The 143,638-nt window shown below is 44.9% G+C and overlaps 7 protein-coding genes across 21 annotated transcripts in view; 5 read left to right on the top strand and 2 right to left on the bottom strand.

Annotated features, from left to right (window-relative positions):
• The first annotated feature begins 35,383 nt into the window (after positions 1–35,383).
• LOC139373216 (frizzled-7-A-like) lies at positions 35,384–38,668 on the top strand. 4 transcript variants are annotated; one of them, XR_011627546.1, is made up of 3 exons: positions 35,384–35,730; positions 35,960–38,069; positions 38,466–38,668. XR_011627546.1 is itself a non-coding variant. In XM_071113438.1 (2 exons), the coding sequence occupies exon 2, from the start codon at positions 36,077–36,079 to the stop codon at positions 37,754–37,756; it is 1,680 nt and encodes a 559-aa protein (XP_070969539.1). In that variant the 5' UTR covers positions 35,384–35,730; positions 36,065–36,076; the 3' UTR covers positions 37,757–38,667. The 4 variants fall into 4 exon arrangements, 2 of the variants coding, with proteins under 2 accessions (XP_070969539.1, XP_070969538.1); XM_071113438.1 differs by having other exon boundaries at positions 36,065–38,667; XM_071113437.1 differs by having other exon boundaries at positions 35,960–38,667.
• A 1,951-nt stretch (positions 38,669–40,619) lies between these two features.
• LOC139373215 (small ubiquitin-related modifier 1) lies at positions 40,620–44,185 on the bottom strand. The gene is made up of 5 exons (XM_071113436.1): positions 44,036–44,185; positions 43,342–43,416; positions 42,240–42,317; positions 42,041–42,112; positions 40,620–41,760 (listed from the first exon to the last, which is right to left on the bottom strand). Exons 1-5 carry the CDS (start codon positions 44,045–44,047, stop codon positions 41,692–41,694), a joined length of 306 nt encoding a protein of 101 aa, XP_070969537.1. The 5' UTR covers positions 44,048–44,185; the 3' UTR covers positions 40,620–41,691.
• A 3,109-nt stretch (positions 44,186–47,294) lies between these two features.
• Positions 47,295–63,732, top strand: LOC139373213 (mitogen-activated protein kinase kinase kinase 2-like). The gene is made up of 15 exons (XM_071113433.1): positions 47,295–47,688; positions 51,263–51,342; positions 51,567–51,685; positions 51,801–51,941; positions 53,203–53,316; positions 53,685–53,781; positions 54,064–54,194; positions 54,820–54,899; positions 55,022–55,182; positions 55,330–55,542; positions 55,750–55,898; positions 55,973–56,104; positions 57,932–58,061; positions 58,321–58,498; positions 59,417–63,732. Exons 2-15 carry the CDS (start codon positions 51,291–51,293, stop codon positions 59,634–59,636), a joined length of 1,917 nt encoding a protein of 638 aa, XP_070969534.1. The 5' UTR covers positions 47,295–47,688; positions 51,263–51,290; the 3' UTR covers positions 59,637–63,732.
• A 1,990-nt stretch (positions 63,733–65,722) lies between these two features.
• Positions 65,723–88,718, top strand: LOC139373214 (sterol 26-hydroxylase, mitochondrial-like). Of its 2 annotated transcripts, XM_071113434.1 has the most exons (9): positions 65,723–65,989; positions 69,991–70,181; positions 79,799–79,998; positions 80,216–80,413; positions 80,749–80,912; positions 83,620–83,786; positions 87,026–87,107; positions 87,277–87,483; positions 87,884–88,718. In XM_071113434.1, the coding sequence occupies exons 1-9, from the start codon at positions 65,723–65,725 to the stop codon at positions 87,998–88,000; spliced, it is 1,593 nt and encodes a 530-aa protein (XP_070969535.1). In that variant the 3' UTR covers positions 88,001–88,718. The 2 variants fall into 2 exon arrangements, with proteins under 2 accessions (XP_070969535.1, XP_070969536.1); XM_071113435.1 differs by lacking the exon at positions 69,991–70,181 and having other exon boundaries at positions 65,762–65,989.
• Positions 88,719–89,464: 746 nt separating this feature from the next.
• On the top strand, positions 89,465–107,437 carry LOC139373212 (transmembrane protein 198-like). Of its 2 annotated transcripts, XM_071113431.1 has the most exons (6): positions 89,465–89,776; positions 103,165–103,259; positions 103,651–103,941; positions 104,434–105,018; positions 105,795–106,000; positions 106,402–107,437. In XM_071113431.1, exons 3-6 carry the CDS (start codon positions 103,776–103,778, stop codon positions 106,564–106,566), a joined length of 1,122 nt encoding a protein of 373 aa, XP_070969532.1. In that variant the 5' UTR covers positions 89,465–89,776; positions 103,165–103,259; positions 103,651–103,775; the 3' UTR covers positions 106,567–107,437. The 2 variants fall into 2 exon arrangements, with proteins under 2 accessions (XP_070969532.1, XP_070969531.1); XM_071113430.1 differs by lacking the exon at positions 103,165–103,259.
• Positions 107,438–108,944: 1,507 nt separating this feature from the next.
• Positions 108,945–115,466, bottom strand: LOC139373211 (desmin-like). The gene is made up of 9 exons (XM_071113429.1): positions 114,765–115,466; positions 113,037–113,097; positions 112,563–112,658; positions 111,558–111,719; positions 111,280–111,405; positions 110,732–110,952; positions 110,231–110,274; positions 109,827–109,915; positions 108,945–109,509 (listed from the first exon to the last, which is right to left on the bottom strand). Exons 1-9 carry the CDS (start codon positions 115,376–115,378, stop codon positions 109,468–109,470), a joined length of 1,455 nt encoding a protein of 484 aa, XP_070969530.1. The 5' UTR covers positions 115,379–115,466; the 3' UTR covers positions 108,945–109,467.
• Positions 115,467–140,933: 25,467 nt separating this feature from the next.
• The window catches only part of LOC139373208 (RNA-binding motif, single-stranded-interacting protein 1-like), a 19,525-nt gene continuing 16,820 nt past the window's right edge, over positions 140,934–143,638 (top strand). For 3 of the 10 annotated variants that reach the window (XM_071113422.1, XM_071113420.1, XM_071113423.1), the window contains exon 1: positions 140,966–141,305. In XM_071113422.1, coding sequence (XP_070969523.1) covers positions 141,255–141,305 — 51 coding nt within the window. In that variant the 5' untranslated portion in view covers positions 140,966–141,254. Of the gene's footprint in view, positions 141,306–143,638 lie in introns of all 10 variants that reach the window. The other 7 variants (XR_011627544.1, XM_071113427.1, XR_011627543.1 and 4 more) reach the window with 5 other exon arrangements.

Below are 143,638 nucleotides of genomic sequence, written 5' to 3'. Positions count from 1 at the left end.
CCAGTTGTGATACAGCCTGGAATCGAACTGTAGTGACGCCTCTAAGCACTGAGATGCAGTGCCTTGGACCCCTGCGCCACTTGGGAGCCCCCTTTTGGACCAACCCTCCCCCTGAGTAAATGTAATTCTGTCCCTATCCAATGTCAGCAGGTGTCAAATTGAGTCATTGAATGCACAATGCATACCTCATTATTTTAATCCTATTCAAAACATTATCTCAGAGGAAACAGGCTATTATACGAACAGGGGGCCCCAGTGTTTTGTGATGCACACCTGTAGGGACTGGAGCTCAGGGGCCCTGCATTACATTAGCATGTAAACAGTGCTCTCTTTTGCATGGAGATCCCATGGCCTGATATGGGCTTAATTCAATTGTCTAGGAAAATGTCTATTGTTTTCTCTCTATCCACTTAAGGGATAGCGAGGGGGCAGGGAATGGTGCTAGACACAACTCAAAGTAGCCAGGGTAAGATATTATTTTGTAAGATCTTAAAAATGATTCCCTTCCTTTCTGGAGACGGATAGAGGAGAGGTAGCTTTGGGGGGGATGGGGTCACTCATTCACTCTCCCATTCTCTCTCACAGAGCTAGAATGAACGGCCGGGTGGCTGTGGATGTTTGACTGTGTTTGTCATTCACGCTCAACTTCTACCTCTGTCACAGCAGATGGGAGCCAAAGGGGGAGGAGCACTTTGAGAGGGGGGACCAAAGGAATCTAATTTCCCACCCGTGTGTGTGTGTGTGTGTGTGTGTGTGTGTGTGTGTGTGTGTGTGTGTGTGTGTGTGTGTGTGTGTGTGTGTGTGTGTGTGTGTGTGTGTGTGTGTGTGTGTGTGTGTGTGTGTGTGACCACCCCCCACCCACTACTACCCTTCCCTGTAGCTTCTCACCCCTCCCACCATTAGCATAACACCTCCAGAGGAGAACAAATCTCTAGCCTGGGCCTGGTGTTGGTCCTCCCCCCATGTGAGAACACACACACACACACACATATAAACACACACACACTAGCCACGAGGAGCCCCCACAGCAACAGATGTCATCTGACTGAGAGACGGTAAATAAACACAACTAGATAAACAGGACTCCGTGGAGACGCCAGAAAGAGAGAAAGAGACGGAGAGAGATCGAGACGAAAGAGAGAGGAGACAGACACAGAGAGAGAGACAGAGGGAGACAGACAGAGACAGACCGAGAGACAGACAGAGAGAGAGAGATATCGAGACGAAAGAGAGAGGGCCAGACCATACAGACATGTTATAAATAAGAAGATGGCTGCTCATTTTCCAACGCAGAGTTGAATGAGTTTTTGGAGACTGATTTCGATAAAACTGTAAGAAAACCTGCTGGCCTTGTCAGTCCAAGTTGAGCAGCAGCCCTCTCTTCAGAATGCCAGGGATATTAGCTGATCCTTTAGAGAGATTCACGGTTTCCCTGTCTCCTCTTTGGGACTGGTTATGATTGTTCTCAGCAGACAGAGAGTGAGTGCGTCCCAAATGGCTCTCTATATCCTATTTAGTGCACTACTTTGCCGTTTGGGACATTACTGGTGTTGTCCTTAGCCTATGGGGCTGAAAGCAGCTGAGGCAGGGCAATGTGGTACATCCATATAGCGTGTCAGACCTCAGGCCATGGAAGGCTACTGTGCCAGCTGCATGGAACTCTATCCAGGACACCTGTGGTTCTAGGAGTTTTATATCAGCACAGGTGTCTGGGCCAGGTGTGAGAATATTGATGTCAATGTTGTTTTATCTCTCTCTCTCTCTCTCTCTCTCTCTCTCTCTCTCTCTCTCTCTCTCTCTCTCTCCCTCTGTCTGTCTGTCTGTCTGTCTGTCTGTCTGTCTGTCTGTCTGTCTGTCTGTCTGTCTGTTTCTCTCTCTCTGTGTCTGTCTCCTCTCTCTCTCTGTCTCTCTCGCTGTCTGTGTCTGTCTGTGTCTGTCTCTCTCTCTCTCTGTCTCTGTCTCTGTCTCGGTCTCTCTCTCTCTCTCTCTCTCTCTGTGTCTGTCTCCTCTCTCTCTCTGTCTCTCTCTCTCTCTGTCTCTCTCTGTCTCTCTCTCTCTGTCTCTCTCTCTTTCTCTCTGTCTCTCTCGCTCTCTCTCTCTCTGTCTTTCTCTTTCTCTCTGTCTCTCTCTCTCTCTCGCTGTCTCTCTCTCTCTCTCTCTGTGTCTGTCTCCTCTATCTATCTCTAACTCCCTCTCTGTCTCTCTCTCTCTCTGTCTCTCTCTCTGTCTCTCTCTGTCTCTCTCTCTGTCTCTCTCTCTCTCTCTCTGTCTCCTCTCTCTATCTCTGTCTCTCTCTCTGTCTCTCTCTCTCCTCTGTCTCTCTCTCTGTCTCTGTCTTTGTCTCTGTCTCTGTCTCTGTCTCTCTCTCCAATTCAAGGGCTTTATTGGCATGGGAAACATATGTTTGCATTGACAAAGCAAGTGAAATAAATATTTAAACAACAGTAGCATTCTAGTTTGCTCAGTTTTTTTCTGTCAATTCTTTCAAATGTGTCAAGTAATTCTCTTTTTGTTTTCTCATGATTTGGTTGGGTCTAATTATGTCGCTGTCCTGGAGCTCGGTGGGGTCTGTTTGTGTTTGTGAACAGAGCCCCAGGACCAGCTTGCTTAGAGGGCTCTTCTCCAGGCCAATGTCTCTGTAGGTGATGGCTTTGTTATGGAAGGTTTGGGAATCACTTCCTTTTAGGTGGTTGTAATTTAACGGTTCTTTTCTGAATTTTGTTAATTAGCGGGTATTGGCCTAATGCTCTGCAAGCATTATTTGGTGTTTACGTTGTACACTGAGGATATTTTTGTCAAATTCTGCTGCAGTCTCAATTTGGTGTTTGTTCCATTTTGTTAATTCTTGGTTGGTGAGCGGACCCCAGATCTCACAACCATAAAGGGCAATGGGTTCTATAACTGATTCAAGTATTTTTAGCCAGATCCTAATTGGTATGTTGAATGTTATGTTGCTTTTGATGGCATAGAATGCCCTTCTTGCCTTGTCTCTCAGCTCGTTCACAGCTTTTTGGAAGTTACCTGTGGCGCTGATGTTAAGGCCGAGGTATGTATATTTTTCTGTGTGCTCTGGGGCAACGGTGTCTAGATGGAATTTGTGTTTGTGGTCCTGGTAACTGGACCTTTTTAGGAACACCATTATTCTGTCTTACTGAGATTTACTGTCAAGGCCCAGGTCTGACAGAATCTGTGCAGAATATCTAGGTGCTGCTGTAGGCCCCTCCTTGGTTGGGGACAGAAGCACCAGATCATCAGCAAACAGTAGACATTTGACTTCAGATTCTAGTAGGGTGAGGCCGGGTGCTGCAGATTGTTCTAGTGCCCTCGCCAATTCGTTGATATATATGTTGAAGAGGGTGGGGCTTAAGCTGCGTCACTGTCTCACCCCACGGCCCTGTAGAAAGAAATGTGTGTTTTTTGCCCATTTTAACCAGACACTACAACACCACTTTCCATCCCTTTGTATAGCAGACCCTCATGCCAAATTGAGGCAAAAGCTTTTTTTGAAATCAACAAAGCATGAGAAGACTTTGCCTTTGTTTTGGTTTGTTTGTCAATTATGGTGTGCAGGGTGAATACGGAGTCTGTCGTAAGGTAATTTGGTAAAAAGCCAATTTGACAGTTGCTCAGTACATTGTTTCCACTGAGGAACTATCCAAGTCTGGTGTTAATGATAATGCAGAGGATTTTCCCATGGTTGCTGTTGACGCATATCCCACGGTATTGTACATTCAACTAAATATATGTGTATGCTCTGGGCGTGATGTCCCATCCGGAGTGGTGCAGCGGTCCAACGCACTGCATCTCAGTGCTAGAGGCGTCACTACAGAGCCTGGTTCGATTCCAGGCTGTATCACAACCGGCCGTGATTGGGAGTCCCATAGGGTGGCGCACAGTTGGTCGGGTTAGGGTTTTGCCGGGGTAGGCTGTCATTGTAAATAAGAATTTGTTGTTAACTGACTTGCCTACTTAAGTAAAGGTTACTTTTTTTTTTAAAGAACTGAACACACACTAGGCTGATGCTGACACAGTCGAGGTATTTATGACTCCAGGGCTGTGAACGCCATGGCATCCCGTTCCAGCAGACTACTCTTCTCTTCTCTCTCAGTGGAGCAGGAAGAACCCCCCATTGACCTGGGGATCCACAATAGCTCCCTGGGAGAGAGGGCTAGAGGGGGGGATGGAGCGGGGAAGTAGAGAGGGATGGAGGATGGGAGAGAGGGATGGAAGGAGGGATGTAGAGAGGAAGTGAAAGAAGGAGGAGTGTAAAGAGGAAGGGCGAAGTCTCTCGCTCTCTCTCTCTCTCTCTCGCTCTCTCTCTCTCTCTTTCTCTCTCGTGACCGGTAGTTGAACCTACTGTTTCTATACCCAGCACGTGTTGCCATAACACAGGAGTAAAGCCTTGATCTGCCTGTCAAGCTGACTAAATAAGAAGGTCTGGGGTCAAAGCTTTGCCGCTTAAAGGGCTTAATTCCATTCGGCCTTTCTTGTGTGAACTGTTGAATTCCAGGGTTTGTTGAGTATTAATTTAGAGCTCTATTCAATTCGAAATTCAGCGTTCCAGCTTGATTTGAAATTTATTTGATTTGAAATTTTCCTGTGTTAGCGTAGTCTGTCGGATCAATAGGAAATAACTTTGGCATTTCTAGTGTGCCATCTGTAACCCTTCAGCAATACAGATTGAATAGAGCCCTTTCTGTTCCAGAGATCAAGCTGTTCTACGCCTTTCACAGCCACAGTGAGGTGCCTTGAGTGAGTCTCTGAAATCACTCTGCTCAAACACACTGACATTGAGCACACCATTTAGAATGCAACTTCTGGTAAGAAGAGGGAAGGTTATGTGCGTGCCTGCTTGTCTGCCTGCCTGCATGTCAGAAAAAGAGAGAGAGATCAACCAAAGATGCCATTCCCAGATGATGTCTTCACTGAAGCCTGCCTGGCCGTGTCTCTGTGTGTCTTCTGTCCTAATCTCTAATCCCATCTCTAGTCCCATCTCTGTCTTCTCTGAGTCTTGCTGGGGGAGGTGGAGAATGTGGAAAGTTGTAAGTTCCTCGGCGTACACATCACAGACAAACTGAAATGGTCTAACCACACAGACAGCGTGGTGAAGAAGGCGCGACAGTGTCTCTTCAACCTCAGGAGGCTGAAGAAATGTGGCTTGTCACCGAAACACTCACAAACCTTTACAGATGCACAATCGAGAGCATCCTGTCGGGCTGTATCACCGCCTGGTACGCCCACAACCGTAAGTCTCTCCAGAGGGTAGTGAGGACTGCACAACGTATCACCGGGGGCAAACTACCTGCCCTCCAGGACACCTAAACCACCCGATGTCACAGGAAGGCCAAAAAGATAATCAAGGACAACAACCACCCGAGCCACTGCCTGTTCACCCCGCTATCATTCAGAAGGCGAGGCCAGTACAGGTGCATCAAAGCTGGGGACGAGAGACTGAAAAACAGCTTCTATCTCAAGGCCATCAGGCTGTTAAACAGCCATCACTACCATTGAGTGGCTGCTGCCAACATACTGACTCAAATCTCTAGCCACTTTAATAATAAAAAATTGGATGTAATAAATGTATCACTAGTCACTTGAAACAATGCCACTTTATGTCATGTTTACATATCCTCCATTTCTCATCTCATATGTACAGTCGAAGTCGGAAGTTTACATACACCTTAGCCAAATACATTTAAACTCAGTTTTTCACAAATCCTGAAATTTAATCCTAGTAAAAATGTCCTGTTTTAGGTCAGTTAGGATCACCACTTCATTTTAAGAGTGTGAAATGTCAGAATAATAGTAGAGATAATTATTTATTTCAGCTTTTATTTCTTTCATCACATTCCCAGTGGGTCAGACATTTACATACACTCAATTAGTATTTGGTAGCATTGCCTTTAATTGTTTCATTTGGGTCAAACGTTTCGGGTAGCCTTCCACAATCTTCCCACAATAAGTTGGGTGAATTTTGGCCCATTCCTCCTGACAGAGTTGGTGTAACTGAGTCAGGTTTGTAGGCCTCCTTGCTCGCAAAAGGTTTTCAGCTCTGCCCACAAATTTTCTATAGGATTGAGGTCAGGGCTTTGTGATGGCCACTCCAATACCTTGACTTTGTTGTCCTTAAGCCATTTTTCCACAACTTTGGAAGTGTGCTTGGGGTCATTGTCCATTTGGAAGACCCATTTGTGACCAAGCTTTAACTTCCTGACTGATGTCTTGAGATGTTGCTTCAATATATCCACAGAATTTTCTTTCCTCGTGGTGTCATCTATTTTGTGAAGTGCACCAGTCCCTCCTGCAGCAAAGCATCCCCACAACATGATGCTGCCACCCCCGTGCTTCACGGTTGGGATGGTGTTCTTTGGCTTGCAAGCATCCCCCTTTTTCCTCCAAACATAACGATGGTCATTATGGCCAAACAGTTCTATTTTTTTCTCAAAAAAGTACGATCTTTGTCACCATGTGCAGTTGCAAACCTTAGTCTGGCTTTTTTTATGGCAGTTTTGGAGCAGTGGCTTCTTCCTTGCTGAGCAGCCTTTCAGGTTATGTCGATATAGGACTTGTTTTACTGTGGATATAGATACTTGTGTACCTGTTTCTTCCAGCATCTTCACAAGGTCCTTTGCTGTTGTTCTGAGATTGATTTGCACTTTTTGCACCAAAGTACGTTCATCTCTAGAAGACAGAACGTGTCTCCTTCCTGAGCGGAATGACGGCTGCGTGGTCCCATGGTGTTTATACTTGCGTACTATTGTTTGTACAGATGAACATGGTACCTTCAGGCATTTGGAAATTGCTCCCAAGGATGAACCAGACCTGTGGAGGATTACAATTGTTTTTCTGAGGTCTTGGCTGATTTCTTTTGATTTTCCCATGATGTCAAGCAAAGAGGCACTGAGTTTGAAGGTTGGCCTTGAAATACATCCACAGGTACACCTGCAATTGACTCAAATTATGTCAATTAGCCTATCAGAAGCTTCTAAAGCCACAACATAATTTCTGGAATTTTCCAAGCTGTTTAAAGGCACAGTCAACTTAGTGTATGTAAACTTCTGACCCACTGGAATTGTGATACAGTGAATGATAAGTGAAATAATCTGTCTGTAAACAATTGTTGGAAAAATGACTTGTGTCATACACAAAGTAGATGTCCTAACCGACTTGCCAAAACTATAGTTGGATAACAAGAAATTTGTGGAGTGGTTGAAAAACTAGTTTTAATGACTCCAACCTAAGTGTATGTAAACTTCTGACTTCAACTGTATATACTGTACTCTATACTATCTACTGCATCTTGCCTATGCTGCACGGCCATCACTCATCCATATATTTATATGTACATATTCTCATTAATTCCTTTACACTTGTGTGTATAAGGTAGTTGTTGTGAAATTGTTAGATATAATTTAAAAAATGGATCCCAACCCCATGCAGCTCAGATGCCCAACACCCTGAAATCAGCCCTGTCTCATCCTCCAGACATCTTTCTCCACCTCCACCATGAAGGTTGGGACGGAGGGTCATCTCATCTGTAAAGGAATGAGTTAGTCATATTTCTTCTCTCAAGGGAATCACATCCCTGTGTGACTTCCACACCAAATAAATGCCACGGCAGTATGTGTTTTACATAAGCGCATGTAAACTCAGCTAAAGACAGAAACGTCCCTTTTTCGGGACCCTGTCTTTCAAAGATAATTGGTCAAAATCCAAATAACTTCACAGATCTCCATTGTACAGGGTTTAAACACTGTTTCCCATGCTTGTTCAATGAACCATAAACAATTAATGAACATGCACCGTTGGAACGGTCATTAATACACTAACAGCTTACAGACGGTAGGCAATTGAGGTCACAGTTAGGAAAACTTAGGACACTAAAGAGCACTTTCTACTGACTCTGAAAAACACCAAAAGAAAGATGCCCAGGGTCCCTGCTCATCTGCGTGAACGTGTCTTAGGCATTCTGCAAGGAGGCATGAGGACTGCAGATGTGGCCAGGGCAATAAATAGCTTGTTGTCATTGCAGGCAATCTCAACTCTGTGCGTTACAGGGAAGACATCCTCCTCCCTCATGTGCTACCCTTCCTGCAGGCTCATCCTGACATGACCCTCCAGCATGACAATGCCACAAGCCATAATGCTCATTCTGTGTGTGATTTCCTGCAAGACAGGAATTTCAGTGTTCTGCCATGGCCAGCAAAGAGCCCGGATCTCAATCCCATTGAGCACGTCTGGGACCTGTTGGATTGGAGGGTGAGGGCTAGGTCCATTCCCCCAGAATTGTCCGGGAACTTGCAGGTGCCTTGGTGGAAGAGTGGGTTAACATCTCACAGCAAGAACTGGCAAATCTAGTGCAGTCCATGAGGAGGAGATGCACTGCAGTACTTAATGCAGCTGGTGTCTACACCAGATACTGACTGTTACTTTTGATATTGACCCCCCCTTTGTTCAGGGACACATTGTTCCATTTCTGTTAGTCACATGTCTGTGGAACTTGTTCAGTTTATGTCTCAGTTGTTGAATCTTGTTATGTTCATACAAATATTTACACATGTTAAGTTTGCTGAAAATAAACGCAGTTGACAGTGACAGAACGTTTCTTTTTTTGCTGAGTTTATGTGTGTGTCAGCATGCATCGCTCTCTGTGTGTAATGAATAGTCAGGGAGAAAAAGGTGTAGATTCACACGCAGATCGCGGTAGATGTTAATTAAGCCTTCGCAGAAGGCAGGAATCATGGTCGCAGGCAATGGTCAAACACAGGTAGGCAGTCAAAAACAAACAATACCTCACAATCATACAAACAAAAATAACTGGACTAAATAGGGAGCTGATGAGACCAGGTGAGAAATGAACACAGGTGAAATCAATGAACAAAAATGGAAGGCAGAGCTATGTTCCAGAACACAAAGAAATAGCGCTACGTTCAAGAACACAAAGACAAAGAACACAAGGTTGACTAAGAAAAGAAAAGCAGAACCTTACACTGTGTGAGGTGTGTGTGTCGCTCTCTCTCTTTAGTGTGTGTGTACGTGTGTGTATGTGTGTGTGTTTATGTCCACATTCTCGCTTGAACTGCATGTAAGGGTGGGTGCTTACATATCTGTGCCTCCTCAGTCCATCAGCCCAGAGCAGCACAGAGAAGCCCAGAGCAAGGCCAGAGCAGGCCATAGCAGCCCAGAGCAGGCCAGAGTAGCCCAGAGCAGGCCAGAGCAGCAAAGAGCAGGCCAGAGTAGCCCGGAGCAGGCTAGAGCAGGTCATAGCAGCCCAGAGCAGGCCATAGCAGCCCAAAGCAGGCCAGAGCAGCACAGAGCAGGCCAGAGCAGCCCAGAGCAGGCCAGAGAAGCCCAGAGCAAGGCCAGAGCAGGCCATAGCAGCCAAGAGCAGGCCATAGCAGCCCAGAGCAGGCCAGAGCAGCACAGAGCAGGCCATAGCAGCCCAGAGCAGGCCAGAGCAGCACAGAGCAGGCCATAGCAGCCCAGAGCAGGCCAGAGCAGCACAGAGCAGCGCAGAGCAGGCTAGAGTAGCCCAGAGCAGGCCAGAGCAAGGCCAGAGCAGCCCAGAGCAGGCCAGAGCAGCAAAGAGCAGGCCAGAGTAGCCCGGAGCAGGCCAGAGCAGCCCAGAGCAGCCCAGAGCAGGCCAGAGAAGCCCAGAGCAGGCCATAGCAGCCCAGAGCAGGCCAGAGCAAGGCCAGAGCAGCCCAGAGCAGGCCAGAGCAGCAAAGAGCAGGCCAGAGTAGCCCAGAGCAGGCTAGAGCAGGCCATAGCAGCCCAGAGCAGGCCATAGCAGCCCAAAGCAGGCCAGAGCAGCACAGAGCAGGCCAGAGCAGCCCAGAGCAGGCCAGAGAAGCCCAGAGCAAGGCCAGAGCAGGCCATAGCAGCCAAGAGCAGGCCATAGCAGCCCAGAGCAGGCCAGAGCAGCACAGAGCAGGCCATAGCAGCCCAGAGCAGGCCAGAGCAGCACAGAGCAGCACAGAGCAGGCCAGAGTAGCCCAGAGCAGGCCAGAGCAAGGCCAGAGCAGCCCAGAGCAGGCCAGAGCAGCAAAGAGCAGGCCAGAGTAGCCCGGAGCAGGCCAGAGCAGCCCAGAGCAGCCCAGAGCAGGCCAGAGAAGGCCAGAGAAGCCCAGAGCAGGCCATAGCAGCCCAGAGCAGGCCAGAGCAAGGCCAGAGCAGCCCAGAGCAGCCCAGAGCAGGCCAGAGCAGCAAAGAGCAGGCCAGAGTAGCCCGGAGCAGGCCAAAGCAGCTCAGAGCAGCCCAGAGCAGGCCATAGCAGCCCAGAGCAGGCCATAGCAGCCCAGAGCAGGCCAGAGCAGCACAGAGCAGGCCAGAGCAGCACAGAGCAGGCCATAGCAGCCCAGAGCAGGCCAGAGCAGCACAGAGCAGCACAGAGCAGGCCAGAGTAGCCCAGAGCAGCCCAGAGCAATGCCAGTGCAGGCCAGAGCAGCCCAGAGCAGGCCAGAGCAGCAAAGCGCAGGCCAGAGTAGCCCGGAGCAGGCCAGAGCAGCCCAGAGCAGCCCAGAGCAGGCCAGAGAAGCCCAGAGCAAGGCCAGAGCAGGCCATAGCAGCCCAGAGCAGGCCATAGCAGCCCAGAGCAGGCCAGAGCAGCACAGAGCAGGCCAGAGCAGCCCAGAGCAGCCCAGAGCAGCACAAAGCAGGCCAGAGTAGCCCAGAGCAGGCCAGAGCAAGGCCAGAGCAGGCCAGAGCAGCCCGGAGCAGGCCAGAGCAGCCCAGAGCAAGGCCAGAGCAGCCCAGAGCAGGCCAGAGCAGCACAGAGCAGGCCAGAGCAGCACAGATCAGGCCAGAGTAGCCCAGAGCAGGCCAGAGTAGCCCAGAGCAGGCCAGAGTAGCCCAGAGCAGGCCAGAGCAGCCCAGAGCAGGCCAGAGCAGCCCAGAGCAAGGCCAGAGCAGGCCATAGCAGCCCAAAGCAGGCCAGAGTAGCCCAGAGCAGGCCAGACTAGCCCAGAGCAGCACAGAGAAGCCCAGAGCAGCACAGAGAAGCTCAGAGGAGCAGCACAGATAAGCCCAGAGGAGCAGCACAGAGAAGCCCAGAGGAGCACAGAGAAGCCCAGAGGAGGCCAGAGAATCCCAGAGTAGCCCTGTAATTGTCCTAACCTTGTGTTCCTCTTCGCTAGACGTGTGACCTCTTTCCCAGCGGAGGCTAGCAGTTGTCTTTGCTAGTCCATGTCTGCAGGTCAGACAGTTCACACACATCACATACTTACAGTTTATGTATCATTCTTCCTATAGTAGAGTAGTGACTTGGGAAAAGTTGTTAGCTGCTGTCATGTGATCTTCTCTCTCTATTTCTGACCCCAACTAAAGACGAGTACTCATCACCACAGATGTGTGCACTCATCATCACCGTGACAGTTCAGTGCAGAGATTTACAGCAGTGTTTAGGTTGACTCCGACCGGACACATCCTCTACTCCCACCGAGCTTTATCATGCCACTAATGACCATGTGGTCAAGTTTCTTGTGTAGAAACAATTGGCCGCTTGAACATCCTCCACAAAACCTTACCTCTCTCCCCTCCCCCCGGCCAGAGGTCTATGTTTAGGTTGCCCTACCCCTTTGAGCCCCAAGCCTCTACCCCTCTGTGCCTGTGGGAGGGAGAGGGGAGAGGGGGAGAGGGGAAGAGGGGAAGCGGGGGCAGCTAGTAATGAACCCAGGGCTATTTCTGGAAGGACAGCTCATGTGTTTTGCCTAATGGCGCGTTGCGTCTCCTTAGACTGTGATTGGCTGCACTCAGGGCTCCCTGGCACATTCTTCTGTCCATTCACTAGACAGACAGACAGATGGACGGACGGACGGACGAGGTTTAGGAGGGTCCTGAAACTTCCCCATAGCAATATGGGTTACAGTTAAACATAGAGCAATACAACGATTATTTTGCAATGGCAGCTGAAACTTCTGGATTCTCAATTCCTCTCTCCCTCTCTAAAACTCAAACCACTTATTGAATTCCAGCCCCTTCCTCTCTCTCTCCTCCTCTGGCATCTCTCTTGGTGTTCTGAGTGTGTTGCTCTGCTCACTGCTTTCTCACACAGGGGCATCTCAGTGCCATGACTAGACTCACACTGCGAGTGATCAGGCGTCAGGAAGCCTCTTCGTGTTCTCTCTCCACTCAGAGCTTAACCCAGTCAATCACACAGGAGGAGACTGTGCCTCCAGGAGTCATAGACACATACATGGCAGCCACACACAGATAAGACGTCTAGACACACATTTGTATCAGATAGTAAATGATTTGCATGTGTTACCTCGAAAGGACTAACTCCCTCCCAATAGAAAAGACATACCAGTACATCAAGGCACCAAATTGAAAAAGAATAGGGATGGAAGAAGTAAAAACCAAGGCCTGAATTCACTTGGAACATGAACCCTGTTCAACTGAGGAAGTGACAAAGATTTATTGAGAAGGGAGGACACATCTCCGACTTCAGAAGACGGAGGAGAACAGAGAGGAAAGAGAGAAGAAAGAGAAAAGGTCTGCTCTGCTCTCCCTTCAAAATGGCCACTGCACAATTCAGTCAAAGCCCCTACCCATGACCCTTTGACCCCCAGTGACCTCTGCGGGTCAGCAAATGATGCAAAAATCGAAAAGTGTTTTTGTCGTGCATGAACTGTGGCCAGGGCCTTGGGGCAAACATCTATAAAGAAAACAGAGGGGGGGAAAGAGAGAGGAGGCGGGGAGAGAGAGAGCGAGTGAGAGAGGACGGTGTTTGGCTATAACATTTGCCAGACTCTAAACTTCAGTAGGAGAGGGTGTTGACTGATAAATATTGATGACTTTGGGAACACTTGTGGTGTTGTGCAAGACTGAGGCTTGTTTGTGCAAGATGAGTCGGTGGGACAAGTGGAGGACTGAACAGAGGAGAAATACAATTAAAATCTCCATGATTTACATGAAAGACTTTACAGTGTCCTTATTACTATCACTAATTCATTACATAACATTTCATTCAAGAGACATTAGCAATACCAGTTGTATTAGCGACTCCTGAAATCAAGTAAAGATGGTCTGTCATTTGAGGTTGTGTGTAAACAGTGCACGTGAATGCATGCAGAGTTGGACCAGTTGGCTACTTTCTCCACAGAACCGTAGTTTATGTACCACGATCTCAGGGTCCTATAGCTCTAGATGCCTTTCAGACCACTTTTCAGTCTGCGTCTCTCCCTCAAGTTAGTCCGCCCACTCAAACTCCTCTTTTTTTGTATCCCCCTGCCTATTCTACACTTTCTCTTTGTCCTGCTCTACCCTTTTCCCTTACACCAGCCCTACTTCTTTCTCCCTCAACTCTCTCTCTTCTTTTTTTCTTCTCTTCTCCTCTCTTCTTTTCTCTCCTCCTCCCTGTGACTGACCTGTGGGAGGAGCTCTATTGTCCGGGGTATCCCAGGGTGCACTGGGCCCCCCCTTCAGGCAGCTTGTCATGTTAATGTGTGTGAATGGGATGGTAATGGGATGTTAATATCATGTGCTCTTTTAACATACCGTCCAACAGTGCAGGAATCCCCAGAACCCTTCCTGCCCTTTTTACGCAATATCTTTTATTTCATTTCAAAGACTTCTTGGCATAAAAGGTGCTCTCTGAAATCTGACAATAGAGAATCTGAGAATGTCTAGAGAGGGTGTTGGGGTGGAGGTTTGTAGCTGGGGGTGTTGTTGTCACTCTTGTCACCCACGAGGCACTCTGTTTTAATTCCTCAATATGTAAAGGTTAACGGAGCCAATGCGCGGGTTGAAAGCACAACTTTCTCCATATTCTTTGATATTATGAAATCAGAGATCAACGATGAATAAAGCCAGGTGAAGAAAGTCCCCCCCTGTGATCGTAGAAGTCATTATGAGATTGGCTGATCTGTGATCGCGTCGCAGGGTCTTGTCTTTGGTTATAGTATCTTTGGTAATTGAACTCCGGTGATGTCATGTCAGTGTCACAGTCTACTGGCTTCATTTCAGCTAGTTGCATCAGCTTCTCAGACAGGGCCAAGAGCCTCACACATTGTCTGTGACAGCAGTTGATTCTGTACGCACTACATTCCATATCCACTACACCACGGTCTGTATTACAACAGTCCAGTCAGATGACATCAGAGGGCCACAATCAGATGCACCCTTTCCACCCTAATGAAAGCAGGACGTATAATTACTAGCAAGCAAGTAACCCCTTATTAGTGTAATCATCAGAATACGACCATGTCCCTGCTACAGCCTTGTAGCAATGGTGGGGGTGACTACATTGGGTAAATGTATCAGAAAGTAGAGATCTAGATTCTAGGGGATCATCCAAATCACACGTGACACAGATCAATCAGAAGCCTTGTTTAAGCCGGTTACAATATGGTTCATATCAGTGGATAAACCCATTTTTTTTTGAAGACAAAGCCCTGACTTTAAGTGGCTGTTTGAAGTGGTGGTTATCAGATTTGAGATGTACTGATGTTTCTTCCCCAGAGCCACTCTCCCATATCTAAGCTCTCCTCCTGAAACGGTCCCCTGGGAACCTTCCCAGAGCGGGCATCAAGGGGACGAGGGAAAGGGCTAAAGGGGAGATAAAGGTTGACTCTTTCTTTCACTTCATCCATCTGTCTGAGGCGCTCAACGGTATCACGTGACCAAGCAAGACCTGTGGAACAGCAGGAAAACGCATCATCAGCTGAGCAACGCCGACACAGCCGGACCATAGCGCTGCTCTGCTGGGAAACCAGTCCATGGGTACATATCCACTTCTCCCATGGGTAAATCCTTCACTGCATTGCACTAGCAAATCCAAAGAGATGCTTTGTTGACTTTTCCAGGATCTCTACCAATTTCACATAGAGTGCTGTATCAGTCCTGAGTTACACTTTATAGAGTTACTCAAGTCTTCTGGATGTGTATGTAATATCATGAAATTGGGGAAAGCCATAATCTATCTTTGTGTTGGTTCATCGCTGGGATCTTTATGTTGGCTCATCTCTGGCTGTCATTATGGGAATATTAGCTGTGAAAGAGCTTTGTGGTTCAGGGGCCCTTCGCTCTCACATCTGGCAAACGAATCAGAGAGACAATGGATAGCATACATCCCAGTCTGATATGTGATCCAGCAAAGGGAGCCTACAACTCCCATTAAATGACTATTATAAACCGGGTAGCTTCAGTCCTGGATACTGAAACATCATTCCAGCCGTGTGTATACCAGACAACATACCATGGTATGACACAACTTGTTTACTGTTATATTCGAAATATAATAGCAATATGGCACCACATGGGTTTGTGACATATGGCCAATAAACTGCTAAGTGCTGTATCGAGGCACTCCGCTTCGCATCATGCGAATAAACCACACTTAGGCGTGGTATATTTAAGCAATAAGGCACAGGGGGTGTAGTATATGGCCAATATACCACGGTTAAGGGATGTTTTATGCACAACTCAACGTGGAGTGCCTGAACACAGCCCTTAGCCGTGGTATATTGGCCATATACCACACCCCCCCCGTGCCTTATTGCTATTATAAACTGGTTACCAACGTAATTAGAGAAGTAAAAATACATGTTTTGTTATACTTGTGGTATATGGTCTGATATACTATGGCTTTCAGCCAATCAGCATTCAGGGCTCGAACCTCCCAGTTTATAATTAAGTGATAATGCCTGAGAAGCCGGTGTTTGGAGTATATATTGGCACGGGTGTTGTTATATTGGAAAGCTGTGCCTATATATCCCCCAAACACCAGATTCGAGGGCCTTATCACTTTTATTCAACGGGTTACCAACATATTCAAATAATGATTTACATATTTGAATAAAAAAGTTATTTGGATTAATTTATTCATACTATTTCATCCTTCCACAAGATATAGTCCCCACACAGATCTAGGGTTGCTACCCAGGCCGGCTGGTCGTTTGTTCTATCGGTTTGGTTGCCAGTGACGTGACACAGTCATTCAGTCTTTTTGTTCTGTATCTATGGACGCGACCCAGTCATTCGTTCTAAATGTTCCATTGCTATACTGGCTTGGCAACGTTCTTATCCCTTGCTCACAAGGGGTCTGAGGATCTCATCTCGGTACCTAATGGCAGTCAGGCTACCTCTGGCGAGCACATGGAGGGCTGTGCGGCCTCCCAAAGAAATGCCACCCCACACCATGACTGACCCACCGCCAAACCGGTCATGCTGGAGGATGTTGCAGGCAGCAGAATGTTCTCCACGGCATCTGTCACATGTGCTCAGTGTGAACCTGCTTTCATCTGTGAAGAGCACAGGGCGCCAGTGGCGAATTTGCCAATCTTGGAGTTCTCTGGCAAATGAAAAACATCTTGCACGGTGTTGGGCTGTAAGCACAACCCCCACCTGTGGACGTCGGGCCCTCATACCACCCTCATGGAGTCTGTTTCTGACCGTTTGAGCAGACACATGCACATTTGTGGCCTGCTGGGGGTCATTTTGCAGGGCTCTGGCAGTGCTCCTCCTGCTCCTCCTTGCACAAAGGCGGAGGTAGCGGTCCTGCTGCTGGGTTGTTGCCCTCCTACGGCCTCCTCCACATCTCCTGATGTACTGGCCTGTCTCCTGGTAGCGTCTCCATGCTCTGGACACTACGCTGACAGACACAGCAAACCTTCTTGCCACAGCTCGCATTGATGTACCATCCTGGATGAGCTGCACTACCTGAGCCACTTGTGTGGGTTGTAGACTCCGTCTCATGCTACCACTAGAGTGAAAGCACCGCCAGCATTCAAAAGTGACCAAAACATCAGCCAGGAAGCATAGGAACTGAGAAGTGGTCTGTGGTCACCACCTGCAGAACCACTCCTTCATTGGGGGTGTCTTGCTAATTGCCTATAATTTCCACCTGTTGTCTATTCCATTTGCTCAACAGCATGTGACATTTATTGTCAATCAGTGTTGCTTCCTAAGTGGACAGTTTGATTTCACAGAAGTGTGATTGACTTGGAGTTATATTGTGTTGTTTAAGTGTTCCCTTTATTTTTTTGAGCAGTGTATATAGAAAATGATGCTGATTCCTTGACTCCCGACACTTTCATTACTATACGACAGCAGGAGATCGATTTTGAATATTGAAACAATGTTGCAAATGTTGGAGAGACAGAAAGCAAGATTTATATAAATCTCCAATGTTGAAAACGAAATGTTTGTCTAAAAGTGAGATGATGTGTAGATGCGTTTTATAGTGTTAGATCAAGTTTATGAATTGCCTGGCTGGGCTGATGAGATAGTGGATTGCGCAGTAAGATGGAAGAGAGTAAATAGGCATTTTAATGCATATATTTAATTGGTGGTGTCACGACTTCTGCCGAAGTTGGTTCCTCTCCTTGTTCGGGCGGTGTTCAGCAGTCGACGTCACGATCCACTTTTCATTTTCCATTTGTTTTGTCTTTGTCTGTATTTGTGGCCTTGTATTTTTACGACTATTATTAAATTATTGAGTAAAATTGCTTTCATTACTCATATCTGCTGTCCTGCGCCAGACTCATCTCACCAGCTACACACAGACGCATTACAGAATTACTCACCTGAAATGGAGTTAGCGGGAGCAGACGGCCCCCCTTTCTCGGTCGAAGAGCGAGTCCAGCAGCACGCGACCTTGTTACAACATCCGGGCACCGCCATGGATTGCGTGCTGCAGACGATGGATAGATGGGAGAGAGAAGGAAGTTTTCCAACACCTCCACCAGCCTCACTACAGCGGGGTCCACGGTCCACTCCTCCTTCACCCAGTCCCAGCGGGATTCGGCTCGCACTCCCGAGGGAGTATGATGGGACGGCTGCCGGATGCCAGGGGTTCCTACTCCAGCTGGAGCTCTACCTGGTGACGTCCACCCGGCTCCTTCGGGACGTGAGAGCGTGTCCACCCTTATCTCCTGCCTCTCAGGCAAAGCCCTGGAGTGGGCCAACTCTGTATGGAGTGAGGGAGACACGGCATTGGACCATTACGCAGAGTTCACCCGCCGCTTTCGGGCAGTTTTCGACCCAAAAGCGGGGGGGGGGCGAGCGTCAGGGTCGAGCGTCTGTTCCACCTGAGGCAGGGGACAAGGAGCACGCAGGATTTCGCTTTGGACTTCCGGACCCTAGCCGCCAGCACAGGATGGAACGACAGGGCCCTGATTGATCACTACTGGTGCAGTCTGTGCGAGGACGTCCATCGGGAGTTGGCCTGCCGAGACACCACCCTCACGTTGGACCAGCTGGTGGACCTGTCCATCCGGCTGGACAACCTGCTGGCCACCCGCGGACGTCCGGATCGGGGACCGCCAGTTCCATCCCCCAGCACCTCCGATCCGATGCCCATGGAGCTGGGAGGTGCTGCACTTAGGGCGACCGGAGGAGGGGTCATTCCCTGCACCATCTGTGGCCACAGAGTGCACACTGCTGGTAGGTGCTGGGGGGGTTCCTCAGGGAGTCAAGGCAGCAGGCAGGGTACTATCGTGTCACCCCAGGTGAGTCGACACCAGGCTCACCCAGATCCCCCTGTTGCTCACATGTACAGTATGTGTTTATTCAATTTCCTGAGTTTTCCCCGCATCCCCAGCATAAGGCGCTCGTAGATTCAGGCGCAGCTGGGAATTTTATTGACCGTTCATTTGCCCATAGTTTAGGGATTCCCCTTTTTCCTGTGGATATGCCCTTCCCTGTGCACGCCCTAGATAGTCGACCATTAGGGTCAGGGCTGATTAGGGAGGCCACCGCTCCACTAGACATGGTTACTCAGGAGGGTCACAAGGAGAGAATCAGTCTCTTCCTTATTGATTCTCCTGCGTATCCCGTGGTGCTGGGCCTACCCTGGTTGGCCTGTCATGACCCCACTATTTTGTAGCAACAGAGGGCGGAAGTCGTGACAGTACACCCCCCCCGCGGCTACAGCAGTGCGCCAACACGGACCTCGGGGACGACCCGGAGGACAAGGTGCAGGGAGATCCGGATGGAGATGGTGGAACTCCTGCAGCATCGAAGGGTCCAAGACGTCCTCCACCGGCACCCAGCTTCTCTCCTCCGGACCGTACCCCTCCCACTCCACGAGGTACTGAAGGCCCCTTGCCCCGACACCTCGAGTCCAGGATGGCTCGAACAGTATACACTCGGGCCCCCTTGATGTCCAGAGGGGGCAGAGGAACCTCCCGCACCTCAGACTCCTGGAGTGGACCAGCCACCACCGGCCTGCGGAGAGACACATGGAACGAGGGGTTAATACGGTAATCAGGGGGAAGTTGTAACCTATAACATACCTCGTTCCGTCTCCTCAGGACTTTGAATGGCCCCACAAACCGCAAACCCAGCTTCTGGCAGGGCAGGCGGAGGGACCGGGTCTGGCTCTCGACCCTCCACCTGCCTGTCGGAAGCTGGGTCCCATGTTTGTTTGTGAGTAATTGTTTATTTGTATTGCGGTCCGTATTTGTGGCCTTGTATTTTTACGGCGTGTATTGTTATATTATTGAGTAAAATTGCTTTCAGTACTCATATCTGCTGTCTTGCGCCAGACTCATCTCACCAGCTACACACAGACGTATTGCAGGTGGTAACTTGTGGAATAGACACGGGCTGGAATGCGGTTTTAACCAATCAGCATTCATGATTAGACCATTATAGGGCCATTATAAACTGGGTAGTTTTGCCCTGAATGCTGATTTGCTGACAGCCGTGGTATTTCAGACCGTATATAATTACGTTGGTAACGTATATAATATGTAATTGTTGTACTGTATGTGTGTTTATAGTTTAGTTTAAATGTTGTTTTAGTATATGTAAGTTGTTTTGTCTGAAACGTTGTTCCCCCTGCTGCTATTGGACCAGGTCTTTCTTGGAAAATAGATATTATCTCAATGAGAAAAAAACGGTATAAATAAAGGTACAATAAAAAATAAAAATAAAAAAGCATTTTTAATAGCAATAAGGGGTTTGTGGTATATGGCGAATATACCAGGCTAAGGGCTTTGTCAAAGCACTCCACGTTGCGTCGTGCATAAGAACAGCCCTTAGCCGTGGTATATTTGTATTTTGTATTTGTATTTATTATGGATCCCCAATAGCTGCCGAAGCAGCAGCTACTCTTCCTGGGGTCCAGCAAAACTAAGGCAGTTTATCACAGATTTCAGCACACACTGTGCCCTCAGGCCCCTACTCCACCACTACCACCATATCTACAGTACTAAATCCAAGTGTATGTATAGTGCGTATGTTATCGTATGTGTGTGTGTGTGTGTGTGTGTGTGTGTGTGTGTGTGTGTGTGTGTGTGTGTGTGTGTGTGTGTGTGTGTGTGTGTGTGTGTGTGTGTGTCTGTGCCAATATTTGTGTGGCTTCACAGTCCCCGCTGTTCCATAAGGTGTTTTTTATCTGTTTTTTAAATATAATTCTACTGCTTGCGTTAGTTACTTGACGTGGAATAGAGTTCCATGTAGTCATGGCTTTATGTAGTACTGTGTGCCTCCCATAGTCTGTTCTGGACTTGGGGACTGTGAAGAGACCTCTTGTGGCATGTCTTGTGGGATATGCATGGGTGTCCGAGCTGTGCACCAGTCATTTAGACAGACAGCTCGGTGCATGTAACATGTCAATACCTCTCATAAATAAATATAGTGATGAAGTCAATCTCTCCTCCACTTTTATTGGCCATATACCACACCTCCTCGGGCCTTACTGCTTAAATAAACCATCTATACAGATCCTATGTAATCTGTGAGGCTATGGTATCTCTGAGGTGGGCAATAACATAGGCTCAATGACCTCCAGTGTGTGTGTAGGTGTGTGTGTATCAGAGGGAGGAGAAGGGGAGATGGAGACACTGAGAGAGAGTGAGGGCGAGAGAGAGAGGGAGAGAGGGCAAGGGAGAGAGAGGTTAAGGGAGATAGAGAGATAGACAGAGAGAGATAGAGAAAGATCTGTTGGAGAGGAGAGGCCTGGTCTTTCTCAACACCACTTTCTCTGGAATTCGGAGGACGGGAGGATAATATAGTGGGGGAGATGAAAAGATGGAAGGAAGGGAAAGAGAGAGAGACTGAACGAGTGAATGAGAAGGAGAGATATGCTTACTGGCAGGAGGTACGCAGGTTACAGGGATCCAGTTTGTGGGAGTAAGAGAAGCACTAATTAACAATGATTACTGACTTTAGTTTAAATAGTATCTGTCACTATGGCTGAGTAGTAACAGGCTGATCCTACATGGCCATGGATTTGTGAATAAAACAATACTGTATATGGTGAATGTTATCAATGTGTGCGTGCGTTCGTGTGTATGCGTTTGTGTGCACGTGCATGCAGATAAATATATGTCTGAGTGTATGCCTGTAGGTGTGTGTGCTCATTTGTGCCTGTCGGTGTGTGTTTCAGGGAGGGAAGGGAGCTGGATAAATGAAACATGAGCCAGCCAGAGCGGTGTGTGTTTCAGGGAGTGAAGGGAGCTGGATAAATGAAACATGAGCCAGCCAGAGCGGTGTGTTTCAGGTAGGGAAGGGAGCTTGATAAATTCAACATGAGCCAGCCAGAGTGGTGTGTGTTTCAGGGAGGGAAGGGAGCTTGATAAATTCAACATGAGCCAGCCAGAGCTGAGTGTGTTTCAGGGAGGGAAAGGAGCTTGATAAATTCAACATAAGCCAGCCAGAGCGGTGTGTGTTTCAGGGAGGGAAAGGAGCTTGATAAATTCAACTTGAGCCAGCCAGAGCGGTGTGTGTTTCAGGGAGGAAAGGGAGCTTGATAAATTCAACATGAGCCAGCCAGAGCGGTGTGTGTTTCAGGGAGGGAAAGGAGCTTGATAAATTCAACATGAGCCAGCCAGAGCGGTGTGTGTTTCAGGGAGGGAAAGGAGCTTGATAAATTCAACATGAGCCAGCCAGAGCGGTGTGGTTGCTGGTGCTGCCTCAGAATATAAATGTATTTTCATTCGCTTTTACCTTCCATACTGAGAGTGGTGAGTAAGTAATCGCAAGACTCCTCTCTGGAGACTGCCCCCCCTTTAGCCCCCTCCCTCCAACTCCTCTTCCCCCCGCCCACCCCCCCCATTCAGTCATTTAATCCCTGTTCTCTATCCTTGTCACTCCATCACACTTCTAACTTGTTTTAGCGCTCTCTTGCGGTTTCTTCTACTAGTATGTTTCACACGTACGTACACATAATGTACACGTGTCCATGGACACACACACACACACCACCTTGTTGCTAAACCCGTGGGGTGCGCCGGATTGATGTTCACAGGTGTTAACCCACAGACATACTGTACAGTAGATCACAGTATGAGCTGGATAACACACATTTAACACAGACACACAATCTATCATCCCAGGTTAATGTAAGCTTAAATCCTCAGCTGTCTCAAGCAACCCTATGTTTATAAAATCCTCCATCTAGACCTGAGGCACAGCTCGTTTTAACAGAGCCAAACTCAAGAACCTCAGTGGGGGTTTCTCTCTTCATTTTGTTGTGATGAATCCAAGATGGCTGCCTGACATACCACTTAGTTTACACAAGGATTGTAAGACAACCAGTCATATCCCAGACTCTCACTGCCCTCTGCACCTCACACCCACGTACATTTTCAGTGGGAAATATCACTCATTTTTTCCGAATTTAAAAATTTTTTATTTTATAAATGGGGTTAATGCGTGGAGCATTCTGTGTATGTGTGTGTGTAAATTGGGTTAATGCATGGAGCATTGTGTGTGTGTGTGTGTGTGTGTGTGTGTGTGTGTGCGTGTGCGTGTGCGTGTGTGTGTGTGTGTGTGTGTGTGTGTGTGTGCGTGTGCGTGTGCGTGTGTGTGTGTGTGTGTGTGTGTGTGTGTGTGTAAATGGTGTTCATGCATGGAGCATTGTGTGTATGTGTGTGTGTGTGTGTGTGTGTGTGTGTGTGTGTGTGTGTGTGTGTGTGTGTGTGTGTAAATGGTGTTCATGCATGGAGCATTGTGTGTATGTGTGTGTGTGTGTGTGTGTGTGTGTGTGTGTGTGTGTGTGTGTGTGTAAATGGGGATCATGCATGGAGCAAATCAAATCAAATCAAATCAAATCAAATTTTATTTGTCACATACACATGGTTAGCAGATGTTAATGCGAGTGTAGCGAAATGCTTGTGCTTCCAGTTCCGACAATGCAGTAATAACAAGTAATCTAACTAACAATTCCAAAACTACTGTCTTGTACACAGTGTAAGGGGATAAAGAATATGTACATAAGGATATATGAATGAGTGATGGTACAGAGCAGCATAGGCAAGATACAGTAGATGGTATCGAGTACAGTATGTACAAATGAGATGAGTATGTAAACAAAGTGGCATAGTTTAAAGTGGCTAGTGATACATGTATTACATAAGGATACAGTCGATGATATAGAGTACAGTATATACGTATGCATATGAGATTAATAATGTAGGGTAAGTAACATTATATAAGGTAGCATTGTTTAAAGTGGCTAGTGATATTTTTACATAATTTCCCATCAATTCCCATTATTAAAGTGGCTGGAGTTGAGTCAGTGTCAGTGTGTTGGCAGCAGCCACTCAGTGTTAGTGGTGGCTGTTTAACAGTCTGATGGCCTTGAGATAGAAGCTGTTTTTCAGTCTCTCGGTCCCAGCTTTGATGCACCTGTACTGACCTCGCCTTCTGGATGATAGCGGGGTGAACAGGCAGTGGCTCGGGTGGTTGATGTCCTTGATGATCTTTATGGCCTTCCTGTGACATCGGGTGGTGTAGGTGTCCTGGAGGGCAGGTAGTTTGCCCCCGGTGATGCGTTGTGCAGACCTCACTACCCTCTGGAGAGCCTTATGGTTGAGGGCGGTGCAGTTGCCATACCAGGCGGTGATACAGCCCGCCAGGATGCTCTCGATTGTGCATCTGTAGAAGTTTGTGAGTGCTTTTGGTTGACAAGCAAAATTTCTTCAGCCTCCTGAGGTTGAAGAGGCGCTGCTGCGCCTTCTTCACGATGCTGTCTGTGTGAGTGGACCAATTCAGTTTGTCTGTGATGTGTATGCAGAGGAACTTAAAACTTGCTACCCTCTCCACTACTGTTCCATCGATGTGGATAGGGGGGTGTTCCCTCTGCTGTTTCCTGAAGTCCACAATCATCTCCTTAGTTTTGTTGACGTTGAGTGTGAGGTTATTTTCCTGACACCACACTCCGAGGGTCCTCACCTCCTCCCTGTAGGCCGTCTCGTCGTTGTTGGTAATCAAGCCTACCACTGTTGTGTCGTCCGCAAACTTGATGATTGAGTTGGAGGCGTGCGTGGCCACGCAGTCGTGGGTGAACAGGGAGTACAGGAGAGGGCTCAAAACGCACCCTTGTGGGGCCCCTGTGTCGAGGATCAGCGGGGAGGAGATGTTGTTGCCTACCCTCACCACCTGGGGGCGGCCCGTCAGGAAGTCCAGTACCCAGTTGCACAGGGCGGGGTCGAGACCCAGGGTCTCGAGCTTGATGACGAGCTTGGAGGGTACTATGATGTTGAATGCCGAGCTGTAGTCGATGAACAGCATTCTCACATAGGTATTCCTCTTGTCCAGATGGGTTAGGGCAGTGTGCAGTGTGGTTGAGATTGCATCGTCTGTGGACCTATTTGGGCGGTAAGCAAATTGGAGTGGGTCTAGGGTGTCAGGTAGGGTGGAGGTGATATGGTCCTTGACTAGTCTCTCAAAGCACTTCATGATGACGGATGTGAGTGCTACGGGGCGGTAGTCGTTTAGCTCAGTTACCTTAGCTTTCTTGGGAACAGGAACAATGGTGGCCCTCTTGAAGCATGTGGGAACAGCAGACTGGTATAGGGATTGATTGAATATGTCCGTAAACACACCGGCCAGCTGGTCTGCGCATGCTCTGAGGGCGCGGCTGGGGATGCCGTCTGGGCCTGCAGCCTTGCGAGGGTTAACACGTTTAAATGTCTTACTCACCTCGGCTGCAGTGAAGGAGAGACCGCATGTTTTCGTTGCAGGCCGTGTCAGTGGCACTGTATTGTCCTCAAAGCGGGCAAAAAAGTTATTTAGTCTGCCTGGGAGCAAGACATCCTGGTCCGTGACTGGGCTGGATTTCTTCCTGTAGTCCGTGATTGACTGTAGACCCTGCCACATGCCTCTTGTGTCTGAGCCGTTGAATTGAGATTCTACTTTGTCTCTGTACTGGCGCTTAGCTTGTTTGATAGCCTTGCGGAGGGAATAGCTGCACTGTTTGTATTCGGTCATGTTACCAGACACCTTGCCCTGATTAAAAGCAGTGGTTCGCGCTTTCAGTTTCACACGAATGCTGCCATCAATCCACGGTTTCTGGTTAGGGAATGTTTTAATCGTTGCTATGGGAACGACATCTTCAACGCACGTTCTAATGAACTCGCACACCGAATCAGCGTATTCGTCAATGTTTTTATCTGACGCAATACGAAACATCTCCCAGTCCACGTGATGGAAGCAGTCTTGGAGTGTGGAGTCAGCTTGGTCGGACCAGCGTTGGACAGACCTCAGCGTGGGAGCTTCTTGTTTTAGTTTCTGTCTGTAGGCAGGGATCAACAAAATGGAGTCGTGGTCAGCTTTTCCGAAAGGGGGGCGGGGCAGGGCCTTATATGCGTCGCGGAAGTTAGAGTAACAATGATCCAAGGTCTTTCCACCCCTGGTTGCGCAATCGATATGCTGATAAAATTTGGGGAGTCTTGTTTTCAGATTAGCCTTGTTAAAATCCCCAGCTACAATGAATGCAGCCTCCGGATAAATCGTTTCCAGTTTGCAGAGAGTTAAATAAAGTTTGTTCAGAGCCATCGATGTGTCTGCTTGGGGGGGGGATATATTGTGAGCATTGTGTGTATGTGTGTGTGTGTGTGTGTAAATGGGGTTCATGCATGGAGCATTGTGTGTGTCTGTTTAAAAGAAAAAAAATATAATCCACCTTTATTTAACCAGGTAGGCAAGTTGAGAACAAGTTCTCATTTACAACTGCCACCTGGCCAAGATAAAGCAAAGCAGTGTGAACACACAGAGTTACACATGGAGTAAACAATAAACAGGTCAATAACATAGTAGAAAAAAATAATCTGTATACATTGTGTGCAAAAGGCATGAGGAGGTAGGCAATAAATAGGCCATAGGAGCGAATAATTACAATTTAGCAGATTAACACTGGAGTGATAAATGATCAGGTGAACATGTGCAGGTAGAGATACTGGTGTGCAAAAGAGCAGAAAAGTAAATCAAATAAAAACAGTATGGGGCTGAGGAAGGTAAATTGGGTGGGCTATATACCGATGGACTATGTACAGCTGCAGCGATCGGTTAGCTGCTCAGATAGCAGATGTTTAAAGTTGGTGAGGGAGATAAAAGTCTCCAACTTCAGAGATTTTTGCAATTCGTTCCAGTCACAGGCAGCAGAGAACTGGAAGGAAAGGCGGCCAAATGAGGTTTTGGCTTTAGGGATGATCAGTAAGATACACCTGCTGGAGCGCGTGTTACGGGTGGGTGTTGCCATCGTCACCAGTGAACTGAGATAAGGCAGAGCTTTACCTAGCATAGACTTGTAGATGACCTGGAGCCAGTGGGTCTGGCAACGAACATGTAGCGAGGGCCAGCCGATTAGAGCATACAGGTCGCAGTGGTGGGTGGTAGAAGGTGCTTTAGTAACAAAACGGATGGCACTGTGATAAACTGCATCCAGTTTGCTGAGTAGAGTATTGGAAGCTATTATGTATATGACATCGCCAAAGTCGAGGATCGGTAGGATAGTCAGTTTTACTAGGGTAAGTTTTGCGGTGTGAGTGAAGGAAGCTTTGTTGCGAAATAGAAAGCCGACTCTAGATTTGATGTGTGTGTGTGTGCGTGCGTGCGTGCGTGCGTGCGTGCGTGTGTGTGTGTGTGTGTGTGTGTGTGTGTGTGTAAGTAAATGAGGATCATGCATGGAGCAGCCATGCTTCATATTTGTAAGTAATAAATCATTCTGTCATCAACACTTTTTCCCGGGCCCCTGGTTGTTCCCAAGTGTGTCCCAAATGACACCCAATTCCTTATTTAGTGTACTACATTTGAGCAGGACCAATAGGGCTCTGGTCAAAAGTAGTGCACTATATAGGGAATAGGGTGCTATTTGGGATGCAACCCTGTGTTTTGGGAAGGAGATGTACACCCTTGCCCCTGTACTGCATGGGCTCTGTACACTGTAGAGGGATTTGAGCCAGCTGCACTGAACCCACCACTCTCTTCTACATTCTCAACTCAATCAATTCATCACTACCAATACTCTACTAACCAGTCCTACGAAGCATGTATATGGTTTTGTAACTGTATATGCTTGAATTTGTGTGTATGCTTGTATTGTATGCTGATATGTTTAAGCTAGAGAAATTGAGAGCGAGAGAAATTGAGAGAGAAACAGAAAGAGAGAGGGAGGGAAAGCTAGAGATAGTAATTGAGGGAGAGATTGAAATAGAGAGAGAGAGGTTGACAGATCCACACCAGGCTGCTGCCTCCACAATGTTTTGCCTAAAAAGGGTCCTTTGCGGTGGGGTGTGTTTGGGTTAGTGGCATGGTATGTTTACGTTCCCCGCACATCTCCAGCGGTGAAACTACGGCAGGGTTGTGAGATATCCAGGGTCAGACGTGTCCTGCCGACAGCTGGCCTCTTGAGTTAAGAAAACAACTGGAGAGACAGAGAGACAGAGGATAAAGAGAACTAGAGAGAGAGAGATGGAGAGAGAGAGGATAAAGAGAACTAGAGAGAGAGAGAGAGAGAGAGAGAGAGAGAGAGAGAGAGAGAGGATAAAGAGACCTAGAGAGAGAGAGACAGAGACAGAGGATAAAGAGAACTAGAGAGAGAGAGAGAGAGAGAGAGAGAGAGAGAGAGAGAGAGGATAAAGAGAACTAGAGAGAGAGAGACAGAGACAGAGGATAAAGAGAACTAGAGAGAGAGAGAGAGAGAGAGAGAGAGAGAGAGAGAGAGAGGATAAAGAGAACTAGAGAGAGAGAGACAGAGACAGAGGATAAAGAGAACTAGAGAGAGAGAGAGAGAGAGAGAGAGAGAGAGAGAGAGAGAGAGAGAGATAAAGAGAACTAGAGAGAGAGAAAGAGAGAGAGAGAGAGAGAGAGATGGAGAGAGAGAGGATAAAGAGAACTAGAGAAAGAGAGAGAGAGAGAGAGAGAGAGAGAGAGAGAGAGAGGATAAAGAGAACTAGAGAGAGAGAGAGAGAGAGAGAGAGGGGGATAAAGAGAACTAGAGAGAGAGAGAGAGACAGAGGATAAAGAGAACTAGAGAGAGAGAGAGAGAGAGAGAGAGAGAGAGAGAGAGAGAGAGAGAGAGAGAGCGAGAGAGAGAGGGAGAGGGAGAGGGAGAGGGAGAGGGAGAGGGAGAGGGAGAGGGAGAGAGAGAGAGAGAGAGAGAGAGAGAGAGAAAGCCCCAGGACAGCAACACAACTAGACTCAAATTATGAGAAAGCAAAAAGATAACTATTTGACACACTGTAAATAATTAACAAAAAAAACGGAGTAAATTGAAATGCTATCTGGCCCCAAACAGAGAGTACACAGTGACAGAATACCTGACCACTGTGCCTGACCCAAAAGCCTTGACTTTGTACAGTCTCAGTGAGCATAGCCTTGCTATTAAGGGAGGATGCCAATGGCAGACCTGGCTCTTGAGAGAAGACAAGCTATGCGCACACTGCCCACAAAATTATGTGGAAACTGAGCTGCACTTCCGAACCTCCTGCCAAATGTATGACCACAGTAGATATACATATTTCCCACAGATCCCACAGACCCACAAATAATTAGAAAGCAAATCAAACATTGATCATCTCCCATATCTGTTAGGCGAAATACCGCAGTGTGGCATCACAGCACCAAGATTTGTGGCCTGTTGCCATGAAAAGGGTAACCAGAAGGGTAACCAGTGGAGCACAAACAACAATGTAAATACAAACAATATTTGTCTGTTTATTTATCTTCCCCTACTATTCATAACAACACAATGTCTATATTTTTGAAACCTTTGTGAGTGCAATATTTACTGTTCATTTCTAATCATTTTTTGTTGATGTTATTTTGTATATTCTCACTTTTGTTTATGGATTATTTCACATGCTTTCTCAATGTAAACACGATTCCCAATAAAGCCCCATTTAATTGAATTGATAGAGACACATAGAGAGAGCGAGAGAGAGAGAGAGGCTAAAGAGAACTAGAGAGGGAGAGAGAGACAGAGAGAGAGCGAGAGAGAGAGCGAGAGACAGAGAGAGAGAGAGTGAGAGAGAGCGCGAGAGAGAGAGAGAGAGAGAGAGAGGCTAAAGAGAACTAGAGAGTGAGAGAGTGGGCGAGAGAGAGCGAGACAGTGGAAGAGAGAGAGAGAGAGAGCGAGAGAGAGAAAGAGTGCGGGAGAGCGAGAGAGAGAGAGAGAGAGAGAGAGAGAGAGAGAGAGAGAGAGAGAGAGAGAGAGAGAGAGAGAGAGAGAGAGAGAGAGAGAGGCTAAAGAGAACCAGAGTGGGAGAGAGAGAGTGGAAGAGAGAGAGCGAGACAGTGGGAGAGAGAGGAGTGCTAAGAGTGAATCACAATACAAAGACTGATGGCATGACACCCCCTGAAAAAATGTCCCATGCCATGTTGGATTTTTCAGCTGCATAAGAAGCAGTATTTGTGGACGTGTCATGAGTTAGATCAATAAAGCAGGAGGATGAAGAGGCAACATTGGTTCAAAACATTCCAGATGTCCATTCGAGAGCCCTGACCAGGTTATCAGTAGAGTGAGGGAAGCAGTGTGACCCCATGACCCTTCCATGACCCTACATACCCCAGATTCCCCCTGGCCACAGGTTGGCTCTGAGAGGAGCCCTGCCACTGGTGAAAGAAGAGAGGGAAGAGTGGGGGGGTTGTCTTAATTCGCTAATTAAAGCCAGAGTTGAGTCCCTAACCCCCATCCTACCACAAGGACAAGCAAAGATAGTCTCCCCCCACAGCGGACCCTCGGTAGCATTTGCATCGGAGAATTATAATAAAGAATATAACATTTAGGCTAGAGAATCAATGATTGTGCTAAGATCAAAGATCAATGGAATTTCTGAGCAAATCAAGGTCAAATGTTCTCTGGTACGCCTCAGTGTTTTCATCTAATATACTGTACCATGAAGACAATCAAATTGAATAGGAAGGAACTGCTTCACAGATCTATTTCAGTGGGCCAGAGTCAGACACATAGCTAGCTGTCTTATGTATGAGACGTTAGGGAGTCATCCCCCTCCTGAACGACTGCCAACTCCAAGCTGCTCCTTCAGTTGAACCCTTGGTGACCCAACTTGGTGCAGCACTCTGTATGCAGTCCAGATACATCTATCAGGACCACTGGACACTAGACAGTGTCTTATATTGTACATAGCTACCTCACTGAAGCTTTGATCTCAGGAGGTATGCTATGCTAAACCGATTTGAGCAATTACTGCCAATTTTGACTTCAGTACCACTCAAGGGCTGAGAGAAAACTGAAAGAAATCAAGGCAAGAAAATGGAACTGGTAGAGAGAAAGAGAAAGAGAGACAAAGATAAATAGTCAGATAGATGAGAAAGAGAGAGAGAGAGGGGAAAGAGAGAGAGAGAGAGAGAGAGAGAGAGAGAGAGAGAGAGAGAGAGAGTAGGGGAGAGAGAAAGAGAGAGAGAGTGGGGAAAGAGAGAAAGAGAGAGAGAGAGAGAGAGAGAGAGAGAGAGAGAGAGAGAGAGAGAGAGAGAGAGAGAGAGAGAGAGAGAGAGGGAGAGAGAGAGAGAAAGCCCCAGGACAGCAACACAATTAAACTCAAATTATGAGAAAGCAAAAAGATAACTATTTGACACACTGAAAATAATCAACCAAAAAACTGAGCAAATTGGAATGAGTTCAAATGACCATTCCCTTTTTGGCCCCCTAGGCTATGTATGATTGATGTTGGGAGCTCAGAGTGAAGTATACTCACCTCTCTCCGTCTCCAAATTTACATGGAGAACGCAAGCGTGCTGCTGCTATACTCTAACTATGATCTATTTTTTAAAACCCATTCCAGAGGTAGGCCGGGAAAGGTTTTTAATTCATGGAATACTGTAAATTAATCAATAACCGAACAGCATCAGTCATTGATGATGAGCTCTAAGACATGATTAATTGATTGATGGGTTAGATTTGCGCGGATGTCTTGCTGTGATGGAACCCTGCATGGTTTGAAGTGCAGATAGTGTTGCGTACTTCCTTAACGAAGTCTCCTCTCTGTGAAACTTCCATGAGTGTCATCAGTTCTTCAGTTCAGCTAAACTTAATCTCTCCATTTCGTCAGATGGCTATTTCTTTTTCAGTTGACTTTTTCATAACTACACTCACTACCAGTCAAAAGTCTTAGAACACCTACTCATTCAAGGGTTTTTCTTTATTTTTACTATTTTAAAATAAATCAAAATATATTTTATATTTGAGATTCTTCAAATAGCCACCCTTTGCCTTCATGACAGCTTTGCACACTCTTGGCATTCTCACAACCAGCTTCACCTGGAATGCTTTTCCAAAAGTCTTGAAGGAGTTCCCACATACTGTATGTTGAGCACGTGTTGACTGCTTTTCCTTCACTCTGCGGTCCGACTCATTCCAAACAATCTCAATTTGGTTGAGGTTGGGGGATTGTGGAGGCCAGATCATCTGATGCAGCACTCCATCACTCTCCTTCTTGGTCAAATAGCCCTTACACAGCCTGGAGGTGTGTTGGGTCATTGTCCTGTTGAAAAACAAATGATAGTCCCACTAAGCACAAACCAGATGGGATGACGTATCGCTGCAGAATGCTGTGGCAGCAATGCTGGTTAAGTGTGCCTTAAATTCAAAATAAATCACAGACAGTGTCACCAAGCAAAGCACCCCCACACCATCACATCTCCTCCTCCATGCTTTACAGTGGGAAATGATCATGAGTAGACACGGAGGTTGGAACCAAAAATCTGACATTTGGACTCCAGACCAAAGGACAGATTTCCACTGGTCTAATGTACATTGCTTGTGTTCCGGGACCCAAGCAAGTCTCTTCTTCTAATTAGTGTCCTTTAGTAGTGTTTTTTTTGCAGCAATTTGACCATGAAGGCCTGATTCATGCAGTCTCCTCTGAGATGTGTCTGTTACTTGAACTATGTGAAGCATTTATTTGGGCTGCAATCTGAGGCTGGTAACTCTAATGAAGTTATCCTCTGCAGCAGAGGTAACTCTGGGTCTTCCTTTCCTGTGGCGGTCCTCATGAGAGCCAGTTTCATCATAGCGCTTGATGGTTTTTGCGACTGCACTTGAAGAGACTTTCAAAGTTCTTGACATTTTCGGGATTGACTGGCCTTCATTTCTTAAAGTTATGATGGACCGTCATTTCTCTTTGCTTATTTGAGCTGTTCTTGCCATAATATGGACTTGGTATTTTACCAAATAGGGCTGTATACCCCCCTACTATGTCACAACACAACTGATTGGCTCTAACGCATTAAGAATGAAAGAAATTCCACAAATTCTATTTTGTGTTGTGGATTTTGTGTTAATTGAAATGCATTCCAGGTGATTACCTCATGAAGCTGGTTGAGAGAATGCCAAGATTGTGCAAAGCTGTCATCAAGGAAAAGGGTGGCTATTTGAAGAATTTGTTAAACACTCTTTTGGTGACTACATGATTCCATGTGTTATTTCATAGTTTTGATGTCTTCACTACTATTCTACAATGTAGAAAATAGTACAAATATAGAAAAACCCTTGAATGAGTATGTGTTTTAAAACTTTTTACCAGTAGTGTACGTATTGTTGTGGTTGAATGGAATTAAAATACACTGCTTGAACAGTGCGCAAGAGAAAGTATTGGCAAGCTCTGGCATACTCTACATGAATCAATAGAGACAAAGGCACTCTCACCAACATTTCCCATCAATGTTTCAAGATTTAGCAGCGAGATATTCATTCTCACTCCCTGGTAATAATCAACAGTCACAGGATGGCAAAACGGAGAGGCCACCTACTTAGGTTCTGTAGCAGCCACAGCGTAGTGTTAGGTATAACACACTGTTGCCAGTAGAGCAGAGCAAAAACAGAGCTTTTTAAAGAAAACCATCACCCACCTGGAGTCTGCGTCACAAATGGGCCCTGGTCAAAAGTAGTGCACTATATAATAAATAGTGGTGTAGCAATTGGATATCATTATAATGACACAATACATTAGATTATCTGGTGAATAAAACCCAATTAGATTGACCGTCCACAGCGTGAATCAGCATGCGTGTGTCCCTAGATACGGTGTATTATGCAGATCCCAAAGACTGTGTCTGTACAGTCATTCATAACAGATTACAAAGACTGTATCTGTATAGTCATTCATAACAGATGGAGATTGGGGTTAAGGTCTATAATGTGTTCATATAGGAGAGGGAACAGTGGTAGTCTTTAGGCTAGCAGGGCCCATTGATAAACTGCAGTGACAGTCGAGGTATAAACACACACACACACGTCCGCCCGCACGCTCGCTCGCACGCACACACACACACACACACACACACACACACACACACACACACAGAGCTCTCTCTTTTTCAATGTAGCTTGCTTTCAGCCCTGAGTCCAAAACATTCCCATATGGTTTGCTGCATAGATTCAGAGGGATGGTATAAATACATAGCTGTACTTTCAGACCTCGGGGGTTGTGTTCTGCTGGTCTCTCTGAGGGGAACGGGGGGGAGGACGGGAGGGGTAGTACGGTATGGCTTTCTCTGCTCTGGGAGCCTCGATTGAAATACAGAACGTAAAAGAAATAAAGAGAGAGAGAGAGAGCAACAGCAAATCCATATGCTGGATGGGAAACATCAAGGCATTTCCTCCCTATAAGCTCTCCCAACGCAGTGGACCACCATCTCTACAGAAAACCAACAGTCATTATATTACACACACAATACAAAACAGCAGGCTTCATGAAAACCATGTAGGGAAAATCTAGACTCACACTCTTAGAAAAAAAAGGTTCTATCTTGAACTTAAAAGGGTTCTTTGGATGTCCCCATAGGATAACCCTTTGAAGAACCCTTTTTGGTTCCAGGTGGAAACCTTTTGGGTTCCATGTAGAACCCTCTGTGGAAAGGGTTCTACATGGAACCCAAAATAGTTATCCTATGGGGACAGCTGAGGAACCCCTTTGAAACCTTTTTTTCTAAGAGGATAGACTACTACTATGTAACTACATTAATGATACATCACATGGTTACATCATATAGGCTATGTGCTGCTATCTCATGATAATCCCTGTTGTGGGTGTGAAGATATCCAATCAAAATGAAAATGTGAAAAATGTTTAGGAATAATGTTTTTATTAACATTAATACATTACCATACAATAGGATACAATTGTCACGCCCGAAGGCGCCAGGCTCCCCAGCATTACTCACTTCTACCACCATCATTACGCACACCTGCCTTCCCCCTGTCAAGCGCATCAGCGATCACTGGACTCACGTGGACTCAATCACCTCTGTCATTACCCCCCCCCCCCCCCCTATATCTGTCTGGTTCCCCGCTCTGTTCCCGGCTTCGGCATTAACTGTTGTTTGTCGTTGTTTACCCGTGTGCTGACGCTGTTCCTGTTCTGTTACCTGTCTGTTCCTGAATAAATGTTGACTCCCCGTACCTGCTTCTCATCTCCAGCGTCGGTCATTACAACAATAGCAGCCCATTAGTTTGACTCTATCACTGGCATTCAAGGCCATCTCTAGCACCATCCAGAAAACGACCTGACATTCACCAAGAATTACATTATAAGGACATTTGTTTTGAAAAACTCAACAAACAACTTAAAATTATATTTGATGAATAAGCCATGTGCAAAATTCTATAACATACTTAATGGAGAATCAAGTCCATGACTAAAATGTTATTGGCTGCCTGACAGTTTCTGCAGTCCATAAACCAAGATGATTTACCAGAAACTATAGGCTCCACTCTGAAATTAACAATACCATAAATATTACAATTATTGCTCTACTTTGTCACAGGCCTGGCTTACGAGTTTAACCCTGGACACTTTCCTGACAAACAGAGTGAGATATAAGGCATGCAAAAGAACATAAATTACTTCACGTAGGTCTAAGAAGCTGAAAAGAGGTGGTCTAATGTTATTTTTCAACTTCTAATGCTTGAATGTCTCCTAAATTATCTATAGCCCGCTCCCAACATAGAATATAAAACGATTTGATATAAACCGTTTATATTCTACACCATTTTAATTGAGTAGCAAATCAGCTTAAAAAAAAGCTCATCCAGGTTATCGCTGAAGATAGCATAAAACTCCACCCTCTTCAATTCACTCCAATCAATGACGAGATGGGAGAGAAAACAAATCATTCAATTGGTGGAGAAAGTGTGGTTTCAAGGCGCCCCTAAAAAGACGCATGTGTGGGCACCAAGAAACCGATCAAACTCAGTATGGTGTGGGGAATCAATCTGGCAAGTTTCTCCAGAAGGGCAGATCACGGTTTTAGCGGTGTGGGAAGAATTAGTTTGACGAGTAGGATACTTTTTTTTTGAAGAGATTTGACTTTTACTACAGACTTTGAGCCGGGTTCATCGTAGTAGATAGCCTACTAATGCGCCTCGAGCTGAACATTGGCTGAGTTGTAAAGGCGAGATGGAAAACCATGAGGTTTCGCAGACTTCAACTTTGCTTCAACCTATAATGTGATGTAACGAAGATTTGTGGGAATCTGGAAGAAATTAGTCTACGCATTCCATTTTCAAGTCATACGGTTGTTTCCAATACGAAGAAGCAGGTCAGTAAAGGAACGAACTGCAACAACAAAAAATAAACCGACTCTTTATTGGAATTTCTCAGGTTCTCAGTGGTTTGATTGGAATAAAAAAAATCCCTCACCAGCAATCCTCCATTTTCTTGGAGAGTTCTATGAACACTGGCATAAGGAATGTGGGGAGAGCGACCGAGGGCATTTTTCAAGCATTTAACTTTGTTTTAACTTTAGGCTCCTCTCCCTTTTTATATAGACGGAGAAGAGAGGACATTTCAACCTTTTTGTGGACTGAGTTTGATTTGGGCTTTTTGCAGCTCCGGGGTGATATTCTAAGCCACTTTTTTTGTTCTGAACACAGGGGGCTGCTATCATGGCGGTAAGGATAACCTGTGAGTGGATTTGGATAACGGGGTGCGCGCTGGTGACTGTTTGCCTTCTGCTGGAGCCGTGTACTGGTCAGTATCATGGCGAGAAAGGCATTTCTATACCAGAACACGGTTTTTGTCAGCCAATTTCTATTCCCCTCTGCACGGACATTGCCTATAATCAAACCATCATGCCGAATCTTTTGGGACACACAAACCAGGAGGATGCGGGGCTGGAGGTCCATCAGTTTTACCCGCTCGTGAAGGTCCAGTGTTCCATGGACCTTAAGTTTTTCTTGTGTTCCATGTACGCACCGGTGTGCACAGTTCTAGAACAGGCCATCCCCCCATGCCGATCACTGTGCGAGCGCGCACGCCAGGGCTGCGAGGCGCTCATGAACAAGTTCGGGTTTCAATGGCCAGAGAGACTCCGCTGCGAGAACTTCCCCGTCCACGGCGCTGGGGAGATCTGTGTGGGTCAAAACACTTCAGACACGGACATCGCTACCTCGGACCCCACTCCCAACCTGCCAGAGCTCATGACCTTACCCCCAAACATCGGTCGCCCTGCTGCCCAGCCCTTCTCCTGTCCCCTACAACTTCAGGTCCCAACCTACCTCAATTACAAATTCCTGGGGGTGAAAGACTGTGGTGCCCCATGCGAGTCCACCAAGCCCAACGGACTAATGTATTTCCGCGAGGAGGAACTGAAATTCGGCAAACTCTGGGTGGGTATCTGGTCTATCTTGTGTTGCGTGAGTACACTGTTCACTGTGCTCACATACTTGGTAGACATGCGGAGGTTTCGCTACCCGGAGAGGCCCATCATCTTCCTCTCAGGCTGCTACTTCATGGTGGCGGTGGCCTACACAGCAGGCTTCTTCCTGGAGGATAAAGTGGTCTGCATAGACAAGTTTAAAGAGGACGGTTACAAGACGGTGGCCCAGGGCACCAAGAAAGAGGGCTGCACCATCCTCTTCATGATCCTCTACTTTTTTGGCATGGCTAGCTCCATATGGTGGGTCATCCTGTCCCTCACCTGGTTCCTGTCTGCTGGAATGAAGTGGGGTCACGAGGCCATCGAGGCCAACTCACAATACTTCCACCTAGCGGCTTGGGCGGTGCCTGCTGTCAAAACCATCACTATCCTGGCCATGGGGCAGGTGGATGGGGACCTTCTCACAGGGGTGTGCTACGTCGGCATCTACAGCGTGGATTCATTACGAGGGTTCGTCCTGGCCCCCCTGTTCGTCTACCTCTTCATCGGAACCTCGTTCCTCCTGGCCGGTTTCGTGTCTCTGTTCCGCATCAGAACCATCATGAAGCACGACGGCACCAAGACGGAGAAACTAGAAAAGCTGATGGTGAGAATCGGCGTGTTCAGCGTCCTGTACACCGTCCCCGCCACCATCGTCATCGCCTGCTACTTTTACGAGCAGGCCTTCCGCGACCAGTGGGAGAAGACCTGGCACATGCAGACGTGTAAGCGTTTCGCGGTGCCGTGCCCGGCCAACAACTTTGCCCCGATGACCCCGGACTTCACGGTGTTCATGATCAAGTACCTGATGACTATGATCGTGGGCATCACGTCCGGGTTCTGGATCTGGTCAGGGAAAACATTACAGAGTTGGTGCAGGTTTTACAAACGGCTCAGTAACAGCAACCAAGGAGAGACGACAGTATGAACTTTCTAGAAGGTTAACGTGGAGGAGTTATACATGTTTTAATTTGTATTTTTTTATCCAACCGACTGAGCATATCCCTTCCCACCTCCTATTGGACATAGGCCAATTGAACTCTGAAAAAAGTACTTTTACTTTGGGAATGTCCCTCCTGACGACCTTATGAGCCATTGGCTGAACATTTGTTCATTATTTGGGGTGGGGGGGTAACTTTTCAGTAACCCCCATAACATTTTTTAAACATTCTATAATCTCATTTAAACCACAATGTGCCACCCAGTGATGTAACAGCAGCAACAATGAAAGTGTCTGTTTTGCCATTACCTTTTCAATATGTCTTCAACTATTTTGTATTATGAAGTGAGTTTCTCATCCAAGGATACAGGGCTAATGTCTGACAAGACCAATGATGTGTGTTATGTTTTGCGAGGAATTCCAAAGGTTTTTGGAATCTGCATTCCATTCCTTGCTTCTGTACTTTTTACATTTTTGTGCCCGTTTTTGTTACGTGTGGCTGTTACTTTTAGACTAACTTGCAGACATCTGAGAACATTCATCTTGGCACAGAGAGAAATGTCTAACACACTCACTTTATTTTAGTTGTGTATAGTGTTATATGTCGCAAATGGCGCCCTATTCCCTATATAGTGCACTGCTTTTGACCAGAGCCCTAGGAGCCCTGGTCAAAAGTAGTGAACTACATAGGGAATAGGGTGCCATTTGGGATGTGATCTAGCTGTAAGATGTTGCTATTAAATTGCCACGTTACAGGCCACATTTTGTAATTAATTCACTCTTTTTCAAAAGAACATATGTATTTATAAGAATTATAATCTTGCTGTTTCTACTTGATGTTTCTTAATGCAATATGGCTTGTATCTTGTACAGTTTCACAGAATAAAATTATGTTTTTAACCTGCTGTCACTTGAACGTCATTGCTGTTCATTTTTGGATGCTTTAAGCACATGTTTGTCTAAAACAAATCATTGAACGAGGCAATGTAAAACCAGCGAGATTGTGATGACTTCCTAAAACGTATCCAATGAGTTGAAAGAAGGGTAAATGAAGGCCTAGAGATTCTGTTTTTAACATAGTTTGGAATATCAACAATTCCACACCTAATGTCCTCAGTTACTTTTACCATCTGCTTGCACAATACTCCCTATAAAGGCTGTAGTGTGGACACATTACCCTGTTATACAGTATGTTGTTATTTGGTTTCTCTGGTCGTCTCCTGTTCTATCCTCCAGGTCTAACTTCTACTCACTCTGCTTGCCTGTGGAATAGTATCTCTCCAATGGTGTCAGGTCAATATATCAGAGCCATTGATAAAGATATGGTATTTCTGTAGAAAAAAAAAATAACTAGCATGATGAGTTAAAGGGGGATTTGCCCTTAAAACTTACGAACAGGAAATCTCAACACACTGCCTTGAGCGGATCTCCTCCTTTCCTGATGAAATGTGAGATCTCCTTTTTGGCTTTCCTTGTTTTGAGTTCACCTCTCCCCTTTTTGTTTTGGTTGTGTGTTTTAGACAGGGCGGAGTGTAGCAAAGACGTTTTCTTTTAGGCCACATTTTGCATCATCTGTTCTGTATCTATTACGGGTTGTGTTCAACTGGAGTGTCAGTAGACCTACAATAGTCACCTAAACGTGCGTTATACCGTGCTACTGTTGCATGTGTTCAACGGAAAACAAAGAGTACTTAATCCAACAAGCAGACATGATTTTGTTGAACAATATGAAGAATGTTTGGGGAGAAACATACTATTGCTGTCTTATTTGCTTTAAAACTGTTGCAAAGACCGAAATGATATTGCAGTCTCCAATCAAGGACAGATGCCTGCAGTCAACGTAATCTGATTGAAAGAGTATGGACTTTTTGCACGTTAACCCGACAAAACCTCAAGCTAATTTTAGGTCATTATCTCTTGCTGTGGTTCACATTTTTATAAGGTGATGTAACTGGTCACGGTTGGGTGGGTCAGGATCCACAAATTTTGGCAACTTTGTGTTCTGCGAGCACAATGGCATAAGCATAAGGCTGTAACTGAGTTGATATATTGCAGAGACACGTTCACTCTTCATATCGTGAGTTCACACACCATCCCCTCCCCCCCAGTCTCCTGGCTGGCCCACATCTGGTAATGTTTTGCCACTGTGAGGTATCCCAGGTTTAGAAACCAGATCTCCTCCAGGCAGTCTTAACCCAGGGCCTGGACCCTGGGACTGATACACACACAGTTTACTGACCTGACCCTTAGTCTCTCTCTGCCCCCCACCCTCTCTGCTGATTCTCTTACCCTGTCACTGGTCATTGACTCTACTCCCCCACCTCCTCCTTTCCCCCCTTCAGACTCCACGCCATTCTCCCTTCGCTGGGCCTCCATGAAATCGGACGCTTTACAAATAAATATTCGCTCCGTCTGCAGCGATGTACGCATGAGGAACCTCCCTCTCTAGTTCCACACTTGCCTTTTCCAGTTAAGATAGTGAGTAAACATACATTGAGAAGCATCACTGCTACATATTGGAGTAAAAGTGACATTTCCAACCAACATTATTTTTTAATCACAACCAACTGGACATTTCTTTTAAGATTATCATTTCGCTTTTTCCATTGTCCAAGGCCTTGGAGGATAGGCAGCACTGTAAATTGCCTCTGCATGTGACTATGTACATGGCCAAAGTTGTTTTCATAAATGTATCACAATGTGAGATGTCAAATAAATACTCACTCCTTGTCATAAACATGGCGAGAGCGCACTCTGGTGGACAGGAATCCAACCTGCAGTCCTAATTCAGAACATTATTGTTTGGTCTGCAATGGTATACATGTGTCAAAATTGGAAACTATCAGTCCTGTTTTTGTTAAACATTTTATTCAAAAAAAGAAACGTTATCTGCTTCAAACCATCCGGATCAATGCCTCCACAAGGAGTAATTTGTTGCATTGACTTTACTGTGTGTGGCTACTGTTGTGGTTCAACACAGCAAGACATATTTTGATAAAAGGACAAACAAGAAAATATTTCAGTCCAATTAGAGGCCAGAGATTAAACAGAGTGAAACTTTAACCTCTTGAGATTATCTGAACTTGAACATAATTCCAATAAAAAGAACACCTAGGAAAGGCATCAACTAGATTCAGCCGCGGGCTGATTTTTTTCTTGGAACAGATGGTCAAGGGGCCAGAACATAATTACAAATTATTTGTAGACTGCAAATTGACCCCAAGAAACCCAGATATATTTGACTAAAACAATCATTTCAAGCCTTGCTTACATTTGTATATGATCACATATCTGTCTTTGAAACAGATATCCAAAATTAAAATCACTTGTAGCAGGCTTGCTGGTGTTTTTACAGTCTTATGTCCAACAATTAAAAATGTTTTTGGCCCGTGGGAAAATAAAATTACCCACGGGCAAAATTCATCCCACCAGTTGGGGGAACCCGACATGAATAATTATTACGCACATGCTGGATGCAAAATATACACCATGATCATAAAAACAGTTTATATTTTGAATATCATTAGACCATATTCATTATGGTAGGAAACTGGGATTGTTAAACAGATTCAAAACAATGCTTTAGCATTCATAGGTGGTATATTCCAACTTTAGGTGCGAAAGAGGCGTGTGCAGCAGAGTCTAGAGAAAACCAGTCATTGTATGCGTGTCATCTCTCAATAGGGGGACATTCAGCTATGACACTGTCTGCACTACAATGTTGCCTGCATTGTAAAGGAGGGAGAAGAAATGATTGTGCGAGGTGTTTAAAAGGAGGAAACAGATCGTCTATCCATTCTAACACAGTCGTTCTTTGTGCCCTCGCACATGGAAGCCCCAATAGAGTGTGTGATCCAGATGGTGCAAAGCTCAAAAGCAAAATACATACAAAATTCTAAATGAGAAAAAAATATATAGCAAGTCTAATCATTCCAAAGTCCACCGGTCTGTTCCTGATACACTTCAATTACATCCTCATCTTCCATTCCAAGCTGGGGAGGGAGAGAAAGAAAGTCAGACATAGATGCAGGGGAAAGTTTATCTGCAAGCATGTTCAAGGTTTACAAAAAACAAATTGAAATGTCACTTAAAAAAATGTAATAAATTACAAAATTATTATTTCAAGAGACACAGTGGTGGTTGTTTAACCTGGGTGCCAGTCTGTTCATGTCTGGAATTGCCATTCCATAAGGGTTTGGCCAGAGAAACAGCCTGGCACGCAGGCTAGTGGTTGTATGGATGATACAAGGGAAGAGGGATGGGTTGGGGTACCTCTTTGGGAGTTTGGTTGTCTGAGATTCTCTGTCCTTCAAAAAGAAACCTTAGGGTGTTCATTGGTACACCCTGCAGGAAGGAATCACACATGGTTGCATCAGATATTGGGAACATGAAGATATTAATTTTGAAGTTCTGACCACATTGTCAAAATGAGATGGGACAATCGTTGGGCTTCATAACTATACCACTCTACCTGTCTTTGACTGTATGATTCCTTTAGCTTCTTTAGATGTGTTGTCATCTTCACTTTGAAGTGAATTTCGCTGTTGTCCTGAAAGTAAAGATAGAATTAGGCCTTTTGTTTTGCCTAACTGGTGAACACAACTCAGTCTTGTGTGCCAAGCTTCTAGGGGAACTTTCCCAGACACTATCAGGGGTGAGCAATTCCAGTCCTCGAGGGCCTGATTGGTGTCACAGTTTTGCCCCAGCCAACACACCTGACTCCAATCATCTAATCATGATCTTCAGTTTAGAATGCAATTTTATTAATCAGCTGTGTTGGCTTTGGATGGAGAAAAGGTGTGACACCAATCAGGCCCTCGAGGACTGGAGTTGCACTAGATCCTAGTACACTAGTCCCAGACTAAATAGCAAGATCAATGTAGAATTCCCATTTAAAATGCTTTCAAGTCCAGGATGTGGCCTTTTCTCAATTGGTTTTACTCTCTCCTCCGTCCGCCTTTTGAAAAAGGTAATCAAAGGTAATCCAGGAGGCGGCGAGGAGATGGAAAGTGGACGGATATGCACTTGTATGAAATGAGACTAATGGTGTGTCATCATGCAAATGATATTTACAGGGCGGAATCCCCAAATAAATGTAAAAAGTGATAAAAAATGAATTTAGCTAGTTGTGAAAGACATTTTAGAGATAAAAGGATAAGTAGCATATGTTTTTAAAAATGTTTGCATGCTTTTCTCCTTTGAGAAAACAATAGCTTATTCAAACAGGTTTCAGATTTCAAAACTCATCCTCGAAGGACTTCGGTAGGATACACTTTTGCCACAGAATGAACAATGAGCAAATTATACAAATCTTAGCTTGCCAAAAGGAGGCTATCGAGGAAGGGAGGACCCTCTTCTATTTGCCAACTAACGAATTGACACTCTCCTCGACCACTTATCAGTTCCCGAGGAGAGAGGGCGGAGGAGAGCGGGAGTACAGAATTTTGCCCAAATGAGAAAAGGCCTATGGCTCCCCCAGTGTCCTTTCATATTAAACACATTTAGCAAAGGAAGAGGCAAGGAAGGGAACTCTCCTGTCTGAGATGCATCCACACTTCTCCATATTCTCTTACCTGACCAATCACCTTCAGTTTAATGTACTCTCCATCTTTCTTCTCACTTCCATCTCCACTTGAGGGTTTTGTCTCCTGGAATATACAGAAATGAACAACGTTAGACTCCTGTAAGAAAAGTGTCCCATTGACATGTACATACAACATTACATCAGCATAGTCAGACAGCCTACTGCACTGTCAACATGTCATGAATCCCTCCATGGTCACCAAACAGAATAAGTTGTAGAATTGTTTTTCTCCCTTTATTTAACTAGGCAAGTCAGTTAAGAACAAATTATTATTTGCAATGACGGCCTACCAGGGTACAGTGGGTTAACTGCCTTGTTCAAGGGCAGAACGACAGATTTTTACCTTGTCCGCTCAGGGATTCGATCCAGCAACCTTTTCTGTTACTGGCCCAACACTTGGCTACCTGCCGGTAGGGTTACGTAGTATACCAAATGGAGAGCCATGTGACATAACTAGTTACATTTTTTTAAAGTAAAACCTAATGTCATACCGTTCGTGCATAGCCAGTGGCACTGTTTTCGATCGAGCTACCTACAGTAGCTAGCTAGATAGCTTGTGTTAGCAAACACTACTCATCTCGGCCCACATAGCGGCTAACGTAGCTAGCAAGCATTGCTCAAGTATTATTGTCTCTTCAACCAATTCACAGACAAGCAAGACGTTAGTTAAACCGTGCCCCTACCGTGTCTGACATGGTATTGCTCTTGTGATGTTTATTTTATTCCACAAAACGTTAAGTTAAAAATGTAAACACGGCCTCGGGATTCTTGCTGTTTTGAGAAGCAGGTACCATTAATAAACTGACCCGGAAAGTGAATAGTCTTCTTTGTCTGTGGTATTTATATGGCGGTTGGGAACCAACTTTAAGGTGCTTTACCGCCCCGAGCTGGACTGGAGTGTGGACCAAAGACAGGGAAGTGCTCAATTCTACCAATTATTCTCGTCTCCTTAATTTTAAGGAAACTAAGTACATAATTAAACACTACACCTCTGAAGATTTTCTCAGCAGTTCACTTAAGCTTGGCTCTTCAACACCATTACTCCTTAAATATAATTACTCCCCTTTCCCTCCCATGTTGCTGGCACTGAAGTAGCATGTGTTCCACTGTCCCCATGTTTTCCTGACTGTGTTTACGTGTTTTCCCACCAATTTCAATGAACTGTTGAGCCTTGTGTGTCCCAGTCTCAGCTTTGTGATTACACTTTCCTCCCTTCTTCTCAACCTGAGGACATCCCTGCCCCCCAGCTTTTCCTGGATCTTACACAGGTTTCTTCCTTTTCCCTCCCTGTTCCACATTGACATTTCTTTTTAACCATTGTTCTTATTAACACTTAGCTTATGCTTAACATGTCCTTATCAACATTAGGATGCTAGAGAGCCTGCTTGGCGAGAACATCCACCTCCTCATTCCCCGCTACAACTACATGAGCTGGTACCCAGAGGAACCTCACAAATAACCACCTCTGTCTCACCCTAAACAGGCACTGCAAAATCTCAGACAAGACATCTTGTCTGCTTTGTGACAGAAATTAATTTAAGCTCGTCAGTGCTGTACGAGTCAGAGCAGTTGACTACCCTGTCTGGCCTCACCTCCTCCACCCACTCTGCAGCCAAGAGTATGGCCAGCAACTCCATTGTGTAAACGGATAAATGATCCGTTGCTCTTTTTGTCACGGCCACCTGAAACTCAGGAACACTAAAAGCTGCACCTGTCCTCCTTGTTTTAGGGTCCTTAGATCCATCAGTGAATAGAGTATATTCAAGGCAGCATAGTACCCGCCACAGGGGGGCTGAACTCCTTCCCAAACAGCCCCGCCTCTCTCACTATGCCCTTACCTAACCACCCAAAACTTGTATTCAGATCAGGTTTATGCTTTTCCAGAAGGTTGTGTGACCTTATGTCCTTGAGGATTTACCCAATATGTATTGGTTAGTGATTGTCTTCTCATCTTTAAAGGCATCTCTCAAATCAAATCAAATTTTATTGGTCACATGCACATATTTAGCAGACGTTAATGCGGGTGGTTGTGTTCCTAGCTCCAACAGTGCAGTAATATCTAACAATTCACAACAATACACAATAATCTAAAGTCAAAGAATGGAGTTAAGAAATATAGAAATACTAGGACGAGCAATGTCTGACTGCTCCACAACATATTCTTAGAGCTTGAGCCTGGATTACGTCTAGCTTTTATAAAGATGTCAGAGCTGCTGATCCATATGCTACAGTACCATAGTCCAGTGATGACCTTGATATTGCTATACTCCATTCCTGACCGGCAACGCATCACATTCAATATTTGATTTCCTTTGCTAACTACTGTGTTCATATGTTCTGCCCATGTCATTCAAGTGTCAAATCAGACCCTCAGGAACCTGAACACTTCCACCGTCTCCACCTTCCTCCCGTAGAGCTTCAGGTATATTTCCTCCTGAATATTCCTTCCAGTAGAAAACCCAGTCTGTGTTTTCTCAACTGAGAACTTGAAGCGCCACCTGAGAGACCACTGCTCAACTTCTCTGATCGCTTCTTGAACTCTCTCGGCTGTATGGGGAATTTTCCTCCCTCTCTTCCACAGCACCCCGTCATCCGCAAACAATCACTTCCCAATATCTGATCTCACCTGATGAATACATCATCAATCATAACGGAGAACAACAAAAGACTAATCACACTTCCCTGGGGGGGTACCATTATCTACCTCATAACTTTCTCACATGCAACTCACCACACTCACTTGTATTGATCGTCCAAAAAGAAAGTCCTTTATCCAGTTAAAAACCCTTTCTCCAACCCCCATGCTATCCAGTTTGATAAGCAGGCCCCCCTTCTCCATCATATCATAGGCCTTCTCTAAATCAAAGAAAATGGCTACTGCCACCTCCTTATTTGCCTGTGCCTTCCATATGATTGATGAGACCCAGTACAGGATGCATCATTCCCCTGCCTTTCCTGAACCCACTTTGACCTGGTGACATTAGTCCTCTGCTCTCCAGGAAGTACGTCAGCCTTTCTGTTATCCTCCTTTCCATAAGTTTACAGACAGGAGATGTCAACGCTACCGGTCTATAACTTGATGGATTAATAGGGTCTTTCCCTGGTTTCCGTATTTCGTCCTGCCACACATTATTGTAAAGGCCCAGTACTTTTCCCATGATGGAACACATCTCATCCTTCTCTCTTCTGACCCTCTCTTTCCAACGCTGTCCCTATTCCGTTAGATTATTTGTGCTGTGCACCTTCACAAAAGTCTGAGCTATCATCTCTGCCTTCTCCATGTCTCTCATTGCAACAGTCTACCCACTTTTCAGCACAGGGAGATCCCGATCTCGTCTGACCCCACTCATCCTCTTAATCATCCCCCATACCTCTCCCACAGAAGTAGTCCTTCCTATGTTTCCACAGAAAGTGAGTAGTTTGTTCTTCTAAATAAGAGTCCTTTTAATGTTGTGCTTCGGCCTTTGCATCACTAACTATTCGCCAGGAGGAGACCTGGTGGCACTGAAGAAGCAACCTGGAATTTGAAATGTTGGGAGTAAAAACAATTACACACATTTCATGCACCAAATCATACACATTACACATTATTTAAGTACTGTAGCTAAATTGTATTGCCCAAGTGTGAATGCCAGGGTTAAATTGCAAAAACGTTGGGAGATTGAGATTGGAGTTGCATAGCGATGCACATAGTGAGATAGGAGGTGTATAGCAATGCATTCTGACCTATTATGAATCAAAACTGAATAATGTGAGATTTCTATAATATTGTATGGACATTTTAACTATGAAGTGCAGCACTAGGAGTGCAAGTTATTAACAAAGATATATATATATATTATTTTTCAAGGTTACCCCTTCTGTCTGTGTTATTAATCTGACAGCCAAATCGAACGACCACATATTTTGATGACGAAACCAGAAGCACACACACATTTCTCTGACATCAACAAACTTGTGTTGTGGTTGGACTCTTCCAACTAGGCTTGCTGTTATTATTGGGGGAAGATTGCAGCTGAGCTGTGTTGGTAGAACCGTTTTCATGTAGCTAGCTTTATAAATCAAACAGACGTGTGGATTAAGTTTTCGTCAACGGATAGATATTCAAATGCTTGTTTTAATTAGTTCACATCGCCATTGTCAGTTTTCACGTCGAAGAGCATCTTGCACAACACAAGCGTTAGTGATATCTTGGCCTGAAACTCGGGGCCTTGGACTCAAGTAAAGTTCGAAGCGGACTCTAAACTTCTGCTTTCTCAAAGACCGCTATCCGCGGGGCCGGGGCTCTTGTCGCTGGCCCTGTGGATGAGGAAGTGAAGATACAGAATCTACCCAGGTAAATCAGAAACATTTTAGTTAACCGTTACAATTTACAGAAAGAAAGTACCTGACCTATTGATTTGCACGATGTGTGTGTGGCTCACGTCACGTAGCTAACTAGCTACGTATCGGTAGCAAGCAAGTTAATCGTGGAAAACATTTAGCTAGCTAATGTTAACCAGCTAACTCGACAACTTCCCTGTCAGGCCATGTAATCTAACGTTAGCTGTCGTTTGCAAATTGTTAACAAATAATATCAGTTTGCTAGCACAGATGCATGTCTACGTCGATAACCAACGAATACGTTAGCTAGCTGTCAACTTCTGTCATGAACCGACTGGTTAGCTGTGCAAGCTAGTAATTTAGGGTGTCTTGTGTTGATTTGGATCGCAGTGTTTAGCTAGCTAATGACCATAGGCATAGATCCGAATGTTACAGCTCAATTAGCTAGATAACCTTGCATTACTAAATAGCTTGAACGGCAGCCTCATATGGGTTCGTTCCATTTGATTTCAATCACTTTTTGACCGCACCCCATTTGGTTTGAATGACACCTTTCTATATTTGCCAATGGCAGAGGTGGTCAGAATGCTAAAACATTTTAGTAGGTAGAGGGGTGCACACATTTGACCAATTTTGCATACAGGCAATTACACTGTAAGTAACAGTGACGCTGAGACTCAGATTTGTCAGACTCAGAAAGGACTAACGTTAGCTACTTTTAACAATTTCCACTGAACGTTTTACATAAACACATTAACTTGAAAAAACAGTAGATGCAAAGTTTAGTAACAGAATGATGGCACAAACCGTCATTCTGTTACCAAAGTTTACATCTGCACTGTTCAAGTAAATGTGTTTTTGTGAAAATTTAAAAGTAGTAATTGTGCATAAAGTTCAATGGTTTGTTTAGCTTTGTAATTGTTTTTTGTTTGACATTTTAACGTGAAAAAGTTTGTCACACTGTTATTGTGGAATTACACCAACACCTACATTGCCAAATAAATCAGACTTTGATACCAATTATTGGTATACAGTATGAAACAAAGTACTGCAAAATCGTGGACATTTTCCTGACAGCCAGAATGTCGAATAAAATTATATTTGAACTTACTCTACCGGTTGCCTGTGTGGTTGGTCTTTCAGCTGCTCACATTTTTTTTGTTAAAATATCCACAGGAAACTATTGTTTACCTAACTTACTGAAGTAGAATTTTCTATAATCTGCCACATGCAAGACCATGAAAAGACCTGTTAGTATGAATGAGTGCATGTACTTCCATCTTGTGCACGTGCCTTCGGTCATAATCAAACACATTTTGATTGCCACACACACAGACCCATGTTTTGAAGTCTGTTTAATAATACTTTCCTGTTGATATTTTGACCAGCTGAAGGACCAACACCACTGGACAATCGGCAGAGAATGTAATGAAATATAATAAAATATAATTGTATTCAACATTTGTTGGCAGAGAATGTAATGTTAATTTCTCTACCATAAGCCGCCTCCAACATCGATTTAGAGAATTTGGCAGTATCTCCAACATGGTGGGGATATGGTATGGGCAGGCATAAGCTACGGACAACGAACACAATTGCATTTGATTGGCAATTTGAATACACAAAAATACCGATACGAGATCCCGAGGCCCATTTTTAAATTTGTAATTTAAAGGTATATGTCACCAACAGATGCATGTCTGTATTCCCAGTCATGTGAAATCTATAGATTATGGCCTGATTAATTTCTACTGCACAAAAATATAAACCCAACACGCAACAATTTGTAAGATTTTACTTAGTTACAGTTCATATAAGGAAATCAGTTAATTGAAATAAATTCATTAGGCCCTAATCTATGGACTTTGCATGACTGGGCAGGTGGCTTGGAGGGCATAGGTCCACCCACTTGTTAGCCAGGCCCACCCACTGTGGAGCCAGGCCCAGCCAATCAGAATGAGACCGATACTCCCGAGTTTTATCAGCTAGTCCGGATGGCCGGTCTCAGACGATCACGTAGTTGAAGAAGCTGGATGTGGTGGTCCTGGGCTGGCGTGATTACACGTGGTGTGCAGCTGTGAGGCTGGTTGGATGTACTGCCAAATTCTCTAAAATGATGGAGGTGGCTTTTGGTAGAGAAATGAACATTAAATTCTCTGGTAATAGCTCTGGTTGACATTCATGCAGTCAGCATGCCAATTGCATGGTCCTTCAACTTGAGAAATCTGTGGCATTGTGTTGTGACAAAACTGGTCACACCTGTCAGGTGGATGGATTATCTTCGCAATGGAGAAATGCTCACTAACAAGGATGTAAACAAATTTGTGCACAACATTTGAGGTAAATGTTTTTTGTGCGTATGGAACATTTCTGGGATCTTTTATTTCAGCTCATGAAACATATAACCAACACTTTACATGTTGCGTTTATATTTTTGTTCAGTATATTTCAATTGACTGATTTCCTCATATGAGCTGTAACTCAGTAAAAGCTTAGAAATTGTTGCATGTTGCTATTTTTTTGTTTGTTGCATATTTAGAAATGTCTTAATTTTGAATGAAAAAGTAAAAATATTTTTAACCTTGAACATCAATGATCAAAAAACCAAGTAAAATCTGATTTTATAAAAACAACATTTTCACATATGTTGTAGCTTAGACCCTATTTTACATTTGAGGTGTTTGTGTTGTGCCTGCCATCGGTTGATACACAGAATACTTTTGAATACAGGGTGGGTGTCATGTCAATCATAGATATATAATGCATACCCCTTCAGACCACTGCAATTTAACTGGTGCATCATTGGCATTTAAATTGAAATTACATTTTTACTTCCATTTACTGCCACAAAGATGGCAGCTGGTCCACCCACCGTCGAATGTCAACTTAAATGGCAATGTCGGTTCTATTATCTATATTTCTGTGATTTCAATAGGTTTCCTATGGAGGACTGACGGTATAATTTAAAACAAATTATATTTCCATTAAAATCAACATTCTTTGATGTGTGGACCTCCAATCATCTTTCTGCTACCATTTTGAAAGTTGAAAATAAAATGTTATTCCCATTTTAGTACATTTATCACACCCACCCTGTATTCAAGAGCATGCTGTGTCTCAATTGATGGCGGGCACAACACAAACATCACAGATGATGTCAAATAGGGTGTAAAATACACGTTTTTAGATAATTGACGTTAAAGCGCGTACATCTTTATTAAACTAGTTTGACAACCCTGTTTGTAAGCTTTAAAATGTATATCAAACTGAACCGTTTATTTTTTCTGGTGATGAAGACATGGATGTCTCATGGTAGGGTGGGGGTGTGCAAAATGTGCCATCTTTAAGCACCTTGATCTCCTAAATGTTTTGGCATTCAGGTCCAAAAAGTAACTTTCTGACCACTTCTACCATGGGCAAATTATGTATAGAAAGTTTCATTCAAATGAAAAAGAGTGCGGTAAAAAAGTGAATGAAATCAAATGGCACGACCCAATGTAAACCATATTTAGCTAGACATGCAGAATGATTCTAGTGTGAATCAGTTTGCTAGTGAGTGACTCATTCTGTTTGTGTGCAATACTCAGATTTTACAGGAGAAAGGAACCCCTTTTGATGGGAGAATCCTCTATCCTGGACTCCTGGGTGAATCAACGTGTCAAAATGAGTATGTGGACATCCTCCCACACACTTTCTCCCAACACATAGACACAGTTGTAATACATCGGAACTGTCATGACACTAGGCCATATTTGATCATTTAAGGTGCCCTGGTAATGCTTTGCAATACTCTCGGTTCCGTGGCTAAGAACGGTACATCAAACAACAGAGAATGTTCTATGGCTTCTATTCTGTGTTTTCTGTTCTGAGCTTTCTACCTGCCCCAAACAGATGAACAGGAGGCGCTGAACTCTATAATGCAGGACCTGGCCGAACTGCACCGCTCTAGCCGCCCTGCCATGACCCTATCTGACCTGGGAAAACCCAAGGCCTCTTCACCCAAAAATCAGGTCTGTCCACTTGCCTCCACTTGGCACTCATCAGAGAACAGTCTCAATACAATGAATGGCATTTCTCTTTCTCATCCCCTTTCCTCTCATGAATGCTGGTGTGTGTGTTTTACAGAACGATGTGCGAGTGAAGTTTGAGTTCAAAGGGGAGAAGAGGATCTTGCAGTTCTTTCGCCCAGTCAGGCTGGATGACCTGGGGAACAAAGCCAAAGTGGCCTTCGGTCAGGCCATGGACCTGCATTACACCAACAATGAGGTACTTATCACGATAACATCATCACCAAGTCACAGTGGGGCTGGGCGGTATACCGTATTTTACGATGTACTGGTGTTGATGCACCGACTAGTTTGGGTTTTTAACCTTACCTTCTATAACGGTATTTGAATGTTTGGTTTGTGATACGCCGTGTGTAACGTCCGTTATAGTTCGCTACTTGAGTCATCTCTCTCCATGCCGCTTTCCACACAGACCTAGCCCCTGCCCCTGAAGGAGCGCATTTGTTGTTCCTCGACCACAAGACACTTGCATGTGTGTTTCTTTTGTTCATAATAATACTACAATAAAATGCATAAAAATAATACAATAAACGGTGAGACACTTGTGTTCAGTCTGCATGGTCAATGCTGCATGGTCAACATCAATGATGTTGATGACACCTATGATGTTTTCACTTTGCTTCTTAATATAAATCCACTAGTGTTCTATAATCACACCATTAGTTTGTGTTTCTTACATCTGCAAACAGCTAGTTTGTCTTTTGTTAGCAAGTTGGGCCTACATCGTGTTTGCCGCTAATGGCTAGTTAGCTGGCCAGTACATTTATTGTGTTTGCCGCTAATGGCTAGTTAGCTGGCCAGTACATTTATTGTGTTTGCCGCTAATGGCTAGTTAGCTGGCCAGTACATTTATTGTGTTTGCCGCTAATGGCTAGTTATCTGGCCAGTACATTTATTGTTTTTGCCGCTAATGGCTAGTTATCTGGCCAGTACATTTATTGTGTTTGCCGCTAATGGCTAGTTAGCTGGCCAGTACATTTTTTGTGTTTGCTGCTAATGGCTAGATCTCAAATGAGTGCAGGAAATGCAGAAATGGATTAAAATGCAGGAAATGATTTTGGGTTGAATTGAACGGTATAAAAAAGTCAGATTGGAGAAAAACAAATTGAAATCACTTAGAATGTATGTGTTGCCACTCTAGGGTCATAAAGCAAATGTAGAACTTTTATTGTTCATAACATAAAATACCTTCATACCGTCCAATATTCTTTTAAATACCGTGATATGATATTTGGGCCATATAGCCCAGCCCCTAGTCACAATGTTGATCGCTGGCAGTCAAATAAGCATCAAAAGCCAATCATCAACATGTGTGAGCGAGAGAATGAATTGTTCTGTTAGAAACTACCAACACCTTTCTTTTCTATTTCACTCCCTTCTCTTGCTGCTGTTTCTTCCTCTTCTTCCAAGCTGATCTGTCTGTTTCCCTCTCTGTGGTTCTCTCCCCTCCTCCCTCCCAGCTGGTGATTCCTCTGACCACTCAGGATGACCTGGACAAGGCCGTGGAGCTGCTAGATCGCAGCGTCCACATGAAGAGCCTGAAGATCCTCCTGGTGCTCCAGGCCTCCTCTCAGGTTAGGACCACAGAGTTGGGAGTGCTGATCTAGGATCAGTTGAGCCTTTTGGATAATAATGAATAAGATTACGCGGACAGATCCTAAATCATTACTTTTACTCTGAGAAGCTTGGCGGATATGGGCCCAGATCACAGCACAGTGACTGTAGGGAATCGCACACAATCCATAGCATACTACTGTACTGGCTGATTGACCCATCAACAGCTCACTATGTTCAGCACACTTTCTTGAGTATTTACTTGAATAAATCATCTTGAGACCTTTGTTTAAGCTGACATAAAAGCATTGTTTTATTCTGTAAAAGAAACGGTTGTAGAGTAAAACTGTTTTGATATGGATGGATGGTGTTTAATTTCTCCTCTCAGACCTCCACGTCCAGCATGGACCTGCTGCCCCCACACGAAGACCTGGACAACACCCGCTTCAGGGCCACAGACAATAAAAGCATGCTGGCTTTGATAGGTGGGTCATCAACTCTGTGGTGTTTTCAATGACAACTATATCTGTGTGTGTAATTCATTTAATTAAATCTCTGAAATTGTCCTTCTAGTAAATTCTTTCTTTCTTTCTTTCTTTCTTTCTTTCTTTCTTTCTTTCTTTCTTTCTTTCTTTCTTTCTTTCTTTCTTTCTTTCTCCAAATCCATTTGCTTCATGGCATTAGACGCATCCAAAACACCTTATATTTCACCACCAGTCTAGTAGTAAGTCTTCAGCTAGAAATGTGTGTAATTGTCTTTCATCCAGGGTCTCACTCCGGGGACCGCAGCTCTCCCCCTCCAGGCTACATTCCCGATGCCCTCCAGCAGGTGGCCAGAAACGGCTCCTTCACCAGCATTAACAGCGAGGGAGAGTTCATTCCAGAAAGCATGGACCAGGTAACCTCACCTATAGAGATGGATAGAGGACTCTCTAGCCATCTAACCCGCTTTAGCATTGACATTGACATTTAGGGCTTCCACCATTTTTAAAGTAGTCAACTGTTTGGGGATTCCTATGGGTTGGGAGCGATCAGCCAATAATAAGAGCATTGTCTTCTTCAAATTGGGTTGCCTATGGTTTGTAAATGGCTTTTAAACTACATCACCGCCATCTATTGGCTATAATAAATGAATGACACACACAATTTTGTCCAGTACTCCAGCACGGCAGGTGGCGGTAAATCACAAATATTAGCTCTCTTTTTTTTTTTTTTTTTTATACACAAAAGACGAAAATGGACTACTTTAAAATGGAGATGGCCTCAATGGTGATGCCCATGCTGTCACAGTCCCCATAATGGCACAGCTACAAAGATGAGTCCTTTATCTAGCTCTATGACCTCGCCTCAGAGACTGGGGATAGAGACAGGGGCCCAGATCAGGAACAGTCATACCAAGGCCTAGTCCCAACACTCTTGCCTACTCGTAACTGTCCTTCATTACCACTGTTATGATCATTTGAATTAACATGTTGAGTATGACAAATGACAGCAGAGTCACAAACTCAATCTCTCCTTTCTAGATGCTGGACCCTCTGTCAATGAGCAGTCCAGAGAACTCTGCATCGGGGAGTTGTCCCTCACTGGACAGCCCACTGGACAGGTGAGTCGTGGACATCCAGCTAAGAACCACATAGCCAGCATGCATTGTGGTAACCTTCAACATTTCACCTTCTGAATCGAACCGTTTTTTAAAACATGTGTTCGCCCTGTATTTCCTTGCAGTGATAACTATCCTAAGTCCCGTATGCCCCGAGCACAGAGCTACCCAGACAACCACCAAGTTTACCCAGAGTATGATATTCCAGTGTTTGAGAAGTCGGGGAAAGGGGGCACTTACCCACGGCGATACCACATTTCCTTTGGCCTTCAGGACTACAGTGATGGTAAAGGAACAAACAAAAACACACCCTCTCTAAAACAAAAGTCAGTCAATTCAACCTTAAATCCGGGAGTCTGATTCTTTATTTTAGAGTATCACAGGAAACTATTGTTGTTTACCTTCATTCTCCCTCTCCCATCCTCCCCTGCAGGGCGTAAGACGTTCCCTCGAGCGCGGCGGACCCAGGTCCATGGTTTCCATTCCCCGGTCAGTTTCAGCCCCACAGAGCAGTCTCCCAGCACCAGCAGTGGCAGCAGCATATTCACCCCAGACCTGGAGGAGCCCGGGGGTCGCAGACGCAGGGGCAGCGACATCGAGCCCAACCCCACCCTCTCCGTTATGGACATCAGCCCACCCAGCCGCTGTGAGTAGAGCTGGATGGAGGGAGACAATAGGGAGGGAAAGGAGAAATGGAGAGAAGAATACCGATGTGGGGGTGGAAGGATGGCAGAAAGTTCAGCTGGAAGGATAGCTGGTCTGACCGTGTAGCTGCTAAGCACTTTTGCAACCAGTGTATATCTTATAAACACACACAAATGACCTGATTTTGATTTCCCCCATGTCTGTCCAGCTCCACGTGCCCCTACTAACTGGCGGCTAGGTAAGCTGCTGGGTCAGGGTGCGTTTGGCCGGGTCTTCCTGTGCTACGATGCAGACACTGGCAGAGAGCTGGCTGTTAAACAAGTCCAGTTTGACCCAGAGAGTCCCGAGACCAGCAAGGTAAGTGGAACAGAGATTGTGTTTGGTCGAGAGTTGTGTACGCTGTGTACTCAACATATCTTGTCTATCTGCAGGAGGTAAGTGCCCTGGAGTGTGAGATCCAGTTACTGAAGAACTTGTGCCATGAACGGATTGTCCAGTACTACGGCTGTCTACGAGACTCCAACGAGAGAACTCTGTCCATCTTTATGGAGTACATGCCCGGGGTAAGTGTATAATGTGTGTGTAGTGTACAGTGGGGCAAAAAAGTATTTAGTCAGCCACCAATTGTGCAAGTTCTCCCACTTAAAAAGATGAGAGGCCTGTAATTTTCATCATAGGTACACTTCAACTATGACAGACAAAATGAGGGAAAAAAATCCAGAAAATCACATTGTAGGATTTTTTATGAATTTATTTGCAAATTATGGTGGAAAATAAGTATTTGGTCACCTACAAACAAGCAAGATTTCTGGCTCTCACAGACCTATAACTTCTTCTTTATGAGGCTCCTCTGTCCTCCACTCGTTACCTGTATTAATGGCACCTGTTTGAACTTGTTATCAGTATAAAAGACACCTGTCCACAACCTCAAACCGTCACACTCCAAACTCCACTATGGCCAAGACCAAAGAGCTGTCAAAGGACACCAGAAACAAAATTGTAGACCTGTACCAGGCTGGGAAGACTGAATCTGCAATAGGTAAGCAGCTTGGTTTGAAGAAATCAACTGTGGGAGCAATTATTAGGAAATGGAAGACATACAAGACCACTGATAATCTCCCTCGATTTGGGGCTCAATGCAAGATCTCACCCCGTGGGGTCAAAATGATCACAAGAACGGTGAGCAAAAATCCCAGAACCACACGGGGGACCTAGTGAATGACCTGCAGAGAGTTGGGACCAAAGTAACAAAGCCTACCATCAGTAACACACTACGCCGCCAGGTACTCAAATCCTGCAGTGCCAGACGTGTCCCCGTGCTTAAGCCAGTACATGTCCAGGCCCGTCTGAAGTTTGCTAGAGAGCATTTGGATGATCCAGAAGAAGATTGGGAGAATGTCATATGGTCAGATGAAACCAAAATATAACTTTTTGGTAAAAACTCAACTCGTCATGTTTGGAGCACAAAGAATGCTGAGTTGCATCCAAAGAATACCATACCTACTGTGAAGCATGGGGGTGGAAACATCATGCTTTGGGGCTGTTTTTCTGCAAAGGGACCAGGACGACTGATCCGTGTAAATGAAAGAATGAATGGGGCCATGTATCGTGAGATTTTGAGTGAAAACCTCCTTCCATCAGCAAGGGCATTGAAGATGAAACGTGGCTGGGTCTTTCAGCATGACAATGATTCCAGACACACCGCCTGGGCAACGAAGGAGTGGATTCGTAAGAAGCATTTCAAGGTCCTGGAGTGGCCTAGCCAGTCTCCAGATCTCAACCCCATAGAAAGTCTTTGGAGGGAGTTGAAAGTCCGTGTTGCCCAGCAATAGCCCCAAAACATCACTGCTCTAGAGGAGATCTGCATGGAGGAATGGGCCAAAATACCAGCAACAGTGTGTGAAAATCTTGTGAAGACTTACAGAAAACGTTTGACCTCTGTCATTGCCAACAAAGGGTATATAACAAAGTATTGAGAAACTTTTGTTATTGACCAAATACTTATTTTCCACCATAATTTGCAAATAAATTCATTCAAAATCCTACAATGTGATTTTGTGGATTTTTCTTTTTCTCATTTTGTCTGTCATAGTTGAAGTGTACCTATGATGAAAATTACAGGCCTCTCTCATCTTTTTAAGTGGGAGAACTTGCACAATTGGTGGCTGACTAAATACTTTTTTTGCCCCACTGTATATGTTTGAATAACTGAACTTAGACCAACTCAAACCTGTCTCCGTCCACCAGTGTGGCGACGTAGGCTGCGTTCCAGGTTGTATTTGTTTCAGTGAAGTTTCACTGCTGATCGGCGTGACGCTGCTTCAGTAAAGATGACCTGGAATGGACCCGCGGGTTGCTTGCTCTCTCATATAGTTACCCTCTGTCCCCAGGGCTCCATCAAAGACCAGCTGAAGTCGTACGGGGCCTTGACGGAAAACGTGACGCGTCGATACACCCGTCAGATCCTGGAGGGAGTGTCCTACCTACACAGCAACATGATCGTCCACAGAGACATCAAAGGTGCAGAATGAGAGAGGGATAAATGGATGGAATATTGGAGTACAATGTTGCTGGATTCTGATAGGAAGAACCATTATGACTCATAGAGTTCTCATGTTCATGTCGTGCTTATGACGGAATGTTGATGGATATTGAGGGGAACGTTGCTGTAACTCAAGCAGTGACTTCTGGGTAATGTAGTTTCTTATGAGAGAATGTACCTAAACCACCTCCTTACCTCTTCCTGTCCCTCCCCTTTTTCCTCCATCTATCTCTCCAGGGGCCAACATTCTGCGGGACTCTGTGGGAAACGTGAAGCTGGGGGACTTTGGGGCGAGCAGGCGGCTACAGACCATCTGTCTGTCAGGAACTGGGATCAAGTCAGTGACTGGTACTCCCTACTGGATGAGCCCAGAGGTGATCAGTGGAGAGGGCTATGGCAGGAAGGCTGATATCTGGTAAGACTGATTATTACTGAGGCAGAGTTATCAGCAAAATAGTTTCCACCTCATCTCCTTCTCTTTCAAACCACTGGCTGAGACTTAAAGCCCACACGCAGTCTTTGTAAAAAAATTTTTTTTAAAAGTATCATCACTGTATGCCTAAAATCACTGTTTATTTAATTAAAATAACTCTTCTTTTTTTTTTTAAATCATTTATTTCCCTGAGCCTCCTTTCGCCCTTGCTCTGTCTGATCTTGTTGGTGTTAGGGAACAAACATTTGAAGATATTTATATAGACAGCCCTGATTGGCTAATAGGATGGTCTAGAGCCCACCCCCTTACCCAGATGAACTGTCATTGGTCTATTATAATCAGATCCCATTGTCATAATGTGGGCCAAAAGTTCCATCCCACCTGAACAGGCTGAAATTCCAGCCATTTTTTTCAAACTGCTCTTACACCAAAAGCTCATCACAATTTGTACAGTTTCAGACTGTTATTTTGACCTCATATTGTGAAAATATCATAACCAAACTGCACCGTTAAGAGGTTTCGACCATACGATTTCCAATGAAGTCTCTTTAAATTAGTGCTCAGAAAGGAGAGGGGATCTGGTAGACGAGTGTAACAGCCACTGAGAAAGTGTCTCCCTTTTTTTGCAATGTAAATCTTGGTGAGATGAGAACCAATAACGATCTTGATGTGTTGAGGGGATTGTGGGAGGCTGGTAGGAGGGGCTACAGGAGGACGAGCTCATTTTAATGTCTGGAATGGAATTAATGGAACGGAGTTTCCATATGTTGGATGTGTTTGGTACCATTCCATTGATTCCATTCCAGCCGTTACAATGAGACCGTCCTCCTATAGCTCCTCCATGTCATGTCAACTGTTGATGATGATGATGATGGCTAATGTCAGTGGTGTCCTCTCCAGGAGTGTGGGTTGCACGGTGGTGGAGATGCTAACCCAGCGGCCCCCCTGGGCCGAGTTCGAGGCCATGGCGGCCATCTTTAAGATCGCCACCCAGCCCACCAACCCCTCGCTGCCCGTCCACGTCTCTGACCACGGCCGCGACTTCCTCAAGCGCATCTTCGTGGAAACCAAGCTGAGGCCCTCGGCCGACGACCTTCTGAGGCACATCTTTGTTCACTAGCCCCTTCCCCCTGACCCCTGAACTGCTAGAGATGGCCTTAGATGATTCGCTGTCACTCCCCCTGACTCCGCCCTCCCAGCGCCAGACGGAAAGCCCCCATTGGACCAGAGAGGACTTGGTGGGAGGTATCCATCTGGTGATTGGATGAGGTGGGTAGCGGTGGGGACTACAACTCCTGCGTCTCTGTTTTTAGGAGACTGGCAAGGAGGAATTAATGAATGAACTCATTTAGAGAAAGAAAGTTGCACCTTAATTTCAGAAATAGGGTAAGTTTCCCAACCAAGATGACAAAATAACCTTTTTTGAAAATGTTTTTATGATTAATATCTCCTGCTTTTGATTGTGGAGTAGGACTCAGTCACTCTGTGCTTCAGCTCACTGAGTCCACGTCGGTGATTCTGATCTGGACCTTAGTGGAGATTTGAGGTGATGATCATGATAATCTGGGCCACGTTTAGTAGGCAAATGTTGTGGAACATTGCAGATAGAAATGGCATTATTAGAGCCGAAACGATTCCTTACTCTACACGTCTTAGAGGCAGGTTTGTTCTATATGCTATATCGATCTGAACGTCGCACAACGTCGTGTCCTGCTGAACGCACCCTTGGTGGTTAGTGTGGTCCTGACTCGACCCAGAATGTACAGCAGAAAACCCATAGCACGCTGGTATCGAATCCGCAACCAGAACACCGGGTGAGGAGAACACTCCTACCCCCCCCCACACACACTTCTTGTCACACTGCTGCCTATGTTGCTCCCCCCTCACTTGCACATTCAGTCTGTGTAGAACATCCACAACTCAACGGTTCTTCTTACTTATACTGTAGACATTCTATGATGAAAAAAATAATCATTTTGTTGCTTGGATCCCTCGCTTTACTTCAGTCTGTCCTGCGACCTATTGTGAGTGTCTGTCTGTCTTGTCTGCTGTGTCAGTCAGGTCGCCTGTCTGCCAGGGTCTGTTGTCAAATCCCCTCCCAGTCTTTTGTTCTTTGCCGTGTGCCTTTTTAGCCGTGTAGGAACATGTCTTTGGTTGAAACATTTTCGCTACGCATCAGACAGGTACCAGCCTATTTACGGTTCGGATCATATCCAAGTGTTTTTATCAGTGTGGTTCAGCCAGTGGTGCGCCGAATTGGTCTGCTCGCTCTGATCTGCCTTTTTTCTCTCTGTATCAGACTGGTGTTAGATCAGTTTTGGCACTGTTCTCTGCCTTCTCCTCACCAGGGGTCATAGGTCTCTTACTGACCCCAGATCAGATACAATCGAGACACACCAAAGCAGAAACCTAGAGTGCTCATCATAATGGGTTTGGTGCTTCAGTTCTTAACAGAAATACATTGGAGCTCTGTGATTGGCCGTGTTGTACTGATGCCAGTTGATTGCTCAAAGTTTAGGCAGGCCTTAGTTGATTGGTAAAATGTACATTATGGCATTTTAAAACAGGAAGAGTGGAGAACCGCTAGCCAATTAGGATGCTTGTTACTCAGTTGTAGGCATACTGTATGTTATTATCAGGTACTACTTTGCGCTGAAGCACTCTCTATGTTAGCCAGTTTACACCTTGACTAAGATACTACTGCACTGAACAGTACTCAGCAAAAAGCTCTGCAATTATACCAATATCAATACTCAACAGTGCTGGTGAATACTCAGTTATACTCCACAGTGTTGAACACCATCTGGTACTATTGTGCCCTCTTGCCCTGCTATGCCTTGGGAAAGAAAGTACTGGTATGTTGTAGTAGTATGTGCTGTGTCATGTCTCCTCTCAAACACTCCTTTGGCGCACACACACACACACACACCAGAGCAGTTTTCAGTATGTTTCAGTTGGGGATGGTCTCGATGACTCGATTCTAGATTTGCATTGGACATTTGCAAATGCAACTATTCAGCAGGTTCAAATGACATTTCAAACTTTAAGATGTGTTTTATTGTTTGGAGTGTGTCAAGTGCACTGAAAATATAGCATTAAAAAAAACATGAATTGAAGCAATCGATGGCATACTGCAAACTTGTTTTGCCTTCAGCCCTGTTTTGTGTTTGAATGCCAGTACACACAATAATTTGCATGAGAGTACTCAGACATTTCTTTTCAATGTCCATCCCTAGTTTCAGTGCTGTACTCAGCCACACCTCAACATTACTAACAAGTAGACTTATCGAAAATCACAGCCGTGCCAACTGTTTTGTGCTGCCAGGTACAGAGAATGTCAGATATATTTGACCCATATTTTCTAGATGCAGTAGGATAGGTGTTAATTTCCTGATGGAATTGGCTGTCTATTTGACTCCAGGGGGTGGTGTTGTCATTGCCTGTAAGCTAACCCATAGGTACTCAAGGTATGGAAACACAAGCTCTTTTGTGTGAGGGGTTTGGGAAACCTACTGATCAACTAGCCTGAAAAATGATGGAGCATTTCTCCCATCATCGCCTAGGCACTTTCTCCCCTTAACCATAGCACCACAAGTGACTAAGTCTCTCTCGCGTGCTGAAGAAGTGCTGGTTAAGAAAAAGAAAGGTTATTGACTCTTGTTTTCTTTTAGTCTGAGAAGCAAAATGGCGACCCGTGAGTGTTTATCATCAGCTAAGCTGGTCCCCAAGAAGTTAGACCCCTTCCTTACCCTCCTGCATTGCGTTGCCTGTAAAAAATTAAACTGAACATTTCCATTAGCACTGGGACTCGCGGAGATCAACTCTCACCAGAAATGAGGACCGCATATGCACTATTTAAAACTGGTACATAATGCGTTCTCTACCGCTCGCTTCTTCAAGGTTACTCATTGGGACGATGGACTTCTACTCTGTTGAGCATAGTCTGTCTTGTGTTTCTGTTGTTAGCGATGACCTTTTTTGCACATTTTGAGACTATACAGATTTTTTACACTGATTGTAATACTTTTGCTTCTGTGTGTGTGTGTGTGTGTGTGTGTGTGTGTGCGTGTGCGCACGTGTTGTATGTGATTGACTCGGTGTGGTTGTGTTGCACAAGAATCTTAGTCAGGAATGTAATGTTTCATTCTCACCACCAGGTGGCCTCACACTCCCCTGTTGAAATGAGAAGTCAAGTCTATTCTAACTCTGAACACAGACTGGGTGGCTGTCCTCCACTTGGTTTAATTACACCTCCCCACTCAGAGGGACTGTTAGTTAGTGATGGTAGACGAGGCCTGAATCCCAAACCAATCAATCCCTAGCCCCTGCTCCCTACTTGTGTAGATCTGAGAGGATTGGACAGGTGGGTTTGGGATTCGGGCAAGACTATTAAAGTAATAGGCAGTGAACTGAAATACGGTATGATAAGTCACCACATGGTATTCCCCTGCTTCTTGAAAACCAACAAGATACAGACGAACTACACCAATATGGTACAATATGTGCTTTTTATAAGCCACTGCTGCCACTCCAAGGTGCTGTAAGCACTTCTCTCGTGTGTGTGTGTGTGACTGTGTGCGCGACTGTGTCTGTACTGCAATTTGTGCTCAAAGGACACTGGGGGCGGCCAAAATGCCTTGCGCATTCAGACTGTAAAAAAAAAAGATAGAATTGAAGAAGAATAAAAAATGTACAAATGTATACATTTTGAAAAATGTACCCCTTTTTAAAAAGAACGATGACACTTATATCCCTCACATTTGTTTTCTGTGTATTGTAAAAGAAGCCATGTTTATAATTCCATTTGGTTTGTGACCAATAAGCCTGTTTATATCAGAACTGTATATCAGTGGTATGCATCATTTTTTAATATATATTTTTATTTGTTCTTTTTAAATGGGAGATTTTATGCATGGTTGGATCCTGAGGAGAGGTACAATGGTGGCAGGAGCCCCCATTGGCTTTAGCCTGAGTGCCAGTCTGTTTGTGCCATCATGCTAATTCCATGACACTCATTGTTTTGACTTGTCAAATGACAGCAATGGAGTAAACAAGAACAGATCTGGGACCAGGCTAAGGCCTATTGGCTCCTATAAATGAATGCTGAAGAGAGGAGACCTCTTGATGGAAAAGGGTTGGGAGACTGTCAGTCTGTTGGCACTTTGATGTGTTAATAATTATGATGACAATGAAAATAATAAAATATATTTATTTCACCTGTTTTTCTAAGATTTACTTCTTTTTGTACCCCCCCCCCCCACACACAAAAAAATATTGAACCTGTTTTGTGTGTGAGATTTGTGAGCACAGTAGATTATTTTGTAAAGGCAGTTTGGACAGGCCTACTACAGGTCTGATTGCATCATGCAAGCCTTTTAGGATGGGCATGTTGTTGACAGGCACTTAAGTATAAGCAGTTTTTCCAGTAATGGACAACAGTGAAACTTAATAGTTTATCAAACTGTATTGTTGTCTTCTTGGCTCCATGTGAAGTGTATGAGCTATTAGCAGTGTTTCCCAGACTCAGTCCTGGGTGCCTCGAGGGGTGCATGTTTGTTTTTCTTTCCTAGCTCTACACAGCTAATTCAAATGAACTCATTTAAGATTTGATTATTTGAACCTGCTGTATAGTGCTAGGGCAAGAAACCAAATGTAGGACTGAGTTTGTGAAACACAATTAGTGACAGGTCTATGTGAGTGTCACACCCACACTGCCCTGACCCACCTAGATAAGACAAATACCTAGGGTGAGAATGCTGTTCATTGACTACAGCTCAGCGTTCGGCACCATTGTCCCTGTAAGCTCGTCACCAAGCTTAGGACCCTGAGACTGAACACTTCCCTCTGCAACTGGATCGTGGACTTCCTGATGGGCCGAACCCAGGTGGTGAGGGTAGGCAACATCACCACCACGCTGTCCCTCAACACCGGGGGGGCCCACAGGGGTTTGTGCTTAGTCCCCTCCTGTACTCCTTGTTCACCCACGACCGTGGCCATGCACGACTCTAACACCAAGTTTGCTGATGACACAACGGGGGTAAGCCTGATCACTGGCGACAATGAGGCGGCCTACAAGGAGGAGGTCAGAGACCTGGCAGTGTGGCGCCGGAACAACAACTGTCACTAAGACCAAGGACCTGATCGTGGACTACGGGACACTGAGGGGGATGAGCACGCTCCCATCCACATCGCAGGGACTGCAGTGGAGCGGGTCAGGAGCTTCAAGTTCATCAGTGTCCAAAGCACTTAAGAACTTAAAATGGTCCGCGCACAGTTGTGAAGAAGGCACATCAGCGCCTCTTGCCCCTCAGAAGGTTGAGAAGGTTTGTCATGTACACTCAAATCCTCAAAGTTCTACAGCTGTAACATTGAGAGCATCTTGACTGGCTGCATCACTGCTTGGTATGCCAACAGCACCGCCCTCGATTGCATGGCGCTACAGAGGGTGGTGCGGACAGCCTAGTACATCACTGGGGCTGAGCTCCCTGCCATCCAGGACCTCTATATCAGGCGGTGTGAAAGGAAGGCCCGGAAAATCATTAAAGACTCTAACCACCCAAGCCATAGAATATTTGCCGTGCTGCCACACGGCAAGCGGTACCAGTGCATAAAGTCTGACACCAACTGGCTCCTGAACAGCTTCTATTCCCATGCCATAAGATTGCTAACAAAATAGCTACACGGACTGAGTTGACCTTTTTTGTATTTTATTCTTATTTTTCGCACTCTCTCTATGCACACTACTGCACACAAGCACTCACTCCATCATTTGCTCACAAACACACATGCACATACATTTATACTGACTCACACCCCCACTCACATCATCATATACCCTGCTGCTACTCTGTTTATCATATATCCTGACGCCTAGTCACCTTACCCCTATATATATCTAGCTCTATAGGGCCAATATCCCTACACATTAGTAAATATGGTACTGGAACTGAACCTGCATATATTGTAGTATGCTTGTTTTATCGTGTTCTTTTAATATCTCGTGTTTTGATTCTACCTTATTTTTAGTATTACATAGTTCTTGATAACTGCATTGTTGTCGTTAGAGCTTGCAATAAAGGCATTTCACTATGTTTGTGCATGTGATGTTGAAATGTGAAATTTATGGGCGAGTCCTAATATGCCACAGGGCAAACTGTACTAAAAAGCCACAGGTGGCAGATTGCGCCTTTACGCGCTCCACTCAACATGTGTAGCCTTTCTGCGGTGACCAGGACGCTCCAACTCACAGTTCACCACCGCCAGACACTGTCAGTGGCGCTGGGCGGCTTTGTGTCTGGTGGTCGGAGGTTCAAATCCGGAGCCAGCAGACACGTAGGACAAAATTGGCTGACAACGATAGAAACAACTCCGGGGAAGTACAAAACAATAGACGATCTACGTGGACCTAGTTTGGCCACGACGGTGTATTGGCTGTTCGTGAAGGGATATGCAGATAAGAGCCATGCGATGCAGGTAAAATGAATCCCACAGTGCCTCGCTTAATTCCTTCTGTATGGCTAACTGCCTACGTGTAGTGAGTGCACGTTATCGAGCGAATTAAGGAATATCGACGTCATTTTTAACGATGTAGACTAAGAAGCTAAATTCGATTTACCATCACAATTATAATGAATGTGAATTTTAAGAATATTTCGCAAGAGAAAAGTTAAGTCACTTATTAAACTATCCAGATCATTTCCCATCAATGAATGTCGATGTAACTTGTTTTGATGACAGCTATGATTAAACAAATGTAAAGGGTTGCGCTGATCGAATCTGGTATCAGGTTAAGTATGACACTGAGTCACCGATTTTATGCTATGTATTTTTTATTAGTTAAGTAATAAGTGGTAAATGCAATTTTCGTATATATGGGCTCTCTTTCTCACCTCGCATGGCAAATAGAGAACTGACTTGTTCCTGACAAAGATATTATAATATACTCTTGACAGAAGTAGTTCCTGCTTCCGAGCAGGCCTGTCAGAGTAGAGACTGGGCGTGGTTTAGACTCACCCAGCCTATCGTTGATTGTTGGCGCAGAGCTGGTCCCAGCCCCCGGGCGCTCCAGCAGGCACCTGGCTCCTGTTATCTAACAAAAGACCGTTGGTTCTCGCAACACTAAGTTCTGAATGTGCCCCTCCAACTCATTGCACAGTTCCTGTCTTCATGTTATTCTGTATTTTTCCATCATGAGAAAAGCCCATGGCCCTTAAACTGTTAACAATGTCTCAAGTCAGCTATGTTGCATAACACATATACATACCCACACAAGCCAACAGCAAATAATATTCCATCACATATGATATGGTAAGGGCTATAGTGTATAACACAGAACCTCACACAAAGCCTGAGGTGTGGTGTATATACCACAAAACCCAGAGGTACCTTATTGCAATTATAAACTGGTTACCAACGTAATTAGAACACTTATAATGAATTATACACTGCTCAAAAAAATAAAGGGAACACTTAAACAACACAATGTAACTCCAAGTCAATCACACTTCTGTGAAATCAAACTGTCCACTTAGGAAGCAACACTGATTGACAATAAATTTCACATGCTGTTGTGCAAATGGAATAGACAACAGGTGGAAATTATAGGCATTTAGCAAGACAGGAGTGGTTCTGCAGGTGGTACCATAGACCACTTCTCAGTTCCTATGCTTCCTGGCTGATGTTTTGGTAACTTTTGAATGCTGGCGGTGCTTTCACTCTAGTGGTAGCATGAGACGGAGTCTACAACCCACACAAGTGGCTCAGGTAGTGCAGCTCATCCAGGATGGCACATCAATGCGAGCTGTGGCAAGAAGCTTTGCTGTGTCTGTCAGCGTAGTGTCCAGAGCATGGAGGCGCTACCAGGAGACAGGCCAGTACATCAGGAGACATGGAGGAGGCCGTAGGAGGGCAACAACCCAGCAGCAGGACCGCTACCTCCGCCTTTGTGCAAGGAGGAGCACTGCCAGAGCCCTGCAAAATGACCTCCAGCAGGCCACAAATGTGCATGTGTCTGCTCAAACGGTCATAAACAGACTCCATGAGGGTGGTATGAGGGCCCGATGTCCACAGGTGGGGGTTGTGCTTACAGCCCAACACCGTGCAGGACATTTGGCATTTGCCAGAGAACACCACGATTGGCAAATTCGCCACTGGCGCCCTGTGCTCTTCACAGATGAAAGCAGGTTCACACTGAGCACGTGACAGACGTGACAGAGTCTGGAGACGCCGTGGAGAACGTTCTGCTGCCTGCAACATCCTCCAGCATGACCGGTTTGGCGGTGGGTCAGTCATGGTGTGGGGTGGCATTTCTTTGGGGGGCCGCACAGCCCCCCATGTGCTCACCAGAGGTAGCCTGACTGCCATTAGGTACCGAGATGAGATCCTCAGACCCCTTGTGAGACCATATGCTGGTGCGATTGGCCCTCGGTTCCTCCAAATGCAAGACAATGCTAGACCTCATGTGGCTGGCGTGTGTCAGCAGTTCCTGCAAGAGGAAGGCATTGATGCTATGGACCGCCCGTTCCCCAGACCTGAATCCAATTGAGCACATCTGGGATATCATGTCTCGCTCCATCCACCAACGCCACGTTGCACCACAGACTGTCCAGGAGTTGGCGGATGCTTTAGTCCAGGTCTGGGAGGAGATCCCTCAGGAGACCATCAACCACCTCATCAGGAGCATGCCCAGGCGTTTTTGGGAGGTCATACAGGCAAGTGGAGGCCACACACACTACTGAGCCTCTTGTTTTAAGGACATTACATCAAAGTTGGATCAGCCTGTAGTGTGGTTTTCCACTTTAATTTTGAGTGTGACTCCAAATCCAGACCTCCATGGGTTGATAAATTTGATTTCCATTGATAATTTTTGTGTGATTTTGTTGTCAACACATTCAACTATGTAAAGAAAAAAGTATTTAATAAGAATATTTCATTCATTCAGATCTAGGATGTGTTATTTTAGTGTTCCCTTTATTTTTTAGAGCAGTGTATATTTTTGGGTCATTCCCGTGGTACATGGTCTGACGTTATTTTGTGGCAGATGTAAAGACTAAAAACTGTTATAAATGGCCTATTTGCGAGATTTACTTATTTCAATAGGCATAGGCTACTGACTAAAATCTGGGTTTATAATTGCAATTCAATTTTGACATGGTTTGCTGAGCTACATGCAGGTAGCCTTTTGCCCCCTGATAGGCCAACATCTAATTTGAGGGAAAAGTCCACAATGAAAATGTTTAGAATGATACATTTGCAATAGAGCTGTGACCATGATCACAATTGATAACTGCAGCACTCTCAACCGGTGCTCTCTTTTTCAGTCTCACCTCTACCAATTGAATGAATGTATACTATTGTTACACAAAACTATGGTATAAGAATACCCTATACTCATCAAGAAAAAGCACAAACACCAGTACCTGGTTTCCCTTACCTATTGAAATCAAGAAGAAGAAAATAATAAGGATGAAATAGACCAGTTTACTGCTGTGCTATGTCACATGTACTGTATCTATATCAATAAAGACTAGGGTAGGACAATTTTATTTTGTAGATATTCTTAATTGAAATAAAAGATCAAGGTGGTTCTGGAAGTATTCTCAGGGTGATTATTGGGTTGTATAAACATCAGTGCTCCCCCCCCCCCCCCCCACAATGCTGGCCTTCAAATTAGTTTCTAAAGTCAGGCAAGACTGCCTCTGACAGGCTTGAGCCTGCTGCCTGAGGTTCAGAGAAACAACCCTTCTCTAACTGTGTAGCCTACTAGAAACCAGTTCTTTCAAAAGGGCATAATGCTGTCTTGAACTTACATAGTTGAGTCTAATATAACCGTTACAAATTATCAGTCATTTTGAGAAATAGGGCTCACATGTGAGCTGTCACTTCGCATAAGAAACCTTCTCTATTTGAAAAATATCCTTTTCTATAATTCTAATTTGCACTTATGAATTTACCATGTTAAATATAACTGTACTTATTTATTTGTTAAACGTTAGCTCACAGAATGAAGGGTTTTCAAGCCTTGTACAACTTTTTTTTACCCCTTCACAAACCATGGGCCGGACCAAACCGAAAGCATAATTGGCAGCAGGGCGATCCAATCATAACATTTGGAATTGAGTAGTGCTGTGAAAGCCAGTATATATGGTGGTTAAATCATTTCACATCCATCTGATATGTGAGATCATGACCCCCCCCCCCCCTCCAAGTTATGCACCTGGCTTCATGGTTGATTTGACTAATTAGGTTAATAAGTAGTTTATATACACTGAACAAAACATTAGAAGGACCTTCCTAAAATTGAGTCCACCACCTTCTTCTCTCAAAACAGCCTCAATTTGTTCGGGAATAGACTATAAGGTGTCAAAAGCATTCTACGAGGATGCTGGCCCATATTGACTCCAATGCGTCCCACAGTCGGGTCAAGTTGGTGTACATTTCCAGAATCAAAGATCTTCTCTTTTCCCCTAACCCAGGTTGAACACAAGAAATTGTACGGGCCCATCTGGCGCTCGCGGTTCGGCCCGTTTGATGTGGTGAACGTGGCGTCTCCAGAGCTTATATCCCAGGTGATCCGTCAGGAGGGCCGCTACCCAGTCCGGACAGAGCTGCCACACTGGAAGGAGTACCGCGATATGAGGGGACAGGCCTATGGACTCCATGTGGAGTGAGTGGCCAATGAACCACATCAAGGACAATTCCTAGATTGGGTGTAGGAAAGGGAATGGATAATACTTACACCCACTGTTCCCTCAAAAAATGTTGGGGCACTGAGGACATTTTAGTTCTTGTGAGCGGAAACTTTCATGTGAGAATTTTGTGCAACTTCCGCCGCACGTTTACAGTAAACCCTGCGGCTGTACCATTACAGTTTTAGACAGTAGCCAATAGGCTATTGTGGCTATTTGAGCGTAATGTAGGTCTACTGTACCAATAAAACCAATGGAACAAATCCCATAACATTTTCACGTGGAAATAGCTTTTGATTTCTGTGATATAGCTTACAGTAGTGTCATGTCTTTACTATCATTAACTGAAGACTGATAGTTTTTATCAAAGATTCTCTGAAATTAGTTACTACGCGATCAACTGAATAATCACGTAATTATTTAACTATGAAATCTGGGCACCAAGGAAAAATATTCAGATTACAAAGTTATCATTTCCTATGAGTCATCCATACATCAATTGTCTTAAATCATTGATTTATTACTAACTAAGTAATTCATAGAAATGAACCGGCATGGCGGCTTGTTAGACAAAGGGGAAATGGGGGGGTCGACTAAGAAGTCACTACAGAGTTAATTATAACCATTAAAATGCTAATCCTTTACACATGAACGCTCACTCATTCGGGAACAATTGCAATCAATATATATATATATATATATTTACGCTCAGTGTGTCGTCTTGATCGCTGGTGAAAAGTCTTTCTTTTGTAGAATTGTTCGTCTCTCTCCCTCTCTCTCTCTGTCTTGGTTAGAGGGGATAGTTCAAAGTGACATTCGTTTTAGAATGGATGTTTCGGCGGTTGTCGTTCTTCACGTTCAATGATACCAAATTCCTAGCTGCAGACTAGTAATCAATATCAAAGACTTGTTCTTATTCTGTCGGTATCGATAGTCTTAAGAGTTTAACCACGTGGGATGGTTAAAAGATTCTACAACCTTTAGCCATCTCGTAATTGAGGTAAGCTCGGTCTACAACCTTTGTCCCCCTCCTAATGGAGAAAAACATGGTCTAATGATAATTTCTCAAAGTTGGGTTTTATTCAGAATGGCAGAAGAGGGCTGTCCCAGGATGTCTGACCCTAACTGGGCTCAGGGGCGGTCCTCTGATTTAGTTAAAATCAAAAGGGAATTGTATTTGTCTTCATTAAACAGTCCACAATCATATTACATCATTATACAAACAGTATCATCCTCACTCATTCATCTTATACAACAATTAGATGTAAACCCCATATCTGAGGCTATTATATAAACAGCGTTATGGTAATGTGGCCACACCGTCTCTCTTGAGCTTCCCAAGTTGTGACAAACGCTGGATTCTTCAACCATCTTTTACACTTTCTCTGGAACATGAAATTTGTTCGTACCTCAAGTTCTGTGAGGTGGAAGGATTTCCTTTGTCCTCTGTGAAAGTTTACCCTCTCTCTAATACTGTGTGTCCATGAGGTCTTCTCGGGAATTTACGACCTCTGACCACAGCAGTCTGGTTGTATAAGCAGAGAGCGGGGGATGGTGCTCGCTGTACTCAGAGGGCAACGTCATGACATACCCCCCCTGGTGGTTTGGTTCTTGTTTGTCCTGCAAGTTACAAATCAACATATAATTATGAATACGTGATGTCCTGTTTGTAGATCATCGTTGCAGTCCCCTTTGGTGGTTGAACTTGGTAGGCTTCTCTGAAAGCAGAGCAGTCCACCACAAGGATGGCAGTTGATGTCCGGTTTTGTGATCGCCGTTGCGGTCCCTTCTAGTGATGTACCTTGGTAGGTTCCCTGGAACCTGCAAAGTACCCCAGGGAGGGCCAGGGGATGTCCTGGTTGGTGATTGCCGTTGCGGTCCCCCCCCCCCATCTGGTGGTTTACCTTGGTAGGCTCTCTGACGGCGGGGCATGCCGCCACAAGGATGGGCCGTGGGTGTCCGGATTTGGGGTCGCCTTTCCGGACTCGTCGTCTGGTCGTCGTCCAGACTGGAAGATCTGGGCAGTAACTTAGGCAGATGTTAACAACGCACACACACTCATGAAATATATATAATTACATTAATTCCCCAATGAGCGGCGTTGCGGCACTAAGTGATGGTTGTATGGGGACTTTGTTTATGGCTCTATCACTTCCGAAGTGTCAAAGGAACTGAACTGAAAAGGAATGAAAGCATAAACAAAAGATATACGAAATATAGTTCTCACACAAAAAAAAACCATCTAATTGGACTGTATTCTGTATACGTCCAATGTTCTGGCAAAATGACTATCATGGCATTGTCTCTAATGCCATATCTAGGGTTTTCCTACTTGGTGTGTTGCTTAGGCATGATCCTAAGTTGATAATTATATGATAAGTTTACAACTGTAAGGCAGTAGTTTTGGGCAGTCTACAGGGATGACCTATGGACTTCTGGGAAGAAACTGGTGAGTGCTGTAGAGTCAAAGGCCTAGAAGTAAATGTTCAACTTTATTTACTAAGGCTGGTATTTTGCTTGGACCCTTCTAGCATAAATCCTAATTGGATGTTCCGTTGTGCATGTGAGTTCATGCTTACACAAGCGCACATGTCAAGGGAAGAAAAGCAAGTATCCTGGCAGATTACAACCCGTTCAGAATGAGTCTGACGTAGTCAGGTCATTTTCAGGTCTTGGGTGGTAAGACATCAGGGCTAGACTGGAGAGAACCTTTACAAGGCCTGCGCCCGATGGTTGATTTTGGAAAGCGTTGTTGTCTGCTTTTCCACTAATGGCATAATTAGGGTTGGTATCGCTGCTGAGGTCAGAGATCAATCCATTTGCGAGTGGAGGTTTGCTAATTAGTGGGCGAGTGGGGACTACCCCCTCTGATAGCGAGTGGGGACTACCCCCTCTGATAGCGAGTGGGGACTACCCCCTCTGATAGCGAGTGGGGACTACCCCCTCTGATAGCGAGTGGGGACTACCCCCTCTGATAGCTTGCAAATATTAGAACATTTTGAACGGAAAAAATGTTTTTCCTAATTTTCCAAAGTTTGGTTTTGGAATATATTGGGAGCTGCAAAGACAATTTTAATCTATTTATAGACGTTAATGAACCATCAGTACTGGACAGTACTGTGGAAGTTGGATGTGAATGAATTTGCAAAAGTAAATTGAATTAATCAATGATAATGAATAATCAAACCTGTATAGGCTATCTGGGAATTAAACTTTAAATTCACCTGGTAAATTGGTTCATCTAGGTTACTATTGCTCAGTTTAAGGTGTCTCATTTAATTGGAAGAACCTAGAAAGGTATGTCCGACAATTTAAATAAATAAATTGAATGAGACGATAATACCCAAGCAATTGAGATTGCTGGATTATTTTAACGTGATCCACGTTTAGATTTCTAATCCTTTTATTTTTTAAAGAGATGTACTTGTGATTCTTCACCACCAGTGATGCTGAATGCTGAAATCAAACGGAAGTACAAAGGGCGGGGCTTCCATCGAGCAAGGCGGAGGAATTTAAACGGAACACAGGAAGTGAAAAATGTTCCCTCAGCTTAGCCTCTCGTGCCAGCTACAGTGCCTTGCGAAAGTATTCGGCCCCCTTGAACTTTGCGACCTTTTGCCACATTTCAGGCTTCAAACATAAAGATATAAAACTGTATTTTTTTGTGAAGAATCAACAACAAGTGGGACACAATCATGAAGTGGAACGACATTTATTGGATATTTCAAACTTTTTTAACAAATCAAAAACTGAAAAATTGGGCGTGCAAAATTATTCAGCCCCCTTAAGTTAATACTTTGTAGCGCCACCTTTTGCTGCGATTACAGCTGTAAGTCGCTTGGGGTATGTCTCTATCAGTTTTGCACATCGAGAGACTGAAATGTTTTCCCATTCCTCCTTGCAAAACAGCTCGAGCTCAGTGAGGTTGGATGGAGAGCATTTGTGAACAGCAGTTTTCAGTTCTTTCCACAGATTCTCGATTGGATTCAGGTCTGGACTTTGACTTGGCCATTCTAACACCTGGATATGTTTATTATTGAACCATTCCATTGTAGATTTTGCTTTATGTTTTGGATCATTGTCTTGTTGGAAGACAAATCTCCGTCCCAGTCTCAGGTCTTTTGCAGACTCCATCAGGTTTTCTTCCAGAATGGTCCTGTATTTGGCTCCATCCATCTTCCCATCAATTTTAACCATCTTCCCTGTCCCTGCTGAAGAAAAGCAGGCCCAAACCATGATGCTGCCACCACCATGTTTGACAGTGGGGATGGTGTGTTCAGGGTGATGAGCTGTGTTGCTTTTACGCCAAACATAACGTCTTGCATTGTTTACAAAAAGTTCAATTTTGGTTTCATCTGACCAGAGCACCTTCTTCCACATGTTTGGTGTGTCTCCCAGGTGGCTTGTGGCAAACTTTAAACAACACTTTTTATGGATATCTTTAAGAAATGGCTTTCTTCCATAAAGGCCAGATTTGTGCAACATACGACTGATTTTTGTCCTATGGACAGAGTCTCCCACCTCAGCTGTAGATCTCTGCAGTTCATCCAGAGTGATCATGGGCCTCTTGGCTGCATCTCTGATCAGTCTTCTCCTTGTATGAGCTGAAAGTTTAGAGGGACGGCCAGGTCTTGGTAGATTTGCAGTGGTCTGATACTCCTTCCATTTCAATATTATCGCTTGCACAGTGCTCCTTGGGATGTTTAAAACTTGGGAAATCTTTTTGTATCCAAATCCGGCTTTAAACTTCTTCACAACAGTATCTCGGACCTGCCTGGTGTGTTCCTTGTTCTTCATGATGCTCTCTGCGCTTTTAACGGACCTCTGAGACTATCACAGTGCAGGTGCATTTATACGGAGACTTGATTACACACAGGTGGATTGTATTTATCATCATTAGTCATTTAGGTCAACATTGGATCATTCAGAGACCCTCACTGAACTTCTGGAGAGAGTTTGCTGCACTGAAAGTAAAGGGGCTGAATAATTTTGCACGCCCAATTCTTCAGTTTTTGATTTGTTAAAAAAGTTTGAAATATCCAATAAATGTCGTTCCACTTCATGATTGTGTCCCACTTGTTGTTGATTCTTCACAAAAAAATACAGTTTTATATCTTTATGTTTGAAGCCTGAAATGTGGCAAAAGGTCGCAAAGTTCAAGGGGGCCGAATACTTTCGCAAGGCACTGTATATCATGTTCTAAGCACAAAATAGGGTCCCTTTCACCATGTAAAGGGTGGGTTTACTAGTGATGTCTCACGTTAAACCTTTCGGCATACTTTGCTAGCGTTATGTTGACCGGAGCGACACGGTACATAATATGATATGCCTGTAGTCTGTCCACACTGGTGTAGGCAACTAAATACTTGGGCTCGGTCACCGAACGAATATCTTCTAATTTCTAACCTTTCTGACTCTAGTACCGTTTGGCCTAACGGACTAAATCTGGAATTTATCACTCATTGCTCTGATGCTAAAAACCACTACTGGAGACGCTCTGGAGCCTCTTCAAATGGGAACACACACACACAACCAATTTGAATGTATACAAAGCAGTCTGTTTGCACAATTGATATATAGAATTCCACAGCGAAGTCTAATTCTATCAAAGTCTAATTATATTCTATTCCTCACAACGGGGCGTCATAAATGTATATTATCAAAATGACCCAAACGTGCATCCTAGTTTTAAAGTCCTCACAGGGGGCACCAGACTTCATTAACTGAAGACTGATAGTTTTTTATCAAAGATTCTCTGTAATTAGTTACTATGCGATCAACTGATTAATCACGTAACTATAATTAACTATGAAATCGGGGCACCAAGGAAAAATATTCAGATTACAAAGTTATCATTTCCTAAAATAACTTTTCAGATATTTTATCTGATCAATTAGTCTTCAAATTAATGAATTGTTTATTTTAACTCACGTTAGTCTCATTCCAAACGTTGGTTATCTGCACGAACCCAGTCTTCACTATAATTGTCTTAAATCATTGATTTATTACTAACTAAGTAATTCACAGAAATGAACCGGCATGGCGGCTTGTTAGACAAAGGGGAAATGGGGGGGTCGACTAAGAAGTCACTACAGAGTTAATTATAACCATTAAAATGCTAATCACTTACACATGAACGCTCACTCATTCGGTAACAATTGCAATCAATATATATATATTTACGCTCACTGTGTCGTCTTGATTGCTGGTGAAAAGTCTTTCTTTTGTAGAATTGTCCGTCTCTCTCCCTCTCTCTTGGTTAGAGGGGATAGTTCAAAGTGCCATTCGTTTTAGAATGGATGATAATTTCTCAAAGTTGGGTTTTATTCAGAATGGCAGAAGAGGGCTGTCCCAGGATGTCTGACCCTAACTGGGCTCAGGGGCGGTCCTCTGATTTAGTTCAAATCAAAAGGGAATTGTATTTGTCTTCATTAAACAGTCCACAATCATATTACACCATTATACAAACAGTATCATCCTCACTCATTCATCTTATACAACAATTAGATGTAAACCCCATATCTGAGGCTATTATATAAACAGCGTTATGGTCTCTCTTGAGCTTCCCAAGTTGTGACAAACGCACCAGTTTGTAGCTGGATTCTTCACCGATCTTTTACACTTTCTCTGGAACATGAAATTTCTTCGTACCTCAAGTTCTGTGAGGTGGAAGGATTTCCTTTGTCCTCTGTGAAAGTTTACCATCTCTCTAATACTGTGTGTCCATGTGGTCTTCTCAGGAATTTACGACCTCTGACCACAGCAGTCTGGTTGTATAAGCAGAGAGTGGGGGATGGTGCTCGCTGTACTCAAAGAGGGCAACGTCATGACAGTAGCTTATATGTGGTGTTCAATGCAGGCCTATATTGCATTAGATTTTTAATAGCGTTTTTACATTATGAAACGCTTGTATTAATAATGTTTTACTTGGTCTGTAACACCATGGGCCAAATAGTTGACTGTAAATTGTATTGTATGATGCAAGAAACCACTTTACAAAATAAAATGTATTATTACTGCCATACAGAGAATTAGACAAGGTAGGACATTCAAGCATGTCTCAAAATACAACACTGCCCCTTTAATTAAGATGTAAGCTTTTTACCTGATTAGCTTTTCAAAGAGAGTACTCACCCCCCTTGGCATTTGTCCTATTTTGTTGCCTTACAACCTGGAATTAAAATATATATTTTTTGGGGGGGGGTTGTATCATTTGATTTACACAACCACCACTTTGAAGATGCAAAATATATTTTGTGAAACAAACAAGAAATAAGACAAAAGAAACAGAACTTGAGCATGCATAACTATTCACCCCCCCCCCCAAGTCAATACTTTGTAGAGCCACCTTTTGCAGCAATTACAGTTGCAAGTCTCTTGGGATATGTCTCTATAAGCTTGGTACATCTAGCCACTGGGATTTTTGCCTATTCTTCAAGGCAAAACTGCTCCAGCTCCTTCAAGTTGGATAGGTTCCTGCTGGTGTACAGCAATCTTTAAGTCATACCACAGATTCTCAATTGGATTGAGATCTGGACTTTGACTAGGCCATTCCAAGACGTTTAAATGTTTCCCCTTAAACCACTCAAGTGTTGCTTTTGCAGTATGCTTAGTGTCATTGTGCTGCTGGAAGGTGAACCTCTGTCCCAGTCTCAAATCTCGTTTCAAAAGACAAACAGGTTTCCCTGAAGAATTTCTCTGTATTAACGCCATCCATCATTCCTTCAATTCTGACCAGTTTCCCAGTCCCTGCCGATGAAAAACATCCCCACAGCATGATGCTGCCACCACTATGCTTTACTGGTGTTCTCCGGGGGGGGATAGTATTCTCGGGGTGATGAGAGGTGTTGGGTTTGTGCCAGACATAGCGTTTTCCTTGATGGCCCAAAAGCTAAATTTTTGTCTCATCTGACAAGGTACTTCTTCCATATATTTGGGGAGTCTCCCACATCCCTTTTGGCAAACATCAAACATGTTTGCTTATTTTCTTCTTTCGGCTTTTTTTCCGGCCACTCTTCCGTAAAGCCCAGCTCTGTGGAGTGTATGGCTTAAAGTGGTCCTACGGACAGATACTCCAATCTCTGCTGTGGAGCTTTGCAGCTCCTTTGTGGTTATCCTTAGTCTCTTTGTTGCCTCTCTGATTAATGCCCTCCTTGCCTGGTCCGTGAGTTTTGGTGGGCGGCCCTCTCTTGGCAGGTTTGTCGTGGTGCCATATTATTTCCATTGTTTAAATAATGGATTTAAATGGTTCTCCGTGGGATGTTCAAAGTTTCTGATATTTTTTTAGAACCCAACCCTGATCTGTACTTCTCCACAACTTTGTCCCTGACCTGTTTGGAGAGCTCCTTGGTCTTCATGGTGTCGCTTGCTTGGTGGTGCCCCTTGCTTTGTGGTGTTGCTGGGGCCTTTCAGAACACGTGTGTGTGTGTGTGTGTATACATACTGAGATCATGTGACACTTAGATTGTACACAGGTGGACTTTACTTAATTAATTATGTGTCTTCTGAAGGTAATTGGTGCACCAAAGAAAATAGGAAAAACGCCAAGGGGGTGAATACTTTTGCAAGGCACTGTATATTTGAGCAATAAGGCACCTCGGGGTTGTGGTATATGGCCAATATACCACAGCTAAGGGATGATCTTATGCACGACACAACATGGAGTGGCTAGATACAGCCTGTCAGAAAAATCAGCATTCAGGGCTCGAACCACCCAGTTCATAATTTTGATACGATCACAGAAGAAAAAAAACGTTAATCTATATAGTGCAAACTAATGCGGCGAACTCAAGAAAGTTAGGTCTCTGCATGGCATTTCTTCAGCTCGCCAGTCCTGGAGGAGGTGCGTAGCATAGAGGGAACATTGCTTACACCCTATGCTTCAAAGATACACTATGACTGTTATTGGTAATAAATCATTGCCTTGGGTAAAAGCAATGTTGGTCTGGTTTGAGGAAACCATGGTCCTACAGGTAAACTTGTTTCAGTAGTTCCTCCAACTCAACATTATCCATCTAACCTACAGGTAACTGCCAAAATAAAGGAAACGCCAACATAGCGTCTTACATGGGGCATTGGGCCGCCGCTAGTCGCCAGAAAAGCTTGAATGCGCCTTCGCATAGATTCTACAAGTGTCTGGGAACTCTATTGGAAGGATCTGACACCATTATTCCATGAGAATGTAATCGTTTTGTTGATGGTGGTGGAAAGAGCTGTCTCAGACACCGCTCTATAATCTTCCATAAGTGTTCATTTGGGTTGAGATCTAGTGACTGACATACACACTTTAAACCCCCTTCGCTCAATTGAGAATTTCAATTTCAAAAGTCACTGAGATCTCTTCTTCTAGCCACGGTAGCCAAAATAATAGGCAACTGGGCATTTTTAGACATGACCCGAAGCTTGGTGGGATGTTCCCCTGCTTAATTAACTCAGGAACCACACCTGTGTGAAAGCAGCTGCTTTCAATATACTTTGTATCCCTCGTTACTGAAGTTTTCTCTTTATTTTGGCCGTGACCTGTAGATATACCTCCACCCCTTTATTCTGAATATCTACTGTAGATTCACTGTCTGTCTCCTCTCCTCTCCTACAGTAAAGGCCTACAGTGGTACCGTATCCGTAGTGTCCTGAATCCAAAGATGCTGAAGCTAGCGGAGGTGTCTGCGTACGCGCCTGTCATCCACCAGGTGGTAGGGGACCTGCTACAGCGTATTGAGAGGCTCCGCCTCCGCAGTCAGGACCACACCACCGTACCAGACCTCACCGCAGAGCTCTACAAGTTTGGCTTTGAAGGTGTGATACCATTGGTTCATTCAGAATTTTTGTATGCCCCTTCAGAAACACACACACACCCAGTGGGGTTGGAAGCCAGGGTCTGCCACAGTGCCCATAGAGCAGCTTAGGTGCCTTGCTCAGGGGCACATCGGCAGGAGATGGCATCTCGGATACCTAGAATCCCACCAGCTCTGTGTAGTCCTCATTGTTCACTGTGTTCTGTCCATCCCTGCAGGGATCTCTTCCATCCTGTTTGAGACGCGGATGGGTTGTCTGCAGGAGGAGATCCCTAAGGACACGCTGAAGTTCATCGCTGCAGCCAACGACATGCTAACCCTGTCTGAGACCGTCCTCTTCCTCCCGCTCTGGACACGCAACGTCCTGCCCTTCTGGAAGCGATTTGTCCAAGCCTGGGACGACCTGGTGAATGTAGGTATGTTTGCAAATAATGTCAGGGGCTCCTTCTATTGAGCGACAAGCGGACTTAAATGTGTAGGTGGAAAGTAGACATGGTAGGTTCGACCTCCACAATGCAAGCATATGGTTGTTTCTATTGCCCTGTCAATTGCACGTCAGCCGCTAAGCACCGTTGAGAAGTGTCGGAAATCGCAGACCTATGTGGGAACTTTGTTAATGTGGGAGGCAACCTGTCTGCCTAGGGAGACTAACTGTTGAGCTATGTTCACTATTGAGACTCATTTTGTGTGTGTTTGTGTGCGTCCCCTGCATGAACGTGTGTGTTGAATGTATTTCTACATAAACCCTCAGCTCAGGGTCTGATTGACCATAAGTTGGCGCAGATGGATGCCCAGGTGCTTGCTGGGAAGAAGTTGGACGGGATGTACCTCACCTACCTGCTGTCCTGTGATAAACTGACCCTGGGAGAGGTGTACATCAGCATCACAGAGCTGTTGCTGGGCGGAGTGGACACGGTGAGAGGAGAGGGTCATGGGAGGTCATACAGAGAGGAGGGTGGTGCCATACACAACAGCAGGGTCACGTTCAGTAGGGTACACCGTAAACAAACCTTTTGAAACAGAAAATGAACATGTGAATTTCTCATTGGCAAAATGCTATTATTTCCTCTATATTTCAGTGTTTTCTTCTGTTTTGTGACTACTGGACACATCCTAGGGAATGGGTGGAGGTGTATTTTGGCTTTAAGATTACATGATTCAGGCCTCCCGGTTGGCGCAGTGGTTAAGGGCGCTGTACTGCAGCGCCAGCTGTGCCATCAGAGTCCCTGGGTTCGCGCCCAGGCTCTGTCGTAACCGGCCGCGACCGGGAGGTCCGTGGGGCGACGCACAATTGGCCTAGCGTTGCCCGGGTTAGGGGAGGGCTTGGTCGGTAGGGGTGTTCTTGTCTCATTGCGCACCAGCGACTCCTGTGGCGGGCTGGGCGCAGTGTGCCCAGCCCACCACAGGAAAAAAAAAAGATTACATGATTCTGCCCAGGCCATAAATACTGAGACCATTTCCTTTAGTTTGTTGACATATATATTTGCAGTGTAATTATTATTTTTTTTTTAGTGGGTACAATATGTAGTCGTACACAAACGCATGTAACCACAGACATACACACAGTAACCATACAAACACAGCAGGACCTGCCTGACTGCATTCCCTGGTGCAGTCTGGGCTTGTCTTTGTCAAGAGCCACTTGCTGCTATCTGGGATCTGTTGCGGAGTAAAACGCCAAGCCTCGAGCTCTATTTATTCCACCTTTTATGTAACGTCATCAAGATAAAAATGTGTTTTGCTCACTGGAAATCAGTGTTTTCACTTTTATTCAATGACTAGATGTCACTTGAAAGGATCTAATGTTCCAAAGTCATTTCCTCAGCTGCTTTAATGATGAATTGATATCAATAAATGTTGATGATCACTTGATAACTTGTCTCTGATACAGCCTCCACCACTCCCTCAACTGAATTTTTTTTTTTTTTTTTTAAACATCAGCATTTTAATTGTCCAAGTCAAATTTCCCCGCAGGGACAATAAAGTATACTGAACAAAAATCTAAACGCAACAATTTCAAAGATTTTACTAAGTTACAGTTCATTTAAGGAAATGAGTCAATTGAAATGTATTAATTAGGCCCTAACCTATGGATTTCACATGACTGGGAACACAGATATGCATCTGTTGGTCACAGATACCTTAAAAGAAAAAGTAGGGCCTGCCGAGTGGCACAGCGGTCTAAGGCACTGCAGTGCTTGAGGCGTCACTACAGATCCAGGTTCGATCCCGGACTGTGTCGCAGCTGGCCGCGACTGGGAGACCCATGAGGCGACGCATAATTGTCCCAGCGTCATCCGGGTTAGGGGAGGGCGCATGTACCTTGACACGGTCGCCAGTTGTACGGTGTTTCCTCCGACACATTGGTGCAGCTGGTTTCCGGGTTAAGCGAGCAGTGTGTCAAGAAGCAGTGCGGCTTGGCAGGGTCGTGTTTCGGAGGACGCGTGGCTCTTGACCTTCACCTCACCCGAGTCCGTATGGGAGTTGCAGCGATGGGACAAGACTGCAACTACTAATTGGGGTAAAAATAATAATAAAATGAGAGAAAAGCTGGGGCATGTATCAGAAAACCAGTCAGTATCTGGTGTGACCACCATTTGCCTCATGCAGCGCGACATCTCTTTCACATCGAGTCGATCAGGCTGTTGGTTGTGGTATCTTACTCCTCTTCAATGGCTGCAAATTTGCTGGATATGGGCGGAACTGGAACACGCTGTCGTACACGTCGAACAAGATTATTCCAAACATGCTCAATGGGTAACATGTCTGGTGAGTATGCAGGCCATGGAAGAACTGGGACATTGTCAGCTCCCGGGAATTGTGTACAGATCCTTGCGATATGGGGACGTGCATTATCATGCTGAAACATGAGGTGATGGCAGCGGATGAATGGCACGACAATGGACCTCAGGATCTCATCACGGTATCTCTGGGATTTCAAATTGCCATTGCTAAAATGCAATTGTGTTCATTGTCCGTAGCTTATGCCTGCCTATACCATAACCCCACCGCCACCATGGGGCATTCTGTTTACAATGTCGACATCATCAAACCGCTCGCCCACACGATGCCATACACGTGGTCTGCGGTTTGGAGGCCGGTTGGACATACTGCCAAATTCTCTAAAACAACATTGGAGGTGGCTTATGGTAGAGTAATGAACATTCGATTCTCTGGCTACAGCTCTGGTGGACATTCCTGCAATCAGCATACCAATTGCACGCTCCTTCAAAAATTGAGACATCTGTGGCAGTGTGACAAAACTGCACATTTTAGAAAAGAACCCAGAGTCTCTGGTGGCACAGCTAGCACTGCGATGCAGTTCCTTAGACCACTGCGCCACCCGGGAGGCCTTTAATCGGCTTCTTGATGTGCCACCCTTGTCAGGTGTATGGATTATCTCGGCAAATGAGAAATGCTCACTAACAATTGTGCACAACATTTGAGAGAAATAAGCTTTTTGTGAGTGGACAATTTCTGGGATCTTTTATTTCAGGTCATGAAACATGGGACCAACCCTTTACATGTTGTGTTTTTTTATATTTTTGTTCCGTATATATCATATCACTTCACCCTAAGTAAACCCCTCTTTCTTTCTATCGTCCTTCTCCTTTCGCCTCAGACGTCCAACACCTTGTCGTGGGCATTGTACCAGTTGGCTCGCGACGCCGCGTCTCAGGACAGGCTGTACCTTGAGATCATGTCTGTGTGTCCGGGAAGACAGCAGCCCAGATCAGAGGACCTGAGCAGGATGCCCTACCTGAAGGCTGTCATCAAGGAGACTCTGAGGTGAACACACACACGCACGTAGGCACGGGTGCATGTACACGTAACACACATCCAGGTTCTGAGGTGAACACACACACGCACGTAGGCACGGGTGCATGTACACGTACACACATCCAGGTTCTGAGGTGAACACACACACGCACGTAGGCACGGGTGCATGTACACGTAACACACATCCAGGTTCTGAGGTGAACACACACACGCACGTAGGCACGGGTGCATGTACACGCACACACATCCAGGTTCTGAGGTAAACACACACACACACGCGAGCGCACCAAGAACAGCGACCTGCAACTGGCCTCTTGTTTTGAGCATGCCTGGTCAAAGAGAGATTGTGTGCATGCGTGTGCTTGCATTTCCCTTTCCCTAATTATACCGATGATGATAATGACTGATAAGTGAGTGCAGAGGGTCAAGGTATGGGACATGCTTTTTGGACAGTGTATATAAGGGGGGGCGGCAGTGTCCTTATATAACCTGAACGGTGTGTTCAAATGTTGTAAAGAACAGGTGTAAACTAACAGTGAAATGCTTACGGGTCCTTCCCAACAATGCAGAATACAATATATATATTTTTAATAATAATAATAAATAAAAGACATTAACACAAGGAATAAATACACAATAAGTCATGTTTACTTGGCTATATACACGATGTATCAATACTAAGTCGATGTGCAGGGGTATGAGGTAATTGAGGTAGATATGCATATATCGGTAGGGGTAAAGTGACTAGGCAACAGGATAGGATAGACAGAAGCAGCAGCGTATGTGATGAGTGTGGATGTGTGTGTGTGGCAAATGTGTGCCTGTGTTACCTGTGGTTGAGTGTGTCAAGAGAATTTAGTTCTCGTGTTCATTAACCAATATAGTTCACAAGCCGTCTCACATTGTCTGCCACCTGTTAAACAATAATACAAGCCCAAGGGCTCTCCCCTCCCTGGGTGGGGACAGAATGTCCTGTAAGGAACACAGTATTCCAGCCGGTCTGACGATAGCTCCATTAGTTTCTAACAAGGAACAGAAAGTCTTTGTTCTAATTCAGAACTAAAACCACACACATTATATTCAGTGTTATGATTATAATAAGATTCATACATTCATTACAGTGACAGTAGTGTTCTGTTTAGTTATAGTTCTACGTTAAATGTATACATCCTTTAGTCATTATTCATAAAAATCCCATAACAAGTGTGTGTATGTGTTAGTGTAAGTATGCGTCAAAAAGAGTGTAAAAAGGGTCAATGCAGATAGTTCAGGTACCTACAGTTGAAGTCGGAAGTTTACATACAAATCTGTTGGATTCATTAAAACTCCACACATTTCTTGTTAACAAACTATCGTTTTGGCAAGTCAGTTTGGACATCTACTTTGTGAATGACACAAGTCATTTTTCCAACAATTGTTTACAGACAGATTATTTAACTTATCATTCACTGTATCACAATTCCAGTGGGTCAGAAGTTTACATACACTAAGTTGACTGTGCCTTTAAACAGCTTGGAGAATTCCAGAAAATGATGTCATGGCTTTAGAAGCTTCTGATAGGCTAATTGACATCATTTGAGTCAATTGGAGGTGTACCTGTGGATGTATTTCAGGGCCTACCTTCAAACTCGGTGCCTTTTCGCTTGACATCATGGAAAATCTAGTCTGGAAATTGCTCCCAAGGATGAACCAAAACACCTGAAGGTACCACATTCATCTGTACAAACATAGTACGCAAGTATAAACAGCATGGGACCACGCAGACGTCATACCGCTCAGGAAGGAGACACGTTCTGTCTTCTAGAGATGAACGTACTTTGGTGCGAAAAGTGCAAATCAATCCCAGAACAACAGCAAAGGACCTTGTGAAGATGCTGGAAAAAACAGGTACAAAAGTATCTTTATCCACAGTAAAATTAGTCCTATATCGACATAACCTGAAAGGCCACTCAGCAAGGAAGAAGCCACTACTCCAAAACCTCCATAAAAAAGCAAGACTACGGTTTGCAACTGCACATGGGGACAAAGATCGTACTTTTTGGAGAAATGTCTTCTGGTCTGATAAAACAAAAATAGAACTGTTTGGCCATATTGACCATCGTTATGTTTGGAGGAAAAAGGGGGATGCTTGCAAGCCGAAGAACACCATCCCACTCGTGAAGCTCGGGGTTGGCATCATGTTGTGGGGGTGCTTCACAAAATAGATGGCATCATGAGGGAGGAAAATTATGTGGATATATTGAAGCAACATCTCAAGACATCAGTCAGGAAGTTAAAGCTTGGTCGCAAATGGGTCTTCCAAATGGACAATGACCCCAAGCATACTTCCAAAGTTGTGGCAAAATGGCTTAAGGACAACAAAGTCAAGGTATTGGAGTGACCATCACAAAGCCCTGACCACAATCCTATAGAAAATGTGTGGGCAGAACTGAAAAAGCGTGTGCGAGCAAGGAGGCCTACAAACCTGACTCAGTTACACCAGCTCTGTCAGGAGGAATGGGCCAAAATTCACCCAACTTATTGTGGGAAGCTTGTGGAAGGCTACCTGAAACATTTGACCCAAGTTAAACAATTTAAAGGCAATGCTACCAAATACTAATTGAGTGTATGTAAACTTCTGACCCACTGGGAATGTGATGAAAGAAATAAAAGCTGTAATAACTATTGTTCTGACATTTCACATTCTTAAAATAAAGTGGTGATCCTAACTGACCTAAGACACAGAATTTTTACTCTGATTAAATGTCAGGAATTGTGAAAAACTGAGTTTAAATGTATTTGGCTAAGGTGTATGTAAACTTACGACTTCAACTGTATATGGTTAACTATTAATTAGAAGCTGTTCAGGAGCCTTTTGCTCCCAGACTTAGTGCTCCGGTACCGTTTGCTGTGCGGTAGCAGAGAGAACAGTTGATGATTTGGGTGGCCTCTGACACCAGCTAGTATGGAAATCCTGAATGACAGGCTTATAGAAAGAAATTGGCCCCCTCCACCTCTTCCTATATGGTCATAGCCATTTCTCCCGTGTGTCCTTGATTTTCTAATGATTCAAATGCTCAATAACAGCATCTAGGTCAGAATCACAACCTGCCATTGCCAACTCTCTCTGGTGTTCAGGTGTATTAAAACTTTACTAAATACCAATGCTAAGTACCTTAGTACCTTACTGAACATTCCTCGCCACACAAAGGTTTATTTAAGGCAGTCCTACAGAGGCTACCATGTTGCTGAAGCTGTTCTCTCTGCAGGATGTACCCTGTAGTTCCAGGGAATGGCCGTCTAACCGTAGACAATGACGTTGTTGTGGACAACTACTGGTTCCCAAAGAAGGTAGGGGCAGGCGATGATGAGAGAAAGATAAACACCCCTCTCTTTCACCTTTGTCAATACTTAAGATTATTATTTTTTTATCCCCCGAAGGATGTGATGTAATTTCCATGAAATTCTGTCACTCTCTTTACTTCCTATACATCTACTTCTTCCTATTCCCCTCTCCCAGACCCAGTTCCATCTGTGTCACTATGCTGCCAGTCATGACGAGCGGGAGTTTGTGGATGCAGAGTGTTTCAGGCCTGAGCGTTGGCTGCGAGGGGACCCAGAGTCGTACCAACACCACCCCTACAGCTCTATACCCTTCGGGGTGGGCGTGAGAGCCTGTGTGGGCAAGAGAGTGGCAGAGCTAGAGATGTACTTTGCCCTCTCCAGGGTGAATAAGAGAAGTATTTCATTGAGATTTTCAAGGAAGTATTGAGTAATAAAAAGCCATCAGTGCCAAAATGATGTTACCAGACGGTTGAAGGTGATTGTTGTTGGATGATTTTGTCCATCGTCTGTGGTGATTGGCTAATGTTAAGTCCCCAGAAGCAATCGGAGAGAGTGTGGGAACTTAAGTGTGCAACACTTACTACAGGGGTGACGAACCCCATTTTTATGAGCTGCGCAATATTCTGCTTTTACTACCCCAGTTGGCAAAATTTGGCATGGGATATTATAAAATACTTAATTTTATGGTTGTAAACTGATTCTCTGGCTAGAGAGACGTCAGACAACCAGGTGGCCCATTAACACTAAACCCTTGACCTTGAACTCTTGTCGCCCCGCTACAGCTGATGCAGCATTATGAGATCCAGCCAGAGGACGGGGCCCCGACCACAGAGCCCAAGACTAGAACACTGCTTATCCCGTCCAAACCCATCAACCTGCGCTTCCTACCCCGAGCCTGAGGAGGGTGCCAGGGAGTTATAGAAAGGGATTGACAGGAGGGCCTGGTGTTGTGCTGTGATGTGGTAACCTCCAGTCCCCTAGATCCCCTTAAACATAGCCGCAGGAAGTAGTTTGGTTGGGGGGCGATGCTGAAAAATAAAGTTTGCTCGTGATGGCTATATCGGTCTGCTAATACAGGACTATTAAAGTATTATACTTTTGTGGAAAAATATTTTCTAAATGTATATAGATTTTTTTAATGCTGATTTTTCAGGGGGTGCAGTAGCACCCTCAGCACCCCTATTTCCTGTGGCTATGCCCTCAAATCAAATCTGATTCATATCAGGTATATCAGAGGTGGGGCCTAGTGGTTAGTGCGTTGGGACTAGTAACCGGAAGGTTGCAAATATCCCTGAACTGACAAGGTACAAATCTGTTATTCTGCCCCTGAACAGGCAGTTAACCCACTGTTCCTAGGCCGTCATTGAAAATAAGAATTTGTTCTTAACTAAAAAAAAGTTTTTAAAAAAGAGGTGGGACCTTTGTTCTGTTGACCTTTACTACGACACCAATACTTACTGCCCCTTAATAAATGCACATTGGTGTTGAGGAGAAATGTATCACTGTGTGTGTGTGAAGGGCATTATAATATCATTAGATGCTAATACACTTTGAATATTTGTCTAGGGTATTGGCCATCAACCTTTTACTGCATTAAAAGTCTCTATGAAATGTGAACTTATGTGCCCACATTGTTTTCCTATGTCCTATATTAGCATTTAACAAGTGCTGGAAACTCTGTGGTCCATACACAGATTAAAAGATGGGTTTTTATTTACGTTAAATATTAGTTTGTATTGATGTTATTTATTAGGTTTAACTAAAGGGGAAAAGTAAGTTGTGTTAAATACAGTAGGTTGCAACTTGAAATATAGGTTTGTTAATAACAGTTGGCGTTGAATCATATATTTGGTTTCAACAAATGTAGTTTTTTATTTTATTTATTTAGAACATAACTCATTTACTTGTAACTTGTTGAAGCATATTTTTTTTTACAGTACAGGCCACATAGGCACCAATACTGTCGGCAGTTTTATGGATGAATAGGCCTACATTTTACATCTCACATGTGGGCTATATTATAGGCCCATAGCCAACCTAGACATATTTATTAAGTAGCCTATATGGACCACAGCCACAGCTACGTAAAGGCAACTCCGAACACTGGATGTATTTAGTTGATGTTTAGAATAGTTCAACAAAAAAAGTGTATTTAGAACATCTCACATGGGTCGGGCCCACTGTCCTCCATATTTTGTCCTCGAGCGCTTCCTCCTTCTTATCCTCATCCATCCAGCCCTGCACTTTTCCCTAGAATGGTATGCCCCAGAATGGTATGCCCCGGCATGAGCCTATTGATGCGATATGTCTCCTCTGTACACTCTGGTAGCTCATTATTATTTTTGTCGGCACTCTGCAAAGCCTCGAATGTGGATTGGACGAAGATGTAGGGTACATCTCTAAGATGATGCTATACAAGTATAGTATATGTTATATAAATGTAGACTAGTCACTGTATATTTTTGAATTAGGCTACAGTTGCCTTGTGTGCCTGGCTACGTTGGATTAACTGGAGAAGCTAGAATCATCGGTCGCGCCCTTGTGGGCTTTGACTTGTCTATCATATTCACAGGGAGTGAGTATCAAAATGAGGGATGCCGAAGGAGTCGTTTTTGGACAAGATGCGGACAGAATGGTTGGGGCAGTGCTTCGTAGGATGCTGAGGCTTTTCGATGGTGAGTTGCCGCAGACGGGTCGCCTCTTTATTTGTTCATCATAGGAACCATTCGAGTGGACATTCCATGCCGCGGGCATCCCAGGCCGAACCATTTTCCACTGGACTAGCTACTCAATGGCAATTGGTTCGGTCGCTAATTTCAAATGAAAGATGTTGCATTATTTGATCCTACGGAATGGTTGTTTACGTCTAATTAATTAGGTCAGACCTCTACAAGTCCGACGGCACTATAGCATCAATTCCATCATCATTTAATTCCTGCATTGTCCATGTTGTCTACAAAGCACAAGTGTGCAAAGATTCCATTCCAGTCAATGGTGCTTCAACCACGGGGTCATTGTCCGTTACATTACAATACAAATGTGGTGTAGACGCTTTGGGAAGTCAACCTAGCATAATCTATTATAAAGCGCAAACCAGGGAAATGCCACCGCCATACACCCAGTCTAAATAGATAGGTAGGCTGAGCCTCTGGAGGTGTGAGTGACAGACTGGGTTTCAGCCCAGGTCGTTTGCGCACCTCAATGCTGTGGAATAGCCCACTGAGCTAAACGCCTAGGCTATTAGCTCAGGGAAACAAAGTCTTTAGTTCTCACTGGTGTGTTGTGGAAAGAAAGCGTCCAGTTGTCATGGAGTCACAGGGTAAACACGTTGAAGATAATAGTACCTGCTCTGTCGCCTAACAGACAGGATATCACTGTATGGCTGTCTTGTGTGTTATTATTCTAGTGAGGGAGTCAATCTGTCAGCCCCACAGCCTTCACGCCGTGAGGTTTTCCTTAGCCTGTTGGTGGTGCACACTGGTTTGAATGATCCTAGAGGAAAACCAAACAGACAGCATCTTGAGCCTTGTTGACAACAATCTGGAGTCTGTGTCTCTCGTTTCATATCTCTCGCTCTTTCTTAGCCGATCTCGCTCTCTCTCTTTCTGATCTCGCTCTCTCTTTCTATCTCTCTCCATATTTCTCATGTTTTCGTGTAGATTCTGTCTCCTAGTGTGAACATCTGCCTTCCAGAGAAATCGCAGGCTATGATAACACATGGAAAGGTGTGTGTGTGTGTGTGTTTGCGTGCGTACACGTGTTTGTCAGTGGAGGAGATTGAGTGGCACGTTTGCCCATTGATTTCCATGGCAGCAGTGGAACAGCCGTGCCCTGAAAACAAACCTGCCCCGACACTGATCCAATTGGAAATTCCAACCCCTTCAATTCCAACCCCTTCTCAGAACAGGCCAGGCAGCACCAGTCAATGTCAATAGACCTACATAGGAACAAACCACTGTGGCTGAGTGACCATCTAATTAGCGCAGTCTGTCTGTCCTCATTGTGACCTTTTATTGGCATCCTAACTGTCATGTGTTGTCATATCGACCAATGGAAGCATTGTTCTTTTGACAGCAAAAACAAGTCTAATTGCATGGGATTTATTCCATTAATTAATCACTGCGTTGATTGAATTTCACGATAGCTCCACTGATGAGGGAGTTCATGAAGACGATTGATTGATTCACGACAGAGGTCGTTGCTGTGTTGTTATTTGACAGTGTTAGTTTAGAGGTCAGGGTCATATGAGTCTTTTCTCGACATGCACACAAACAGGAATGTCGTATTGCTTATCAGACAGGTGTTTTGTTTTACATTCTGAAAACCTCTATTTCTGTGAGTGACCTTTTTATACACAGATTTATGGAGATAAAGGAATTTGTTTCAATTATGGAGATGAGCGTAGCTATGATGCTCTAATCCCATGTCCTGATGAGCTGCTGAGATATTTTTTTAGATTGTTGCGTTAAATGAAATGACTTAATTCGGAGAGAGAGCGAGAGAGAGATACCTTTATTTCCTACTGTGTGTGGTCGAATGATGGCTAAGTGTCAGGCTGCCAGTAGTTTAGGTGCACGACTTCCTCTCATTCCCTTCCCATCATCGACTCTGTATTCGAGGAACAAATCATCCAGTCATGCATTTCAAACCATTGCGAAGAGAAGAGACGAGGAGAGGAAACACACGTTTGACAGTATAGAGGGATGAGGATGTGGCGAGCTGAATCATCATGCCGCAAGATACCGTTCCTGAATGATCAAGAGTGGGATGTTTTTGGGATCTTATCGAACTCCTTCCCCGGGGTGCACAGGGAGAGAGTGGCGTAGGGGTTCAGTGAGGGGGAAGTGTCGTGAACACCGAGGGGCCTACACTGCAGGAGCGTCTTGAAGACGGTGTGGAGACGGGAGGCTTTAATGGTCAACTGTCCCAGTTATGTAACAATGACGAGGCGAGGGACATGGCGGAACAAGAACAGGGAGAACGTAGAGACATGATAAGAGATGGAGGGATGGGATGCACATGTACGAAGGAATGATGGCAGAAGACGCAATATAAAAGGTGTGGGATACAGACCGAGATGGAGAGAGCGAATAAGGGAAAGGGAGGTGAATTGAGGAGAGGTGTAGCGTGTATGCACGAGGGCTGTGAATGAGGTGGAATTGTAATAGCATTCATCCAGTCCTCTGCTGTCCTTCCCCCTGGCTACACATACAGATAGCAGGACCCAATCACATTATCTGTCTACGTACAGAACACACACACACACCCACACACACACACACACCAGATCAGACTGACACAGACTGGGACTAACCCGAATCATAAGTATGAAGAGCACAAACAGTAATATGCTGGATTTAGTTTTACAACTGCCTAAGGTCTAGCCCTTGTTTCTGGACCTTAATTATTTGGCCTCGTGAACAGATACAGGTGAGTCGATTCAATTAGAAGAGTCAGTAGAGCGAGAGACTCTTTTCTATGTGAATAATAAAACCACTGCAAGTCACCTCTAGGTCCACACACAGAAGGAATTAAACTCGCTTAGATTCCCACCAGACTGCCTGGGTCTCTTTGAGAGATGCGTTAAGTGGTCTGTTCAGTTCATTAACGACTCCAAAGGAACTCCATCCCAGAGAGAGTGTAGGAGCTGCAGCCTCCGCAGTCTGCTGGGGTAAACAATTGGTAGCATTCATGGCCATGTCCGCTGACACACAAAGCTCTCATAGATAAACCCATCGCTCTCTCTTTCTGCCCCCGGATCCACCCCACCATCACCACCACCCCCTTTTATGGGCAGAATGAAGAGATTTCTAGTCCATCCAGTCTGATGGGTTAGCTGACCCATTGATGAGAGCCAGTTGGGTTTACGTGACAGTTGCTGTCACTATGCCATTATCTGCTATACCAGGCAGGATTTACTGAAGTAGGATCCTATATACACTGCTCAAAAAAATAAAGGGAACACTAAAATAATACATCCTAGATCTGAATGAATGAAATATTCTTATTAAATACTTTTTTCTTTACATAGTTGAATGTGCTGACAACAAAATCGCACAAAAATGATCAATGGAAATCAAATTTATCAACCCATGGAGGTCTGGATTTGGAGTCACACTCAAAATTAAAGTGGAAAACCACACCACAGGCTGATCCAACTTTGATGTAATGTCCTTAAAACAAGTCAAAATTAGGCTCAGTAGTGTGTGTGGCCTCTACTTGCCTGTATTTCTTTTATATATTTTTTATTTTACCTTTATTTAACTAGGCAAGTCAGTTAAGAACAAATTCTTATTTTCAATGACGGCCTAGGAACAGTGGGTTAACTGCCTGTTCAACGGCAGATTTGTACCTTGTCAGCTCGGGGGTTTGAACTTGCAACCTTCCGGTTACTGGTTCAACTCTCTAACCACTAGGCTATCCTAGGCTATGACCTCCCTACAACGCCTGTGCATGCTCCTGATGAGGTGGCGGATGGTCTCCTGGGGGATCTCCTCCCAGACCTGGACTAAAGTATCCGCCAACTCCTGCACAGTCTGTGGTGCAACGTGGCGTTGGTGGATGGAGCGAGACATGATGTCCCAGATGTGCTCAATTGGATTCAGGTCTGGGGAACGGGCGGGCCAGTCCATAGCATCAATGCCTTCCTCTTGCAGGAACTGCTGACACACTCCAGCCACATGAGGTCTAGCATTGTCTTGCATTAGGAGGAACACAGGGCCAACCACACCAGCATATGGTCTCACAAGGGGTCTGAGGATCTCATCTCGGTACCTAATGGCAGTCAGGCTACCTCTGGCGAGCACATGGAGGGCTGTGCGGCCCCCCAAAGAAATGCCACCCCACACCATGACTGACCCACCGCCAAACCGGTCATGCTGGAGGATGTTGCAGGCAGCAGAACGTTCTCCACGGCGTCTCCAGACTGTCACGTCTGTCACATGTGCTCAGTGTGAACCTGATTTCATCTGTGAAGAGCACAGGGTGCCAGTGGCGAATTTGCCAATCTTGGTGTTCTCTGGCAAATGCCAAACGTCCTGCACGGTGTTGGGCTGTAAGCACAACCCCCACCTGTGGACTTCGGGCCCTCATACCACCCTCATGGAGTCTGTTTCTGACCGTTTGAGCAGACACATGCACATTTGTGGCCTGCTGGAGGTCATTTTGCAGGGCTCTGGCAGTGCTCCTCCTGCTCCTCCTTGCACAAAGGCGGAGGTAGCGGTCCTGCTGCTGGGTTGTTGCCCTCCTACGGCCTCCTCCACGTCTCCTGATGTACTGGCCTGTCTCCTGGTAGCGCCTCCATGCTCTGGACACTACGCTGACAGATACAGCAAACCTTCTTGCCACAGCTCACATTGATGTGCCATCCTGGATGAGCTGCACTACCTGAGCCACTTGTGTGTGTTGTAGACTCCGTCTCATGCTACCACTAGAGTGAAAGCACCGCCAGCATTCAAAAGTGACCAAAACATCAGCCAGGAAGCATAGGAACTGAGAAGTGGTCTGTGGTCCCCACCTGCAGAACCACTCCTTTATTGGGGGTGTCTTGCTAAATGCTTATAATTTCCACCTGTTGTCTATTCCATTTGCACAACAGCATGTGAAATGTATTGTCAATCAGTGTTGCTTCCTAAGTGGACAGTTTGATTTCACAGAAGTGTGATTGACTTGGAGTTACATTGTGTTGTTTAAGTGTTCCCTTTATTTTTTTGAGCAGTGTATTTTGCCCATTATGTGCCACCTTTGGGCCACCGACTAACCAGGTGATCCCAAGGCCAGACATCCTCGTCTAACCCAGGTCCACACCACTCTGCCTGGGCCTCCACGGAGAAGCTCTGCCTGGGCCTAGTATCAAAACCAGAGCCGGAGGACAAATAAATAGGCCAACAACGAGCCTGAAGTGGCCAAGTCTAACACCATGTCTCCTTTCTCTGGTAGAATTTGACATTTTAGTTGAATCACTATCTACTGCCCCCTCAAGTGTTTCTCATTGTCCCTATGGTGCCCCGACACAGCAGCCTGGCTCTTACGGGACTGTGTGTGGGGGAAACACATGAGATACTGTCTCTCACCGTGCCTTCTCTATGGTGTTGACACACACACCAATGATCTTTCTTGCCACCGCAGCTGTCCTAGTTACCACGGCGGCACAGCCTGTCGCGTTTCCACAGCGACCACAGTCAGTCAGACATCAGTGATGGATATTGATCGACATGTGCGGGCGGCTTTAGAGGTTCAGGGTTGAATTGAACAGCTATATTGATTGATAACTGTCACTGTTATCGCCGCTAAACCCTTGTGTCCAATTCCACGAGTTGTAGCTCTTCGTCAGAAAGTGTCTCTGATAGGAAGTGTGCGATCTAAATCTGTGAGCTCGGTCTGTCCCACACACCTCACGGAATTCTCACTGTAGTTCATTGGCCTTCCTTCAGTTACGTGGGCATCATACATTCATCCTAGCCTGGCTGGTCCCAGATCTGTTTCTGCTCTTGCCAACTCCTTTGGTGTCATTGTTTGGCATAACAATTCAATAAGGAGTTGGCAAAAGAGCAGAAACAGATCTGGGACCAGCCACGCTTCATTGATCTCAAAATGTTCTACATAACCTTGTGTCTGCTGCACTAGGTTGTGCCCTTAATTCAATTGGGGAGAGAACAAGAGATAAGACCCGCGAACCCAAAGATATCTGTAGCTACCGATTAGGGGAAGGGAGAGACCGAGGAAACGAGAGAATGGAATGATGCAATCTTACTTGATCAGACTACTGATTATGAAGTTGATGAAGGAGGAGATCGGAAGCAAAAAAAGGAACGTAACCGGCAACACAGTTTGTATCTGTGCGACTGTGGGATTGGACACCAAAATATAGTTACACCCGATGGAAGAAATAGAACGTGAAAGTGTATATTTCCTGAAGAAAATGTGCGCTTGCTTCATTGTATTTTTTGAAAAGCCCACTAATTGTCCTCCTAGCTCCAAAACAGTGCGAGAACATCTGGGCGACCCTATGAAGACATTTGGTAGCAGCGACAGACTAAAGCCCACAGCAGCAGTAACACAGTGGGAAAACATCTGATGAAGTCTATAAAAGACATTTAGTAGCAGCGACAGACCAGATCCCACAGCAGCAGTAACACAGTGGGAAAACATCTGATGAAGTCTATAAAAGACATTTAGTAGCAGCGACAGACCAGATCCCACAGCAGCAGTAACACAGTGGGAAAACATCTGATGAAGTCTATAAAAGACATTTAGTAGCAGCGACAGACCAGATCCCACAGCAGCAGTAACACAGTGGGAAAACATCTGATGAAGTCTATAAAAGACATTTAGTAGCAGCGACAGACCAGATCCCACAGCAGCAGTAACACAGTGGGAAAACATCTGATGAAGTCTATAAAAGACATTTAGTAGCAGCGACAGACTAAAGCCCACAGCAGCAGTAACACAGTGGGAAAACATCTGATGAAGTCTATAAAAGACATTTGGTAGCAGCGACAGACTAAAGCCCACAGCAGCAGTAACACAGTGGGAAAACATCTGATGAAGTCTATATAAAAGACATTTAGTAGCAGCGACAGACTAAAGCCCACAGCAGCAGTAACACAGTGAGAAAACATCTGATGAAGTCTATATAAAAGACATTTAGTAGCAGCGACAGACTAAAGCCCACAGCAGCAGTAACACAGTGAGTAATGCATTATGAAGTGGTTATGTAAGCTAACACTGGGGAATGGGGAGCCCATTAGTTAGATCTGGCCTTCTATCTTTCTTTTTTTCTTTCTTTTTCTTGTTCTCCTTTTTCACTCTTATTCACCCTTTCTTTTCTTTCTTCTGTGTAGTCTCAGGTCTCATTCATGTCATTCACTTCCTGCTCTCACCCCATGTTCTTGGGGAATGCTACAAAGGGACGTAGAGTGTATGTGGGGTCGTACATATGAGAGTTATGCTATATGGCTCCCTAAGACACTGCATCTCAGTGCAACAGCCCCCGGTTCGAATCCAGGCTGTGTCACATCCGGCTGTGGTTGGGAGTCCCACAGGGCTGCGCACAATTGGCCCAGCGTCGTCTGGGTTTGGCCGGGGGGTTAGGCCATCATTGTAAATAACAATGTGTTCTTTACTGACTCGCCTAGTTTAAATAAAAAGTTAAATATGGTTGGCATTGGAAGCCAAGCCTGTGCTGGGTATCACACGTGTCACAGCTATTGCTGTTGCCCACTCACCACAGTGGGATGATCATACACGGTGACATGTCCACTGGTGTTCTTCTCACGACACTGTGTAATTGTGAGAAAGAGAGAGACTGTCATCTGTAGTGACACGTTTGTATTGACAAGAACACTGAGATGACTAAATGGGTTAGTGCAATCTGCTAATGGAGTAATGGAGGCAGCCACACACACACACACACACATCCCTCTCCCTCCAACACACAACCCCCCCCCCCCCCCCCACACCAAGGTACATACTGTCCTTAAACATATACCAAAAGGTGTCTGTGGAGCCGTAGGAGGATGAGTATTATATTATGTCTGCGTACTAAATGGCACTCTATTCTCTATTTAGTGCACTGGGTTCAGGTCAAAAGTAGTGCAGTATATTGGGAATAGAGTGCCATTTGGGATGCAGCCGATGTCCTGCTGGTTGTGTGTGGGGAGACTGGAGCGAGTCCAGTTCCTGTATGGTGGGTTGTGGCTAGTCACCAGTCAGCACATCACCTCCAGACTGCACTGCCAGGCTGTAGCACGACAACAGCTTTGCAGGAAGAGGAGGAGGCTTGAGTGGGCAGTGTGGGGGGGGATCCGGACTGTGTGTGTGTCAGCGTATCTCCAGTCATTCACTGGGCTACTTATTTGGTACACGCTTTGGCTAGGCGTCAGTCACGACCACTGTGGCACAGACGCAGAAATACAGTCACCCACATACACCATTCAGCACTGATCATTGTTGTATCTAAATGACTGACGGAATACTTTGTTAGAATTCTCACCCCCATTGTTAGTCAGCCCTCTTTTTGAAGGCTTTGATGACATTTATACAGAAGCACTGACATTTCCATCCTAAACATACAGTCAGTCACTACACTGTGGTGCCACACATCAGTCAATCAATCAAATGTATTTATAAAGCCCCTTTTTACTTCAGCCGATGTACAGAAACCCAGCCTAAAACCCCAAACAGCAAGCAATGCAGGTGTAGAAGCAGCTAAGAGCAACTCTCTGAGAGTACTATAGAGATTGGTCCTGTTTGTGAATGAGGCTTATGAGCGTTGCAGACACACGCACATACAGTCAAACATATGCATCTCCATGTTGCTAAGAGCTGAGGCACTCAGCAAGATGATCTGGGGCTGACTAAAGCCATGGCTTCCTGTCCCTCCTAGCCCCTCTCTTTGCCCTCTTTTCCCCACAACACTAGAATCAATCCGAAATGGCAGTGCTATTATACTGAGAGATACCACCCCTTTCACTGTCATCCCTCTGTACAGACACACACACACATACATATTTATTTATATATACAGTATATATATATATATATATATATATATATATATATATATATATATATATACAGTACCAGTCAAAAGTTTGGACACCTACTCATTCAAGGGTTTTTCATTATTTTTACTATTTTCTACATTGCAGAAAAATAGTGAGGACATCAAAACTATGAAATAACACATATGGGATCATGTAGTAACTAAAAAAGTGTTAAACAAATAAATATATTTTTAGATTGTTCAAAGTAGCCACCATTTGCCTTGATGACAACTTTGTACACTCTTGGCATTCTGTCAACCAGCTTCACCTGGAATGCTTTTCCAACGATCTTGAAGGAGTTCCCACATATGCTGAGCACTTGTTGGCTGCTTTTCCTTCACTCTGCGGTCCAACTCATCCCAAACCATCTCATTGGGTTGAGGTCGGGTGATTGTGGAGGCCAGGTCGTTTGATACAGCACTCCATCACTCTCCTTCTTGGTCAAATAGCCCTTACACAGCCTGGTCATTGTGCTGTTGAAAAACAAATGATAGTCCCACTAAGCACAAACCAGATGGGATGGTGTATCGCTGCAGAATGCTGTGTCTATGCTGGTTAAGTGTGCCTTGAAGTCTAAATGAATCACGAACAGTGTCACCAGCAAAGCACCATCACACCTCCTCCTCCATGCTTCACGGTGGGAACTACACATGCGGAGATCATCCATTCACCTACTCTGCGACTCACAAAAACACGGTGGTTGGAACCAAAAATCTACATTTGGACTCATCAGACCAAAGGACAGATTTCCACTGGTCTAATGTCTAATGTCCATTGCTCATGTTTCTTTGCCCAAGCAAGTCTCTTCTTCTTATTGGTGTCCTTTAGAAGTGGTGTCCTTTACAGCAATTTGACCATGAAGGCCTAATTCACGCTGTCTCCTCTGAACAGTTGATGTTGAGATGTGTCTGCTACTTGAACCTTGAATCATTTATTTGGGCTGCAACTTCTCCGGCCAGTAACTCTAATGAACGTATCCTCTGCAGCAGAGGTATCACTGGGTCTTCCTTCCCTGTGGCGGTCCTCATGAGAGCCGGTTTCATCGCAGCGCTTGATGGTTTTTGTGACTGTATATCTGGTTTTTGCGTCGGAATACCTATCTTCTGTAGTCCACCCCTACTTTGTCACAACACAACTGATTGGCTCAAACACATTAAGAAGGAAAGAAATTCCACAAATTAACTTTCAAAAAAGGCACACCTGTTAATTGAAATAAATTCCTGGTGACTACCTCACGAAGCTGGTTGAGAGAATGCCAAGAGTGTGCAAAGCTGTCATCGAGGCAAAGGGTGGCTAGAATCTGAAATCTAAAATGTGTTTTGATTTGTTTAACACTTTTTTTGGTTGCTACATTATTCCACATGTGTTATTTCATAGTTTTGGTGTCTTCACTATTATTCTACAATTTAGAAAATAGTAAAAATAAAGTAAAACCCTGGAATGAGTAGAGAGAGAGAGAGCACAAACCCTCAGTCTAGAGGTGATTATAGCCTGAGCACAACCCCTTATACTGGCTTTCCATGCCAATAAAGCCCATTGAATTGAACTGAATTGAGAGAGAGAGAGGGAGCAGGTTTGACCAGAAGGAGAGGTGTGTGTGTGTGTGTGTGTGTGTGTGTGTGTGTGTATACCTGCTCTCTCTCTCTCTCAATTCAGTTCAATACACTTTCTGAAAACTAAAATGAGCTTTTTGGTCTTAATTTAAGATGAGGGTTAGCAGTGTGGTTAGGGTTGGGTTTAAAATCAGATTTCATAACTTTGTGGCTGTGCCTACTATTGACCACTCTGCAGAGCTGCCTCCAGAACAAGATTCATGATGAAAAATGTGTCAGAAAATAGTGGAATAGGGGTAACAAATGTATCAAAATGTATTCATATTGTGCCTTTTGAACATTCGTGAGTAGAAGTGGGAGGCAGGTACTGTATAATGTTGTCAACGTGCCTTTTTTCCACATATGCTTATGTCCTTTTCCTATGACAAGGTTGACCTGTAAAGCCCACAGTCCATTCAGTGAAGTCTCTAATTTGTCCACACCAGCAGACACCACATAAGGGGGGTTCACAGCAGCTATATTAATGCTGTCTGTTAACATATGGCTGAGTAGATTTGAGCATCTGTCAGATGAGATGATGTCAGCAAGTACAGCTGTCTGCTCTGGTTGCCCCACTGGCTGAGGGGAAGTCATCGACAGTACACACACACACACACACACAGGCCAGCTGAATGTCTGCTAGACTAGAACATGATGCTGCTGGGCAGTGGACAGACTCCACCCATCTCACAGGATAGGCTGCTACACTTCACAGCACCTACAGTATATAAATACCATAGTTTTATCCACACCACATTGCCCTCTATCATATGATATTCTTAGATCCTGAGTTTGCCCTGAACCTGTGACCTGACCAGGAAAAACGCCAGTTACTCGATTTGATTCTGTTCTAAAAAAGATATGATGTGGAAAGCCATTCAATGAGTTTGTTTGCAGTTTCCACCCTGTCCAGGTAATCACCAGTGTATAGACACTCCATATGGAGTTTAAATGGCTGGGACTAAATTTAGGATCTAACACTATTCCACACTTTCACACCAGCCTCTAGTTTTGGCATCAGCTTGCAGCCGATTTGATTAATAAAGTTCAAGCAAAAGTCCATGTGCCTTGGTTTCGAATGAATCAAATGTGGTCTAAAGATGGAAAGGGTCGTTTGTAGAAAAATAATTCAAGAGGAATTGTTATGATCTTCCCTGTGCTAAGTAGACTAAATATGTTGTTTAAAATGTATCGGGCTGAAAGCTAAGGTTTATCAATATCAGTGAAACAATTGCAGCCTACCTGTCGATTTCGACCATAGCTTGGCATATAGTTTAGGCAGGCTACGTCTGGATAACTTGGGGAACTCGGATTTCAAGAGAGAATACTGCTATGTGGAAAGAACGAGACGTATCTAGTTATTTTATAAACGGCTCGGGTTTACGAGCTACAACTCTCCTCACGTTCGTGAGCTACGCTACGCAGTGTATGTGAATGGACGCTCGCTACTCTCGCACACCAACTCCACGACGTTGACGGACGCACTCTAGTCTTTTGTCACAACTGGATGAGTGTGAGGCAAAAGAATCCAGCTAGGCCACTATGTGTTGTGTTCTGTATCTTGAGTCATTGTTTTACATCTGACATGAGCGGAGACTTGTCAAACGGAGAGAGCTGGAGGGCTGTGAACAAGTAGACAGGAGAGGACGGAGAGATACTAGCCAACAGAGAGGAACAGCCAGACTGGCACTGATTGGCTCTCTGACTGTTGCTATGGTGGTTTAGGCAGCTATCCCATTGGTCAGACAAGCAACTTGGACAAGGACATGCTCGGGAATCCAAACATCCTCCTGTCGTCATGACAATAGACAGGAAGTGGGAATGTGTTACTGTGGAAGAATGCCAAGCTGTTTTCCACTGAACTGTGTTTTTCAACAGATGATCTCTTGTGAACATAGAAACTCTCTATTCTAACCCTGGATCTGCTGCTAGAACAGCTTAGTGGCGCTCCATCCCGCTCTCGGGTGTTCAGCTGAGATGGTGTAATCCGCACGGAAAGATGATGATTATTATAACATGTCTGGATGAGAGGAGAGCAGCTAGATGTGACTTATGGGGTTGGAAGGATTTAGTCAGCGTCAGAAGGAGACAGCGAGATCCTATTCTCCTTGTCCACTTCCATCTAAACTAGCGACCCTAACTAGACATGTTTCTTAATGTAATAACGCAATAGCTAATCATGTCGTCTACACACCTACTGCATACGTAGAGTCCTGTCCAATCCAGTTTTAGCGCAGTACATGTTGGCGTAGTGCAAAAGAGAAGGCCTCCAACCCAATTCTATTTTTAATCCATACCTCAGGGAGGGTTTCATAAATCCAAGTTGACACTGTAGAGTCAGCCAGGGATCCATGATGTTTCACTAGACCCGGTATCCCACAGAGACCTATTTCAGCTTCAGTTTATTCACATCAATGTGTTTACTCTGCCTTCAGGTGGATGATACATCACTTCAGACACATAGCTTCATGCTGGGCCATTGATCAGGCCTGACACTGGCACTGAGCCACATAGAGAAACAAACGCACACACACACACACCTGGCTTTCTGGTTGATGCACATGCAGAGGCCTTGGTAAATGCTGACATGCTAATACTGTCTACCCAAGCAGCACCTTCACCTCTGTGATGTTAAATTGTGTGAAACCTGTTAGCAGTAACCCCATAGCTGTCAGAGCCACACCTTCTTGGAGAGAAATAATGAAACCTGCCATGGGAGAGAGAAAGTTGAGGAGAGAGAGAGAGAGAGGAGAGAGAGAAAGGGGAGGAGTGAGAGAGGGGTGAGGTTTAGGTGAGGGTGAGTGATAGCGAGGTATTGGGGAGGTGAAGTGATGCATGCTGGGAACAATATGGAGCTCATGAATATCATGAGACTAGCTCATTAACACACACTGGGCTCCTTATGTAACCCAACATCTGACCCAGAAACCTCCTCGCACAGAAGGCTGGAGAGACAGAGAGACGGGGAGAGAGAGAGAACAAAGGAGGAAGAGTGGGAATGAGGGAAACGAGGTCGTTGGGTGAGCGCTTTAATGAAGCACATGTCAGTGTCTTTGTGTGGGAGAGAGTCAGTCACTGTTCAAATAGAAGAACGTGCGTGTAGAGCAATACGACTGTGTCTCTGATGTTTGTTCCAATGTGTTGAGAGATGATATTCATACTTAAATGCTTGATCCAAACACCAGGGAGCCTGTCCTCTGTAACTCTTGATCAATGCTCTACTTAACACCTGTGTGTTTGTGTGGAGGTATTTTGCAACAACTATAGTAAATGCGTACATGTCTAACGTTGTCCTCTCTTTCTCTCTCTCTTTCGCTCTCTCTGTCTCTGTGTCTCTGTCTCTCTCTCTGTGTCTCTGTCTCTCTCTCTCGCTGTCTCTCTCTCTCTCTCTGTCTCTCTCTGTTTCTACAGGTGGATTCTTGTGGATGGGAAATGCTCCCTAATCTTCCCTGCCCTCCTCCTCCCTCTCCTGAAAACCCCAATCCCTCCATCTCTCGTTCTCACTTTCTCCATCACTACATCACTCCCTGGTCGCCATGACGTCCGCGCTGCAAACGCTGGGGCTTAAGCTGGCCCCGCCCCCTCAGGACCTAAACCCTGAGCGGTTGGACGGCTGCGAGGAGACGGGCCGGCGCTACAAAGTGGTTCCCTCCGTCGTGTGCTCCATGTGTTGCCTCTTCGGCATCATCTACTGCTTCTTCGGTGAGCAAAAGAGATTCTTTGTAGTATGGACATAGTGTTTCCAAGGAGGAAGGAGCTACGGGTTATTTCACTAGTCTCCGTGGTGATGTTCATCTGACGCTGCTGCAGAACCTCTCCGAGACTATGATAAACAGGGTGAAGCACAAGTGATGATTTTATTTCAAGCAACACTGGGCTAATATTCTGGAGAATTTAGCCGCTCCGGGGCTATGCATAGGGTAATCATCTCCTCTCGCTCTCTCTCTCGCGCTCTCTCTCTCTCTCCCCCCATCTCTCTCTTTCTCTCTCTCAGATAAAAAATGTGTCTCTCGCTATCCCAATCCAATTTAATTGAATAATACTATTGACGTGGTACGTTTATGTACACTGCCAAGGTAAACGCATGACAGAGATGGTCAAACAAGACCATCTCAAGGCCGCAGAATTAAAAGGAACACAATTTGGTGGTTCTCTATGCTCAAGACAAGACTCCCTGTCTCTCTCTCTCCTCAGGCTACCGTTGTTTCAAGGCGGTGATGTTCCTGACGGGCCTGATGTTTGGCTCCATCGTCATCTTCCTGTTGTGTTATAAGGAGCGCGTCCTGGACACCCAGCTCAGTGTTGAGGCCTCTGTGGGCATCGGCCTGGGCATCGGCACCCTCTGCGGCCTGGTCACCATGCTGGTTCGCTCCGTGGGTCTCTTCATGGTGGGTCTCCTCCTGGGCCTCTTGGTGGCTGTGGCCACCCTGGTGGGCATGGAAGAGCTGTCCAACAGCCCCCCGAGGTCGGTCTGGGTCCCCCTGGGGGTGCTGCTTGGCTTGGGCATGCTGTTCGCCGTTCTCACCCTCCAATGGCAGCGCTTCTTCACCACCGTGTCCACGGCCGTGTTCGGGGCGGCGGTGATCACCGTGGCACTGGACTACTTTGTGGAGCTGTTTGCCCTGGTGCTGTACCTGTACGAGAGGGTGAAAGCGGCGCCCAGGGGGAGACCCGTCTGCTGGATCACCTGGGTGGTGCTGGGGGTGTGGCCTGTTCTGACGCTCCTGGGGGTGCTAATACAGTGGAAGGTGACAGCAGAGGGATACTCCCACACCAAGGGTGAGTCTGAGATCTGGGTGCTGGAGAGGTTACACTGACGTCAATGCTAAAGGTTGTGGACTTTTTCTTTTGAGAGTGACAGAGCTATTTATTAGAGAGAGAGAGAGAGAGAGAGAGAGAGAGAGAGGTGCTTGAAAGGAAAGGGGGATACCTAGTCAGTTGTCCAACTGAATGTATTCAACTGAAATGCGTCTTCCTCATTTAACCCAACCCCTCTGAATCAGAGAGGTGCTGGGGGCTGCCTTAAATTACATCCACGTCTTCAGCGCCCGGGGAACAGTGGGTTAACTGCCTTGCTCAGGGGCAGAATGCCAGATTTTGACCTCGTCAGCTCAGGGGTTCAATCCAGCAACCTTCCGGTTACTGGCCCAACGCTCTAACCACTAGGCTACCTGCCGCCCGAATGTAAGCAAAGAGGAGAACAAGAGTGAGAGAAAAAGAGAGGGAGGGGGAGAGACAAAGAGCAGGTAGCTTAAGGGGAAGAGAGAGAGAGAGAGAGAGAGAGAGAGTGAAGCAGATTATTGCTGGGTGAACTCCCTGGCTGCCAGATGGTGCCTGGCTCTGCTTGTCTAGTCTAAATAAAAAAGATGAACACAATCAGAACACAATCATGTGGAGCAGGGCAACTGTCAAAGGGCGCGTTGGGTCGTTCTTCTGCGTGTTTGAAAACATCTGCTGGCTAGCTGCACAGTGTCATTGCGTGTGTAGGTGTGTTCTTTGACTGTGTGTACAGTGTGTGTGTGTAATGTCTGAACCCCGTCTTCCATCTCTCTCAGTGATAATCAGTCGTCAGCAGCGGCGGGTCCAGCTGATGCGTATCCGTCAGAAGGAGGAGCGGAGGGACCGCAGCAGGAAGAAGAAGAATAAGCAACAGAGAGACTCCACCCACAGCTCTCACCCTCCCAAACCCCTGCACCCCGAGCCCGCCTATCGCAGGAAACCCAACCCTATACGACGCTTTGACGGGGACGTCCTATCGCCTGTGAGTGTACAAGTGTGCTCTCTCTCTCTCTCTCTGTCCATTCTCCTCATCTCTTCTTGCTCAGTGTCTTATCAGCATTCATCACATTTGTTTGTCTCTTTTCCTGTTGCTCCCTCTCTCTCTCCCTTTATCTCTCATCACTGATCTAACATGCAATATTAATCTCTCTCTGTGTCTCTCTCTCTCTGTGTCTCTCTCTGTCTCTGTCTCTCTGTGTCTCTCTCTGTGTCTCTCTCTGTGTCTCTCTCTGTGTCTCTCTGTGTCTCTCTCTGTCTCTGTCTCTCTGTGTCTCTCTCTGTGTGTCTCTCTGTGTCTCTCTCTCTCTTTCTCTCTCTCTCTGTCTCTGTCTCGCTCTCTCTCTCTGTCTCTGTCTCTGTCTCGCTCTCTCTCTCTCTCTACAGAGTTACATCCAGAGTTTCCGGGACAGACAGGTGGAGGCTAGGCCGTATCCTGGAGGGGGCAGACTGATGGGGGGAGGAGGGGCTCACACCAATGTGGATGTGGACTATGACTGCGGCTCCACCACGCCCCTCACTGCGGCGGCAGGCCCCTTACTACGAGTCTGAACACTCCCCTAACCACTGGTCCGACCACACCCCCAGAAACCTGTACAGCAGTATGAATCTGGCAGCCACATCACACCCCCCAAAAGGTGTGACCACACCCCCATAGGCCTGTATTGCAGTTTAGGTCTGACTGACCACTCCCCCACCACAATGCTGGAGCCAATCAGAGTATGTGAATAGTAAAGGCCTGAACTCCTTTTTCTGTTTCACACACACACACCAGCCACATGCATGAAAATACTGTACACACATCCACAAACACTGCAGTGGAACTGGACCTGGTGAACAGAGAGAGAAATACAGGGCCTCCAACTGGATGGAAAGATGTTACCCGAGGCTTCTCTCTCTCCATCCAGTCTCCATCAGGACACAGTTTAAAGAAGCATGGCTCAGGTTTCGAACGAGGCATCGTTTTACCACGGACACCGGATTACAATCCTCTCTCTTCAGGATTTTGAAAAGATTTTAAAGTGTGTCTACTGCTCCGGCAGTCTTAATTCCTCAAATCGTTCCCTGTCGTCAACAGGCAGTTCCTTTTGTACTGCATTTCTACGGTTCCATCCTTCTATGGAGTTGGGACCTTCTGATGAGAACTGACTAGTAAAAAACACCCCTGCTCTGTGCCATGCTCTGTGCCATGCCAGCCCAACAACAGATCACCTCCTGGGAAGGAGAAGAATATGTGTCTTTTAAGAGGAAGCATTATGCATTCTTGGTGCTGGACGATATCCGTCTTTGGAAAGCAGTTTGAACTCCCCCTTCTTTAACGGAAGTTGGGAGATCCGGTGGATTTATGGGTGCCTTGTGATTGCCCTTACTTGGACTGTACCATTCAGCGGTGGGATAGGGGTTATCGGCAGTGGTCACTGAATGAGACTATATGATAACGTGCTATATTATTATAGTGACAGACAACAAATTTGTTGCAATAGGAATGAGGGTAGGCCTATGTCTAGCAGAGGAGCAACAGTGAACCAATCAGGGAGCAAGCAAGGAAACAGTGGATGGCGATTGGTCTAACCTGCCCGGGGCCCTACCAAAAGGAACACTACAGGAAGTCAGCACAGGGTCAGTAAGGGGTCAATAAAGAGTTCAAAACAGAAAGGGGTCAGAATAAACGATCGACCAATACAACGAGAGTATTGACCACTCTACAGAGAGGACCATTCAGGTCACAGAGGATAGCCTAACAAAGAACCCCTACATAATGTGCATTGGTGTTCTGAATATGGGTTAAAACATTCTGTCTGTAGTGTATCAGTAAATTACAGGACGTCTATGGTTTATTATTGTCTTTGACTCAGACTGTGATAATATAATACAGGCTTGATGTTGTTATTATTAGGATTGCCCCATTGGGCTGTGGGGTCAGGACATGGTATAAGAATCGGAAGTTCCTTTCCCAGAATCTTCCAGGGGAAACCTACCTGGCTGCATGACTCAGTGGTTCCTTCCTGTTCCTGTCCCCCTCTCTTATCTGTCTCCCGTGGCATTGTCCTCCTCACCTCACCAGACAATGGTTCCTATCCCCCTCTAGCCTGATCGCCCCACATCTAACAACCACGTGCATAGTTCGTAACACTTCTCATGAATGGCTTCTTAATAATGCATTATAAGCACATGTATAATGCCTTATGAGCTATGTATAATGCACTATAATGCATAGAGTTTAAATTGATATTCATGAGCACTTATTATGCGCTTATTGTACATTATGAAGAGCGCATTCATAGGAAGTGTTAGCAAAATAGCCTGAGTGCCAGTCTTGTTTAAGCCATCATGTCAACTCCTTGCCACTCAATGTCTTGTCAAACATGCTTTAGCATGACAATGAGTGACAAGGAGTTGGCTTGGTAGCACAAGCAGATCTGGGACCAGGCTATGACAGAGATGGCGGTACAGCACAAACAGTAGAGATGTGTAACTCCTCACTGTCTCCCTCCGGTGTGCATTCTTCTGACCTTCTGTCTTGTACATAAACACTGTTACAGTACTTTTTTCCTTGTATTTCTTGCTTAATTTGATTGTTTTAGTTTTTCTCATGGGTTTATTTTAGGATACTTGGTTTTATTTATATGAAATAATGTGTCCTTTCTGAAGTACTGTATGTATATTTATTTATCAGGTAATTTATTGACATCTTTTGACTTCAGGAGTGCAGCCTCATAAATGTAGGCTGGTGATATTCCATGCTTCCTATTAAAAGTATAATTATTATTATTATTATTATTATTAAAGCATGTGTTTTTATGGGCCTATATATGATAAACAAAGTGATTCTACAATGTATTTGGCTGTTAATTCAACACACACACACACACACACACACACAGAGAGAACATGATAGACAGGTACAGAGACTGGCAGACTGAATCTGGTGACCGTGTGTCGCTGTTTGTTTTATTTGTTAACCAACCTATAGGCCCACCATTCAGAACAGCATAAGCGATTGTCAGCCTCACTCTCATTCCATATTCCCTCTTTCCATCTTTCATATTGTCTCACCTGTTTCACCCCCCCCCCCCCCCCCCACACACATCTCCTTTTCCCTAGACACATCTCTCCCTTCTCACCCCTCTCCTCTGTCTCTCTGTCCATTGAGAACCCTCCTCATACTAACGTCAGCCTTGTGATAGAACGTACAGTATCATATATATATATAGTCATAAATAAAGGCAAACGGTGCACATAGATGTAGTAGGAAGTTACAAACAGGTCGGCTCGAACTTGAAGTCACCCAGCTTTTTGACCATTTAACTCGAGGGAACGACCTTTGTGTCTTTAAAACACTTAACGTCTTTCAAATAAGAACAGCTAAGGGCCACCAGGGTGAGTTGTTAAAGTCCTTTTAATTTCGTCTTGTTGTCTTCCCGCGGTCTTCATCTTCTCTTCTGCTGTCTGTTACATGATATCCTGCTGGTGCTGTGTTGACTCAGAGACCACCTATAGGGGGAGACAAAGGAGACATTTACTGTATCTTGAGGAAAAGAAAGCTGGAGATTGGTGTATCAGAAGTGAGATAACAAGCCTGTTATACTATTAGGAAAGATACAGGTGCAAGGTAAAGCTACAATGTGTGTTGATAGAACAGTATGGCTTGTGAGAACTTGAGTCGGGTGGAACGGAAACCTTCGGTGGATTTACATTGTCAACGGGAGGAGAGGAGTTTTAGATTTTCTCTCAAATACAAGTCTGGGTGTCTCTAGGTTCACACTACAAACAGGTGTGTGTCTGTCAGGGTGGGTGTGTGTGTGTGTTACCTCTCCGTCGCGGGTCTCGATGGTCTTGATAAGGACACTTTTCTTTGAGTGTGACTCAGCAACGCGATGATGATGCTCTGGGCTCGTTTCTGTCCAGACAGACAACCGTAAAATTAAATATTCATCATCTTTACAACAACTCTGTTCACCTTTTTCAATTTTGTGTCACCCCTTAAAATCAATTAATGAATGGTTCTATTTATGCATCAGCAGTGAGGGGTCAAGTGAGGATCATTTGAAGTTCCATCCTGTCACTTTCGATTTCTGCTGAAGTAAACTGCAAAAGACTTAGCTACTTGTATCAATTGTGCCCTCTTGTGGCGTGATGCTGTAACTCATCTATTTTGCAGCAGTTTTTGACAAATGCATAGTGTGTGTGTGTGTGTGTGTGTGTGTGTTCTTACCACGGAAAGTCATGGTGGAATAGTTCTGTATGGGCAGGGAAATCCTACAGAGGGAGAGAAGGGGGATGTCAGTTTTTAGCAGTGATACCAAATACCGTTGTCATACAAGATAATCCATCACCCCTCTGTCCTCAGCACTCTCCTCCTTTCTCCTCACTCTATTCCTTCAGCCCTCCTTCAACCCCCTGCCACTGTCTTCTCTTCCTTTCCCCTATCTCCTGCCCTCCTCTATCGCTCCATCTCTCCTGCTCTCCTCTATCGCTCCATCTCTCCTGCCCTCCTCCCTCTCAATCTCTCCTGCCCTCTATCTCTCTCTCTCCTCTCTCTCTCCAATCTATCTATCTCTCCTGCCCTCCTCTATCCCTTTCACCTCTATCCCTTCCTCTCTCCTGCCCTCCTCTATTCTTTTGTCCTGCCTCCCTCCTCCTGCTTCTCTGTCACCCCCCCAATCGAACCTGCTCTCCTCTCCTCATTCCTCTCTCTCCTCTTCTCCCTCCATACCTGCTCTCCTCTCCCTCCAGCAGTTTCCTGTAGGTTGCTATCTCCACGTCCAGGGCCATCTTGACGTTGAGCAGGTCCTGGTACTCTCTCAGGTGCCTGGCCATCTCATCCTTCATGTTGGCGATCTCGGCCTCCAGACGGGAGATGGTGTCCTGGAACCCGCCGGCCTCCCGCCCGTGGCGCTCCTCCATCTCTCTCATCTGCCTCATCAGAGACTCGTTCTGCCGGGAGGGAGAGGGGGTTAGGGGGAGGATGGGAGAGTGGGAGAGTGGTAGGAGGAGGGTGGGGGTGAGGTGGAGGTGGAGGAGTTGAGAGGGTGGAAGAGGGGAGGGGGAGAAAAGGAGGGGGAGAGAAATTAGAGAAAGAGATTGACATGGAGAAGTGTGTCGTCATGTTTCTTGGAAGTGAACTTGCAGACCAGGCAAGGACAAAGTGAAGAAAATGAGAAGGAAAGGAATGAAAGCGTGGTGGTAAGACTTATGAAAGAACAGAAGGATTTGAGGAGGAATAAAGGGTGTCGTGAGGATAGTATTCAGACAGAGACTTACGGTGCCTTTAAGTGAGTCAATCTCACAGGTGTAGGACTGGAGCTGGTGTCTGAACTCCATGGTCTCCATCTTGGCCTGCTTCAGAGCCTCGTTGTTCTTGTTCACCGCCTGGTTCAGGTCTGTCACCTACAGGAAGTACATCACTTTATCTGACGTCACAGTAATTGCGCGCCCCCCCCCCCCCCCCCGATTGATCTCTCTATTCTCTATCTATCAATCTCCCAATCCCCATCCCCCCTCTCTCCCCCTTCCTCTCTGTCTCCCCACCCCCCAATCACCTTAGACTTGTACCACTCCTCGGCCTCCGAGATGTTCTTGGCTGCGATGCCCTCGTACTGGGCCCTGATGTCCCTGAGGGCAGCTGTCAGGTCCGGCTTGGACATGTCCATCTGGATCTGCACCTGGGTCTCCTGCATCTGGGACTGCATCTCACGGATCTCCTGCAGGTGAGGTGTGGAGGGAGGTGGAGGTGGGGAGAGGTAGAGAAGAGGGAGGGTGAGGTGAAGTAGAGAGGAGGGGGGAGGTCGATAGGTTAAGGTTTCTGCAGATTTCTCTTCTCCATTGTCTGTTAAGAGGCACATACACACACACCCACACAAATAGTGTTGCTTGACCTTTTATAAAACAGTATGAGTGTTTGCTAAATAGTTAGTCTGTGTTAGCTATTGGTTAACTATTTAACTATCTGCATTGCTCCTTTAGACTCATCACGTACACTGCTGCTACTGTTTATGATCTGTCACTTTACTCCTAGTTATATGTACCTATCTACCTCAATGACCTTGTTCCCCTGCACATGGACTCAGTACTGGTACCCCTTGTATACAGCCAAGTTATCGTCACTCATCGTGTATCTATTATCACGCGTTTGACTTTTCTATCGTTTGAATATTTTCTTTCTCTCTGCGTTGCTGGGAAGGGTCGGCAAGTCAGCATTTCACTGTTAGTCCACACCTGTTGTTCACAAAGCATGTGACACAAACCTTGATTTGATTTGTGTGTATCCACTCCTGTCTCAGAGAGTAATGAGTCTGTTGTAGGAGATTACACAGACCTTGTACAGCAGCCCACAGGCCCAGTGCCAACTGCCCACTGCGCCTGCAGAGATTGTGTGTGTGTGTGTGTTTGTGTGATGTGTCTGTTTTTATGTGTGTGTGTGTGTGTTTTTGTTCATTCCTACCACAGAGAGACAGACAGATGGAATGACCAGATGCACTGACAGACAGACAGACCAACTGTAATAACACATAGCACATTAAAATACACAGACTTGAGTAACATACCTCCTCATGAATCTTCTTGAGGAAGGCGATCTCCTCCTGTAGGGTCTCGATGCGTCTCTCCAAGTCTAGACGGGCCAGAGTGGCAGCATCAACATCCTAGAACCGACAGACGTTAGACGAGATGAATTCAACAGATCTCACTGGGCAAAAACTGATTGGATCAACATTGTTCCCACGTCACTTCAACCCTCCAAAATAAATGTGATGACTTTGAATCAGCGTGGAAAACTAAGGGCATTTGGGTTTTTTTTTCACCCAACTTTGAACCTAAATTCAATGATATAGTGATTTATTTTAGCTGAGAAGTCAAAACGATCTTAGCGTTAAACCGACTGACGTCTGTGCCCAGCGGGGTGGCAGTTCAAATGACGATCCGGTCTGCATTTCGATGAAAAGGAAGGAAAATACTAGTGGTGAGACATGAACACGTTATCATATTCATAACCTGTGTTGATTTAATAGTGTTGGACTCACAGCTCTGAAAGCAGCCAGGTTGTTCTCTGCGTCCTCCCTCTGAAGGATCTCTTCCTGCAGCCTGGAAACACAGTCGGACAAAGAGATGGAGTGAGACCCGATCACAATTGTGTCTTTTATGTGTCCGCACCTTTCATTTTGTATTTTTTAATTGATTTAACCTTTATTTAACTAGGCACTTCACCTGTCTAATAACAAGTGATTTGCCACCCGGAAATAGTTTAGGACTGCCGTGTGGATCTAACATTTTGAATTCCAGCTGTAGACGCCAAAAGGCCGTACTGACAGATGGCCAGATCTGGATTGTATCTGTCTGAATACAGATGTTTTAATTCCTGGCCTTTTATAGAGTCGGACCCGTGGCGACAGTAAGGACATGCCTCTGTAAGGGCTAGAGGCTTAGACCATACCCTAATGTAAGAAGGAGGCTGGGTCTAGTCCTTCAGAAGGAGGCTGGGTCTAGTCCTTCAGAAGGATGCTGGGTCTAGTCCTTCAGAAGGATGCTGGGTCTAGTCCTTCAGAAGGAGGCTGGGTCTAGTCCTTCAGAAGGAGGCTGGGTCTAGTCCTTCAGAAGGAGGCTGGGTCTAGTCCTTCAGAAGGAGGCTGGGTCTAGTCCTTCAGAAGGAGGCTGGGTCTAGTCCTTCAGAAGGAGGCTGGGTCTAGTCCTTCAGAAGGAGGCTGGGTCTAGTCCTTCAGAAGGATGCTGGGTCTAGTCCTTCAGAAGGATGCTGGGCCTAGTCCTTCAGAAGGAGGCTGGGTCTAGTCCTTCAGAAGGAGGCTGGGTCTAGTCCTTCAGAAGGATGCTGGGTCTAGTCCTTCAGAAGGAGGCTGGGTCTAGTCCTTCAGAAGGAGGCTGGGTCTAGTCCTTCAGAAGGAGGCTGGGTCTAGTCCTTCAGAAGGATGCTAGGTGGGGGACGGATCTTGTTGACTTAAAGGTCCACTGGAGTTGGGACAAGACTCTTTCTTTATTCGCCAGTCTTTATTAATCGCTAGCGCTTCTCTCCTAGTTCACGGGTTGAATGAGAACGCCACGGAAGATTCTGTGCTGCCGCTCAGCCCCACACATGCACTGCGTATTTAATATGTCATCCAGGCCTACACTTCAACAGCAGAGGGGGCATGCTGATCGCGCAGCTATGCAAATGGCAGTAAGACTATCACACATTTGATAAAACCTGACCTATTTTACTTGCAGTAAGAATCCAAATGCACAACGTCTTCAACAGCACTTCACAATCAGTCCACTTGTACTGAGCGATATGACCAAGTTTTAAAATACTTGCTGTAACCACAACAAACAAACCAGCTAAACCCCAACAGCTAATCGAGAGGCACTGACTGAAATCCCAGGGGACTGTATGCATGAACCAGCCATGATATCAGTGCTGCTTTTGGTGGCTGAAATGTCACGCTTACTTTACACTAGGATCTACACTCCTAGAGTTCTCCTCTCTCTAATCTTACCCATTATCCTCTCCTTCATCCACGTATCCACCAATCAGAAACTACACCCCTGTAGTCTAACATCAACTGAGCAATTATTCAATCAATCAAATGTATTTATGAAGTTCTATTTACATCAGTAGTTTTACAGTAACTTCTAGTTGCCATATTTCTCCCCTCTTTCTCCCCCTGCTCTTCCTCAGTCTCCTACCCCCTCCTTCCCTTCCACTCCCCCTCATCCTGCTCCTCTCGCCTCTCTTCCTCCCTTCTCCCCCTCTTTCCTACCTGAGTTTGAGTTTGTCCAAGTCTTCTCCCAGGTTGTCCCTCTCCACCTCGGCACGGCTCCTCTGATTGGTCAAGGCCTCCACCTGGCGACGCAGGTCCCTCATCTCCTCTTCGTACAGGTCGGCGATGCGTGTGGGTTCACGCCCCCGCAGCCTCTCAATCTCCACCACCAACGTAGCATTCTGCTGCTCCAGGAAGCGAACTTTCTCGATGTAGCTGGCGAAGCGGTCGTTCAGGTGCTGCAGCTCGACCTTCTCGTTGGTGCGCGTGTGGAGGAACTCCTGGTTCAGCGCGTCGGCCAGGCTGAAGTCCAGCGTCTCCCCCATCCCCGCGTAGGACCGCGAACCGTGTGCGGTTGATGACATCACAGGTCCGCCGAAGTGAGACGAGGTGCGGTAGCCGGAGTAAGAGGGCGAGGCGGAGGTCTTGGTGACTTCGTAGACCCGGGAGGAGATGTGCCCGGAGCCGCCATGTCCGAGTCCGAGGCCCCCGCCCGAGCCCCGGCTGCTGTAGAGGGAATGTGACATGGCAGGGCTGTACCCTGCGCCAAAGGTGCGGCGGTAGGAGGAGGAGCCAGACTGGGCCGACTGAGCAGAGGAGCGGTAGGAGCTCATGGTGGAGCAGGAGAAGGGTCTGGGCTGGAGCAGGAGAAGGGTCTGGGCTGGAGCAGGAGAAGGGTCTGGGATGGCTGCTGGAGTGGACTAAAGCAGGGAGGCTGACTGAGGGACACACAGAACTCACTCTGGCTATTTGTAGTACCTACCCCCTCATAGCCCCTCCCTCAAATCCTCTATATACCCTCCCCTCTTTCCGTCTTTACTCCAATTCTTCCCTTCTCTGTCTCTCATCCCCCCTCCCTCCCTCTCCAGAATGGACTGTCACAGGTCCTGGTGTGGGGTCTGGTATTTGGTTCAGATTGTGTTCCAGAGTGACAGGAGGGTTCTGGGAGGCTGTGTCCACCCTGACCGTCACAGCAGCCTGACTGAGCTCACAGTGGCCAGCTAGACCTCAGCTCAGCTTCTTGTCCACACCCCAGCTCAACCCTAACCTTAGCCTCAACCATAACCCTAGCTTCATGTCCACACCCCAGCTCAACCCTAACCTTAGCCTCAACCATAACCCTAGCTTCATGTCCACACCCCGCCTCAACCATAACCCTAACCCTAGCTTAATGTCCACACCACAGCTCAACCCTAACCTTAGCCTCAACCATAACCCTAGCTTCATGTCCACACCCCAGCTCAACCCTAACCTTAGCCTCAACCATAACCCTAGCTTCATGTCCACACCCCAGCTCAACCCTAACCTTAGCCTCAACCATAACCCTAGCTTCATGTCCACACCCCAGCTCAACCCTAACCTTAGCCTCAACCATAACCCTAGCTTCATGTCCACACCCCAGCTCAACCCTAACCTTAGCCTCAACCATAACCCTAGCTTCTTGTCCACACCCCAGCTCAACCCTAACCTTAGCCTCAACCATAACCCTAGCTTCATGTCCACACCCCAGCTCAACCCTAACCTTAGCCTCAACCATAACCCTAGCTTCATGTCCACACCCCAGCTCAACCCTAACCTTAGCCTCAACCATAACCCTAACTTCATGTCCACACCCCAGCTCAACCCTAACCTTAGCCTCAACCATAACCCTAGCTTCATGTCCACACCCCGCCTCAACCATAACCCTAACCCTAACTTCATGTCCACACCACAGCTCAACCCTAACCTTAGCCTCAACCATAACCCTAGCTTCATGTCCACACCACAGCTCAACCCTAACCTTAGCCTCAACCATAACCCTAGCTTCATGTCCACACCCCAGCTCAACCCTAACCTTAGCCTCAACCATAACCCTAACTTCATGTCCACACCACAGCTCAACCCTAACCTTAGCCTCAACCATAACCCTAGCTTAATGTCCACACCACAGCTCAACCCTAACCTTAGCCTCAACCATAACCCTAACTTCATGTCCACACCACAGCTCAACCCTAACCTTAGCCTCAACCATAACCCTAACTTCATGTCCACACCCCGCCTCAACCATAACCCTAACCCTAGCTTCATGTCCACACCACAGCTCAACCCTAACCTTAGCCTCAACCATAACCCTAGCTTCATGTCCACACCACAGCTCAACCCTAACCTTAGCCTCAACCATAACCCTAGCTTCATGTCCACACCCCAGCTCAACCCTAACCTTAGCCTCAACCATAACCCTAACTTCATGTCCACACCACAGCTCAACCCTAACCTTAGCCTCAACCATAACCCTAGCTTAATGTCCACACCACAGCTCAACCCTAACCTTAGCCTCAACCATAACCCTAACTTCATGTCCACACCACAGCTCAACCCTAACCTTAGCCTCAACCATAACCCTAGCTTCATGTCCACACCCCAGCTCAACCCTAACCTTAGCCTCAACCCTAACCCTAACTTCATGTCCACGCCCCAGCTCAACCCTAACCTTAGCCTCAACCATAACCCTAACTTCATGTCCACACCACAGCTCAACCCTAACCTTAGCCTCAACCATAACCCTAGCTTAATGTCCACACCACAGCTCAACCCTAACCTTAGCCTCAACCATAACCCTAACTTCATGTCCACACCACAGCTCAACCCTAACCTTAGCCTCAACCATAACCCTAACTTCATGTCCACACCCCGCCTCAACCATAACCCTAACCCTAGCTTCATGTCCACACCACAGCTCAACCCTAACCTTAGCCTCAACCATAACCCTAGCTTCATGTCCACACCACAGCTCAACCCTAACCTTAGCCTCAACCATAACCCTAGCTTCATGTCCACACCCCAGCTCAACCCTAACCTTAGCCTCAACCATAACCCTAACTTCATGTCCACACCACAGCTCAACCCTAACCTTAGCCTCAACCATAACCCTAGCTTAATGTCCACACCACAGCTCAACCCTAACCTTAGCCTCAACCATAACCCTAACTTCATGTCCACACCACAGCTCAACCCTAACCTTAGCCTCAACCATAACCCTAGCTTCATGTCCACACCCCAGCTCAACCCTAACCTTAGCCTCAACCCTAACCCTAACTTCATGTCCACACCCCAGCTCAACCCTAACCTTAGCCTCAACCATAACCCTAACTTCATGTCCACACCACAGCTCAACCCTAACCTTAGCCTCAACCATAACCCTAGCTTAATGTCCACACCACAGCTCAACCCTAACCTTAGCCTCAACCATAACCCTAACTTCATGTCCACACCACAGCTCAACCCTAACCTTAGCCTCAACCATAACCCTAGCTTAATGTCCACACCACAGCTCAACCCTAACCTTAGCCTCAACCATAACCCTAGCTTAATGTCCACACCACAGCTCAACCCTAACCTTAGCCTCAACCATAACCCTAGCTTAATGTCCACACCACAGCTCAACCCTAACCTTAGCCTCAACCATAACCCTAACTTCATGTCCACACCACAGCTCAACCCTAACCTTAGCCTCAACCATAACCCTAACTTCATGTCCACACCACAGCTCAACCCTAACCTTAGCCTCAACCATAACCCTAACTTCATGTCCACACCACAGCTCAACCCTAACCTTAGCCTCAACCATAACCCTAACTTCATGTCCACACCCCAGCTCAACCCTAACCTTAGCCTCAACCATAACCCTAACTTCATGTCCACACCACAGCTCAACCCTAACCTTAGCCTCAACCATAACCCTAACTTCATGTCCACACCCCAGCTCAACCCTAACCTTAGCCTCAACCATAACCCTAGCTTAATGTCCACACCCCAGCTCAACCCTAACCTTAGCCTCAACCATAACCCTAACTTCATGTCCACACCACAGCTCAACCCTAACCTTAGCCTCAACCATAACCCTAACCCTAGCTTAATGTCCACACCCCAGCTCAACCCTAACCTTAGCCTCAACCATAACCCTAACTTCATGTCCACACCCCGCCTCAACCATAACCCTAACCCTAGCTTCATGTCCACACCCCAGCTCAACCCTAACCTTAGCCTCAACCATAACCCTAACCCTAGCTTCATGTCCACACCCCAGCTCAACCCTAACCTTAGCCTCAACCATAACCCTAACCCTAGCTTAATGTCCACACCCCAGCTCAACCCTAACCTTAGCCTCAACCATAACCCTAACTTCATGTCCACACCCCGCCTCAACCATAACCCTAACCCTAGCTTCATGTCCACACCCCAGCTCAACCCTAACCTTAGCCTCAACCATAACCCTAACCCTAGCTTAATGTCCACACCCCAGCTCAACCCTAACCTTAGCCTCAACCATAACCCTAACTTCATGTCCACACCCCGCCTCAACCATAACCCTAACCCTAGCTTCATGTCCACACCACAGCTCAACCCTAACCTTAGCCTCAACCATAACCCTAACCCTAGCTTAATGTCCACACCCCAGCTCAACCCTAACCTTAGCCTCAACCATAACCCTAACCCTAGCTTAATTTCCACACCCCAGCTCAACCCTAACCTTAGCCTCAACCATAACCCTAACTTCTTGTCCACACCCCAGCTCAACCCTAACCTTAGCCTCAACCATAACCCTAACCCTAGCTTAATGTCCACACCCCAGCTCAACCCTAACCTTAGCCTCAACCATAACCCTAACTTCATGTCCACACCACAGCTCAACCCTAACCTTAGCCTCAACCATAACCCTAACTTCATGTCCACACCCCGCCTCAACCATAACCCTAACCCTAGCTTCATGTCCACACCACAGCTCAACCCTAACCTTAGCCTCAACCATAACCCTAACCCTAGCTTAATGTCCACACCCCAGCTCAACCCTAACCTTAGCCTCAACCATAACCCTAACTCTAGCTTAATGTCCACACCCCAGCTCAACCCTAACCTTAGCCTCAACCATAACCCTAACTTCATGTCCACACCCCGCCTCAACCATAACCCTAACTTCTTGTCCACACCCCAGCTCAACCCTAACCTTAGCCTCAACCATAACCCTAACTTCATGTCCACACCCCGCCTCAACCATAACCCTAACCCTAGCTTCATGTCCACACCCCAGCTCAACCCTAACCTTAGCCTCAACCATAACCCTAACCCTAGCTTCATGTCCACACCCCAGCTCAACCCTAACCTTAGCCTCAACCATAACCCTAACCCTAGCTTAATGTCCACACCCCAGCTCAACCCTAACCTTAGCCTCAACCATAACCCTAACTTCATGTCCACACCCCGCCTCAACCATAACCCTAACCCTAGCTTCATGTCCACACCCCAGCTCAACCCTAACCTTAGCCTCAACCATAACCCTAACCCTAGCTTAATGTCCACACCCCAGCTCAACCCTAACCTTAGCCTCAACCATAACCCTAACTTCATGTCCACACCCCGCCTCAACCATAACCCTAACCCTAGCTTCATGTCCACACCACAGCTCAACCCTAACCTTAGCCTCAACCATAACCCTAACCCTAGCTTAATGTCCACACCCCAGCTCAATCCTAACCTTAGCCTCAACCATAACCCTAACCCTAGCTTAATGTCCACACCCCAGCTCAACCCTAACCTTAGCCTCAACCATAACCCTAACTTCTTGTCCACACCCCAGCTCAACCCTAACCTTAGCCTCAACCATAACCCTAACCCTAGCTTAATGTCCACACCCCAGCTCAACCCTAACCTTAGCCTCAACCATAACCCTAACTTCATGTCCACACCACAGCTCAACCCTAACCTTAGCCTCAACCATAACCCTAACTTCATGTCCACACCCCGCCTCAACCATAACCCTAACCCTAGCTTCATGTCCACACCACAGCTCAACCCTAACCTTAGCCTCAACCATAACCCTAACCCTAGCTTAATGTCCACACCCCAGCTCAACCCTAACCTTAGCCTCAACCATAACCCTAACTCTAGCTTAATGTCCACACCCCAGCTCAACCCTAACCTTAGCCTCAACCATAACCCTAACTTCATGTCCACACCCCGCCTCAACCATAACCCTAACTTCTTGTCCACACCCCAGCTCAACCCTAACCTTAGCCTCAACCATAACCCTAACTTCATGTCCACACCCCGCCTCAACCATAACCCTAACCCTAGCTTCATGTCCACACCCCAGCTCAACCCTAACCTTAGCCTCAACCATAACCCTAACCCTAGCTTCATGTCCACACCCCAGCTCAACCCTAACCTTAGCCTCAACCATAACCCTAACCCTAGCTTAATGTCCACACCCCAGCTCAACCCTAACCTTAGCCTCAACCATAACCCTAACTTCATGTCCACACCCCGCCTCAACCATAACCCTAACCCTAGCTTCATGTCCACACCCCAGCTCAACCCTAACCTTAGCCTCAACCATAACCCTAACCCTAGCTTAATGTCCACACCCCAGCTCAACCCTAACCTTAGCCTCAACCATAACCCTAACTTCATGTCCACACCCCGCCTCAACCATAACCCTAACCCTAGCTTCATGTCCACACCACAGCTCAACCCTAACCTTAGCCTCAACCATAACCCTAACCCTAGCTTAATGTCCACACCCCAGCTCAACCCTAACCTTAGCCTCAACCATAACCCTAACCCTAGCTTAATGTCCACACCCCAGCTCAACCCTAACCTTAGCCTCAACCATAACCCTAACTTCTTGTCCACACCCCAGCTCAACCCTAACCTTAGCCTCAACCATAACCCTAACCCTAGCTTAATGTCCACACCCCAGCTCAACCCTAACCTTAGCCTCAACCATAACCCTAACTTCATGTCCACACCACAGCTCAACCCTAACCTTAGCCTCAACCATAACCCTAACTTCATGTCCACACCCCGCCTCAACCATAACCCTAACCCTAGCTTCATGTCCACACCACAGCTCAACCCTAACCTTAGCCTCAACCATAACCCTAACCCTAGCTTAATGTCCACACCCCAGCTCAACCCTAACCTTAGCCTCAACCATAACCCTAACTCTAGCTTAATGTCCACACCCCAGCTCAACCCTAACCTTAGCCTCAACCATAACCCTAACTTCATGTCCACACCCCGCCTCAACCATAACCCTAACTTCTTGTCCACACCCCAGCTCAACCCTAACCTTAGCCTCAACCATAACCCTAACTTCATGTCCACACCCCGCCTCAACCATAACCCTAACCCTAGCTTCATGTCCACACCCCAGCTCAACCCTAACCTTAGCCTCAACCATAACCCTAACCCTAGCTTCATGTCCACACCCCAGCTCAACCCTAACCTTAGCCTCAACCATAACCCTAACCCTAGCTTAATGTCCACACCCCAGCTCAACCCTAACCTTAGCCTCAACCATAACCCTAACTTCATGTCCACACCCCGCCTCAACCATAACCCTAACCCTAGCTTCATGTCCACACCCCAGCTCAACCCTAACCTTAGCCTCAACCATAACCCTAACCCTAGCTTAATGTCCACACCCCAGCTCAACCCTAACCTTAGCCTCAACCATAACCCTAACTTCATGTCCACACCCCGCCTCAACCATAACCCTAACCCTAGCTTCATGTCCACACCACAGCTCAACCCTAACCTTAGCCTCAACCATAACCCTAACCCTAGCTTAATGTCCACACCCCAGCTCAACCCTAACCTTAGCCTCAACCATAACCCTAACCCTAGCTTAATGTCCACACCCCAGCTCAACCCTAACCTTAGCCTCAACCATAACCCTAACCCTAGCTTAATGTCCACACCCCAGCTCAACCCTACTCCTTGGGTTAGAAAGGGAGTAGGGTCTATACTACATCACTCAAAGCAAAGCTAGGATTATATCAATGCCACTCTTTCGCTCTTTCTTTCTAAATGGGTTTGTAGAATATCATTTGTAGGATTGCTGCTCTGTCTGTTGTAGTTTGATGGAGCTGATTGGTTGATTCAGACATGCTCCAATGACTCATGTTCTTCAGAACAGTATATTAAAGGTTTACTGGATCGCTAAATACGAAAGCATAGTCATTCATCGACAGCATTTAGTACACAATACATCATATTAGTACACCATACATCTTTTGAAGTGCTTCCGCAGGGAAGACCTGGCTTCACTGACTTCATGACAGAACAATTTAATGATGTGGGTTTAAATGCTGCATCATCCACACATGGTTAGGCAGAGTGTTCTTCTCGGTGCGGGAGGTTAGGCCAACCTGCCTTAAAAAGGAAACGCATCCCAAAGAGGAGAGCGGTATGTGCCTGGCCTGCCCTCTCTCCTCCAAGAAAAGAGCAAGAGAGCCATCATCGTTCCTGAGCAAAACGTGGCCTAAACAAAGGGGTGCCATTAATGATGATGTCATCATAAACATCTGTCACAGCTCTCACTGGCTGACGGAAGGGGGCTTTAACTTTCTAAGGGCCTCGTATGGACTATGGATGCCATGATGGGATGAGAGGGGAAAAAAGCACTTCTCAGGAGACCCCATCCTCTCAGATTACCCCAGACTCTACTGACTTTTATTGAGAATTTTATGTAGGGGTGAAGTCAGAAGACATACTATCCTACTCATGCAAGACGCTTTGGGTTTGGCCCTTGAGTCTCACATTGCTCCTAGGGGCTGATTGTGATAAGCCATTATCTACCTAGAGAGCGGAGTGGTACTATACCACTACAGAATTATCACTGAATTATCACAATGAATTATTGTAATGTTTGTTTATTTGTCAATTAATGATTTGTCAATTTGTCAATTATTGTTAAATCACCAATTGGTGATTTAATACGAAAATGAAATATCTATAATTCATTTGTCATTCACTCATTCACCAGTAGTATCACATAGGCACAACAACCTACCCCAGAGGCCATCACTGTTGGGCCCAATGAGTGAGTGAGGTGTGCAGTGATGGCTCCTCCCCTACCCAGGCCTGGTGGTGTCAGAGATATATATATAGATCTACCAGACTGAACACTGTGATCACAGTGGAAAAGACCCAAGCAGAGCAGTGTCTCTGGGCTTCCTCAACACTCAGCAGAGAGAGAGTCAACTTGACAAGACATGTAAACAAAGAGCAAAGTGTTACCTCCCTCCCTCCTTCCTTTCTTTCTACTCTCCCCCTCGTCTTCCATCCCTCGCTCTCTCTGTGTCCCCCCTCTCTCTCCCTCTCTGTCCCCCTCTCTCTCTCTCTCTCTATCTCTCTCTGTCTCCCCCTCTCTCTCTCTGTCTCCCCCCCTCTCTCTCTCTATCTCTCTCTGTCTCCCCCCCCCTCTCTCTCTCTCTCTCTCTCTCTCTCTCTGTATCTCTCTCTCTCTGTCCCCCCCCCTCTCTCTCTCTCTGTCTCCCCCTCTCTCTCTCTCTCTCTCTCTCTCTCTCTGTCTCACCCTCTCTCTCTCTCTCTCTGTATCTCTCTCTCTCTCTGTATCTCTCTCTCTGTCCCCCCCCCCTCTCTGTCTCCCCCTCTCTCTCTCTCTATCTCTCTCTGTCTCCCCCTCGTCTTCCATCCCTCGCTCTCTCTCTGTCCCCCTCTCTCTCTCTTTCTCTGTTTCTCTCTCTCTTCCCTCTATCTCTCTCTCTCTCTCTCTCTCTCTCTCTATCTTTATCCTCTCTCTTTCTCTCTCTCTCTGTGTGTCTCTCTCTTTCCATCCTTCTCATACTCTCTCTGACAAGGTATGTAAACAAAGACCAGTGCTCTGTCCTTCCTTCTTTTCTTTCTACTCTCCTCCTCCTCTTCCATTCCCCTTTCTCTCTCTCTCTCTCTATCGTCCTGCGCTCTGTGCGGCCCAGCGCTATATAAGGCCGGGTGCTGCTAGGTCTGATGGTGGTGGTGTTAAATGACAAGCATGAAGACCAGCAGATGGAGACTAATATGAATGAGAAGCAGAGCAGGGCAAGACCATGTTTATGATCTCTGTGTGCTTTGTTAAGATGACCTCAGAACAGAATGATGGCCTAGTTTTCATTCCAAATGTTCAGATGTTTCCACTGTATTGGTTATTGAACTTGTTTTGAACCTGTTTGACACTTCAAACCATCAAGTAGCAGAACAAAGGAGATGGACTTGGCCAGAGAAAGTCTGGACTGAGCAAGAGAAAGCCTGGACTGGGCCAGAGAAAGCCTGGACTGAGCCAGAGAAAACCTGGACTGGGCCAGAGAAAGTCTGGACTGAGCCAGAGAAAGTCTGGACTGGGCCAGAGAAAGTCTGGACTGGGCCAGAGAAAGTCTGGACTGAGCCAGAGAAAGCCTGGACTGGGCCAGAGAAAGTCTGGACTGAGCCAGAGAAAGCCTGGACTGGGCCAGAGAAAGCCTGGACTGGGCCAGAGAAAGCCTGGACTGGGCCAGAGAAAGTCTGGACTGAGCCAGAGAAAGCCTGGACTGGGCCAGAGAAAGCCTGGACTGGGCCAGAGAAAGTCTGGACTGAGCCAGAGAAAGTCTGGACTGGGCCAGAGAAAGCCTGGACTGAGCCAGAGAAAGTCTGGACTGGGCCAGAGAAAGCCTGGACTGAGCCAGAGAAAGCCTGGACTGGGCCAGAGAAAGTCTGGACTGAGCCAGAGAAAGTCTGGACTGGGCCAGAGAAAGTCTGGACTGGGCCAGAGAAAGTCTGGACTGGGCCAGAGAAAGCCTGGACTGAGCCAGAGAAAGTCTGGACTGAGCCAGAGAAAGTCTGGACTGGGCCAGAGAAAGCCTGGACTGAGCCAGAGAAAGCCTGGACTGAGCCAGAGAAAGTGATTTTGGTTACAAGGCCAGGACACCAAGAAGGTTTTATCTCCCTTTTAAAGGCCTTTGGACTGATACTATGTGAAATATGCTACTTTTATTGAGATGGTTGAATCGATTATTTTTTCTTCTTTTTTTTACCGCGGTTAGATGCTCGTTTACCATACTATTTGTATTTGTATTTATTGAGGATCCCCCATTAGCTGTTGCCATGGCAGCAGCTATTCTTCCTGGGGTCCGGCAACATTAAGGCAGTTATATACAATAAAAAGTATTACATGACATTACATTTCATAACACTTTTCACAACACAGTAAGTGTGTGCCCTCAGTCCACTACACTACTACCACATGTCTACAATACACAAATCCATGTGTACGTGTGTAGAGTGTGTGTCTTCATCATGTGTATGTGTGTCTGTGCCTGTGTGTGTGTCTCTTCACAGTCCCCGCTGTTCCATAAGGTGTAAATACTGAGGAGTATTTCTGTCGGTAATAAAGCCCTTTTGTGGGGAAAGACCTATTCTGATTGGCTGGGCCAGGCTACCCAGTGGGTGGGCCTGGCACCCATGTGGGTGGGCCCCTGCCCAGTCATGTGAAATCTATAGATTAGAACCTATTGAATTTATTTCAATTGACTGATTTCCTTACATGAACTGTAACTCAGTAAAATCGTTTCAATTGTTGCGTGTTGCGTTTATATTTTTGTTCAGTGTACTTCTCTTCCCTGTTTAAGTGTTCTATGCCTCCATTTTGTCCCTTTAACCTGTGTGCACCTTCCTTATATCTCCCTCTTCAGGTGACACCATTGTGCGTCTGAGCTTTACGTTGCCGGGGCGACAGGATCCCTGTTCTCTCACACTCTAAAATAAACACACAGCAGAATGGGAACAAAAGCCCTCAAACGCTTCCAGGCAGTGACATTCCAGTTAGGCTGCGTCAGGGGGGAGCAAGTCCCTGGTAGGTCTGCTGTACACTGAGTGAGCGAAACATTAGGAACACCTTCCTGATATTAAGTTGCACCCACTTTTGCCCTCAGAACAGCCTCAATTCGTCAGGGCATGGACTCTACAAGGCGTCAGAAGCGTTCCACAGGGATGCTGGCCCATGTTGACTCCAATGCATCCCACAGTTGTCATAAGTTGGCTGGATGTCCTTTGGGTGGTGGGCCATTCTTGACACACACGGGAAACATGTTCAACGTGAAAAACCCAGCGGCGTTGCAGTTCTTGACACACTCAAACCGGTGCGCCTGGCACCTACTACCATACCCCGTTCAAAGGCAGTTAAGTATTTTATCTTGCCCCCCCCCCCATCTACACTGACTGAAGTGGATTTAACAAGTGACATCAATAAGGGATCATAGCGTTCACCTGGTCAGTCTATGTCACGGAAAGAGCAGAATATTCTTAAGGTTTTGTACATACAGTGTAACCAGGTGAACGCTATGATCCCTCATTGATGTCACTTGTTAAATCCACTTCAGTCAGCGTAGATGAAGGGGAGGAGATGGGATAAAGGATTTCTCAGCCTTGAAACGACTTGAAGACGTGGATTGTGTATGTGTTCAAATTCAGAAGGTGAATGGATAAGACAACATATTTTTTGCCAGAAAATAATTGTGAAATAATGAATATATGAATAACATTCCGCCCATGAGGCCACTGGGTCATTTGACTGCAGGAAAGGGCTACCTATGAGTTACTTTGAAAAAGTGGTTCACTACATCCAAACTACTTTGTGTTTAAACTATCAGATGTAAATCTGAAATGTCATAGACTGCAAATTGCAGGGTCGTGCAGGCGTAGGATCTCAATCTGAGCCAGTTTGCGACAGCGGGAAAAGAATCACGCAGCAACAGGAAGTCTGAATTACTATGTCAAATTAACAGAATGCATCATTTTGCATATTAAACTTGAAAACCATGTTTCAGGTGAGAATTAGATAGGTCTGAAGTAAAGAAAAAATAAAAAAAAGAAAGGAAGTGTTTGCCTAATGTTTGCCTAGTGTGTAGTTCCAGTAGTTAGCTACACCTCTACACTGCGAAAAAACACAACCGACATTTGAATTGAGTTCATCTACCACCAAGCTCTTGCAAAATACAGTTAAATGACTTGCTGAACTACATCTAGTTCACTACTCCCCAACACTGTTGTGCACTTTAAGTGCTCTAAATAAGTGTGTTACAAGTCAATCTCAACCAGTAGATGTCAGTCAAGTAACACGTGTGAATGTGGGCTTCATCCATGTTTCTTCTATCAATCAACACGCCCCATTGCATTGATCAAAAACGAACTAAAGATATTTCATGAACACTTCAGGGGACAAAAATGCATGTCTGGTCTTACATACCTAAAGACCACATATGGTTGTCGACCAGAGAAGTTCTACAGGGACTCCTAGGATATAGGACCCACAGCACCGAACACCACAGATCTCTCCAACCCCCGTTGAACCCCAGAGAGGTTCAGTTTCCATGTTTTCCCCCAATCTGTCATAGTACATTTCATTAACCCCCGAGGAGCACCGGGCCCTTTCAGGGGGGTCATCTAACACCCGCAGCTCAAACAGAACCACTCTGACCTTCAACCTACTTCCCCAGCCTGCAACAAAATGAAACCGGCTCCCTGTTGTGCTGAATCCCTCATCCTCCATTTGGGGTCTCTGAACTCTCTGTCTGAGGGATGGGAGAAGAAGTGTGTGTGTGTGTGTGCCCGCCAACATGCTTGCAGGCATGCGTATGTGAACGTGTTTAACTATACTTGTGGGGACAAGAAGTGCCCATGAGAAAATTCTTGACCAACTGGGAACATTTTGTTAGTCCCCACAAGGAAAAAAAAGCTATTTCTAAGAGGTTTAGGGTTAAGGTTAGAATTCGAGGGACAGAGCTGGTCATGAGGGACAGAGCTGGTCATGAGGGACAGAGCTGGTCATGAGAGACAGAGCTGGTCCTGGACCAAGGTAAGGTTGCTGTCTCCATGGGCACATGTGCATCCAACACGATCCTTAAATGCTGATTTCTCGCATAGATGCACACATTCGTTCAGGTTATAGACCATGTAACCAGGCCTAGGACCATGTAGGCTACAGTAGTTATGGGTTTCGTGTGTGTGTGTGTGTGTGACAGATTGCTCAATCGTCCCAAATCCTCCCTGACTCTCTTGGCTTCGTTTCACAGTGAGCATACGGTGAACTGTTCCAAGTCCTATTCTCCCAGCAATTGTAATGGGAGCGTTGCAGGCACAATAACACTAATAACATCCACATGTGACGTAAACCTGTCATTTCTATATTTATATTCCATCGTAAACGATACCTATTGTGATTTTTCAGCCGTAATGAGACGATGCTTCCTCCCTCAGAGTTGCAGATGAGTCTGTACCCTGAGATTGAGATTACTCATACGCCATGACTCACTTATTGTGAAAACACTTTTTGTGCCAAATAGTATGGCGTAAACATAATAGTTCCCAGTATTAGGCATCCATTTCCATATTTGTGTCTTTGATTGCCAAGAACTTTGTTTACGTGGTATTATGCTAAACACATTTCTAAGAACGGCAGCTCTAAAAAGAGGAAGGAGGATGAAAGGTATTTTCCTGGTGACATTTTAAGCTTAAACTCAATGCTTTCTATGGCAGGAAGTGGTATCCATATCAGGAGCATGAGATGCTTTCCTGTCACAGTTTTGTTCAATCATGGCTAATGTTTCAAAAGTCTAAGCACATTTTGAAATTGACCGAGTACAACAAACAAATTCACAGTCACTTGCACCAAATGACTCTTTCTATTTGCTAAATATTCTGTCTAAGTATCTGCTTTTCAAAATGCATTTTACTTGATATGATTTTCTTGTCATTTTCTAATGATACCATTTTTTTTAAAAATATCGCTTTGGTGCAATTTTCACAGGCATGTGGTACATTTTCACAGGTATGTGGTACATTTCCACAGGTATGTGGTACATTTCCACAGGCATGTGGTACATTTTCACAGGTATGTGGTACATTTCCACAGGTATGTGGTACATTTTCACAGGTATGTGGTACATTTTCACAGGCATGTGGTACATTTTCACAGGTATGTGGTACATTGTCACAGTTATGTGGTACATTTTCACAGGTATGTGGTACATTTTCACAGGCATGTGGTACATTTTCACAGGCATGTGGTACATTTTCACAGGTATGTGGTACATTTTCACAGGTATGTGGTACATTTTCACAGGCATGTGGTACATTTTCACAGGTATGTGGTACATTTTCACAGGCATGTGGTACATTTTCACAGGCATGTGGTACATTTTCACAGGCATGTGGTACATTTTCACAGGTATGTGGTACATTTTCACAGGCATGTGGTACATTTTCACAGGTATGTGGTACATTTTCACAGGTATGTGGTACATTTTCACAGGCATGTGGTACATTTTCACAGGTATGTGGTACATTTTCACAGGTATGTGGTACATTTTCACAGGCATGTGGTACATTTTCACAGGTATGTGGTACATTTTCACAGGTATGTGGTACATTTTCACAGGCATGTGGTACATTTTCACAGGCATGTGGTACATTTTCACAGGCATGTGGTACATTTTCACAGGCATGTGGTACATTTTCACAGGCATGTGGTACATTTTCACAGGCATGTGGTACATTTTCACAGGTATGTGGTACATTTTCACAGGCATGTGGTACATTTTCACAGGCATGTGGTACATTTTCACAGGCATGTGGTACATTTTCACAACTCTTAGTAAAAAAAACTCTAAACAGATCATCAAAAAGGCAGCTTGTTTCAAAACTCTCTCAAAAGCACTTTTTTTAAATTGACTAAGTGCAACACACAAAATCATACAGTCCCCTTTTCACCAGACTTTTAATCAATGTTTCATCTATAAATACATGTTTCACATTGCAATACATTTTCATTTAAAGTAATTGCATTTTACAATGCAATGCTCACAGTACTTTTGATATGATTCCCTTCTCTTTTGTTCAAATATTGAATCTGACTGCTCTTAATTGATGACCACTTAAACGTTTGGTAAACCTATAGGGTTTACGTGTCAACAGGTTTGTTTGCTACAGATTTTGTGAACTACATAATGAAAATGTCTGTAAAGTAGAAACCCCCAAAAAAGTAGGATTTATACTCAAATGTACTACTATGATGATGACTATTCTGACCTCACAGTAAAGAAATAAAACATCTGATACTGACGAGATCAGATATATGTAACGAATGAATTCAAATCAAAGTTTATTGGTTGCGTAAACAGAATAGCAGATGTTACAGCAAATGCTTGTGCTATGTGTTTCTAGCTCCTACGGTGCACTAATACAATATTAATACAATGCAATACCAATATGCAAGTAATCCAGAAAGTCCAAAACAAGAATGAACACAAAATATATAGCTTGTGGATGGAAATACCCTCAAATTAAAGCTGACTGTCTGCACTTCAACCTCATAGTCACTGTATATAGTTTGATAACTGCTGAACACTGTACATTTCTATATTTTTATACCTCAAATGTATCAATTTGACATCCGTGGAAGATGAAACCAAATCATATATGGACGCGGCTGTAAATACTACATTATCATTCTCCATCAGCCAGTCTGCTTCAATTGGACAAAGTGGAACGAGTCGCTCTCCTGTGCCACCATTTTGGAATTCTAGTGTAGTGTACAATGTGCTGCTGAAATACCTGGGTTGTGTGGCAGGGTCAGGTTGGAGACCTGAGCCAACTCCCCGTGCTTACCGTGGCGGGCGTCGTACTGGTCAGGCACCGTGTTATGCGGTGGAGCGGGGATACCATTAAGGTATCTTTACTTTTACTCAAGTATGACAATTGGGTACTTTTTCCACCACTGTATACCACTTACTGTACATTCGAAAAAAGTGATTGAAAGAAACAGAAACTGGATGGCCTATAACACAGTATTCTGCACCACAATGTGGGTGTGTGGTTTAGTTTAGTTTAGTTTCATTTATTAGGATCCCCATTAGCTACAGCACACGCAGCAGCTACACTTCCTGGGGTCCACATAAAACCTACAAATACGTATAAGAGTTATACACTGTGTGTACAAAATAGTAAGAACACCTACTTTTTCCATGACAGACTGACCAGGTGAAAGCTACGATCCCTTATTGATGTCACTTGTTAAATCCACATCAATAACTACAAATAAAGGGGAGGAGACAGGTTCAAGAAGGATTTTTAAGCCTTGAGACGATTGAGACATGCATTGTGCCTGTGTGCCATTCAGAGGGTGAATGGATAAGACAACATGTTAAGTGCCTTTGAACACGGTAGTAGGTGCCAGGCGCACCGGTTTGTGTCAAGAACTGCAACGCTGCTGGGTTTTTTTCTCGCTCCACAGTTTCCCGTGTATACATGGTCCAGCACCCAAAGGACATCCAGCCAACTTGACACGACTGTGGGAAGCATTGGAGTCAACATGGGCCAGCATCCCTGTGAAAACGCTTTTGACAGCTTGTGGAGTCCATGCCCCGACATATTCTGTTCTGAGGGCAAAAGGGGGTGCAACTCAATATTAGGAAGGTGCTCTTAATATTTTGTACACTCAGTGAAAGACACCAAGAGACAACAAAAATACTAATTACACACTATTCATATAGACATACTAACATTCTTATAGACAGTACAGTTACATTTCATCTTTAGAAAGAGGAGCTGTGATACAATATCCGTTTTGTAAAAGCTACACTCGCTTTCCGCCTGAGTAACCTCTGGCGGAAGAGCATTCCACGATGACACGGCTCTATGCATAACTGAGTGACGCATGAAATGTGTTTTTGGTTTGGGTACCGTGAAGAAACCTATGGTGGCGTCTCTGGCGGGGTATGCATGTCTGTTCGAAGCGTACGCAAATAGATGATACTGTTGGTTAGGCATTTTGTCAACACACAAATGTTTCTTGAGAAGAGTAAAAGAGAAGTAGTCCATTTCTCCTCAACCCTCAGCCACGAAAGACTATCGTGGATGTTGTTGATGGGTGGTGATGCCTGTGTGGGATTTTCCAAGCATTTCTCAGCATTCTATTTGAAGGGCTCACAACCACAGAACTGGGTCAGTGCAGTCCCATATCCTAACCGATAGACTGAGAAGCCTAAAAAGCCCAAAAGTCCCTACGTACTGTAGAACATCAATGCCATGGCACTACTTCTTTCATATATGGGTCAGTGAATTCATGAGATTGATGGATGAATAGTTGGCAAACGATCAATATGTGCACGTAAATGGCCTGTAGATATTTCAATGTGTCTTGCTATACCTGAGAACAAAGTAACAGTCAAACTCAAAGAGCTGTTGGTGAATAGCCCTTTTTGTTTAACTACCAATAAATAAGCAGGATTTAACTACTAAGTATAAAAACCTACTTTCTTCATTGTGGCAGCCGTAGATGACCCTTTAACCAGATAAGATTGAACCTTTCACTTGCTTGGGCACATTAGAGGCTGCTTTGTAACCTGATCTGACCGTGAAACCGTAATACTGGCTGCAGAGGAAACGAGGAGGGAATCTGATGCCATAAGAGCCTCTGAGTAGCTCTGTCCTAAATGGATTTGGGCCGGGCTGGCTGCTATAGTCCTCCTAAAGGAGAAACACACAGACCACCACAATCTGTAGTCTATATGGATGGTAATAAAGACACGTTGAAGAATAACAGATATTTGTATACACCAGTGATGCATTTCAAACTTTGTTACATGTCTGTTTAGTGTGCTGTTGCATAGTTGAGCGCTACGACAATGACACATTCTTCTTTATTCATTTTCTTTATTTTTAATGGTTTAATGACGGCTGGCCCTCATGTGCTCAAGTAAATTGAGTTAAATTTGACTTATTTCCTCCTACTGACGTTTGTTCCCTGACCACACTATCATCTTTTAGTTTCTCTTACGAGGTCCTTGAGTTTGTTACATGGACTGGTCTGTTCCCTTTGTCCTGGTCAAAAGCTCTTATACTGTGAATAAAATGCTCCTTTGTCTCTGGTAGGTCTCCAACCGGATGTGGCATTTCCTTAGCTGTGTTCTCTGTGGTGAGTGTTGTGTAATAGCCATGTCCTCTATGGTATGTGAGTAATGCAAACTCCCCTCTTTCCTGCAGCAGGAATGCTGGCTATGCCAGACGCCAGACCCACCACCGTCTCCACACCCCACCAGGCCCCCAGCCCACCCAGCCCTGCCTACACACCATGATCATACACAACAGATGTAGCAGTGGGTAAACCCAGAGTGTCGTGGGTAAATAGGTAGGTAAATCCTTGTGCAAAAACACTTCTCTGACTTAATATGTGGGTTTGCGCTTATCACCAAATTAAAAGGTGGTTGTTTACTTCCGTTGACTTGAGCATAGCCCTCCCCCTCCTCTATATCACTGATTCACAGCCACAGATCAAAGGTCAAATGCCAGCAAAGCCCTTCTCAAACAGAAAATGGGGAAATAGTGAATGTGTGTTCTAGTGTTGCTTTGAAGTAACCTTCTCCTTTTGTACGATTCCAATACTGTAATAACATTGTAAGAACACACATGCATGGACTTAGTTGCAGTATCGTCAGGTAAGTCTAGGGGGAACTGGGAATTGGGAAGTCAGAACATAGGGAAGAGAGTTTGCTTTGCTTTGCTTTGCTGATTGAGGAATGGACAGACAAAATCTACAGATCACATTTCAGAGGTCCTGGGCCAACTATCTCAGGAATTATAATTGGCAACAAAAACAAGATAGGAAGGAAGTTATTCCTCGATACATCTAAACTAATTTTGACCAGGAATATGGATCGGAGATGGTTTGATTTTAAAAATATTAAGCGTTATGGAACATAGCTAAACTCCTTCTCCCCTCTCCCTGGTGTACAATGACTGACTACTTGCCCTACAGTACAGAAACATAATTTACTTTAAGTTAACTAAATAGAAATGACTCAAGTTAACTTAGTGAATTGAATTTAGCTGCTGAGGCCTAGAAAAGAGAACATCATGTGCCAATCAGAATTCTATTCACACCAAAAGGCAGAGGTTTAAATAACTACTACTGTTGTGTAGTGTGGATTTACATTGGATACTACGTAAGTTCTAAATTGTATGTTCTATCAGAATCTTTCACTATGCCGGCTCTATTGTGGATCTAGCATTCTGATACAAGGAACGTTGCTACCAACACAAAGTAGGAAACACAGATTGAGTGAGTGGCTGGTTCCTATCAGAAGACAGCTGCTAATGGAATCTAAGCGGCACATGATAGTGTTGTTGTTATCTTTAAAGGGGTGGACTAGGAGAGGAGGGGGTTTTCCACTGGCAGGGCCTTACAAGGTCAACTGTACATGTACAGTCCATGAATAACACACACACACATATATATATATACAGGATATATATTTACATAAACATATATGGGGGATTGGATATGATGCAGACAATTACATTGATAGAAGCCACAATATATCTGCAAGAGTAAAGCTGATCTACAGGTGTGACACATATATATATATATATATATATATATATGTCAGGTGGATGGATTATCTTGGCAAAGGAGAAATGCTCACTAACAGGGGTGTTTCAGGTTATTGTCCTGCTGGAATGTGAATTCACCACCCAGTGTCTGGTGAAAAACAGACTGAACCAGGTTTTCCTCTAGGATTTTGGCTTTGCTTAGCTCCATTCTGTGTATTTTTTATCCTGAAAAACTCCCCAGTCCTTAACAATTACAAGCATACCCATAACATGATGCAGCCAACACTATGCTTGAAAAGATGGAGAGTGATACTTAGTAACGTGTTGTATTGGATTTGCCCCAAACATAACACTTTGTATTCAGGACAAAAAGTGAATTGCTTTGCCACTTTTTTTGCAGTATGACTTTAGTGCCTTGTTGTAAACAGGATGCATGTTTTAGAATATTTGTATTCTGTACTGGCTTCCTTCTTTTCATGTTCATTGTAGTAACTACAATGTTGTTGATCCATCAGTTTTCTCCTATCACAGCCATTAATTAAACTCTGTGACTGTTTTAAAGTTCCCATTGGCCTCATGGTGAAATCTCCAAGCGGTTTCCTTTCTCTCCGGCAACTGAGTTAGGAAGGACGCATGTATCTTTGTAGTTACTGGGTCTATTGCTGCACCATTCAAAGTGTAATTAAGGCCAGGCACCACAGACTAATAGGGATTTTTTTTCTTCTTTACTCTCATCAGGTTGAAACTTTACCAGTTGAAAGTATACATAAATACAATATATTATTGTATTACAAGTTGTATTTATTTTAAAATTAAGATGTGCAAATTAGGCAAAAAAATATGCGCTCATTTGCTTATTACAATAATTAGTTTTTCAACACATTGCTTCAAGGCAGAATGTTTTTATTTTATTATTGTGATAAGACACTCAATGGTCAGACTTTTACAGATCAGTTGATCAAAATATTGTCATTTCAAAAACACTATTCACATGTATGACGGATGCATATTTTGCACATAAAATGACAGTTAAAATCAAAACGACACAAGATATTTAAAAAAAGCCTCTGTAAAAGCCTGACTACAAAGACCTAAGAAACTGTGTGTGGAATAATGGGAATGTACGTGCTTTGAAGACTAAGAAAAATGAATTGGCCACCGAGAACATGTCATTTTGAGAAAATGGCCGATAAAGATAGGCTAATGCAATTCAAATGTACTTTCCATAAATATGACAATTTATGTCACATTAATTATACTCTTATTCATATATCACTTCTAAACTGACAAATAAACATAAAATATCCCTTGTACAAATACATTATCACGTTTAATACATTTGTTTCAAGCAATAGAGCATATGCTTTTAATACTGGTCTGTTGGGCAAATATGCAGTTTTGGGCAAATTCTCAATGCACTTTGCTCTATTTGTCACATACAAGGATTTTGAATGGCTGTTGAAATGTGCAGAACATTAACCAGCTATGCCTGTCCCATGTGTAAGGTCCTCTTTGAGTTGTTGCTGGTGACACTTTCTTGACTGTGTCATGGGACCTGCGCCTACGCTTGGCACACTCCATCGAAGCAGCATCAGCTCTCACAACTCCTCTCTGATTGCTCCAGTGTCACCAAAGTGCTGTCAAGCCATAATTTGTTCATCTCATTTGTTATAGCAGTGGCTCCCTCATTGAACGTGGCTATTGCCATACTGGCTGCTCTGTCAATGCGGCTTTTGCCCACAGAGACAGTTCTGGGGCATCGCGACCATATTACAGAGTTCAGACATTCATTTGCATTCTGGGTTTCCTCCGTGCTACATTCTTTTGAGGACGTTATCATTTGAAATTCTACGATATACAGGTGCCATTTTCGGTGCAACCTCTCTATTAAATAATGTATGGCCTCCAAGGTTTTTGTGACAGGGTGTATCTTCACCATTTTCTATGGCTCGCTGGTACCAGCACCAATGCACACACCTATCCCGTAGTCGGAAGTGAATCCTCTCTTGTGCCAAGTGCCATCGAAGGATACATTGATGTCTATGACGGCATCCTCGTCCTCCTTCAGCAACTCTGCTATGTCTCGCTCTACATCTGCGTATGCTCTTCTAATTAGCTTTACAGCAGTCTCCATTGACTGTAGCCCTCTCTGAATCTCTGCAACTAAAGTGTGTGTGTGTGTGTGGGGGGGGGGGGGGGGGGGGGGGGGGGGAGAGTACTTATTATGTCTGTCGACATTACAGACATAACTGCAGGACTAAATATCAGCATGTTACCTGATGTAAATATTAGCATATCAGCATGTTACCTGATGTAAATATTAGCATATCAGCATGTTACCCTATGTAAATATTAGCATATCAGCATGTAGCCTTCTACATAGAGTACTTATTATGTCTGTCGACATTACAGACATAACTGCAGGACTAAATATCAGCATGTTACCTGATGTAAATATTAGCATATCAGCATGTTACCTGATGTAAATATTAGCATATCAGCATGTTACCCTATGTAAATATTAGCATATCAGCATGTTACCTGATGTAAATATTAGCATATCAGCATGTATTTACTTTATGTAAAGCTAATTTCTCACCAATCACATTAGGCTACAGCCCTATGACGCTGTAGGATTACATAACTGTCCCATTGTATAGTTATGTTTTCCTATCACTCTGTTTTGTTAACTTTGAATACATTCGCTGGGACAAGGAAATAAGTAAGAGTACTTATTATGTCTGTCGACATTACAGACATAACTGCAGGACTAAATATCAGCATGTTACCTGATGTAAATATTAGCATATCAGCATGTTACCTGATGTAAATATTAGCATATCAGCATGTTACCCTATGTAAATATTAGCATATCAGCATGTTACCTGATGTAAATATTAGCATATCAGCATGTATTTACTTTATGTAAAGCTAATTTCTCACCAATCACATTAGGCTACAGCCCTATGACGCTGTAGGATTACATAACTGTCCCATTGTATAGTTATGTTTTCCTATCACTCTGTTTTGTTAACTTTGAATACATTCGCTGGGACAAGGAAATAAGTATTATTTATACACAGCAAGTCACCTGACAATAATGGGCCACTCCCCTTTTTATTTACCTGTCATGTCTCTGGTATGAGCTGAGAAGCAAGGAAGGAATCCCGAGGACTTTGCATATTTTCTTTAGAGGTGCATAACCAAGTCCAAGTTCGTGGGCTAGAAGAACCATCCTCACATTTATATCAAATGCCACATCTCCCCTGGGGCACTCCTGCAGCCTGGAGGAAGTGTAAACAGTCCTCCTAAATGCATCACCTTCACAGTCTGCACATTCTATCATGACATAATTAAAGAATCACTGGTTGGTGAAGTCTATGGCGATTTTCAGTCCAGTGTTTAGACATTTAGGGCAAATCAAATCATGTACAAGTTGGTTTATTTGAGACATATGGAATAAAAGCCACTGTTGGCTGTTTGCTTTCTGGTTGATCGCTTCTAATCGTCATCTTCGTCTCAACGGCTGCCGCGGCTACCTCCTTTTCCTCATCTATCTGTACTGCCACTGCCTCGATCGGCGGATCAGGCACATTTTTTCTTTCATTCACTGCTTTTCTCGCATTGGCTAACTGAGATCGCCTATTTTTATTCACATACTGTAGGTATATTCTTCGAGATTTTCTCATTTTGTCTCTCGTTACGTATATTGTTCGCGGGAGATATTTTCAAACAAGGAAGTGCTGCGTGAGGCCTTTTAACTAATCAGGTTGTCGGAAAGGGCCTTTAAATGCCAGTAACCAATCGGATGTCAGGAACTAACTCATCTTTCAACACGAAGCACTACGTCTACAAACGAAATAGCCATGTATGGACTAGTTAACGATATGCTCCGGAAAACAATCTTTTGAATGATATATGATTCAACATGGAAAGTTGTAAAAAATAGCAGTTGAGTTTTACATAAAACATGCTATCAAGAACGACATTTATGGTAGGTGTAGTTGACGGAGTTGGGATAAAATGATACAAAGATACAATTAAAGTATTTATATACATTATTGTAGATTTATTTGTACATTTTATGAAAGTATGGAAGTTATAGTTGCAAAATATCCCAAAATCTGAAAATTGCCTGTGGTGCCTGGCCTTAATAACTTCACCAAAGGGATATTCGTTGTCTGCTTTTATTTATTTTTTTACCCATCTCCCTGGTCTTTGTGGTTGAATCTGTTTGAAATGCACTGCTCGACTGAGGGACCTTACAGATTATTGTATTTGTGGGTACACAGATAAGGTAGTCATTCACAAATTATGTTAAACTCTATTATCACACACAGAGTGAGTCCATGAACTGAGCTGCAACTTATTATATTACTTGTTAAGCAAATGTTTAGTCCTGAACTTATTTTGGCTTGCCATAACAAAGGTGCTGAAAACTTATATTGACTGATTACATCTCAGCTTTTCGTTTTTAATTCATTTGTCATAATTTCAACAAATATAATTCCACTTTGCCATTATGGAGTATTGTGTGTAGACCTGTGACAAAAACATATCTTTTTAAATTCAGCCTGTAACACAACAAAATGTGGAAAAAGTAAGGCAATGTATGTGTTACAATGTGTATATACAGTATATATGTTTGTATATACACATTTTAACATACATGAATGAGACTGTCTTCAACAAAATACCACTGAATGGTACAGATAGTGTTGAATATCCAAAGATGCAGTGGTGTAAAGTAACTAAAGTAACATTGAAGTACTACTTAAGTAGTGTTTGGGGGTATCTGTACTTTACTGTATTGTTTATATTTTGGACAACTTTTACTTTTACTGCACTTCTTTCCTATAGAAAATATGTATTTTTTTCCTCCCATACATTTTCCCCGAGTCGTTATATTTCAGATGCTTAGGACAGAAAAATTGTCCAATTCACGCACTCATCAAGAGAACACATGGTCATCCCTACTGCCTCTAATCTGGTGGACTCACTAAACAAATTATTTTTTGTAAATTATGTCTGTGTGTTGGAGTGTTGGAGTGTGCCCCTGGCTATTTGTGAATAAACAATTACAAGACCATCGTGCCTTCTGATTTATAGTGTTTACTTTTAATTTGATACTTAAGTATATTTAAAACCAGATACTTTTATACATTTACTCAAGTAGTATTTTACTGAGTGATTTTTACTTGAGTCTATTAAGGTACTGTAACTTTACCTTTACTCAAGTATGATAATTGGGTACTTTTTCCGCCACTGCAAAGATGCTTATTGTTGATAAATATCAGGTGAATTAGTAATGGTTTCCTCTAGCCTAGTAAATCATTCAAGGTGGTCTGAGTGCAGTGAGATCTGACATGAATATACCCTCCCATTACAGATTGGACTTTTAGAGTGCACTTTTTAGTGATCATAGATCAGTCTATATTTAGTTTCTACTCACACCGTCCTTAGGTCTACATCATCACAGGAGCTGGAGGAAATAGCCTACAATAGATCACAATTTCTAACCTATATCCTTCCTATCTCTATCCCTGTCCCTTTTTAAAAACACCCTAGACACGGCATTGTCTTGACTATTCATGTTAGTGAGGCACAAACCAATGACATGTTACAGTATTTTGCTTATCTAACAGAACTGCCTATCCTTTACATCCTGACCTGTCAATTCTCATCTCTCGCTTTAACCATTGGACTCCGGGAGGGGGAGGGAGTCAATGGGGGAGGGGGTAAAGAATGTATGGTATGTGTGGGCGTCAACAAAACGCGGGGTATGGGGAACGACAAATTGATACAATGTATTAATTTGCGTATTACATGTATCTTTCATGGTAGTGACTAGTTATATGTTGATTGTCAAACATTTAAACGCGTTTTGTGTTCAGAATATTAATACTAACCGTACTCAATAAGAAGGTTATTTGATTATATCTTGAAACGCACCACTATTATATGCGCAATGGTTTGGTCTGTAGTAGGTGGGACTCAGGAGTGGTCAGCAGGACGTCGTAGATCAATGAACTGAACTGAGTTTTGATGCCTGGGTTGGACGACACTTTGGTGGGATTAAACCATATAACCTACGCAGTGTAGCCTATGTTAGGTAGCCTACGGATGTGACAACGCGACAAGGACATTTGAATCAGGATCGAAAACGGAGTCTATTTCAAACCCGGTCGATATGCGGATTTTTTCCAAATAAACCCACTGGCTTTAAATAAACGGGTCTGCATGTAGCTGAATTTTTGTGGGGAAACAATCTTTTTATCTCGGAATAACTGGAATAGGCTATCCAGGATGATCTTTGCAAACACTGCCAACCCGTTGAAGAGCACATATCGGAAGCAGGTAGGCCAAAAAAGCCCTGGCTGGGATGGTCCAAAACGGTGCCATAAGTCCCTTGAACGCATCCAATTCGAATGTGCGTACGGCCCAGCTGTCTTATCACCTCAGTTAACACGGTCACGAGAAGCGACAGTCGTTATTATAGTGTTATAACACCGCTCACCGACAGTCAGGTTGCAAAGTGATGTAGTGTGACTGTCCGTAGCTAGCTACACTACATTTTGGTCAAGTATGTTCTGTGCATTAGTGTCCATTTTATATTATCGGCTTTGTCCTTGAATTAGCATTACAGAATAGCCTATCTAGCAGCTTTTATTGTATTAGGGCCTAATGGCTTATAACAACTATCATCCAAATAGATTGATTCCCTAAATAGGATAACATTTTTTAACATTCAGAAACGCATCGAATTGCTCATTCAGAAGGTAACTGATGAAGGAACAGGCCTATATGATGTATGATATAATTACGCATTAATTTACTGGAGGACAGAGGGAGAGAGAGAGAGAGACCCTCTGCATGGTCCAGGTAACCCAGGTTTAGATGCTGAACATTTGTTAGGCCTACTGCTATAATAACATTGCTATAATGTTCACAAGAAGAATCACCTATACTCTGAACATACACGGTTTTATTCCCCCGGCTTTTCAAATGTAGGCCCACGTTATTCTATCTCTACCTCCCCAAGTCTTGGAGGAGAAATCCATGATTTCTTCAGCATGTTTTTAATGAAAATAGGCCACGCAGGTCACACACAAATGTATGGCATTGAAATTGTAGTTCATATGTCCCATTTGTTCGATTCCTTGTAGGTTTTTACATAATAGCAATAGAATAGAACAGAGTAATATAGAATATAATAGTTATGATGATGCATAGCTACAGAAGGCCTACTACATCTTAGATTCCTTGTTGGTATTGTTAGAATAGAACATGCTCTGTATAGACCGAGTACTGATACAGTAGGCCCTGCTCACCTGTGTTTTGGTTTTGCTCAGTAGGCCTTCTAGTGAGCGGCGTGCTCAGCTTCTGCCTAATGTGGGTCAGTGTGCTGGAGTGAACATGGGTGTTCATGCATCTATAATGAGCCTTTTCAGGTGTAGCTACCTATGCAGTGGTTCTGTACCACTACTCTGTAGTTCACCACTGATTCAGCCATCTAGTCCACAAGATGGAGGTGATTGCGATTTGTAGCTATATCCGCACTGAATGATTCCAATAGGCCTAATAATCAGGTAGTCATCTAAATGAGTTGGTACTTCAGTCCTTCTTTACTCCACACTGTAGTTCACCACTGATTCCAACCTGGACTCAGGGGTAGAGGTAACATAGTACATGTACCTCCGGGACACCCCAATTAGTATGATATGTTCCGTTTCGTATGGTATGTATTCATTTGTGGATGTCCGTCATCCATTTCCTATGATATGTTCAGAATTTCCAAAACGTATGCTATGTTATGAATTCCAACTTGTTGTGGCTATTGTTAGCTAGGTGGCTAATGTTAGCTAGGCTAGGAGTTAGGGTTAAGGTTAGGAGTTAGGTTAAAGAGTTATGGTTAGCTAACACCCTAACTAGTTGCAAAGTAGCAAAAAAATGTGTAAGTAGTTGCAAAGTTTCTAATTAGCTACAATGCAAAAGTTGTCCGTGATGAAATTCAAACACGCAACCTTTGGGATGCTAGACGTACACGTTATACGCCCGATGCAGAAATTGTTGTGCCATTTCCTGATTGCTAAAAATCTAATAGTTAGCCTAATTTCAGTTTGTGACCAAATAAACTAGTATAGTGTAGAGAATCATTGTACCATCTAAACCGCTGTGAAGTATTTTCCATAAGCAAATATATTGTTGTTTCAGCTGTTTGAAGCTGGTGTACAAAACCGAAAGTAAAAGAGGCTAAAACTAAACTTAAGAACGGGAAGCATAGAAAACAGATCTACTGCTTCTTAGACTTGCGTTCAAGTAGAATGATAGCTCTATAACTCACATTTCTAGGTGAATTTGGTTGTGTTGCCCAAAAAGTGACATATGGCCACTTTAAGTAACCTTCTGTCTTATGTAACCATACCAAACTTAACCTATACTAATTTCAGTGCTCCCGATTTACGTTTACTAAATCAAATCACATTTTATTTGTCACATGCGCCGAATACAACAGGTGTAGGTAGACCTTACCGTGAAGTGCTTACTTACAAACCCTTAACCAACAATGCAGTTCAAGAAATAGAGTTAAGAAAATATGTACTAAATAAACTAAAGTAAAAAATAACAATAATGAGGCTGTATACAGGAGGTACCGGTACCAAGTCAATGTGCGGGGGGTGCAGGTTAGT

The sequence above is a fragment of the Oncorhynchus clarkii genome, chromosome 18 (genome assembly GCF_045791955.1).
Source record: "Oncorhynchus clarkii lewisi isolate Uvic-CL-2024 chromosome 18, UVic_Ocla_1.0, whole genome shotgun sequence".
NCBI lineage: Eukaryota > Metazoa > Chordata > Actinopteri > Salmoniformes > Salmonidae > Oncorhynchus > Oncorhynchus clarkii.
Note: the sequence above shows the minus strand (reverse complement) of the source record. Positions and strands in the feature narration are given on the sequence as shown.

Coding starts and splice junctions, on each gene's coding strand:
- LOC139373216 (XM_071113438.1), top strand. CDS start 36,077: ATGGCGGTAAGGATAACCTGTGAGTGGATTTGGATAACGGGGTGCGCG.
- LOC139373215 (XM_071113436.1), bottom strand. Junction 42,318..43,341: donor AACTGAAGGTGATTGGTCAG/GTAAGAGAATAT, acceptor CTTTACTTTCAG/GACAACAGCGAAATTCACTT. Junction 41,761..42,040: donor ACAACCAAACTCCCAAAGAG/GTACCCCAACCC, acceptor CTCCCTCCCCAG/CTTGGAATGGAAGATGAGGA.
- LOC139373213 (XM_071113433.1), top strand. CDS start 51,291: ATGGGAGAATCCTCTATCCTGGACTCCTGGGTGAATCAACGTGTCAAA. Junction 58,062..58,320: donor CGTCCACAGAGACATCAAAG/GTGCAGAATGAG, acceptor CTATCTCTCCAG/GGGCCAACATTCTGCGGGAC. Junction 58,499..59,416: donor GGCAGGAAGGCTGATATCTG/GTAAGACTGATT, acceptor TGTCCTCTCCAG/GAGTGTGGGTTGCACGGTGG.
- LOC139373214 (XM_071113434.1), top strand. CDS start 65,723: ATGTGTAGCCTTTCTGCGGTGACCAGGACGCTCCAACTCACAGTTCAC. Junction 65,990..69,990: donor ATAAGAGCCATGCGATGCAG/GTAAAATGAATC, acceptor CCCCTAACCCAG/GTTGAACACAAGAAATTGTA. Junction 80,414..80,748: donor GGACGACCTGGTGAATGTAG/GTATGTTTGCAA, acceptor ATAAACCCTCAG/CTCAGGGTCTGATTGACCAT.
- LOC139373212 (XM_071113430.1), top strand. CDS start 103,776: ATGACGTCCGCGCTGCAAACGCTGGGGCTTAAGCTGGCCCCGCCCCCT. Junction 103,942..104,433: donor CATCATCTACTGCTTCTTCG/GTGAGCAAAAGA, acceptor CTCTCTCCTCAG/GCTACCGTTGTTTCAAGGCG. Junction 106,001..106,401: donor ACGGGGACGTCCTATCGCCT/GTGAGTGTACAA, acceptor CTCTCTCTACAG/AGTTACATCCAGAGTTTCCG.
- LOC139373211 (XM_071113429.1), bottom strand. CDS start 115,378: ATGAGCTCCTACCGCTCCTCTGCTCAGTCGGCCCAGTCTGGCTCCTCC. Junction 113,098..114,764: donor TTGGACAAACTCAAACTCAG/GTAGGAAAGAGG, acceptor CTGTGTTTCCAG/GCTGCAGGAAGAGATCCTTC. Junction 111,720..112,562: donor TCAAGAAGATTCATGAGGAG/GTATGTTACTCA, acceptor CCTCACCTGCAG/GAGATCCGTGAGATGCAGTC.